Here is a 111,356-nt window from a genome sequence, read left to right as displayed (position 1 = left end):
GTGGTTTGATTTTTTTTTTTTTTTTGAGATTATAATAAGATATTAATCAAACTTTATGCAACCAAAAAACAACATTTTACAAGGTGCCCTCAATATATCCGGACAAAATTCAATTGGTAATAACACTGGTATCCTTGCACTCAGTTCACATCAGAGGGCCTCAATTCAGAGGTTGCAGTTTCGTGTAAAATATTCTTCCAACTTTTTATCAAAATAAACAGGAGGAACCCATAAGATCCACTGTCATCCAACTCGCTCGTGCACGAGAAAGAACAGTAGCTATCATTAAGCTCACGGGATACGCCAGGAGCACTGTCTACGACATCTACGCCAGACTCAAAAATGAGGAAAAGGAGGCAAGATCTCCACATAGTGCCAGATGTGATCGTAAAGTCACTCCTAGGTTTCTTGAAGGCCTGATGAGGACCGTCACCGCTGATCTATTCTTGAATCAGACAATACTGGCCAGGAGGAAGGGTGTGGCTCGCAGCACCGTCCAAAAGGTATTTGGGGGAGCGTGGTATGACCTCCTAAAAGTTGTCTTTGCATCGTCTGTTGACTGAGAGACAGAAGAAAGTCAGGTTGGTCCACTACAACGCTCTGCTCTCTAGGCTCAAGAAGTCCAATCCTGGTCACACCATCATTTTCTCAGATGAGAAAATATTCACTATTGAACGCAAAAGAAACTCTCAAAATGAGAGATAGCTCTCCACGTCCAAGAACAATGTCCCCTATGTCCATCATGGTCTTGGGCGTCATCACCAGCGCAGGGAAGTTCATGCCACCATTCTCCTTCAAGAAGGGATAAAATATCAATGTTATTGTGTATGTGGAGTGCTTGAGGTCCACTCTATTGAAACTGAAGATTTTGAAACCCTGCTCCCATGGGTGCAAGCAAACGTCCCTGAGCCCTACATGTGGCAACAAGACTCTACCCCCCTATCATACGTCCAAGATCAGCCAAGAGTTCATCAGGACCAACTTTTACGATCTCTGGCCCTCCCAAGACCTGGCCTTCCAACTCTACCGATTGTAATCCGTTGGATTACTTCTTCTACGGAAAGTTGGAGAGTGAGGTATACTCAAAGCACCACAACAGCGTGGACATCCTGAAGACAACCATGAAGAAGGATTGGACAAGGATCTCAGCTGCTGACGTGGAGAATGTCTGTAAGAGCTTCAGGGCCAGGATTGAGAAAGTGATTGCCACTGAGGGCAGTTACTTTGAATAAAGTAATACATTAATGTCATAGAAATAATTGTGTTTTATTGCTTACATCTCTATCTAGTCTACAATTTTCAAAAAACACTTTTGAATTTTTTCCGGATTTATTTCGGTAATGTGAATGTGTCTTGCGATACATCATCCAAAAATGGTCTGCCAGCATCCTTTGATTCCAAAATCCTTGATGGCGATTCAGTGAGATGTCCCATAAGTCTAAGACATGGCTGTAAACAGACTAATTATGTCATGGCAGTAGCTTCAACTGAAAAGAATGCAGTTAAATCAGAATTTAACATTCGGTAATAGCTAACGTGAACGTTGTGTTCGAGTAAATTATTCTACTTTAGTCTTGCCGTAAGAAGTCCTTATTTTTCTTTTGAAAGGCACAAGTTGCAACAAGATCATTCAAGAATACTTAGCTGAGGAGTTTAGCTTTTAAAGTTGTACCTTCATAAGTGTAATCTGTATCTGCAGATATTTCGGAAACAAAAGTTGCACCTTCAAGACTTTCTATATTATCAACCATAGAATCTAGCCGGTCATATGAAGGGATTGAAATGGGCAATGAGTCATCATCTTTTAATGGTGTAAGTGCTGATTCCATGTTTGGAAATTCAATCAGGTACTTGCTATTGGCAGAAAACCCCATTAGGTTAACACTACAGAAATAACAGTCATCATAATGATTTTTTGGATCTATCCATAACATGGGTACAGTAAATTGTATGTAGATTTATTTTTGTTAAGCCAATCCCGTAATCCATTTGAACAACCTGAACATATATTATGTGGCGCCCCTGGTTTACCGTGGTTGCATAAATGGCAACCAAAGAATAGCTTAAATATTTTCTTTATATTAGATGTTTTACTTTGTTACTACGTTTTAGCTGTGAACTGGCTACATACATAACTGAACTTTTCTACATAATTTTTACAATGTTAAGACAAGTTGACTGACTTAAGCACGATGATACAAACTTTGAGACTCGTAGACCCATTTTTTATTTTTAAAAAAACAACATAATTTCGATACAAAAAGGATTTAACCAATTTACCACAATTAAATAAGCAAACTTATAAAAAAGAAAATTAGTTTCATCCTAAAAACTGTAGGTACGTGCTGGAAGAAATATTATGATAGATTTGGAATAAGCGTCAATAATGCTGTAAAGTACATTCAAAATTATTTATGATGAAAATTCTATGTTGACATGAGTTATTATCTGAAGTTGAATTATCGCTAAATAAATAAAAAAACACAAAAGAATTGGATTCTTTTTTGTAAGGTACTTTCAAGGTCATAGGAATAGAAGAATTCCCGCTCCCTAAGGGCTCTTGAGGACCCTATATAATGAATGTTTATCCTCGTAACGCATGTAATTTTTTCTTCCTTTTGCAGAACTTACCATGTAAAATCACGGAGGTCGTGTAGTAAAATAATTGAGTAATTCATAATATCTTAAGCAACCCTACTGGACGTAAAGGTATTCTCGTGGCCCAATAAATTTAGACGAAAATGTATCACGTGGTCATCGTTTTGCCACATGTTTTAGCTTCGGTCTTAGGTCTTTAATAGACGATAAAAAAAAGAACACAGAAATGAACGCTATTTAAAGATTTGTGTATTAAGATTTTTTTCCTGAAGGTGCTCAAAAATGAAAGGAAGGTATGATCAGCGCTCATTTTCTACTCAATATCCAAGCCGGAGAATTTTATATGATTTTGGAGTAATGAACAATTGACGGATGGTGCTATTTTTCAAATCTCTACAGTGATCGACTCTCTTTTTTTAAATAAACAAAGATGTAGGTTACTTTCCTTTCAACTGTTTCATTAATTTTCGTAAGTTGACTCTAGCATGATATAAAGCAGCTGACTCTGCGTATTATACACTAAAAAAAGTACATAGGATTTGAATTTTTATATTAATTAATATAAGACTTTGTTTAGAATTTGCGTCATTTCATACTCAGTCATTCGTAAGATTATCAACTTAATGTATATAATAATTAATAACCATTCTCTAAATAATAATTAACAATTGGCTACAAGACAAATCCAGAAGGCAAGCTTTCATATGTTTTGTTTTTTTCAAGTGTTACCTTTCCCTTTCGTCGAAGTTGAAAGTAGATAAAAAAACTATTCGTAGTATTGCCCAGGGAATACTTACGTCTTCTAATCTTTAACTGAAAAATATTTTTAAAAAGTTGTAGCTAAATATTGTCGACTTAAACAATATAATTAATTAGTTAATAACCATATAAATATATAAAATATGTTAAAAATGATAAAAAAAATGAGCTACAGGGAAAATTCCAAGGAAACAATCCTTTTCAAAATTAAGATAATGTAGTATCAATATTTGAATTAGTAGGCTTGTTGATCTATTTACAATATAAAATTGACATAATTCTACGAAATCTTGATAAACTTTATCTTATGGCTTAAAGAATGAAACAAGACTTAACATCTACATATAATTATTTTTCATACCAATCATATACACTGATATTTGAATAAAATCAAAGTTATACCTATGTACTACCAATGGCTAGATGTATACCATTTTTGTTGTTGATTGAGATTAGAAACAAGAAAGGGGGGTTATTTGAGGAAAATATCTGATTAGTTGCATTTTAATAGTTAATTTTTATGATGATTACCTCGGATAAAATTGCCATGGAGGGAAAATTGTCCGTATTTTCTTCAAACTTCATGATGAATAATAACAAACAATAAATTACCCTCTGATTGGTCCGGGAGTAGTGTGGGAATCCTAAGAACCTCCACCCATTCCTCCAATACATCCCAGGAACATCTCAAATACCAAAATAAATTGTTTCAAGCACTTGGGTTACTCGTGGTACTTAGGGTTATCACTGGATCCTTAAAGCCACGGCCAATTCATCCAATAAATCTATGGAACCCCTCTTCCTTGGCAGTATGTGATGCTTTGGCGGTGGTTAATTGATAATGTGTTATTATTCATCATAAAAGTTTGAACAAAATACGGGCGATTTTCTCCCGGGTAATTTTCCTAACTATCAATTTTTAGCCATTTTCTCCAGAGCAATCTTCCACAGGCAATTTTCCCTAGGGCAGTTTTTCCGTACACGATAATAAAACTAAGCAACAGAGAGATAAAATTTCTATAAACAGTAAGGTTTATATCCTTTTATTTGTTTGTCCAATTTTGACATCCCAAAGTAACTTCGTATTTTTCACATTATTTTAAAGCTTTAGAAGAAGGGTTACAATCATCTGATTTAAGCCATATATGACCTGTTCTGTTCAATAAGTTGTTGTCAACGAGAATCCAACTTCATAATGCACTTCTCATAGAAGCCCTTGACCCTATTAGCAGAAGAACTCGGACGACCAATTTTCACAGGTCTCTATTGAGGCAAAATTCGTGCGTTGGCTATACACAGACATGGATGGTAGTCACTTGGTACCAGGTCTGGACTGTATGGGGATTAATAAGAACGGAGGTTCTGGCGTATAATCAAAGATGTGTGCGGCCTGGCGTTGTCTTGATGATGTCTTGTTGTCTTCTATTCACCCATTCTGGCAGCTTCTGTTAGATCGCCAGGTGTCGAGTTGTTCACAGTAAAGGGCAGAATTGAGACGGTGGGGGGGGAAATCATTCGAACCATTGTTGAGGAACACGAAGCGAATCGCAAATTATCTTGGGCGCTATCGGCACGTTTTCCCTTTCAGGCAGTAAAAATGTAAAACCTTGCGAATTTCTTCCTTTGAGACCTCCATACTTTACTCACGATAACTCACGACTTAATTGGTCAAGTACAATACTCTCCGAAAAGAGTTCGGACGAACACACACACCTCTTCAATACCTTATCGTATCATCCGATGTGACCAATAATGAACAATATCCTTAGTTTAAAAAAAGGACGGGAAATAAGAAATCATTTTTTTCCAACATAATATTAATGAAAAAAGGCTTATCATTTTTATAAAGCTGACCATTATCAACAATGCTGATGTCACCTGAAAGCACTCTATTATAGAATACCAATTCTATAATTGTCAATAGACCCACTGATTTTGAGTCTTTATTCTGTTTCTTATGAGATAAGAGATTGCGAGATACCATAAATGAACGACGTTTAATAACGAGGTTATTAGATATTAAACCAAAAATAGTCGACTCTCATTTCAAAAATGACACCCTTAATAATGAGATTTGACAACATTCTCACAGAATAATATTCTTTGCAATATGTGATCACAAACCTCATAGATATAAAACATCTCACATAAATTGAATTAGGAACTAGGATATGTATTTTATTGGGATAGAAGCAGTTACTTGAAAAGGGTTTTTACTGACGCCACATATTACATCATAAGTCAATGTGACACCATCTTTATTATTGATATTTTTACACCATATAATGAATAAATTTCTAAGAAATTTGGATGCAAACTCATCAAATTTCTATGAAAACTAACAAGTTCTTAATATCTGTATTGAAAACTACTTGATGACAGAGATAAACTATGATATTTAAAATAAATCAAAGAAATAGTGTTTATTGAAAATCTGTATGAAATGATTTCTACAATTAATTTTGTTTATTTTCCGGAAAGAAATAGAAAATAAGGCCTGGCCAAAAAATAATTGTTAGTGTGCCAATTTTTCCAAAGTATGGAATAATACTTGTTTAGTAATCGTAAGAATTGTCTATAACTTATAAAAGAACTAACTTTAATTCAAACAATCAACTGATTTAGTGAAAAAGGCAGAAATATCAATAAAAAACACAGTGTATATTTTTGTGTCGGTGAGGTGGCACCGTGATTTATTTTTGATGTTTAACTCATTCATCATATAATATTTGGTTGTTCAATACACGACTAGTATATTATTATTCACTCTTAACCTCAACTATCAAAAGGGAAAGAAACATTTGAAAAACAAAACAAATGGTGGCTAGGCTTCTGTATTTTTTTTGTCGCGAACTGTTAACTATTATTTAGAGAATAGTTATTAACTACAATTATATATATTAAATCGATAATTTTATCAAAATAAGTATCAATGACAGAGGATGAAATGGCCCGAGTTCTAAAAAAAGCCCTTGATTTATATAAATTAATATGAAAGACTAAATCCTATGTTATAACTTTTTTGAGTTCATAATACCTAGAATCATCTACTTTAAATCATACGAGGGTCAACTTATGATTATTTTTTTTCTCTTGACCTATATTTGTGACATTCATTTAAACGTGGACTGTTAATAAATGCTAATTATGTAATTAAAGTAGAGAGGGTTTCGTGGTTTTTTGCTGCATATTTCGAATTTGCTGTCCTTTCTGCATAAGTAAACAATAATAAACATTTCTCAAATCTTTCATCATGAGTGAGCACGAAGCAAAAAGGCAGAGGATCTCAGACCTTCTTGATGCCAAAAATGATGTGGTAGAGATGATGGACATTGTGAAGTGCTCCAGGAGCCTCATTTTCAAGGATGCCAAGATGAAAGAGGATGGAAAATACCTCTCAAGGAAAGAAGGAAGTGGGGGACACAACTTGAAAAAGGATTCTGAGTTTCTGGGGGACCTGAAGAAGAAGATCAAGGAGAATCCTACAAAATCCATGAATCGCCTCTCTAACGAGTTTGACGTGGACGAGCGGACAATCAGGAGGGCTGTGAACGAGGACTTGGGATTGTCCTCTTACAGAAGGACTCATCGCCGCCTGTTGAAGGACACTCTGAAGGAAAGGAGACTGCAGAGGTGCAAGAAAGTTCGTGCGTGGAGCAAGGCAAATGGATCCAAGGTAAAAAAAAAATCTGACGAGAAGATCTTCTCCGGGGACCAGGTCTACAACCGTCTGAACAACCGTTGGCTTGGGGGATCACCAGAGGAGGTCAAGGGGATGTTTCGTAAAAAACATCCGGCCCAAGCAATGGTCCTGGGGGTTGTGGCGTCCGACAGCCAGAAGATACCTCCTTTTTTTTAAGGCTGGGGAGAAAATCGACCAGAAGACCTACTATAAGGTGCTGAGGTTCACCATACCGCCATGGCTCAAGGCCACCTACCCACAGCAACACTATGTTTAGACCCAAGATGGTGCACCCTCACACAAACTGCCCAAATGCCAGAAGTTCTGCACCGACAATATGGCTGATTTTTGGCCCAAGGACATGTGGCCATCATCTTCACCAAATTTGAACCCGTTGGACTTTGCGTGTTGGGTACTTTGGAGAGGGAGACTAACCAGACATCTCATCCGAACGTGGACTTCCTGAAGGCCGCCATTGTGAAGGAGTGGAACAACTTGTCCGAGAAGTGCATCATCAACTCCTACAAGGCTTTCCACCTCCGCATGGAGGCCGTGATTGCTGCTGAGGGTGGCCATATTGAGTGAACATGTTCATAAAGGTCGTGTCTCATAGTTTTGTTTACAAAAAAATCAAAATTATGTATCAAAAAATACAATTATTGACATTTTTCTAAAATCAGTCATTCAGTCCACGTTTTGCTTCCGAACCCTCTAAATAATAGTAAACTTAATGATATAATAACTTATGAAAATTAATGAAAACAGCTAAAAGGAAAAAAATGATACATAATTATTTATTTAAAAAAGCGAGCCGTGATATGTCCGACTTCAACCCTACTGACGTCAAATTAAAATGCTCTATTTATACTTAAATAGATGTATGACTTGTAGTTGTTCCATTTTATTGAACTCTAAAAAACTAATACGCATATATACTCATGAAACTCATGAGTGATGATGTCAGTAAGCCTGGCGGCTCATTTTGCATAAGATAAACTAGAATGAAGAAGGGAAAAACATTTTCTAAAAATATCCTTACAATCATACATATTACATAGTGTGCATATTAGTGTTTTTTTCGCGGTTTTGCGACGCATAAATAATACGTAATATATAATTATAATTCCCAAATAAATTTTAATATTTTTCTTTTTTAAAGATATTTGATAAAGAACCCTTTATTGCGATAGTATTTACAGTAGAGCTTAAAATATTTATTGATAGACATTTTAATTTAGATTCTCCAATAGAATCAAACAGTTTGTATACATTAATTAAATGCAATACATTCATAACTATATAACAATATATACTATCAAGCAATATTCTTGCTGATTCAGCATTTAACTTCCCTTCAAATCTTATTCCAAGTAATTCTCTGATGAATATTTTAACTACATTAAACTATATATTGCCCTCAGTAGTTGGTACCAACCAAGGTAAAGGGAGCGGGGATCAAATTGTCGCCAAATATTTTTCTATAAAAAACAACACAAAATATAAATTTTTTGACTTTTTTATTGAAAATCAAAACTATGACGAGGATATAGGTATAGAGTAGCCATTCATTCGATATAATCACCGTTGGCATCAATACGGCCTCTGAACTTGCCGCAGGCTCTTCTGACCATCTAATTGTCCATGTTGCTGAATACCTCCTTGATGGAGTCCATCAGGCTGGCCTTGGTGCTATGGGGATGTCTGTTGGTATGTCTCTCGACATAGCCCCAGACAAAATAGTCCAAAGGATTAAGGTCGGGAGAGTTAGGAGCCCACAAATCCTTGGTTACGACGTCATAACAGTTCTCGGTTAACCACTGCTTGGAGATTTTGGACACATGGCAGGGTACTGAGTCCTGTTGCCACACCCAGGGCCGTTCTCCGGCCTTCATGGACCTGGTAGGGTCATCCTCAACCATCTTCTTCACCTTGTCGACAAATTCGGTGTCCCTGACCTTCCTGTCGGCGCCCTCCTCCTTGGGTACCCTTTTTATGGGGGCATCAACATCCCAGGTGTCCTCTAGCTTCTTACAGATACGCTGAACAGTCCATAAATTCACTCCTAAGGTTGAAGCAATCGTTGAATTGGAGATTTCACCTCCATTATTAACCAATGCCATGACTACGGCGGACCTCAAAAGCTCCTCGTTCCACTTATAACTCTTTATCTCCTCGTATGATGACGGCATGATGCTAACTGAACTACGTATCGTCAGCTGACAAAAATAGCTTTTCTATTTGGTAACCGATTTTTTATTTGATTATGTCGTCTTCAAGTTAGCAAGGCTTAAAGTAGGCGACACTTTGATCCCCGCTCCCTGTATATATAATGATGTATACCTTGGTACCAACTATAAGCATCAGTGAACAAATTGTATGCTTCTTTACCATAATATTTTATAGCTCTCAATACATTATCTAAAATAGTAATTGGATAACAAAGTTGATTCATATTTTTGTTGACTGGGGAGTATGGATTAGTTCTAAATTATTATCAAATAAGAAAATATGTTCTATACAGTGAAGTTGTATCAAATATGACTTTCCGGTATGTAAAAAAAAAAGAAGAGAAAAGCAGCTGAGCTGTCATGACGTGTTCTTATATCAGCCACAAACAGCTGTAAGAGTTGATGGGAATGTTTGAGTGAAAATGAACAAAAACTACTTTTTTGACTGGGAAAGTGATTTCTTGGGATGGTCATGGAACTATTTTAAAGGATTCTCTTCAAAAAGGAAAAACCAATACAGGAGTATACTATTCATCATTACTTGACAAGCTGAAGCCAGATTTTTGTCAAATGAAGAAACCTTCGTGAACAATTATTTTGCAGAGAAAAACGGCGAGTACTTTTGGACGGGCTACAAAGATGGTAGAAGTGATAGGAGATGTGTATAGAGACTATGTTGAGAAAAAAAATTCTGAAAATGTTCTTGTAACGTTTCATTAGATCGGCTACAAACAGCTGTGACGGGTGGGGTGGGGTGGAGAGAAGGAAATGAACAAGGACATTGACAAGAATTACTCCAATGTTGATCCTCAATCCTACACTGAGTCCAACAAGGATATTTTAGATTACTCCCCATCTTTATGAGACACATAGAAAAGGAAGTTCACCTCTCAGGAATTAAAAAATTAATTAATTAAACAACTTAAATATTAACAACTTATAATCTAGCGAAGTCTACATAAATTTTGACAAGTCCCATATTGATGCAATTAGTTGAAAAACTAATGACCGGTATAACTAGCAACCTCGTAAGCATTTTCCGTATGTCAAAAAAATCAAAAGTCACTTGGTCACAATGACAATTTGAAGAATGTTTTGGAAGAGAGCAGCTTAGCTGTAAGATGTTTCATTAAATCAGCTGCAATAAATTGTGAGATTAAGGGAATAAACACATGTCCAACTCTATATCAAGCATTGAAATAGGAAGGAGTTACTATGTTTTTTATACTCCATTTTACTCCAAGTCTAACAAAGACATACACTTTTAACATTTTGGGCATGTTATAAAAAATCAACATGGTAACCCTGACAATTTGAAGAATGTTTTAGAGAAGAGCAGATTAGCTGCCAAAACGTTTCATTAGATCAGTTTGAATCAACTGTGACAAGGTGGAGAAGGAAATAATCAAGGGCATTGGAAAGAATTATTCTGATGTTGATTCTCTATTCTACTCATAGTCCAACAGGGACTTATAATTCCAACTCAATGCTTCTCTCCGTCTTTTATGAGCACACACGAATGTTCAATCAGGTTCTGAATATACTTTTACTAGTAGGAAAATAAGTTCACGAATCAGGTGTTAAATAATAATGACAACAGCTGAGGAAAAGAAAATTAATTCTTCAAAATTACTCATCCTAAAAAAATACACACGATTCACATCAGTTTTTATAATTCCTCAGCGTTATTCTCTGTGATTTATGAACACGTGATTACACTTGACGAGATACTTCTTAAATATCTCTCCTCAAGAATAATAACAGCTTTGGAAAATAAGTATCAATTTTCAGGTTACGAACAACAATAAAACTTCCCCCCCCCACTAAAAATGGTTAATATTTACAACCCTAGGTATAGCCTTGAGACATAGAAGAAATAATATGTAGGTATGTCAAAACCCTTGGAGTAATTGAGACAAAAACAAAAAGATTTTGGAACTGTTTTCGTCTTCTTTTCCTTTTATTTCCATAACAGTGTCTTAAGCATGGTTTTGGTGGGATTTTGATTGATAAACAATGCTGTTAAAAAAATGATTACGGGCCTAATGTTTGATGACATACGTTTCATAGTTTTTCAAAATACTTATCAATAATTGTCTATTGCATATTATTTATTCTGCACAAATATTTTATATATATTTTTCACGATAAGGAACTCTTTATTATGATTGCACTAGGTTAAACCAATATTATATGTGCACATACTAAAAATGTCCAACAATAACACAATACTAAGGCAAACTTGCCAATCCGCAAACATAAAAACAAAGACCTACTTTAATATTATATAATAGTAGTTCTAAATAATATAAGTAAGATAGGTTCGTATTAGTGTTGGGTTTAGGTTTGAGACCGTTAGGACTTTTAGTGGATCCAATTAGTTCGGTCTCGACCGCTCTCAAAGAAAAATTTGTACTAGATCGCTCCCAAAGACAAATTAGGACTGGATCGGTAGTCTCATCTAAAATTCTGTCTAGACCTATTCTATAGTTCAATTGATGATGACGACGTCAAGTGTATTTCCAAATTGTGAGCATCTGCACAATGAAGTCGTATGAAGTTAAATTAATGGATGAATCATATTTGTACAACTCATAAATCAGACATAAATTTCGACAGCTGATAACAACAACAAAATTTAACATTTGTGACGTAATGACGTTATTATAATAATTGACCTTATATTTTTTGTTGACACCTATCATTTTTCTAATCTTTTTAGAGTCACTTTACGTCCCTACTTTTGTTGTCAGCTTTCAATTTTTCTACTTATTTTCTTTTAACCAGCGTTCCAAACGTCGATTAATTGAATTCGGATTAGTTCTTTTTAAGCGATGGACAATTCCCCACAATTATTAAATAATTATAATTCCATTGTTGTGAAGAATTGGCTAATCACCAACTGATTTTGAGTCTTTTTTTTTTTTTTGTTTCTTTTCGGGAGATAGGTTGTAAGATATAATAAAGGTTTCTTCCTCTTATGAGTGTTCTATATATTGGTTGAATGAACTAGAATTAGCTGAACTGTTATGCTTTGAGTAATTGCCTAATCTTAACGGGTCATTTTTTCAAATATATCTCTCAATTTTTCTTCCAATAAGAGAAATATTGGTAGAAGTTGTAACTTGTTTTTGCAAATTGTACAAGTTGCCACAAAAAAATGGATTGAAGAATTAGGTTAAACGGGTCATTTCACGTCAATTATTAATCAACAGAAAATATGTATTTATATATAATACGAGTTTAAATATAGATCGATCATACCAATATGCGATAAAAGCAGCTCTAGATACTCTAAATAATGATCTTGTTGGAAGTGATCCCATTAAGATCAAGCTCTAAATTTTGGATATGTTTGAAAACATATACTGACACATATTCTACGAAAATTAAAATAAAATCAGTTTAGCTGCTTGGCAGGGGCGCCATTTTGAAGGCTGCACCAGAGGCCCAAACTTTTATTTTTGATTAAAATAAGATTATGATATAATATAAGTTAAAGTTTGTGTTCTTGTGCATCTTTTGATGTAACTTGTGTTAAAATCAAGCCACTATGAGCGGAATCATGGCCTTCTAAACAACATAGGTCCAACACATCAGGCCCAACTTTGAGCGGCCCTAGAACGGCCCAGGTGAGTCACAGAACCCTAATATTTCACACACTCTCTTATTTCAAATAGAAACGCCAGCTCACCAAAAATCATCAAATTCGGTGATGGTCATACCGTGAGGGTGTGTACACTTGACGTGGAATTACCCAAATACTTAATAACGGTTAAGTATCATAACAGACTCAACTAAAAATCAAATGCTTAACATGCAGGAATAAAAGAAAGTTAGATACGCTCAAGCCTTTAGGAATGACCCGGAATTCATATTGAGACAACAGATATTTTTAAACTGAAAAAGAACATTTTAGAATCTATTAATTTTTTTTTTCTCTTTTTGGTATGATTGTTTTCGAATGAAATTGAATCAATTTACAGTGTTTGGAACAAATAAGTCAATCATCATTTTTTCAACCGTGCCAGGTAAATGTGACGTAAAGATATATCCCTGAATAAAGTATGAAAAATTTATAACGTAATGCAATCACATATTCTCGTTTACAAGTTCATTAATGATATAATTATTAATTACGAATAATAGTTGTAAGTTTTAGAAAAGTATCCTAATATGTTCAATAGTTGGCTAAATTGTAATATTGGGCCGTGGTTGGGGACTAAAATAGTGTTTCTAAGAAGACAAGGAAGCTTCCGAAGCCAATAGTCTTCTTTTTTTTTAGCAAGTTTAGGTAATAAATGTAGCCTTATAGTCGTCAAACAAGGGAGTGGTAAAGATGACAAACTTTTAATGGACTCTCTAATTATTTTGGCCTCACTAATACAATAATGTAACTGCTTCTTTCCACATAATCAGTTTTCTGTACGTTGATTGGTTGAATTCGAATTTGTTCTTGGGAAAAATTATTAGATAATAATTATGTAGTTGGGAAAATGAATTGGTTTACAACCAACTGATTTTGGGGTTTTCCCCTTGTTTTGTTTTCTTGAAAGAAAGGCTGTGAGGTACAATAAAGGTAACAAAGTAATTGAAATATGAAAAAAATAAATCCTATTACAGAGATAAACTTTTATTAGTATATATAACCAGATATAACCGTTACACTACTGAGGAATTAAAAAAAACAATTATTACCTGTTACCTGAAGAAATGCACACAGTAATATAATATATCTTTCTGCCATGTAACAATTTTGATTTCAACGTCTGTATTGTAAATAAAGCATTAAATACCGGGCCGTGCAAAATTATTTACCGATGATGTAAATATACTTTTTAAGAGGTTTAGTGGCAACCAATCTGATTGTTTCGTATTTTTACTGTTAAAATAAACAAAAATCCTTCCTGTGAGAGCGTAACAACTTCCACACGTGAGACCATGTCCAATCAGGAAACAAAGAGGATCAAATTGCACCCCTCCTCCGAGCGGGAGTGCCTCATAACAACATTAAGGAACAGGTTGGAGCTTCGTTGAAGACAATTTACAACATTTCCAAGCGCTTGGAGGCTGGGGGTGATCTCAAGCATTCCCCTGGGTTGGCAGGAAGCCCACTGTCTCAACAAGGCAAGTAAAGGCAGTGTTCAAGAGGACTCCCAACAGGTCTATTACCGACATGGCCAGAAAGATGGGAACGTCGACATCAACTGTTTCAAGGGCATTGAAAAGGGCTGGAGGAAAGACCATGAGGCGTACTGAACGCCCTCTGCTAACTGAACGTCACAGCGTGCAAAGAAAATCTTGAATGATATCAAGAGCTCATCTGGACGCATCATTTTTTCAGATGATAAAACTTTTACGGTCGATTCTGTTTTCAACAGGCAAAATGACCGTGTTGTGAGCTTTGGAGATGTTTGGAGATCCAACGGGAAGGCCATGAAGCCGGTATGGTTCCCCACTGGCTCAGATAAACAGCGGAGGATTATGTGAAGATTCTGGCGTCCAAGGTCCTTCCGTGGATCAAATCCATAGTCGGCAACTCTCCTTGGGTTTTTCGACAAGATGGAGCACCCGCCCACGCTTCGAAGAAAGCTCAGGAGTAGCTCAAGGACAACATGAACTTTTGGCCAAGGACTACTGGCCCCCTCAGACCCCAGATCTGAACCCACTAGACTTCCCTATCTAGGCGCACGTGGAGACCAAGGCCTGCAAAAAACGACACAAGAACATAGATGCCTTAAAGGCTACTGTCAACAAGGCCTGGGCTTCTATGGACGCCGATTACATCCAGCAAGTCTGTGGCAGCTTCAGACGTCGCCTGACCAGTATCATTGAGTCAAATGGTGGCTACATTGATTAAATTTTATCACAAACTATTTTATTATTCTAAAAATGTATGAATAAATTGTTTCTCAAGTCATTCAAATGTCATTATTGTCCGCGATATGTTCTGAACAAAAATTGGTAAATAATTCTGTACGGCCCGGTAATTGAGAGGAGCGGAGGGAATCTAGTTGTATGTCACTCATAGAGGAATTGAAATGTTTCTTTAACTACTCTTGGATTCGAGTACTACACCAACTCAAAAAAACTCAATTGACTAAAGCCTACAATCTTATGAAAATTACTCAAACTCCCCCAAAATTTTATTTGAAGAACTCATCGAATTTCGAACTCAAAATATCAGTATTGAACGATTCAAAAGCCCCTTGAAGTGCTAGAAAGGTGAAGGATAAAGGGTTGATCCAAACTCAAGGAAATTTTAATCGAAAAGTATCACGTCATTCATTATCTTTCAGACAGCCTTTTATACGAAAAGAAACATGATTTAAAGGCTCACAATTAGTTGGTAGCTAGCCAATTCCATCCGACTATGGAATTACTAATTAATTATTGGTTAGAAGTGTTCACAGCTTAATTTAGGAGTATAACTCAACTAATCAATATTCAAACCACTGATTAGTGGAAAAGAAGCAGAAAAATCGGCAGCTAACAATAAAATACACTGTATATTTTTGTGCTAGTGAGGTAACTCCACGGAGGAAATGGAATTAGTAATGATGCAGCTGATATGTTTATAACGGGCCTGCGTGTTGTTTACTTATATTAAAAACAAAGCAACGTAGAGTGGCGCGGTCTTGCGGTAAAATAATACAACTCCTGGAATGATAATACTATTTTATATAAAATATAGTTGTATGTGACTCGCATAGAGAACGTTGTGCAAATTATTCTCAGTATGCGCCATTTATTTTAAACAACAAGTTACAGACTTATGGATAATATATCATTTTTTAGTTTTCTCATGTCCTTTTATGCCTGTTAGGACGACCTAAATTAATTTAATTTATGCTTTGGGGTGATTATTTATATACAACTTTTTGAAATAATTTCCCACAGTATTTTATTAATAATAATTGACTGCCCTAGTGAGATAATTCATATTATACTTATATCTAGAATCCAAAACTATACAATACAATTGTAATTGGAGACAGGGTCACATGAGTAGTTTTTTAATTAAACTCTTCTTGTTTTGTTTTTTTATATATTATACGACAAATTACGTATTTATAACAAGTTATAAGAACAATTGCAAAGGTCAGAAAAGACATTATGTATTTGAATTATTTTTTTAAATTAATAAAACTACACTATTTGGCAATTTAGTCAATGACATAAATATGTATCGAGCATTAGTTTATATTATATCCTTTTTCCTATTTTACCTGGTGTCATGTATAAACTCTCTGCCACAGCCCAAGGCTGATATTGGAGACTTGGAAGGATCTACAATGACACGGCAAAAGCGTCAAATATCACCACAAGGGCATTTTAAGGGGTATGAAATACCTCTGCCCCATAAGGGATATGACCCTCCGGCGTTTCTACCACAAACAACAGTGCCTCCCCCTCCAGGTCTACCCCCACTTCCACCTCAACCACTTCAGACCTCGACCGCTTCTTTACCATGTCGGAGAGTGACTATTACGACGACAACGACGACCACCACAACAACTCTTCCTCCATGCAGAAGACGTTTCGTTACTACGACTACACTTCCTCCTTGTCCAAGAACTTCAAATCCAATACCTTCAAGAGATTATAGGCAATCTTTCAGAGGTTCGAACAGATTACATTCGATGCAAAGTGATGAATCAAGGGATGTATATCAATCAACAAAAATAGGATTTCGACATTACTCATCGTTTCAAAAAAGATCTAACACTAAAAAATCATAAGTTTCTAACATTTACGTTTATAATTATAGAAATGAATAAATGCAAGAGTGAAGTCATGTCGTTAACATTATTCTATCTCGCAACCTTTCAATAAATAATAAAAAAGAAACACAAAAATGGCCAAAATGAGTATGGTAGTTGGTCCCTTTTCCCAATAACAATTATTATTATTTAGTGTAGGGTCGGTCTAAAAATCTGAAAAGAGTGCAGTCCTCTCCTGATTAATTTAATCAGTCGTAGCACAGGTCCTTATCGGCCTTTTATGCTAAATACAACAGCTTAAATGACGTAGACAAAATATCTGTAGTTTAAAGTAGGAGGTGTGGGGATAGTCGTCCTAAAGTATGAAACGCATCGAAGGCTAACGTCATTATTAGTGAAAAAAATACCTTGGTCAAAATTTACTTTTTTTGTCCGCTAGAGGTATTATTATTTCAAGCATTTTGGAGAATCATTTTCTGTTCTCTCGTGAATGACTCAAGTACTGTACTGTTTCTACTTTTATTTACTTCTTTATTCATATACTTTTTGCTTGAATAATTATGGAAAGGGAATTATGATTCAAAATGATTTTCACATACAGAATGGTCAGCAATGATTTCCAATTAGGAGGATATTTAAGATTTGACATCCATTTTTTTCTTCTTGCAAATTCTTTTGGATTTTTGGGAATGGGAAATTTTAAAAAGCGACAGTTTCCTTAAAGCTTTTAGAAATTTGACTCAGTCCTATTTTTGAATCCTTGCACACAACAATGACCCATTATTTTGGAGTAATTTGTTTCAAATTTGCTTTATAATAATATGTAAATATAAATTATTTTAGACAAGAACAAATTATATACGTATCATGAGTATAGTTGATAATATTGTAGAGAAAAACGCGTGCAAGGAGAAGGGGAAAAAAAGACATATGGTATCATTGTTTAAAATACTGATGTGATTATCATCTGCCTGCTTTATTATGATTTTTGTGGGTATAACGAATGTATTTATTAGCAAAATGTTTAATGAAGATATACTACGTATAATTGACTTCGATGTTTTTTATCCGTTACAGTAGATTTGAAAACGTCACACTCCATGAAATTGTAATTCATTATGAACCTTATTCTCAGAATAATAGCTAATGAAACGACAAAGTAGAGTATTTGAAATATATTTGAAGCTCAAAGTTTAAAAAAGAAGGCTTTAATTAAATATAATATACATACTAAAAAATAAACCATTAAACAATTAAAATCATATAACTATTAATAATAATAAATTATAAATACAGAATATTGAAATAATAGATTGATCCAGATAATTTTTTCTTGTTCTAACATCGGAATTCAGTTAAATATGTCATAACTTTAGGTTGCAATACACAAGCAAGACGTGGAGTTTAATCAAAAAGATAATCATCCCTCTTCTTCATGTGGAAGTTGCTATATACAATTGTGCACAGGATAGATATATCTCTACTGATGAGATCTAACTAATTATTAATAATAAAGTAAATGTCAAAATCATAAAATTAGACAATAAATATATTAATAAAAAAATGTTAGAAATAAATTCATCGTAAAGATTTAGAGCAAAAGCTAATTATGTAGTAATGTCCAGCGATATTACTCCCTATTAAGAGCATCAAAAAAGATTTTCCCCCGTTATTTGGGTATGCTTATATAACAACATAATATTATCATGAAGGATATACACAATTGTTAATTATAATGCAACATCCAATGTAACTACCCTCGTTGTTGTGAACATTTAAACAGTTGTTTTTGCCTTTTATGAGTTTTCTGAACACCATTTCTTGGAGCCCATCAACCATAGCTAAGCCTTAAATGATAAAAAAGTAATATTTATTGACTATGTAATATTGGAAAACCTAATTATCATACCCAACTCTTATAGCGAAGTAAGTAGTCTCAGACAAACTAGTTGCAAACCATCCAAAGCTACTACCCCCGTTGTTGTGACCATTTAAGCAGTTGTTTTTGCCCTTTACTGAGTTGTGTATCATAATTCTTGACATGTTTAGCTAAAATAGAATCATATTTTATGGTTAGATTAAAAAAAAAATTGAATACTTACTGTGAGATAGTACAAAATTCAGAGTTCCATTTCGATATTCGTAAATACTTTTTACTGATAACTTGATCGTCATTTGGTGTGGATGACTCAAAACATTTTATATGTATTTCTATAAATGGCATCAGTAACAACATCCTCCATTAATTTAATGATGGTTCCTCGGGAAGGGATATGTTTACCCTTGTATTTCTCCATGAATTTTTTGAACGTAGATGATTAGCAATGGATAAGGTTATATTACATACAAAAAGCATCTTTGTGAGATCAGAGTTAAAGTCTGACTTGATGTATTCATCGTTAAATTGATTTTATAGATGAATATCCATACTCTAGTTATGAGATGAGGATAATGAGTGGCGTGTAATTCTAGACAGGGGACTAAAGGCACATTTATATCGACAAATCCGACAAACCATCTGTTTCTCATCCGGTAAGTATTTTCCAAATTCCTAGGCCTCCATTTTCAGAAATCCAGACAGAAGGCGACGTCATTTTGTGGATTTTATTCAGTTCTCTATCCACTATCACCATCTCATATTATATTAATATTGAATAATAAAGGCGGGAATGATAACGTTCATGATTGATAGAAGAAGATGTATATTATTTAATCAATGATGCCCTAAGTATTTCTTCACTTCTCCTCGTACGCTTTTCTATTCTTACCAAAATTATCACCCTTAATCATGAGAAAGTGAATGAATGGGTTTGAACTTCACTCAATGTCTCAACGATAGAGGGCTTAGAAATCATGCGATCTGTCGATGTCTAATTCTATTCAGGAATCCATTTGATCTATCCTCCTAATTTTGCTTACCTAGTTGGAGGAACATGCAGCAGCTTCTAATTTTAAGACAATCCGAATTGAGAACTACTAAACTCAACCTTCCTTGCCTTGAGTGTCCACTCTTTGCCGAGAGTCCTTTAGTAGGTATAATACTCAATTATTATTATTATACTTCTAGGTAAAGCATTAAAAAAGCTTTAGTTTTAGATATATTTCATTCTTTTTTGTTTTTATTTTCTTCAATCTTAGCTAGGAGTGAAGAAAATTAATTAGCTTATTCCACTGTGAGTCCAACAAGGAGTTACAATTATAACTCCGCAATACGAATGTTTAATCAAGTTTTGAATATAATTGAATCTATTTAGGAAAATATGTTCACTACTCAATAATTTAATAATAATTACAAATGCTAAGGAACAGAAAATTGATTTTTCAGATTACTAATTCCAAAAAACATGATATTGCTAAAAAATTCGCAGGATTTACATCACTACTGATGGTACTCCTACAAGACCAAGGTCAAAAATGAAATCAGAAAGTCTTCTTTGTTCCTCGCTGCGCCCAACTATGTTAGAGCTATCTTTTTGAGTAACTGAAAGTTAGCCTCATATGTTTCACTACGACGTGGAAGATCCTCAATGGGATTGAATGTCTTTATTAGAGTGAATACCTTGTCAAATTTTACAAACAAGAATGTAGATTGTTGAGACAGACCCGGGGAGAGATACACAGGACTCCATTTTTTTTTTTTTTTAATAAAGGAGCATTAGATGATGGCCTAACCCAAGAGACGAATTTCCTTTACTTTATTATGGAAAATATGGTTTCCTAATGTCCTGAAACACGGATGGATGAAATGGATGACTGAATAGAATTAGACATCGACAGGTAACATGCCTTCTCAACCCACTATCGTAGAGACATTGAATGAAGTCTAATTCTGTTGTAAACCCCCTTTGTTATATGCCCCAGTCTTATCTTAGGACTGATAAATGTTGAAAAAGTTCGGACCGATTAGAAAAAAAGATTTAAAAGGGGGAGAAAAAAAATTTGACCGATTCACTACAATTATTATTCAATAATTGTCGTTGGGAATTTTTCAAAACTTAACTAATTAAAAAGAACTAATTCTAATTCAACCAATTAAGGAGAAAAGAAACAGAAAAATCGACAGTTGATAACAAAATTCAATATGTAAATTTTTATGCTACTAAATTAGCGCCATGAGCGAGTGACAAATTGATAATAATGTCAAAAATATACAATATGACCCTTGAGAGTGATCATCCAGCTATTTATAGAATTTTCTTATAGAATTCCACATTCAAAATTTGGAAAATAAACTCAACAACAAAAATGAAAATATATTATGCGTAATAATTAATAATTTTACCTCTGATATTCCCCACAAAAATCCCAACTAAAGTTTATTATTACACAGTGAACAGACAAAAAAAATGTTTGTTTGTTAAAAATAACATTATTAAAGCCGAGGGTTTTCTTAGTTATTAAATTATTTAACCATCACTACATTTCTAGTGGGGAATTCATACAAAACGAGTTTATTTCATATATATAAAGCTTGTAAGGTCCTCGCTTTTCATGTTAGTTACGAAGTATATTCTTCATAGAATGTTGTTGTTAACATTTCTAATTTATTTCGGACTGTTTTGTCTTTCCTCCGGTCGACCCTCTGGTACTACAGTCAGTACATTGGAATTAAATGTTCCAATTCAGAAAATTATTTTTAGCGAAATGGAAATCGTGTCTGATATTCAGTTTAGATATGCAAAAACCAAAATCTCTGCGTATTTTAAGAATCCATCCTCCACAAAAAGCCAAGAAGCTTCATTTACAATCCAGCTCCCAGATGAGGCCTTTATTTCAAACCTTTCCATGATTCTCTCTAATGGAGAAGAATTTGTATCAAATGTCAAGGAAAAGGAAGTAGCGAAAAAGGAGTATGACAGTGCAGTGTCTTCAGGTACATCGGCGGGTTTAGTCTCTGCAAGTTTAAAAAATTCCAATAAAGATTTTACTGTTGAATCTAATGTGGAACCTAAAGGAAAGGTTCGTTTCATTATAACTTACGAAGAGCTATTACCTCGTACACGATCATACTACGAACATGGAGTTAATTTAGACACAAGGGGTTACATTATCCCTGAATATACTATTACTGTGAATATTAATGAATCTCTTCCAATATCCTATCTTAATGTTCCTGAGATTCTGAACCAAAACAATCTTGTAGACTATGCTAAAGGCTCCAAGTTTCTCAGTAAAAATGAAGAAGCTGTTGTTAAGAGGAACGTAGATGATGATCCTTCTAAAGCAAATATTTTCTTGAGATTGAGTCCTGAATATCAACAAAATAATTCCCTTAAATCATCTAGATTTGTGGTTCGCTATGATGTTGACCGCAAAGAAGAAAATGAAATTCAAGTCATCGATGGATATTTTGTACATTTCATAGTTCCCAAAGGTAATGGCAATGTTCTACCCAAGTATGTAGTTTTCGTGCTAGATGTTTCTGGATCCATGCAAGGTACAAAAATTGACCAAATGAAGGATGCAATGATAACTATCATTGATGAACTTGGACCTGAAGATCGGTTTAATATATTGACCTTTAGTGATGACGTTTGGAATTGGGTACCGTCAAAGGATGAAGGAGAACCGATTAAAGACTTTGAATCCGGAGTCACTTCTTATCCAGCTACTGATCTTTTTAAAGAAGAAGCTTTGAAGTTCATTTTTACACTGATTCCTATAAGTGGAACCAACATCAACGGTGGGATGCTAAAAGGTCTTGAAATGATTCAAAACGTGTCCTTGCAAGAAGAGATAAAATATGGAACTGCTAAAATGTTATTATTCTTAACTGATGGTCAAGCTACCTCTGGTGAAACGGACTCATCTAGAATCGTCTCAAATGTTGTTACTAAGAATTCTGATATCCATGCTTTAATCTATGGTTTAGCTTTTGGAGAAGGAGCCGACTTTGATCTTATTAAAACCACCTCCACTTCAAATGGAGGATTTGCTCGAAGAATTCATGCAGGAGCAGATGCTGCTCTTCAATTAGAAAACTTTTTTACAGAATTATCATCACCTCTACTATCCGATGTAAAAGTTAAATATGTTGGAGATACAGCACAAAATTTTACTGAGCCTACATTAAGAACTTTTTTCAAAAATGAAGAATTTATAGTCGTTGGTAAATTAAGAGATCCTGAGCCGGAATCTCTTTCATTTACTCTCAATGCTAAAAATAGTGTTGGCGATTTAAATAAAACATTTACTCTCTGTTTACGAGCTGAAGAATGGCAAATTATGCATCATGATCTTCCTCTTCCTGGACATTGTATTAATCCAATTCACTCTAAACCTCCTCAATCGCCTTCACAAAACTTTATTGAAAGACTGTGGGCATTCAAGACAATTAAAAGCTTGCTACTCAATTATAACAATCAATTAAAGAGTGAAGTTCCAAACAAAACGGAAATAGAATTAAGTAAGAAACAGGCCTTGGACCTAAGTATCAAGTATAATTTTGTTACACCATTTACATCAATGGTTGTGATAAAGGACACGTTTGACCTTTCACTCGACGAACTACCTGTTCTTAATAATAGAGGATATGGTATTCTTCCCTCGAACCGTTTGTTCTTTTCTAACCCCATTGCAAGAAGAGGGTCTACTCGACGTAATGGCCCGAGTGGACCATTGTCTACAACTACCACTACTCGATATTCTTACACTACGTCAAATTTGATTGCATATGACCTGGAAGATGCAGATTTTTATGATGATTTTGATACCACGTCCATGTCTTCTCCTCCTCAACAAAACAAAACAGTGACCCCTTGCCATGGCAATATTACTTTGTTCACCAAAACTTATCTTCGTGGAGAAAATATAACGCTTATATCGGACGAAGAAGCCGACTTAGGTGGTTTCAAATTAGTCTCATTGAATGTTGAAGGCTCCTGTTGTTGGAGAGTTTTTAACCAAGTGGATTTTAAGGGAAACTCAGAATTTTTTCAATTTAGTCATAGTCGTTCAGGAGATGGAGCATTTAATTCTGCTTTAGAGATGAAGGATGTCTTCCGTAAAGCCTCTTCTATTAAAAAAGCTGTTTGCTCATGACGAAATATTTATTCCTTGTCTTTCATGTACAAGTTTTATAGGATTTTTTTATATTTATTGAACATTATGTAGTATATTTATATAAATTATATTTTACATGTATTTTATTTATAATATGGTCATATACTGAAAAAGATATTTTAATATAATGACACGCTGGGTATATTATTCATTTATTATTTTACTTTAATACATCTAGCTCAATAGAACATTTTTACCAATTGAAAGAATATTGACATAATTGTATTCGATTTAAAGCTCCAAATTAATTAATTATGAAATATTATGATAACGAAATCTGCTCCTTCTTATATTTATGTTAATTACCTGGTATAAAAATTAAACAATACAATAACAAATGCAACTTAAATTACAATAATATAGACTCCACCCTAATGGTCATTCTTGTACATTTATCCTGGTATGGATTGATTTATCAGTTATCACGACTCATGATAATGTCGGTGTAGCCGAGAGTATTTGCATAATTAGTCAAATGGATTTGGAGTTGCATAATTCAAACGTTTGGATTGAGAACCAATATAACAAAATGTTATTCCAAACTATAAATTAAGAATAATTTATTCTTAGATGTGTGTAGTTTTAATCAAAAAAAATATATGTTTATTTATTATTTTAGGGACTGAGAAATTTAAATTTAATTTCTAGAGTATGATTCGAATAGATTATTGAGGTTGGATTTATAATATTTAGAGATCCCAGCTCCGAATATGCTGTTATTTTAAAATTTGCGACTCCAATTCATATATAAATATACATATTTTCTGTTTTACCAACTGACTCAGTGAGTAAATACATGTGACTCTCGGCTGAATCATCATTCATAATTATTACTTCATGGGAATTAGAAGTACTTAGTCATAATATTTTTATCCATTTAAGCACAGGAAAGGAGATATTGAAAATCGATACAGTTTGCCTCATGTTTCCAGTTGGCTCTATTTGGGCACCAGATCTAAGAATCTTGTTTATCCCAATAAATTAATTACATTTGTTTCTGGAATTTGCACCATGAGAATTGGACATTTTTTTAACCGAGTTTATGCAACTATTAGCCTCATTTATGATATTTTTGCTAGCTATATTAAAATACTCAAATCCAACTTGAGCAATATAATTACAAAATGATGTTGTTTTTTACACTTCAACCAAATAGGAAGATAGGAATCTTGGATTTGTCGACGTTAATAAAATTTGTCAAGTTTTGGTCGCTTAGAAAAAAAAAAGCTGACTCACATATAACGTAGTTAAATATAATAAATATGAAGCCCTTCTTCTATTAACACTATCTTGAAAATTTTCGATAAGATCTCGATCTTCCCCAGAAAATTCAATACCATGAGTTATTTATTTCTCAGAAATCATGGTCGTGCATTTGTCAACTTTAATTTTGAAAAACTTAATGATAGATCATGAATATATATATAACGGATATATATAACAATAGATTGGTTTGTGACTCTTCTATAGCAAAATCAGAATTAGAGAAACTGAAAATAAATTTATGTATTTGGAACAATTGTAATAGTGCTTACAAATTATATGATGTTTTTATTTTCACATTTATAATTATTATTTAATTTTCATTTAATATTCAATTACTACTTTCATCTTTTTCTTTTATACCTACTAAGGTATAGTATGAAAACAAGATACAAGTCCCCCTTTGTATAGTACAAGAGAGAGTCCCTCATTTTCGCCCCACAAAAAACAATTTTTGGGGATTTAAAATGCTGCTCCAAAATGGAAGATTGGAATAAAATACCACGTGATGTTGATATAAAACTACAACAACGACAAACTATTACTTTTAAATAATTGGATCATATGACTCATATGATCCAATATGATACTTAGTAATTAAAAATGATGTCAATCACTACAACAGGTTGCGTGATTGGAGTTTGTGCTCATCCACAGAGTTTTAGAACTGATTTCCCTAGTATTCTAATTATTATCAAACAAAAGACAACGTGGTTTATCTTCAGATTTCATTTTAATTCGTGACTGGAAATTAATAATTATATATTTAAAATTTTTTAATTATTTCTTGTTGTCTATTGAATATTAGTTCTTTGAATTGAGAATTGGACTGACTACATTGTTGATTATTCCTATTTCTCCTCATCGATTTCTGGCTAGTGTTTGTTTTATGATGAGGAATCTCTTCCTTCTTGGCGAGTCCGAGAGCTCATTGGACTGCTGCGCCTGCCCTTCACTCCGTATTTTACTTTTACCGCCCTCCTCCAACTCTGACTCAGCCTCTGAGTATGTCTCTATGTGCATGGAGCACGGCCTGGGATGGAAGAAGCTCAAGAGACTCAAGAGTGAGTTAGTGGATGGGGATGGGAGCCCCAAGACGTCCACGCCTCTCAACCCTCACTTTGAGATCAGTGACTCAATGATTGGGGCCTTTGTTATTCAAGATAATGATTTGGTCCTTGTATCCCGTGGAGGTTCAATAGGATTGCTCCCCAAAGGTTTTTCCGAGACAGATGCTCTGCAAGTGGTGACTTCTGTTCCTGGTGGGATTTCATCCTCTGCTATTTCACCTGACGAGTCCATCTTAGCTCTTGTATCTCAAGACCACGGATCTCTCTTTATTTTTGAGACCTATTGTTGGAGCAAGCCTTTAATGAAGGTGGATCTTGGAAGGGGAAGTTCTCCATCCCGTGACTCTACTACCCCTCAGAGTTCATCTCTAGCTAATGACAAAAGTCATATTTCTTGGCGGAGCGACGGTCAATTTGTAGCAATATCATTTTGCCTTGATCAGTTACAAACTATCCACGTATATAATCGAGAAGGTGTTTTTTTCTCTAGATTGGAACATTTCCCTGGTGTTATAAGTGGCGGGATAGCTTGGAGACCTACGGGATGTTCAACTATTGCAATCCCTCTCAGTTTGCCTGATAAACTCTGTGTCGCTCTTATTGAAAAAAATGGATTAAAACGTGCAGACGTTCAATTGAATATTAAGACTAATAACATATCAACCACTAAGATAATGGATATTCAATGGAATTCTGCAGGGTCGATCTTGTCTTTAAGTCTTCTTGTTGATTCCCATGAGCAAATAATTTGTCTTCTTATGCCTTCCAATCATAGTTGGTTGACTAAATTTGTGCGAAGATTCAATGTTAATATCCCATATCAAATGAATTGGGATAGCTTTGATCCACTTAACTTATCTCTATCTTCATCTTCAAGTTTTATAGATTTCAAATTTGTGATGAGATCTTCCTTCAGTAACTGTAGACTTAAAAATGATAATGGTAACCTTGCCATTATTGATGGATCGACACTTAATGTGACGCCATTTAGAAAGATGAAAGTCCCACCTCCATACTCTGCTTATGTGATAGAACTAGATGATGTCGTGAGAGATATTTGTTTCGGTGAAGATATGTCATTAACGATTATTACTGAAAATGAATCTTTGTACGTATTTGTAAATATTGTGAGTGAAAAGGACTGTGTAGATGTTAATAGATCTAATGGAATAAAGTCTGGCTGTGTGAGTAAAGATTTTATTAATGATGTAAATTACACATTGTTCTTGAAAGAAAATTGGAATATAGGAATAAATTATAATAATCTTACTTGGATCGGACACGGTAACTATTTGGTGTCTAATAGTTCATGCCTGTATGTTATCACTGATTATAAAAAAGTTACAAAAAAGTTGATACTAGAAGATGTAATTTTCAACATTATTTTCTTCCAAGGAGTTACTCTAGTACAACTAGTAAATGGACTCTTATTTTCTTACCAAGATTCAAGTGTGGTTCCATGGATTAAGTGTAATAAATTTCCAGAGTATTGTCCCATCATAGAACTAATGGATGATCAAATTCTCTTGGGACTCTCTGAAACTAATCGACTGTATGCGAATAGTCATGAAATAGCTTCAAATGTCAATTCCTTTATCCTAATTTCTGACTTTCTTCTCATTACGACTAATACTCATCGTTTGAAGATACTTAAAGTTGATAATTTATTTATTAAAGACTCGGAATATGTACGCAGTCTTGAGCGAGGCTCTCGTATAGTAATTGCATTTGAATCCACTTTAGTACTGCAGATGCCACGTGGGAATATAGAAGTTATATCTCCTAAGCCTCTCCTTATTCATTCTATTAAGAGGCTCTTGGATAGCAATGAATACAATAAAGTATATTCCCTTATACGTAAACATCGAATTAATTCAAACATTTTAGTGGATCATAATTATGACAACTTCATCAAAAACTTATCAAATATTATTGAACAATTTAGTGACAGTGGTCTATGTTCACTCATTTCAGAATTACTCGAGGAAGATGTAACACAGACCTTATATAAATATTCTTATTCTGTGAGAGACGACAAAATGATCGAAAATAAAGTAGATAGTGTTTGTGCTCAAATATTAAAGGCTACTCAACATAATACTGAAAAGTTTTATCTTCCTTTAATGAACTGCTATATTATGTTTTCTTCAAAACGTTTAGACTCTGCTCTGAAACTTATATGCAAATTAAGAGGTGAGGATCTTCTTTTCTACTAATTGTAATTTAAAAATTTTTTAATATAAGAACTTGTTTCCCTGACTTAAGCTGTGATACACATTTGAGAAACATTTATATCAATAATGCGACCATTTGACGTATTTGTAAATATTAAAAAGTATGTTTCTCAGTGCATCAATATGGCTTAAAGATGTGATTACAATACTAATTATTAGTTACTACATTTTACTGATTATTGTTATATAATGTATAACATTTAGTTTTTCGATGCAACTAATATTTTTAACTGTTGATTTTTTTATTTTGATCTGAAATATGCTTTGTATTTTAAATTCAATCTTGATTTATACGGGCTTATTTTATTTAGTTATTTATTTTATTTTCCTTAAATAGAAATACTGAACTATATATTTAAGGTTAGGATATTTGATATCTACTAAACTAACACAATTCTAGATTAGTATTTAATGAACATTTTTTATGCAAATTTATAATTTTGAAATACTCATTATATTTTTGTTGTTTTGTTTATTCATTTTTCTTTTTTTTTTTTACTTTTAGCAAATGGGAATTGTAAAATTGCAGAGGAATGCTTGACTCACTTGTGTTTGTATGTTGATTCTAACGAACTCTTCAATGTAGCGCTGGGTTCTTATAATCTAGAGTTTGCTCTTTATATTGCATCAAAAGTGACTTCCAAGGACCCCAAAGAATATGTCCAATTTCTTAATAATCTTAAAAATATTCAACCAATATCTTTACGTCATTATACTATTGATAAACATTTGAAGGATTTTAAAGGTGCCTTATCTCATGCCTCCCAAAAGGACTTTCCTATTTCTGAGGAATATGTATCTGATTTGGTGAATATGGTGGCATCTCAGAGACTCTACTCGTACGCAATGAAAATTCTTTCAACAAAGAATGAGCTTTTTATTCCTATAAGTGAAGAATACGGAAATTACTTATTTGCTAAGAGATATTATGAAGATGCAGCACTTTTGTTCGAATTAAGTGGCAATAAAGAAAAGAGTTTAAATTCATGGAAGCGCTGTGGCAAATGGAGAAATGTTTTGTGCCATGACTTGGAAAATTCGGAACAAACTTGCCTCAGTTTTATAGAAGAACTTTCTACAGAAAAGAAACACATTGAAGTAGCTGAAATTTATTTATCATATTTAAAACATCCGGAAGAAGCAATATCTGCATATTTACAAGGGGGGCATTGGCAAGAGGCCTACGAGTTGATAGTCCGACTAAAGCGGAATGACTTGCTAGGTAATATTTTTTTATGATATATTTTTTTAAATAATAATACTAGCAATTTTCCTTAATATAGAAATAAATTTCCTACCGACGTTAGTAGCCAAGTCCTCTGAATATTTAGAGTTTATTCATGAAATTATGAATACCTTTACATCAAAATTCAATCGATTTGAAACCATTATTCAGGTTCGTTCATCAGAAAAAAATGTAACTACAGAGTCTAATGATTTAGATGAAGACGCATTTTCTGAGGGAAGTAGAGTTCAGAGTACAATTTGTTCAACATCGCAATCCTTGACTACAGTCAAAACGCTCGAATCTCTTAAGTCTAAATCCACCAAAGCACGTAGAAAAATAAAAAAGAAGCTATTTTCAAGTAAGAAGGGTTCTGAATTTGAAGATATTGGCTTGGTTATAGAATTGCATTCTCTCATATCAAATGTGTATTCTTATAGAAGTAAGTATCATGGAGGAGTTCATTACATTTATGCTAATTATTAATACTTAATAGGTGAAATACATGAGTTGCTTAGTGCACTAGTAAGAATGCACCAACTTCCGTTGGCTTGTAAAATTCAAAAGGAGTTTAAGAATCTTATAGAGCTTGTTGGGAGTTCAGTTGATAAGATATGGCTTAAAAAACCACTTGAGTTTAGTTCGTTCGAGACATCTAAAAAGAATGGATCCACTACAAGTTTTTTTAAATCCTATATTCCCCCATATCACATATTAGATAATAACTTACGCTTCCCACCCGAAAACTCAAATATATTGTGGGAAATACAACTGTTAAACAACACTTAAAACTTTATTACATATGTTAAAATAAAAATATCATTGTTACAAATTATATTTTCTTTTATTACCCATTACACCCATAATGACTGATTTCTTGGGTTCAAATCTTCTATGTACTCGGATAATGTTTCGAGCCTTGACATTAGTTTATCCATATTTTCGTTTGCTACTCTAATTCCATTTTCTGATAAGGGCGAGAAACATTCTCCTTTCGAAGCCAACTCGAAATGAAGTCTTGCAAGAGATTCTTGTTGGTTGCGAATATGTTCCATTTGGTCTAGAGAATAGCCCCTCAAGCGAGATTTACATGAATTAAAGTCGTGCAATAACCGCAACAGACTTTTTTCCATATGTTTTACCTCAACTGGATCAGTGTGAAATGAATGGGTGTGGCAAAATGTATTCTCGGTTGAAGTGTCCGGTTTTGCCATCTGATAGTTAGAATAAAACGTCGTAAATGGTAGGAAAGAACGAGGTCTGAATTCGGATTATTGATTCACTTGCTGTCAACTGATTACAGCTACACATTGACATACAGTACACCAGAGCCCTACAGGAAGAGTTACGACAACACATCAGCCCCTTGGCCTCACCTCGCTTTCTCTTCTTGTTGAATTTGGGCCTAAAACTTTCAAAGCTTAGTAATTAGCAAGTGAGCTCAAATCAGAAATTTATTAAATATTTAAGCTTATCCAAAGGTGCCGGAAATCGGAAAGACTTTAAGTTTCTACTAATTAAAACCTACAAAGTTACGCAAAATCAAAAATAACTGAATCCGGGGCTGTATAAAAGTTCTTGTGTGTGATGTATATTTAACATTGAATATAGAACTCATAGAGAAAGAAATAAGAAGTTCGTTGATACCCATATAACATAATATATGTCGTGGATAGTCCAAGGACTACTAAAAGTACTACAAACTATTAATCTATATATAATACTATTATATAAGGGGGATTTAAAACTTATTTTTGATTCACGAAACCTTTACACGCGTGTTGGTATGAATTTCAAATATTATTATTTACTTAAGTGAGTTCACTCTGGCCTTAGATCCAGTTCTTTTGGTAAACCAGTGCAATTGGTGAGTTGGTGACATTGCAGTTGTTCGTGTGCACGAATTAGAATGTACTCAAACTATCGACCTAATGTTTAATGAACGTACAGTGCAGCAAGGAATACTGAAACAATAGATACTTGGCAGAAATAACTTCCAAGCTGTCATTCATAACATAAATAATGGAGCAAATGTATCATCTCTTCAAACAACCTAAAGGTAGAAGATATTCTCTCGGACTCCTTTCCCTTGCTTTGACATGTCAGTACAGGCCACTACGAGCAAATGTATACATCCAATGCTCTGTCACTTCCGTCTCTCAGATATATTAGGAGGGTAGAAACAGGATTACTTTCATCCACGACAAGTTACTTAAAAGCACGAATGAGAGGCTTGAAGAGCAGAAAAAAATTTAACACTAATGATTGACAAATTTATTCGGGCCAAAGAGTATTTTAAAATAGGTGCAGATTTGAAGCCAGGATCTCTAAATATTATAAATCAATCCTCAAGAAACTATTGGAATCATACTCTATGAATTATAAATTCTCAGTCCCTAAAATAATAAATAAAGATAAACAATTTCATTTAAACTACACACATCTAAAAATAAATTATTCTTAATTTATAGTTTGGAATAACATTTTGTGATATTGGCTCCAAATCCAACCATTTAAATTTTGCAACTCTATTTCATTTGACTCATTGTGCAAATACACTCGACTTTATTAATTAATCCCATTAGTATTCAAAGATAAATCGAAAGCTAAAATTTCATATTAATTAATTATTTGAATGAAACTTTCTACAAAGCGATCTTATACAAACCCAAACTGAAGATGTTAATTTATTTTTCAGGACAAATTCATCAGTTCATATAATTATCTTGATAATATTTATAATCAATATATTATACTATAAATGTACTTCAATTTTGAACTGAATACATTCTGTCATTTCAAGCAATAGTTTTCTGTTAAGGAACAAATTTTTGGGATTTCAAATATTATCCCAAAATGGTAGTTGCTTAAAATACCACGTGATGTTGATATCAAATTACAACCAGGATAAATATATAGCTATACAATTATAAGGCTATATATCCTTATAATTGTCTATATACAAAGTTGATATGAATTTTCTAAGGCACTGAGTTCACCGAGCCGATTTAATCATCAATTTTTTTTTCACTACAACAGGTTGCGTGATTGAAGCTTATGCTCCTCCAGACAGAGCTCATTGCTTAAATCTTCTGTGTTTGGCCTTCGATTTTCTTAAGGCAGATTACCACATCTATCGAGATTTTTTAAATACGTGTATAAGTTTGGAACGGACCAATAGATAATGTCTTTTAAGAACTTTCCATATTATAATCTTCAAACCTCGACAATTCTTTATTTCAAAATCAAGAGGTTTTCTGATTTACTGAACTTTGTTTGGAAGAAAGAAAATACTACATAAAAATAATTTTTGAAGTACTTTAATTAGTCATATGCTTTCAAAATTTATTCATTTTAAATTATAGAACCTCTTGAATTTGATTTAAAGAATTGTTGAGGTTTGAAGATTATAATATGAAAAGTCTTGAAGAAATGTAAAGTCTATTTGTCCGTTCCAAACTTATAAACGTATATTTACAAAATCTCGTTAGATGTCGTAACCCGCCTTAAGTTAGTATCTTAGTTACCTTGATGTTCTAATAATATATAGATGAAATGGCTCTTTCAGCTTAAACTCTTTACTTCATGAAAGGCGCTAAAATTTTAAATTGAGAAGAATCTTAAGACTTTGGGAGATGCATAAATTTGAAACTGTGGCAAGTGATTCAGACTCTTCAGTGGATCTCATCCCTGATACACCAGAGCCTATTCGAAGTTCTGAGAAGAAAAGTACACGAATCTCATCGTCTTCGTCAGAAGAGGAGAATGATGAGGATGAGAGTCGTTCCGTGGTAAGTCATTCCGAACCAATCCAATCTTTTTCAACACTCTTGAGATTATCCTCCTGTTTTTTAGATGAGTTCTGAAGCGGAAGTGGAAGAGAAGGAATATATATCCAACAGCGATCAAGCAGAAGAGGAATCTTCGAGCTCTGAGGTGTCAGACGAAGAAAAGTTCTACACGGCTCGAAAGAAAGGCAAAACATCCCCCAAAGTGGATTCAATCCACTACAGAAAATCCAGAATTGATTCCTCCTCATCGGAAGAAGAAGAATTGTCTGTGAGCCAAGAGGAAAGTTCCGATTCTTTGTCTCAAGAAGAATTTAAACATCGAAAATCATCTTCCTTCAACAAAAAAAATCGGAAAAAAGCTCATGTTCTAGAATCAGACTCTGAAAATGATTCAAATTCCAGCAATATTCATAATAAAAACAATTCTGGAGACCAAACTTTTAATACAAAGGTTATCAAAGCCACAAGCACTCCATGCCAAGACTCAAGGAATTCTAATCATGATAAAGAAAATGTAGATGAGTCGTATCTGAACAAATCTTCGACGAGCGATTCATCGAAAAATAATAAGAGTTCTGAATCATGCTCAAAAAGTTCTCCAAAATTTTTAGAAACGGAAGATGCTTTATCGAAAATGATGGAGAAGAAATTACGAGTTTCCCCCTCTAAAGTATCACCTCATTCTCAAAGCCCTAATAAAAATAATTTGACGACGGTAAATACATCGGGAAATAGTAAATTGAGTAAAATGTATCTAGAAGATTCGAAAATTCAACCCAAGATTGATTTGAACCTAAAAAGTTATTCAAAGAAAGATATAAGAAATTCCTCAGAATCAAAAAAGTATAATAAGGACCGTGCTAAATCTTTTTCAACGGACGATAAAAGCGACGATGATATTCAAATTGTATCGGAGTGTATCATTAAAAAGTCTAACTTATCTGACGTCCAAATCATTTCTGAGCCTATTTTAAATACAAAATATTCCATGAAAGAAATAAGTGAACTAGAGGATAAAATTAGAAAACAAGATCTATCCATAGAAAATAATAAACGTCTTCTGAAGAGAAGTATGAATTTGCCAGATAATGGATCCAAATTAAAGGCATTCATTCAGAAATTAGAAAATAGCAGAGTAGACACAGAAAGAGAATTGATGAATGCTAAGCAAAACGTCTCACAATCCCAATCAAGTACAACCATCAATGACCATCAGAAAGTTGAATTACTCCGTAATAAGTTATCAATTTTGAGACAACAATTTGCAACAACTAAAACAGATGATGTGGAACTTGGAAATATAATTAAACAAAAAATTTCTGACACTCAAAAAGAACTTTTAAGATGTACAGAAATGGTTTCTAATCAGCAAAGATCTGTTACTGCAATGGGTGATCAAAATAAAAATGAAGAGAAGTCGGCTTGGCAAAAAATCCGTGAAAATGGTTTGGATTTAATGAATAACGTAACTCATAGTCAGTGGGCTCAAGGTCCTGCGGATAATCAACTCTACGGTGGCCGAATGAATCAGGCTAGAAAATTGGAAGCGATAAGTGTGACTAGAGAAGCGATAAAAAAGCTTCATGACTCGTTAGAAAAAATGCCTGTTGATACAGATATAGAAGAAGATCCATTACTTTTAAAAAAGTCTATTAGTTTATTTCCTCATCAACGTCACGCTTTAGCATGGCTTCTTTGGCGAGAAACACAACATCCTCCTGGGGGTATTTTGGCCGATGACATGGGTTTGGGTAAGACTCTAACCATGATATCTCTTGTACTAAAGAGCAATGAACTTATTAAATTACAAAAGAAAAGCGAAGAAGATGAAGAATGGCTTGGAACCAAAGAGGGGCTTATTAGATCCAAAGGTACCCTTGTTGTCTGCCCTGCTAGTCTTATATCCCAATGGGAAAATGAAGTTAAAAAAAAAATCAAATCAGATAGTTTGAATATTCTAGTGTATCATGGTGCATCCCGAGGTCAATCGGCACGGAGTTTATCCCGATATGACTTGGTTATAACTACTTATCATACAATTATGAATGACATGAAAGGTGCTTTGGGTGAATCATCTAAGGGGAAACTTGAAGAGATGGGAGCTGTGTCTGAAAATACAGTTGGCTCAAAACATATTCAAGTCCTTAAGGTTGCCTGGGAGCGTATTATCTTGGATGAAGCCCATCAAATTCGAAATCCCAAATCAAAAACTGCTCAAGCTGTTTGTAGACTTCGAGGGGCTCGTCGTTGGTGTGTAACAGGAACTCCTATTCAAAATAAGGAATTAGATTTGTACTCACTTATACGATTCCTCCGATGTTCCCCATTTGATGAATACCGTGTATGGAAAACTTGGGTTGAGAACAAAACTTCACAAGGGCAGACCAGGATGAATACATTGATTAAGTCATTATTACTTCGAAGAACAAAAGACCAAAAGTCAAGTACAACAGGGAATGCTATTGTCGATCTACCCAAAAAAACTATAATCGAACATTCCATTAAACTTAAGGAGAATGAACAAAAGGTTTATGACAAAGTTTTTTCATTATCACAGAGTGCTATGATAAATTATATGAAGAAATATCATGAAGAAAAAGGAGATTCAATTGATGTGAATGACAAGTATAGCCAAGGGCGTCCATCAAGTAATAATAATCCAGTGGACTATACTTACAAACCACCTGGTTCCTCCTTAGTTTCCAATCCTAAAGATGTTAAAGCTCATCATCTTCTAGTATTGTTACTTCGCCTTAGACAAATTTGCTGCCATCCTGTCTTGATTCAGTCCATGTTAGACAGTGAAGTCAAATCTAATGAAGGGATCGAAGATGAGGACGGAGAGGAACTTGACTTAATTTCTCGTATGGAAGAAATGAGCATTTTTAAGAAAAGAGATACTTCAAACCATGAGGAGGAAGAGGAAGAGAAACTTTTAGTGGTTTCAAATCCAGTTTTTGATAAGGATACCCCTAGTTCTAAAATTTTAAAGTTAGTAGAGGCTCTTAATGAAATTGCATCGAAGGAAAATTCAAGGGAGAAGGCGGTGATTGTGAGTCAATGGACATCTATGCTTAATATAGTTGAAAGTTACGTTAATTCACTCGGAATGAAAAGCGTGGCCATCAATGGTAAAGTTAATGTAAAGCACAGAGGGGATATCGTTGAAGAGTTTAATAGTGATTCTAAAAACAGTCCTCGAATTATGCTCCTCTCCTTAGGCGCAGGAGGGGTAGGATTAAACTTGGTTGGAGGGAATCATTTATTCTTGCTAGATATGCACTGGAATCCTCAATTAGAACAACAGGCTTGCGATCGAATATATAGGGTGGGGCAAACAAGACCAGTCTGGATACATAAATTTCTTTGTGAAAATACGGTTGAGTCCAAAATTCATCTTTTACAACAAAAAAAGTTGTCTATTGCTGATGGTGTACTAACTGGTGCTAAACGCAGTGGAGCCAATAAATTGTCATTTGATGACCTCAAAATGCTTTTTAACGTCAAATGAACAAGAAAGTTTATTCTTTTTTTATATGGATTATAAATTTGATGATTTCTTTAAATTTTACCATTATATTATATAGAATTATAACCTTGTTCATCTAATTCAATGTACAATTATTCACTTAAGCGCTTCTATGTGTTAAGACTTCAGACATTATTAGATTTAAAATAATTTTTTAACAAATTTTCTTTCATTTTTTTCTAATAGGTATACATTAATATGGTTGTTTTACCGTTATATTTTACAAATCACTAAAATTTTCGGGAATTATTCATAAAGGCAGGGCTACACAAATTACCTAAATAGCATTAACACACCTGTTGCGAAGAATGATAGATAGGTTGCGATGTATAGATTATCACACATTTATTGAATGTGTAATTAAGAGAGACTTCTAAATACGAATGATTTACTGTTAGCCAAAAATTGAAAAGTAATTCGGACACGACTCCAGACAACATAATTCTATACATAGCTATGAATAAAGCAAATCTTTGTTTGTTGGTTCACTCCCTGCGGCTCATTTTGACCTTGGATTTTGGACACATATCAAACTTGATCCAGGAATAGATCTCAAGAAAGCTGCAGAATCGTTTTACTGCCAGAATGCCATCTTAAAAAGAGTTCATGAAAAAAAAGATGTACCATTGACATTTACGTCATGGTATTTGTATTAAAAGTTGCATGAAGAGTACTTATAAAAAAACACATTTATGTGAATTCCATGACATAATTAATGTATTAAATATTAAGGATACAATATAAGAAGGGAATGGGAGATCCGTCGCATCAAGAAACTTAAATACAATACGTGATTCTTGAAGTTATTTAGTTTATCATGTTCATTTAACATTGTACATAATTGACGTAAATGAACACTTACTCAATCTGACATATGTTCATTACAATCTTTTTTTTAATTTATATTAAATTAGTTTTGACGGATTTTTTCACTCCATAAGTCACTCTCGATACTCAACAACAGTCAATAAATAATGTCGTTGACACAAGTCAAAATGTTAAGTATTTCTGGAGAAAAGTCAAAATTTACCGATCATAAATATTTATCTTTGAAAATATGTTGTTTTGTATTGCTTATGAAATTATGATTTTCTCAGTTACGTCACTTTTGCACTAACCCTACGTTTTGTAACTGCCCATAAATAAAGAAAAAAAATAACGCTTATTTTCTCATAAAAGTTACAAGATGTTTTGTACTATCCTTTTGTTAAGCCTGATAATTAGCTTGAACTTTAATAAAGGTTTTTCAAGTTTTGAACCTATGATTACGTGAGATTTTGAGATCTTATGTCAATTTACTACATAAAAAAAGTTGGGAAAAATAGTTTACAAAAATTAAAGATTTATCTTCCAAGGATATCTCCACACAGGAAGGAGCGAACAGATATTTGAGTTTTCTTAGAGCGTCCAGCTACAGGAGAGGTAAAATCGTCAACCGACACAGCAGAGAGTCACAGATACATCATGAAACAAAAAGATTCTACCTTATCTTGAGATATAAATTCAACAATCTATTCTTGCAATCTTTAAAATTATTCTTTATCTCTCAAATTTTTTGATGTTATCTCATAAGAAACAGAAAACTTACTTAAATGATCGAAAATTCGAGCAATTTTATCGCTCTTTTAAAATGATGAGCGCGCTTCTACTCTCGCTCAAGAAACTTGAGCGGCGTTCAATTGAGCCCGCTCACTAATGCTTTGCTAACATATGTACTTCAAAGATTCAGGATCCGTTCCATAGCAATAGATTTAAAAAATTAATCCAGTAATGAAATAAGAGAATGTTACCTCTTTTATCAATTTAATTATCAAATTTTAGCATGGTATTATAAATTTATGATTTAATTTTTTTCCTTTTCTTCCCTTCTGATTGTTTTTTTTTAATTATCATCAAATCTTTGACTAAAACATGTATCCTTCATTTAGGTATGTTATATTTTTCCAAATAATTATTGTACTTTTTTCTTTTAATATAACTTTTTGAGGGAGGTGGAAGCAGGGTTAATAGAAATACAAGGTTAGACCATCATGTAATTGGGCTTGTTAGAATTTTCAATTTGATGTATTATACCGACTGCTGGGCAAGACAGGCAGATTTTGACAAAACACGCAACCATACATATTTCATGACGTCACTATTGCTTTAATTTTCAATTTAATGTATCGTACCGAATGCTGGGCAAGAAAAACAGATTTTGAAAAAACACGCAACCACTCATCTACTATGACGTCAATATTAAAAGCGTGGTGGAATTCAAACATCACGTGTTATGGTATAACCTTTGGTGGAAGGAGGTGGTTCTTTGACGTTTCTTTAGAAAAAGTAATCAGTTAAATAATTAATCTATAATTTTATATGATTAAATATTTCTTTCATTAATATCTTCAGATGGTACGTTAACAAGAATTGCTTCGGATAAAGAATTTTCAAAACCTTGAGTTGTTGTTGATTTATTTTCTGTAAATCCCGTTGAATATATTTTTTTTCAAAATTTGGCACAGTTCTAATGAATAAGATTTATGTATATATATATACATATGTTAGTAATGCTTTAATGACTTTAAGCCCGCGGGTTAGGTCGGGTTGTGTATTTTCAACACGTCATTACCTTTATTGCATCTTATATGTAACCATTCCTGCGAAAAGAAACAGAAAAAGGGGCCATAATTAGTTGGTAGTAAGGCAATTCTTCCCAAATATATAATTATTATTTAATAGCTGTTGGGAATAGAGTTTTTTTTCGTGACGTCGCTATTTTGATGTTGTCTATTTTGGAGGCCTAAGCAACCAAGTTTTGTAACAATGAAAATTCTTCTTTCATTAATATTAAGGAAAATATTGAACTATTGGATGACAAAATAGGACCAACACATAAGGAATAAAACCTTACCGTTTATAAAAAATTTATGGGTCAATTGAGCCATAAATTTTTTATTCATATATCCATGACCTGGAGCGGTGCTAGCTTTCCTCATTGGGGGGGTCTTCGCCCCAAAAATTATAATTGCTTATATAAATTGGTTTAATATATATTTTATAAAAAAAATGTATTTTCTCAAATTGCCCAACTTTTCTTGACCCTAATCTATAAAAAAAATTGTCTTATCAGTTAAATTTGACTGCATGGATTAACTTTTTTTTTATAGATAAATATGAAATAAATGAAAGTGGGATTCTAAAAGCTGTTCTTACTAAGATTGGAAGAAGATATGGATTGAAATCTAACATTATTTTATGATTTACTTTATTATTAATAATTATTAAAATCTCATCGGTAGAAATATATCTATCCTATGCACAATTGTATATGCAACTTGCACATAAGGAAAAAAGGTGATGGTCTTTTTGATTAAATTCCACGTCTGGCTTGTATTTTGCAACCTCAAGTTATGACATATTGAACTGAATTCCGATGTTAGAACAAGAAGATAATATTTGGATCAATCTATTATTTCAATATTCTGTATTTATAATTTATTGTTATTATTAGTTATATGATTCTAATTGTTTAATTTTGTATATTTAACTTAAATGTATGATGGTTTATTTTTTAGTATGTAGATTGTATTTAATTTAAGCCTTCTATTTTAAATTTGGAACTTCAAATATATTTCGAAATACTCTTATTTTGTCGTTTTATTAGTTATTTTTCTGAGAATATGGTTCACAATAAATTACTATTTCATGGAGTGTGACGTTTCCAAATCTACTGTAACGGATAAAAATCGTCTAAGTCAATTATACGTAGTATATCTTTATTAAACATTTTGCTAATAAATACTTTCGTTACACCCTCAAAAATCATAATAAAGCAGGCTACTGATGTGATAATCACATCAGTATTTTAAACAATAATACCATATGTCTTTCTCCCCCCTGTCTCCTCGCACGCGTTTTTCTCTACAATATTATCAACTATAGTTATGATGTTGAAGATGAAAGGTTCTATGTTAAAAAAACGTTACGTTACACTAAAAAAAAATAGTAACTAATTTCATTATGATATAAAACATGTTAAACTGTGATTTGAAAGGTTTGTGAGTAATTTTGTAAATAACCTTCTAAACTTCAATTAACTACATTGAAATAAAGTGTATTCGATAAGTATTTAGTACAAGAAATAATCACAGTTTTTATGATAAATAATTTCCATCATAGATACAAAGATATCTTTTTTGATTAGCACAGTTTAAAAATATTGTTCTGGCGTCTGTATTTTGTGTAATTGCTTCATATAGATTTCAGGAAACGATACAAATTAGATAAATAGAATCTGAAGGATATACTAGGCCTCCTCGATTTATCATATTGATGAAATAATCTTTGACGGTTTGAGACTCATAATCCATAAATCCTTCTTCAAAATTAATATTGAGAAATTCTTTAAGTGAACAAAATTTGGATTGATAACAGTTGTATAACACAGATTTCTGGAGGTTTGAGCTACATATCCACTTAATAAATTTGAATTGAGGTTCATCACAATCACATTCCATTAAACTATCAGCATCTAACATTGCCAGAAGCATTACTGATTTTTTCTTATTACGGGTTGGATCTTCTTTAACCAACACTTTCTTCATATCACTTATTTTCATTTTGGAGAATTTGATAAGTGACTTCACTCGAATATTTTATTCCCCTTCCAAGCAGCTCATCACAGGCAAAAAGTAGTTTGCACCAGACAACTGTCTATATCTTCTAAATCTTGCTTCAATGAAGTCACGTTGAATTACACCTAAAATGACAAAGTAAAAACCATAGGTTTGAAAAAGTTCCTGAGTAAGCTCTATACAGGCGAAAGTTCAGTGTTTCATAGTAGATGTTGACAACGTTGCTGTTCTGAAGAGTTGCTGTTGAAGATGGCTCTGCTAAAGTTCAATGATTTTATCGAGATATTCATCATTCACGATTACTGTCGCAACACTAAACATGAAAGTGTGGCTCCCCTATAGTGGGGAAGTATTCATCGAGAGACTTTGCAAGCTCTTCTAAGTACATGGCAATAGCTTTCTTCAGCTCTCCAGGTACAGAAATGTCTCAAATTCAATCTCCGATCTTACTAACACAGTCGTCCAGTAGAGGAACATTTGCGAAGTTATCATTCTCTGCTCGTCGTTTCTACAAAGGTACCTTTTTTAAATGCCTCTAGGTTTTCTTCTGCTTCGATGATGCTTACTCCACTGCAATGCATCTGTCGATTGAGATGATTGAGAGAATCGAAATTATCTACGATGTACGCCAAAGTGATAGTGAACTCAGAATTTTTGAAGTAATCTGCGAAACAATGTCCGTAGTCTCGTAAAAACGGGGCTTATTTCACACCCATGGCAAAAACACGATTCAGCACCTTTCCCCTGGATAACTACCGAACATTATATTGGTACATAAGTACCTCTAATTCAGAGCCCATTTCCTTATTTAGCCCTTAGAAGATGCGGTGCTTCATAGCACTATTTCGCATGTAGTTCACATATTCAGAAATAAATTTTAATACTTGTGCCAGTTTCAGAGGCAAGAGTTTTTTGCCAACGCATGCATGTGCAGAACACACTGCATAACTATGATGTGTGTTGCATCAGATTTCACCAGTACTAAAAAAAACAGAGTTTTGTCCCAGCATGGATGGAGCTCCGTCCGAACAAACTGCAAACCCATTTTCCATTCAAGATTGTTGTCTCTGAAGAAGTCCTGAACGAGTTTCATCACATCGACTGCCTTGATTGTTGTTGTAAGAGGCTTATAAACTAAAAACTCTCCCTTTTTCACGTCTTCTTTCATATAGCGCATGGATACAACAAGCTGGCTTAGATTGGAAATGTCAGTGGTCTCATCGAGTTCGAGGGTAAATTTTGCAGGTTTTAAAATCAAATCTGTAACTACTTGAGCCAAGATGTCATTGATCATATCGTCTATTCGGCTGCTGATAGTGCCATTAGAAAGAATTGGTTTGCCGATGGGTAAAAAGCCGACAACAGTCAAAGTAACATTTTCATCAAATCTAGCTTTATTCACCTTGAATTCAGCAAGTGTTGTGTTCTTGTGTTTCCATCTCCATGCAGCTTTAGGAAGAGTTCCTTCAGTTTTGATGGTGCTATACTAGAATTGCTCAACTTGGCAGTCAAATCATGTATTGAGGACGATGTATTGAGGCCCATCACGTTTCTTTATAAACGTGAATCCATGCTGTACAGATTTGTCAGACTACTTTCTTTTTTTTCCGACATAGTTAAGAAGTGATTGAAAGATTAAAAGAAAATAACAAATGACAAAAAATCATAACAGCCACAATTTGATTAATGAGCGTACCAAGTTACCTACCTCACAGATATCAAACCTTAGTAATGTGACTTGATCACCTGCAGCCAATGATGGACAAGCGGAGCGGAAAATAACACGAATGGGCTGCATTTATTTTGTGTAACATATTTTTAGTAAACTACTAAATATTTGTCATCTAACACGGAGAAGAAACTTTTTTTAATCTCACAGCGGGTGAACCTCCGTCATTTTTTCATGTTGGTAACCCCCCTTAACCCCCACATTGATCGATGCAACGCTGTTGCGACACACTCGCACTAAAAGTAGGTCTCCCCGATTCACAGTTGCGTCAGTGGATGCTGGGGCCGAACTCCTGAGAGTGTCTCACCGAACCCCTATGGTTCAATCGAACCCAGGTTAAGAACCACTGGTCTAGGAGTTAAATCATCATTACACCCAAATTTTGCTGATATAAAAGATATCCACTATAAAGAGTCAAGAAAGAGCTCAGAAACTACAATCGAAGCAAGAGTTGATACAGTGCGTGATCAAGGTCACAAATGGGCAAGCATTCTTGGAAAGATTTCACAAATCCTCATCAACGTTGTGGTATCTTGACAAGGTTGATAAGACACTATTTAAACAATTTAATTAGAGGAATCCAGGACGACCGAGAGAAACGAAGAGAAGGCCTGGAGAAATAATACAAGCTAATATAAGGAACACGTATATATTATCATTAATACATATTATTGACGACTCTGAAAAATACATAAGTCACGGCTATTTATACCAGAGATTAAACAGTACTTTACATACGTCATATTAAATAATCATAACGACAATAACATAAGAAGAAGAAGAGGAGAAAAGAAGATAAATTGTACATAAACTGCAAAATTTGGTTTCTCAACAGAATGACAACATCTGACATGAAGGCAGAAAAATATCATCTGGAAACAAGCTCAAATCTAGAAAAGTTGCCAAACTTCAATATGATAATATTCAAGTTATGAACATTAATTTTTCTGGTGTGTTCATCTATTTTTGAAATAATTAAAATAAATTATATTGGTGATATATTTCGGCTTATTTAATCTTGAATTCTTGTTAATTGTCCTATTATGAATAAATATTTATAGATTTTAACTCATACAATCTGTATTGAAAACCCGTATTAATACATTTGTATTAAAAATATATTAATAAGTTCACATAATCGTGAAGTTCTTCTAAGCCAGCCCTTGGAGCGCGCATTTTCTTGTCTGTTGTCCATGTACTCGAGCAAAGAATACTAGAACTACAGGAAAGGAAACAAAAATATCGTGCTCACACAAGAAGGCTGGCTCTCTTTTCCTGTAACTACAAGAAGGAGAAATGACGAGTATGATTTATGAACATTGATAAATTTATCAAATTCGTAAAAATATTTCACAAACTTAAATTAATCAATTTCCTAACTTATCCTAAATTATATTTATCCTTTAACTTAATAATTTCATTTTATAGCCAGACAAATTAAAACTTAATTTTTATTACTTTCGACATTCATTTAGCATATATTTTTTTCTACATAAGCATAAAAATAGTTTTTATTTCGTATGTAATAATAAAAATATAACATTGAAGTACAATCATCTCTTAGTTCGAATGCAGTTTGACAATATTTTTGTTGTTGTATTCATGATGCCAAATATTTTACCTTAAGTAGGCCACGCAGAATTCTTCACCACAACGTCGAAAAGTTTATCGATATTTTAGGAATATAGGTAGAAAAACAGTGACCAGATTTGCAATTTGTTGATGGTTTTTCATAGGATATTAGATAAAATACAGGGTAAATACTCAATTACTATAATAATACCCTCAACTAAAAGTAAAGTAATTCTAGAATATGACTACACATAGTGCAAACAAAGTTGTAGACATAATAGGAATTTCTGGTCATTGCTAAAAGACTTGAACGTATCTTACTTCTACATAAGTTTCTAAGAAGTTCATTTCTAGTTGAATGTATTATGATAACTAACGGTAGTTGAGTAATTACTTTTATTATTTTCCTGATTTAAGGTCATATCATAGATATATATTTTTTGAGATGTGCAGACATAGCAAGTTTTTGCATAATGATTGTGATATATATCCAACAATATAAATACTATTCCTTGTTGGTGCTGAAGATTCTCTGGAGAAAGTTATATAGCAGGGAGATTTCCCCATAATGCTTTCAATTTGTATATCATATTGATCTACTTTCAGGGATAAGACTTTAGAAATTATTCTTTCTTCGGCTTTGTATGGATCGACTTGAATAATAGAATTGTGTCAAATAAGGAAACTATTTACGTTTCAATAGTATCCTTTGGATATTTGTTAAATAAACAATTTTTCACTAAAGTACAACTAAGTATATTCAGTAGTTTATTTTTGTTGATATAGGCATCACAGATTGATAAGACGAGAAGAAATTACTTTTTTGCACTAGCTAGAATCATTTTTTATATGATTTATGTACCATGCTAACTATTTCTTCAACAGGCCATTCCTGCTCTTGTAAATCATATGATTCATAGTATTGGGGAGCATTGCTTACCTTCGAGTGAGTTTCCTTTATCACAGGAATGATCTAAAGATTCAGTAATAAAATCAGTCACTGCATAATCTAGAATTCACTGTTGGTGTCTAGTAAATCGTATCTCGTGGGGAATTTATGAAAGCTCACATCCGGATCTTTAGTAATGTCGTCATAGCCCTCCTTTCGTCCAGGGGTAGAACACTTGTACATCATTATTAATTAAGTAATAAGAAATAACAAAACAAATGAAATAACTTTGGTGAACAACGTTTTTCTTTATTATAATTTATAAAACAAAGGAAGAATGTGTCAGCCTCCTCTTGTAGAAAAAAAGTGAATTTGAATTTAAGACAGACTTCCAGTTGTTTTTAGTATTCCTTGGCTTGAGACGTCCATGGTTGATTGATCTTTAAAGGATTTCAAAGTCCTCCCTACCAGGGTATATAGGTTTTGTTGAATCAAAAATAAGTTTTAAATAAAGTTAACAGCATCATAAACAGAATTCAGCTGATTTTGTTAGAAGAATCCTCACGATATAAACAAGATGATCGATTGAATAACAAAAAATATATCAATGATTTAAATGAATTATCATACACACATGTGCTAAGTTATCTAAGCAAATCCTATGTATGTAATTAGTAATTCAAATTGTGTACCTAAACTCTATGTATATAACTTGAGTTTTGATTTTCGAACTTATTTTCCGCAAAAGCAGCAATGGTGAGTCCATTAATAATTAGTTATGACTTGATAGGATAGACAATATAGGTCCGTGCAGACTGGATAGATTAATTTTAATTTATTTCTACTTGGTATATACTATATAGTAAACTTGTAGCTATAAATGTTTAGTAATTAATTGACATTTTCAATATTTTTTTTTGATAAGACATGTTTTGAGATTCGACGCCGGCTTCCTTACCAAAATTGGAAAAAAAAAAACCATTTTCGAATTCTTATAAGCAGTACATGCTATCTAAAGCAAAAAAAATTGCAAAATGCAAATTTGAAGTCAGAAATACAAAATATCCTATCGTTTTTTATATTATTGTTAAGATATGTCTAATCTAACGGAAATAAAAATCTCTTCAGCATTTTCAAGTTCTACCAATGAATCAATTATTAAAATACATGTAGTTTCGAGTACCTGGAGTTGTTTTATGAAAAATTTGACCTTGATTTTGTCAATATCAAGTAGCTGCTGTTCATGTGATGGTGCAATATCACGCGTTCCGAAACATGGATATTTTGCTCAAAAATTGAGTTTATGTTGCTTCGTAAATAATAATTCATAAATATTTAGTAGTTTGACTGAAATTGGTTTATCATTTTCATACAGAAGTATAATTCCGTATTTTTGTTTATACCTCTTGTATTACAAAATTTCGCTTAAAATTTTAAATGCGTAAATCTTAAAAAAAAAAAATCGGAAATATTATACATAATAAGAGAAAATTAAACCCATCAGCCTAAAGGATAGTATTTCAGGTAAAAACGATTAAGTCGTCAAGAATATAGCTCCTAACGTTTTTATATAGCATCTATTTTAATGATGGACGGTATTTTTTCAGACGTCATTAAAATTAGGGGTGTAGGGGTAATATTCTTATTTTTTTAAATGTTCTTGTACAAGAAATAGTATAAATTAGGTATCAACTTACAGCTTATTAAATTTTCAACAAAATGATAGGTAAGTCAAGTCGGTATGCCTTTCATATCAGTAGATATGACTACTTAAAGCCATGAATTTATCGAAAAGTGTGAACTTTCGATTTCCGTTGGTCACTGTGACATATTTCTTAAACGGCCATTGCACAAAATTTTTGGAAGAAACAATTGAACAGTTTTATTGTAAGTCCTGGCCACTATCTATCATTTTAACATAAATAATGGTATGTTTAATATAAATTGTAGATTCTATATATCTACAAAATTGGGATTTCAAAATTTTTGGTCACGCAAAAACAGTCATTTCTGGGCAAAATTGGTCACAAATTTAAATTTATTGGCTAAACGATACAAAATATAGAATTTAAGCTTAAAAAATCATAATCTACTAACATTTTTACCCTATTAAACTATTGTACAAAACTTATTTTCTACACTAAATATTTTTTTTACACTTTTGGCAGTGAAACCGGGGTCAAATCTTCAACCATGTCAAAAAAGGATAAGCACTAATATCCTCTGTTAGTATTATGACATTAATATTGTCATATACTTTTATCTATTAAAAGTCATTATGTATCAATTAAATAATATGTAGAACAATAATAAGGTTATATTGAGTAATGAATATGAAATAACAAGACGAATCTATCAAACTATGATACTACTGATTTGATGCATCACTTATCTTAAATACAATTTAATTATTTAACAGGAAGAAATTTCATGAAACATTTTATGCCTTGTAATATCAGATATACAATTTTTAAATTAACATTGAAATCTTTGAATGATACATAGTAAATTATAATGGAAACCATTCATGATATTCTTTTTCGTTTAAGTCCTCAATTTTGTGCTGTCAATAGTTTGCAATACATATTAATAAAAAAAAATCTATGATTTTTTTTTCCCTTTGATGATTCCAATATATTTTTATATTTCTTTCTATTTAGTAAAATTCCCACTCTTTTATTATATGCTTTATCAAATCACCGGACTGCCTCTTAGAATATTAAAAAATAATTGAATGTAAACCGTATTATTAATTAAAATTAATTATTGTTGATAGGTAGTTAATTGTCTATCCTCATGGGATACTGAATATAGTGCGGACACGGTTGAGTGGTGTACTCAACCGAAATATAATGATGTATTTGCGGTTGGTACTTACCAGGTAGATAACGATCCAAATAGCTCAAAGTTTGATGGTCAATCACAAAGAAAGGGTCGTCTTTATTTAGGAGAATTTAAAGATGAAATAGACATTAAACAAACCATTGAGACACCTGCCATTTTAGATTTAAAATGGTCTCCTAATAATCAAGGGGCTCTTGCTGCAGTGAACGCATCTGGTCAATTAACAATTTACAGTCTCAAAGAAAATATATCCTTAGAGGATGCAAAGTCCTTTAATATTGATGGCAATGATCTTCTGATATTATCACTTGCATGGAAACACGATAGAATAGCCTTAAGTGACTCTGGAGGCTATATAACCGTCGTGTCATCTGATCAGTTAGAACCGATTGCTCACTGGAAATCACACGATTTTGAAGCATGGATAACTACTTTCCATTCCTTTGATTCAAATCTCATTTTCTCAGGAGGTGATGATCTTAAGCTGAAGGGATATGATCTCAGAACAGGAACTCACACCTTTGTTTGTAAGGAACATTCTGCAGGAGTCACGAGCCTACTTTCGCATCCGAATGATGAGTATAAACTATTTTCAGGAAGGTAAATAAATGTTTTTATTACTTAAATATGCATGACCTCATTTTTCAACCACGTATTAGCTATGATGAGAAACTACGAGAATGGGATATCCGAAAGATGAAAAGTTCTATTAATGAAGTACATATGGGCGGAGGAGTCTGGAGAATTAAGCATAATTTAAACTCTGGTTTATTAGGAACAGCATGTATGCACAACGGTTTTCAATTTCTTTTAGACGGGAAAATCAGTGATTCATTTATGGAGCACGAAAGTTTAGCCTATGGAATTGATTGGCATGAATCCAAAAGCCGGATTGGAGCCTCTTGTTCTTTTTATGACCACCAATTAAAAATATGGGAAGTTTTAGAATAAAATTTTATTTTAATCAAAACAAACTAAAAATTCAATTTTACTAAAAAAGAAGATAAAGTAAATATCCTTTAATGAAATATATTTATAAATAAATTATCAATAATTAAACTTGAACATGTGAGTAAGGGAGGGGCAGAAGTTTTAAGTACATAATATATTTTTGGAAAGGTAAGGAGTTTTTCGAAGGTAAAAAAAAAGAAGAGAATTTATAATAAGAAAAACCTATAGCATCAAATAAAACTTCATAAAGATTGTAACTACGTATATATATTACTTAAATATATGTAATATATAAACAAAAAAGTAGTGCATTCAAAATTAGGAGCTTGAATGTACTCGACTTGAATCAATTTTTTCTTCTTCAAAAAAAAAAAAAAAATAAATGATTGTTTTTTGAAAAGGTTTATGTATATATATTATATCAAGATATATTCCTAAGCATACTCAAAGAGTGATTAATGTTATCTAACGTATCATCACATGCACTAACGACATTATCTTTTAAACACAAAAATAATAAACTTGAAAATACAGAATCATCTGTAACCTAGTTTATTTTAAAGCTTTAAAAAACTTTTTCTGAACAGTAAAAACATATAAGGGAAACAATTACTGTCCTCAATGAAATTAGAAAAACAACAACCATGGTAATAAAATAGCTTTTAAGTAGCTCAATCATGGTACATATGTGAAATCTGTGGTACTGCCAAATTAGAAAAGTGCTAAATTATAAATAAAAGAATAAGTCATAATAAACTCTTTAAAAATAGCTTAAAACTCATGTTTCAAAAGATAATATAATTAAGTCTTTGATACCTAGATTAATATATGAAGAATAGAATACAGAATTTTACAAAGGAGGGGGGTGGGGTGATCATTATTATACACTCTGACTAGTGATAACTGAATATATGTCTAGGCGATGGCAAGTTGTTCCTTAGTAATTTAAGAAGACATTCTGAATGTATATCAGGGTTGTTATCCTCGATAACATTTACTTCCTTTGCCTCAATCCACTGCCGTCTCCTCCAGCATTTCCAGCACCCCCACTATTCCCAACATCATCGTCATCTACATCCTCTTTTTTGGCAGCTCTCTTATCGCAAATAAGAATTACGAGACACAGAACAATGACCTCAGCAACGATTCCTAAAAACGGCCATAGTGCTGCATACTTATCTTTAACTCGTACCAAGGTTCCAACCCTGACTTTTTCATCCTTACTATCTACTATACAATAATAATAAGCTCGATCCTCATATACCGCATCCTCGATTTTAAGAACGGCATTGGGCACACCATCTTTGGATAATATCTTTAAATGAGGCTCTTCAGAAGAAGACGCATTGACAAGGGATTCGATAGGAACAGCGATGTCCTCCAAATTTTTCTTATAAACCCAAGAAAGACTGAAGTCTGTGGGATATGGCTTTCCAACCTTACAATGCAGTTTGAGATCTTCTCCCTCTGTCACTGTATAAGAGGTATCAAGTTTCTGGACGCTAAGAGCAATAATGGAGTGGAACGTTCCAACGACTTCATCATAATATTTGCAAACAAAAGTTCCCATTAGATTCTCAGTGCTCTCGGAATTGAAGTAGAGCCACTTCTTCCGTAGTGATACATCTTCACTCTCGTTCTTGAAGGCTTCAATTACCGTTTCTCCCTTGTACCACAATAGGCCTAAAATCCATTAAACAAACTGTATTACAAATCATTCCTTATTCCCTCAACAGTTCCTCACCTTTCAGGGCTTTATTCCTCTTTTTCAATTCCTCAGTCTCCTCCTCTTTCTCATCCGCTTCTTCCAAGTCCTTCTCCTCCTCCTCCTCCTCTTCTCCATCCCCTTCCTCCTCCTCTCTTTCAACGACAGGGCAGTTCAAATAGAGTTTCGAACCAAAGTAGACTTTTCCAAGTTCATCAGACTTATTTTCGATCACGGGATTCCCGGTTGGGATATCCGTCATACTCTCATTTTTAGGAGTAGCCAACGTAGTCAAAGGAGCTATCAGCAGAAGGAAAAGAGCCAATTTAGGAGTCATGTTGATAAGAATCCAAGATTTCTCTGCCCCTATTATAATTATTTTTAATTATAAATAAAAACTAAGTGATCTCTGCCCACCCAGAAAAACTAAAGAATTAAATCTATCTCTCGTCAGTCGTCTCTCCTCCTTTTTCCCCCTTCTCCTTCTCTCTCCCTCTTTCTACTTCTCCGTCTATGTGTCTCAACATACATTGTAGTATGTCTATAGACAGAATGATAATATGGAGATTCTCTCTCTCTATCTCTCTCTCTCTTTCTCCAGCTCCTTTTCTGCTAATGAATTGAATACAGACTGTTTCAATCATTTTTTTAAGTTTATATTACTACTATTTGGCAATGTCCTCAGCACTGATTGAGTAAAACATTGAAATCAACCCTTTAGAAAGTAGACCTAAATAGGATCAAATCTAAGCAAATTAAAATTATACAAATATTATGTATTGACTCTATGTTTAATCATTTATATGATAAGATAGTTCAAATTTATCTATTTATTATAATTGCATCAACATTATGATTTTGTAAATATTTAAAAATGGATGATGAATCACAAGGGGGGAAACAAGTTTAATTTCCATTAATTTTATTCTTCCTCATTTGTTTTTATTTTAATGGGGATTTTGTAATATAAACAAACTATGTATTGAATCATAGTTTACGACAACATAATATCCATCTTTGTATATAATATGTTGTTCAACATAATTTTTTTTTTAAATGTAATGTTCTACTCTTGAATGAAAGCCTCTGAGTCATTTATCCACAAGAAATACTTTATATATTGCTATAAAAAAATTGAGTGTTGTATTTAAAGTAAATTTTAAAGTCACATCATTTCCAGAAAACTTATCATATCTTAAATAATATGTACATGTATTATAGTAATTCTATAGTAAGTTACTAAAATTGATGCATTTATTTTTTTGACATGTTCAAAAAGATGAGAGAATCACACCGTATTGTTTAATCTGAAGGTCAATTTAAAAAGAAGGGGGAGTTGAAGAGGTTTTGATGACAGTTTAAAAAGAGGGTTGAAGAGTTGAATTGTCAGTTGAGCTACGACTTTCTTCAATAATTCCTTGGAGGAAGAAAGGTATTTAATTATTTCTGAATATATATATTTGTGTGGAGGGACTTAATAACATACTACATGGTCATCATGGAAAGGAATAATCGTGAGAATAGTGAAGGAAGAGAGTCGCTTAGAGAGTGTGAAGACTACATTGAGCGCCACGGTATTCAAGGGACCTTAAAAGAATGTATTGTTCAGCTTTGTATTTCCAAACCCTCGAATCCTCTCTCATTTCTTCGGGAGTACTTCCAAAAGCTAGAAAAGGTATGATTGAGTCTCTAGCATTCAGAACTTTCGCCATTCATCATATTCCACATATATTTATTAAGAAATTCGCCTTCTTTTTGTCCCTTCAAATGTCAAAAAAAATAAGAGCATACAAAAAAAAAAACAAATCCTTGTTATTGAATAAACGTTTCGAAGTTGGACTTGCCCAGGATTTAATAGTACCAATAATATTTATTGGTCATGTTATCCAAAAAAAAACCAACCTATATTTATATAGGTTTTTGGAGCCAAAAGTGCTTTATTTTACAAAGTATTTAAACGACTCAAGTTTTTCTTCATTTCCTTTGTTCAAACCAAATAACTTTCTGTTTCCTACGAAAAATTAGATACGTATCACTACACTTCTTATTCCATTGTTATAATTGTAGTATAATGCTATTAAATCAGAAAATAATAACATAATTGTATTACCTTTTAGTAGTTGGAGGGTTACTTATTATTGAAAACAGCTCTGCTGTTTCATTTCTTCAATATTTAATTAATTAAATTCTCATCACATGAGATATATTTTTAATAGATTATATAAATTAATATATTATATAATTAATATATAAATATATTTTTTTGATTATTTCTTTCTAGGTAAGAAATTCGAAATATGGATTTAAATCATTCAAAATAAATAATGGTATGTTATTAAAACATATAATAAAAAAAAACTCTTTTTGAAGAACTGGACATCAAATTTTTATCTTGGTTTGGTATTTAGATCATGCGTCAGCATCCATATTTGGAAAATGTGTGGCAAACATATATTTAATATACATAGTATATTTATAAAAACATAGTCTATTTATTTGAATAGAATAAATTATGTAGGGACTAAGGGTCCAGGGAAATTGATGATGAGCTGGAATCTGGTAAATAATGTTTAGTTTGAAATTTAAGTATTTATTTTTATACACTAAAAAGAAAGAATACATTATAAGCTAGTGTTACCGATAAATTCTCAATTGTCATTGTATCTAATAGTGTCCGGGTTGGTTTTTAAGAGCCCATGGATTCTGTTTTTCAGAATTCTGTGACCCGACTCAACTCTAAACAAAAAAAAAGAAAAAAGAAAGCTTAATTAGGAAGTGATGAACGATCTATTATCGATGTATATACCGTATCTTTTGCAAGGTATAGATCGTAAAAACTTTAAACCGAGTAATCCTTCTTTTAATATGTATTTAAAGTTGAATTAAATTTAATTATATATAATTAAATGAAGCTTATTTTGTGAAATCATTAAATGAGGGATGTTCAGGCAAAATAAATATTTCTTCGGGTCTTAAACCCCAAGAAATACCCTAATATATATATATATATACTAATTTAAAAATTGTCAGTTTCTCAACGATGTTTTTTTTTCGCTTCTATACACTTCAAAATTGTTTATAAGAATATTTTTTTTATTTCTTAATCCAAAGAAATATAATAAAACCTTTAAATAGAGAAAATACGTTTACGTCCTAGTATTCACAAACCAATTGTCTTAAACAGGGCTACGGAGTCAGGTCATAAATTTCCCGACTTCAACTTCAGTATTTTGAATGTCACCGACTCCCACTTCAGGACACATTATTTTTTTTAATAATATTTTTTATAGCCTATATAAATACTATTGAGTCATTCGAGTCTAGAGATTATACATATAGATATAATTTATAGCTATATGTAGTAGTTAGTTATTTCCTAACTTTCTGTACATAATTTATCCACTCGTAACCGAGGAACGACAGTACATGCATCTCACTACAATGTTACACTTTTCTCTCATGATATTGACTATTCACAATACTAAGTAATGGCTTATCGATATGTTCTACCCAAAATGATAATTTAAACTTTAGAGATCTTCGGGAATTGTGATTATATAAACCATAGAGCAGGTTTGAAGTTTTTAAAGTGAACTTAAAAATGAGTGAACTTTAAGTTTAATAAATTAATAGTTCTTATAACTTATAACCATTTAGAAAAAAAACTTTAACGAACACTCAATGTAGGCCTTAGATTATAATTATGATTGCACTTTAATCAACTGTTCATATTTTTAAAATTTTATTGAGGGAGAAACCCTGGAACCCCTATTAATCAGAATTTATCGCTGACCATCCCCCCTGGTTTAATTTTACAACTCAACCATTTGTAAGGTTAGAATATGAGACATACAATAATGTTTTTCCTTTGGAGATTTCCCTTGTTAACAAATGTTTTTCTTTGACTTAGTTATTATTTTTCCGAATTTTAAATCATGCAGCTACACTCTACAGTCTATTCATTAAAAACCGATTTTTATCTAACTCATGTTTAATTTTTAATTAAATGCCTATCTACTTGTTTGATTGAAACACTTGTTGTTGCCAAAATGATATATGATTAAAGTATTAATTTAATTAAAGAAAACAAAAGTTGCCTTTCTGAATAAATTGTCATAAAGTGAAGTGTATGGTTTATTTGCTTTGACCCTCAGTTTTGGACCATGGTATGGATTTTTATTTATTTAACTAGATGTATTGTCCCTCCGTGACCTCCTTTCAAATCCTAACGCGAGTACTTTTCTGAGATGTTTCGCCACTCCGACATTATAATGGAACTTTATTTGCCCTAAAAAGTTGTTAAACATGATACTATAAGCATCAGTGAACAAATTGAATAATTTTTACCATTATATTTTATGACTTCATAATCTAAAATATGTAGTTGTAGGGGAAAAAATATTAAGCTTTGTACACTGTAGAAGATACATTATTTCTAAATTAATATATATTATTTTCAAAAAAGACATGATCTATAGAGAATAAGACATGTGAAATATCATATCTCCCTTTTATCTTTCTTTTTTATATAGATCGTTAAAGTAGATAAATTATACGAAAACGTATAAAATGTTCTTTGAAACCTCGATAAAAAAGTGAATATTTAAGTTGGCAAAGTTTTGTAAGATAATTAATTCTCCATCTTCTCTTTGACTAGAAATAATCGCCGTGAGGATAATTTTCCACAATGTTATTAATATATTTAAAAGCCTTAATATAAATCATTTTATATCCTGATATCTTCATATTTGAGATCTGATGAGATTACTATTTAGTATCTATTAGAATAACACTTGTAAATAAATTCTTAACCTGATACAGTGATAATGATATCTATTTTTTAGCCCAGTGGTCGAAATGGGAAATGCTTTCCTATAACTATGAAAGATGATAGGTCATTGACCTCTGATACTGTTCTAAACGGGGTCTGGAACTTTTGCCTTCAACTATTTTGCCACAAGACATTTTATTCAAACCCCTTTCGCCTTAAAGCCTCAAGGATATTTCGGCTTAATATATTAAGAAATGAAGTCTATACGTCGTTATTGTTTACTTTTGGCTGAAATGGATGTTTAAAAAAAAAATTAATTAATCAAAATATGCAATTTTTATTACTATAACAGATTAAATGGTTGTTTTCTGTTGTAATTATGCTCTTGCCTTATATTTGTGCTTGTTCGTTAATCCATGAGTATTTGTCAATATGAATAACACAGGGGAACACTCATTTTGTACAAAATAATTCATGCCAACTGATCAACCATTCAACTGATCTCAGTTTTTCCTCTCAGTCATCTGAATTCTGAAATATCTGGGATTATAGTATGGGTACTATTTACAAAAGTAGGATTTTAATGAAACTTATTGAAAAGTGTTTTTATTGATTCTGTACCTTGTTCTGAACTCGATATATTTCTTTCGTTTTTTTAAATTATACATTGCATATTTTTCTATATTATTAACTATAATATTCTTTATCACTATTTATTATAGATATGTCATAAGGGTCTAAAGAAGAGTGTCGTTTTCCATCATTTTCAGCATAAAAAAGGGAAATATATCGAGTTCAGGACAAGATACAGAATCAATCAAAACACTTTTTAATCATACAATGTCCTAATGCAGAATAGTTTCAGGGATAAGTACATACATAGCGCTGCTCTAAACAACTCTTATATAATCAAAGAATCGACATTCTACGTCAAAAACTATATTATAACTGATGATTGTACCATATATTTGCACCTTCTATAGAATAAGGACCACTCTGCCTTGACGTCCTCGATTCACGAATAACATTTCTTATATTAAAACATAGTTTGAACTAATGTTACTAAGATAATATATATTGCTATTAATGGCAAACTCATTGATTAGAAATGCTGAAGTTGACACTCCATATCTCAAAGATTGCCTTCCCCTGATGTAAAAGAATGAATTGAGCATTTCTCCTTGTATTCTTGATATTCGTTCAAGATTGTTTTTGTGTAAACTCACGATATAGATTATGTATTCTTGAATTTTGAAGCTGTTGCTAACTATATATATATATATATTGTTGGATTAGTTAACTTTTTCATAAATTTATGAAATGTACGGTTATTGGAAGAAATAGTTGAAAATCTAATTCAAATAAAAATCTAATTCCTTCAAGTAAAGTAGATTTTTTTTCAAGTTCGAGTCATAATCGGATCCAACACAATTGCTGACTAATAGGGGTTTAGGATAATAATACGACACGGCATAGAACAATTAAAAATTCGGTTTCGGACCGTCTCTCAAAACTAATAATATATTTTAGTAGATATACTATTATTGGTCCTTAGATTGATATACTTTTGTTTGATATTATTTAGCTATTTTTTATTATAATTAATTTATTGGCTACTCCTAATAAGTCAGAATGGAGTTGAAAGTAGGCATTTATTTATAGCCATATATATGAACATATTTTAGTTTGTATGTATGTATGTATAAATTACAAGTGGTGTGGGGGAATAGTTTGTTTTCACCTGGTGAGACGACTTACTCTTCAGCATGAGAATTACCTTGTTTACGATCAAAGTATCCTTGATGTTAATTTATATTCTATATGATTAAATGACATTGTCATCAGAAGGTATTTATTATTTTTGGGGTTTGGTCTGAAATTCTTAGACCGGTTTGAGATCGTTGTGATTTTTAATGTACGGAATACATTTAGTCCTTTAAAAAAAAGTTCGTTCTAGATCTGTTTCATTTAAAATCCAGTCTAAACCGATTCTATAGATGAATTCTCGATGAAATCAGTTGTGTTTCAAAATGGGGGAACATCAATCTACGATAACATCATATGAAGTGTAATGTTGGGCATAAATCCTATTTGTACAACTCATAAATCAGATAAGGCAAGAAAATTGGTCAATTGATTAAGACCGAACCAATGGGTCCCCGATTTGAAAACAATTAAATTTCGGTTATAAATCGGTATAGAAAAAATCACTAAAAAACCAAACGAAAAAAAAAAAAAAAAAAAATCGGTCTGAGACGGACTCTCATCACTAATTTTTATCATAAGGTATACGTTATAAATAATAGTATTTGGTATTCTGTTCTTTCACAAATGCTGCTGCTGCTTCAAATGTGTGTGTTTTTGAATCCCTCTTCTTCTCTCTCTCAGCTTTTTACTTGTGTATCCCAACAACTATCTATTTAATGCTTTAGTCATTATTGTTGACTTAGAAAATGTGTTTCACTGTTTAATGTTCATAAAAGCAATAATAATTTTAAAAAAAAGAAGAAGAAGGGTAACTATGGGCTCGGTATTTTCATCCATATCTTCCTCCTGGGCTAGTTTTTCCTTTGAGGTTCCTTTTAAAGAAGAAGAACCCATCCTCATTTTAGCCACAAATGAAGCTGATCCTCCTCCTGCTACTGCGACTACTAACACTCAAGAAGTTAACGTGGCTCACTCTAATACGGATGTTGTAAGTTCTGTTATCTTTATTCAATTGAAATGTAATTGTTGTAGTGTACAAGTTGGTTTTTGTTACTTTTGCCGTTGTCCCCTGTAAATTTTTTCAGAGCTTTGAAAAATTCCATACAATTATTGAATACTAATTCCATAATTTCAAAAAATTAGCTAGCTCCTACCAACAGATTTTGGGGCTTTTTCTTTACCTGTGTTTTTTTAAAACAAAGATTGCAAGATACAATAAATTTAACGATGTGGTATATATAAGCAAATTGTACAAGTTCTTAAGAATATTCTATTATCTGGTACTCTTTCATATTTTTTCTGTTCTTTTCATTAAAAAAACTCGGTTCAGCCACTCATACAGTGATTTATTTTAGTTCATTTGTTTATTTTTTTTTTAACTAAACGACTACACAATTTGCTTATTAATTCATTGAGGTTGCGTAGTTAGTTATAAGAAGAGTTGAGCAGATTGTAATGAAAAAACTACCTTTAAAAATTAGAAAAGGATAAAAGGTTGTTCCATGTGCTCTTTCCTTTTTATTATTATGTAATTGTTCGTTTTGGTGTTGGTTCTACCTCTGAAGTAAGAATTCTCGCCTATTTTTGGTGTACATTATTAAAAATGCATAATAGAATAAATACTTATAAATTTAAATATAATTATAATGTTTTTTCTAGTCTAATGCACGGTAAATACATTTTGTGCATGATTTATTAAGGACAAATTGTAATTATTGCAACTCAAAAATGAGATGAAGTATTTTTAATCAATATTTTTCATTTAAGATAATTTATTAATACTATGATTGGATGTTTATTAGATGGTTGATTTATATGAGGAGCAATCTTTGACTTTTCTAATGAGAATTGTTCCTTAATTGTCAAGAAAGTAATCAATTCATATTACATATTAAATGCAAATCCTCATTGTTCTTAAATATATGATGATTAAGTAATTTAACTAATCAAAATGAAAGGATAGCATCATTAAATGAAATTTGGTTATTTTCTATGACTGATGTTATAATGAAATCAATTATTTTGAAACAAAGAAATTGAAAATTGTACATACACATTAAAACATGTACATAGTTGCACCTTATTCAGGGTTAGGCGTTAAAAGCTCAAAAAAAAAATATATATATATATAGAGTTGACAGCTAATATTTTATTTTCTGATGGATTAGAATATTATCATATATTTTCATTCAATATACCCCCAATGATTTTGTATAATGTTCCAAAGACGCCTATAAAACAAATGGATTGATATCCATCGACGATGGTGGCTAGAATTCTCTCTTCATAAGGAAAAGAATATTCCTCCATCCAATCTTGGGTATGCCGTAGAGTGCCATCTTGTGTAAAGGCCCATTTGTGATTTCTAAAGGTTTTTTAGCACATGGGTACAGTTGTTCAATCATGACATTATTCATGTACATTTGTGACTGGATTTTAACTATGTTGCTTCATGATTTTTCGACATTGAACAAGCGGATATCAGGTTCGACATTGCTTGAATCCAAAGAAATGGTATGTTTTCGAAGATTAAAAAAAAGTCGGTTCTCTCGATACTTAACTTCAATTTTTGGTCCAGAACTCAAGTGTGCGAGGTAAAATCGTGGACTTAACTTTAAATCAATCTGGATTACTTTGGGGTGAATATTTTAAAATGCTAGGTTGCGTTATTAAAAGTGCAGAATATTCCGGTTACTAAGCAATAAAGGAGAAACTTTCAATCAAAAACTAAAGTTGTCCGTAGTTGGAGGTGAAAAGGCAAAGGTCTCTGATTTGCTCCACGCCCAAGTGAGTGTCGAGGAGATTATGAAGGTCCTATGGTGCTCCCAAAGTCTTGTTTACAAGATTAAAAGCACGGTGGTTTCAGGGCAGAGCCTTGAGAGGTCCTCTGGCAGCGGTAGACGCTGGAAAATTAGGATCATGGAGGACATAAACACTGCGATCACCAGAGGTCCGACCAAGTCTATAAGGCACTATGTCAAGGCTCTCAATGTCAGTGATTGGACTAAATTACGACGACATTGTAATTGCTTTCAATAGTAAGAGATGCCAGGAATGGTTGACTTGATTAAATCCTAAGTTGTCGGTTTGACCACCCTCCTCCCCAGACTAACTGTTCCTCCTTGACTATGCCATGTAAGGCGTAGTTGAGAAGAAAGCCTCTGGAAAGCTATATCAGTAAAGAAGTCTGTGATAAAGCCTCAATCTTGTACTCCTTTTCATTCCTACAAACCTTTAGAATAATTGTTTGTTATCAAAAAGTCCACGATTTTACCTCGCACACACTACACAACATATACATAAAATAATATGTATCTATACATACATATGTAAGATCATAATTCATAAGTGTACAATGTATGTACACTTATGACGTATGCCAATAATCAAAGATATTCGATATGCACATAGTATTGTCAATTATCAATTCCTCATTTAAGGAAACTTGTCCAATATGACCATATAATCCATAACAAATGGAAGGAGTATATATATTAATTAAATGCATTTCTCCAAGCGTGGAGTCGTAGGGAAGACATGGGTAAGTTGCGACAGCCCCATTGTATTGAAATATATATAAAAAAAAGAGCTATAGCCATATATAAATAATTTCAACACTCAATTACAGAGGATTAATTTGAGATACTGCAGCGCTCTGTACAAAGGGGTTAGTTGCAAATAGTACTACAATTTTCCTCACATTGTTTTTATATAATTACACTTCAGATCAAGTATGCTTTTTAGTCTGAGCAGGGCCCCAAAAAGTTTTTTGGAAGTAAATTTCAGTAATCTCACTAATACTGATCAGTTATCAAACATATAGTATACATCTGAGAACATCTTAATCCGCCATAAAACATCATTTACAATAATTAACACAATCAAAGATCAAAATATTTATTCCTCAAAAAATATTATTTAGTATATATTTTTTTTAAATGTATACATAGTTCAAATTGATATTGCAACCGTCTCTGGCAACGAGGACAGTTGTACCATTTGACAGTTTTTTTCCTTATGTAGTTTGTGGGAAAATACTTTTAAATCTATTCAAACAATAGTTGAAATATAGGCAGAGTTGTAAATCATAAGCATCTGTAAAGAAAAATGCAAAAAATAACATGGTAACCCTGACAGTTCGAATAATGTTTGAGAGGAAAGCAGTTTCGCTACCACGACTTTGCATAAAATTAGCTGTGAGATGAAGGAAATAAACAGCCCTACGTAGTGTCAGATCTAATTTTAAAAAAAGAAGTAATAAAGTTGAGTGACGTCAACAATGACCAAGATTGATGGGTTTAAGGACAGTTTTGCTGGACTGAACTGACTGGAAGACCGGTGCAACACTAGTTACACTTCATACTTAAATATTCTCTCCTTAAGAATCAAAGAATAATAATAACGACATTCAAAAATAAAACACACCCTTCAGCTAGCTAATAACAAAAAGTATATCTCGCAAAAAAATGCTTAGGATGTACGACCCTACATATATGCATACATAAATATAGGAAGTCTAAATCAAAACAGCTTAGAAAAATAAAAACAAAAAGGCTTGCAACTCTCCTGGTCTCCCCTACTTGATGATAAGGCTTTTAACTCGCCTATTGGCAATTTGCAATGAACAAACGTGTACATACATACTTACTTAATACTTCCTCAAACGATGAAATAAGGAACCCCTTTGTAGTTGATACTTGAATATATCATATATATTTTATACTGTACATAACAAAGGACCTGTTATTGTTACGTATATCCTCGTATTTCTGAAATAACAACGAAATGCTAGAACATATTCATAATAAATACATACCTACATACTTATAATATCTTTTAAGCGATAATAACACGCAAGCAAATTATAAAAAAATTAAAACAGCTTTGTCATCCATTCTTTTTTAATTGCGTTCAAATATTCATCATGGTATGTGTGAATGTGCTGATATTTTGAAGCAAGATCTCTATGACGTATAATTGTTACTATAGGTAGGTACCTACTACGGCTTCTCATTTCCCGGGAAAATGTCATTGAGCATGGATTCTGTTCCTAAATAACAAATACTGTGAAATTTTAGTTATTTTTATATACCTACAGAAGAAAAAATACATTTTAAGCAAGTCTTACCTATATATTCTCACTTTAACATTACCACTATAGTGCATAAGTTAGTTTTCTTAGTGCCTACTCGTCCTGTTTATTGGAATTCCGTAACCAAGTCCAACCCGAAAAAAACAGGAAAAAAAACAGCGTGATAAATGAGCTCAATTTTTGATGGAGCTGCGGGCTGTATAATTGTAAATTGCACAAACCGACCCACGGGCTAAGAGTCTACACGCCCATCACTACAATATATGTAATTCTTTTTTTTTGTTAATTTAATATCTATTTAACATTTAATTTTATCAATTGTCAAAGTTGATAATTCTGTAGAGAAAAACGCGTGCAAGGAGAAGGGGGGAGAAAGACTTATTGTATCATTGTTTAAAATACTGATGTGATTAGCATCTGCCTGCTTTATTATGATTTTTGAGGGTATAATGAAAGTATTTATTAGCAAAATCTTTAATGAAGATATACTACGTATAATTGACTTAGACGTTTTTTATCCATTACAGTAGATTTGAAAACGTCACACTCCATGAAATTGTAATTCATTATGAACCATATTCTCAGAATAATAACTAATGAAACGACAAAGTAGAGTATTTCGAAATATATTTGAAGTTCCAAGTTTAAAAAGAAGGCTTAAATTAAATATAATCTACATACTAGAAAATAAACCATCATACATTTATGTTAAATATACAAAATTAAACAATTAGAATCATATAACTAATAATAACAATAAATTATAAATAATAGATTGATTCAAATAATATTTTCTTATTCTGACATGAATTCAGTTAAATATGTCATAACTTTAAGTTGCTAAACAAAAGCCAGACGTGGAGTTTAATAAAAAAAGATCATCACCCTTTTTTCCTAATGTGGAAGTTGCTATATATAATTGTGCACATGATAGATATATCTCAACGGATGAGATCTGAATAATTATTGATAATAAAGTAAATGTCAAAATCATAAAATTAGACAATCAATATACTAATAAAAAAAATATTAGAATTAAACCCATCCTAAAGATTTAGTGCAAAAGCTAATTATGTAGTAATGTCCGGCAATATTACTCCTTATTAAGGGCATCAAAAAAGATTTCCTCCCGTTATTTATGCTTGTATAACAGCATACTATTATCATGAAGGGTACACACAATTGCTTATTATAATGCTACACCCAATGCAACTACCCCCGTTGTTGTGACCATTTAAACAGTTGTTTTTGCCTTTTATGAGTTTTCTGAACACCATTTCTTGGAGCCCATCAACCATAGCTAAGCCTTAAGTGATAAAAAAAAGTAACATTTATTGACTAAGTAATATTGGAAAACCTAATGATCATACCCAAGTCTATTAGTGAAGAAACTAATGTCAGACAAACTAGTTGCGAACCATCCAAAGCTACTACTCCCGTTGTTGTGACCATTTAAGCACTTGTTTTTGCCATTTAATGAGTTGTGTATAATAATTCTTGATAATTTTAGCTAAAATAGAATCATATTTTATGATTAGATTTAAAAAAAAATGAATATTACTCTTAGATGGTAAAAAAATTCAGAGTTCAATTTCGTAATTTGGTGTGGATGACTCTAAACAGGCTGAAAACTATCTTAACTTCACAATTTACAATGGAGGTATTTCCATAAATGACATCATTACCAACATCCTCTATTAATTAATGATGGTTCCTCGGGAAGGGAAGAATTTACCCGTGTATTTCTCCACAAATTTTTTGAACTTAGGATGATTAGCAATGGATAAAGTTATAATACATGCAATAAGCATCTTTGTGAGATCAAAGTCAAAGTCTGACTTGATGTATTCATCGGTAACTTGAGTTTATATATGAATATCCATACTCTTGTTATGAGATGAGGATAATGAGTGACGTATAATTCTAGACAGGGGACTAAAAGCACATTTATATCGATAAATCCAACAAGCCATCTGCTTCTCATCCGGTAAGTATTTTAAAATTCCTTGGCCTCCATTTCCAGAAATCCAGACAGAAGCCAACGTTATTTTAGGCATTTTATTCAGTTCTCTATCGACTATCGGCATCAAATATTATATAATTATTGAATAATAAAGGCGGGAATGATAACGTTCTTGTTAGAAGAAGATGTATATTATTTAATCAATGATGGCATAAGCATTTCTTCTCCTCTCCTCGTACGCTTTTGTATTCTTACCAAAATTATCCCCCTTATCAATTGTACAGTGTAGAGCCGTTGTTTAGCAACGAACTTTGACCTCATGCAACAACTTTACATGCATAGGTAGGTCGTTGTTTTGACGGCTAGCCAAAGTATTTGGCGTCAGTTTTAAAAAATGGCATTGATCAATGATGTATTTATTCTACAATCTTGGAAAATGCAGAGTGTCCTTGTTGCGATCCGCAGCGGACAAGACGATCTTAAGAATGCAACTTCTTAAATCTGCACCGATCCTTTGTTTGGAGATTCAGGAAGGAACTTGAGGTCACAGCAAGACTATGTTCTATGCCACACTGCAAAGAATACGTTGATCTGATTGTCAGATTTATTTATTTGTTACTTTATTGGACCCAATATTTTTTTATTCAGCTCTCATTTGGCATTGGTTTTTATTAAAATCAGATAATTAATTGAGGATAAAAAAATAATCTTGTTGGTTGATAAATTGTGACCACACCCTGTTTATAGTTAAATGAAGTTAATGTTGAGACAGGGTGAAAGAGCTAATTTTTTTTCTCGATTCGGTCTGGAATGATTTTTTCTCGTAGATAAATATAAATATTGTTGGATCTTTTTATAGCAGCTGTTGCAGGAGGAATTTAATTGTGTATGTCACTGCGTTACCTTACTGAAGCAAAAACTGTTTGTTATTGTTAGCTGTCGATGCTATTGCCTTTTCCTTCTTTATGATAGTTTTGAACTTTGATTGTTGAACTCCAATTAGCTCTTGTTAAGGTGCTGTGAACAATTCCCAACACTTATTGGATAATTATTCTATAGTTAAGAATTGTCTAAATACTAATTGATTTTGGAGGGCTTTTTTTTTCTGTTCGGAAGAAAGGCTGCAAGATACAATAAAGTTACCCACGTGCTCTACAAATATTTCGATCCAAACAGTGAACCCACATTTTATTTTCCAAGAAAAGTCATTTTCTTTATAGAACCGATTTTTCTTTAGATCGAATTTATTCAATAAGAGTCTCAGATTGTTCTAGGATTTTCAGACCGAAGTCTTACAATAATATGTACATACCATGTATTAAGCCAACAAAGACTATACCTAGAAAATCCAAGGAATACTCTATTCATTTCTTTCTTTCCTTTTTTTTGACCTACTCAATGCTGTTTTCTTTTTCCTTTCTAATGAGTAGATTATAATTTATGGAAAGAAAGAGGAAATTGAATTAAAACAATGGTATTATGATTGTTCTAAGAGAAATTATAAAAACTTAATTTTACTAATCATTTTTCTAATGGCAGAGAATAAATAGATCAACCTCAAAAAAAATAAAAAATCTTTCAATTATATTTAAAACACTCATTATAGGATTGTTTCAACTCAACTATCTCTTTTATTCCATAACAATCCGTCTATAAAGCAATAGAGCATGTTTCATGTATACAAAGAGATTCCTTCGATAATTATACGTAATTCATCTTTGAGTGCAACTTGACTTTATAGTCAAGCTGTTGATACATATCGAACTAAACTTAAATATATTTAATAATTATTTTTATTGGCAAGAGTTCTAGAAATTGAACATGTTTTGTAACAACTAATACACATCTTATTAGTACTGTCTTAAATCGACACAAATTGTGAGTCGAATTCGAATAAATAAGAAAAAGAAACCATTCGAAATGTATGGAAAACTATGGAACTGATTTTTTTTTCTTCTTATAAGTATATAAAAAAAATACTCCGGCATAAGGAGTATGATTTTTCTCATTCGAATACTTCATCTTCAAATACATCATTTTGATTTGAAGTCTAATAACTATGCTCTAGCATTGGGCTTTGGTCAGAAAATCTTAAACTTGTCTGAGACCGTTATGATTTGTAGTGTTATGAATTCAGTTAAAAGGGGTGAATTCATGGAGATTGCATAGTTAGTTATAGAGTCATACTCATGTGGGTACCCTCAACCATGTGCTCAGCTGGTGTTGTGTCGATCCGAGTCGACACAGCACCAGTAGGAGTTGAAGCATTGCCATAAATACCTTAGCCTATATTTGAAAATTAAAAAAATCGACTGCAAAAATAATACACAATAACAGATAGGTACATAATTAGTCAAAAGATGTAAAAACAGAAAGAGATTATTATCCTTATTGTTTGAGCCGGGCATGCTTTCATTTTTTTCTTATTATTATTATTATTTAATATGTAAGTCGTTATTATTATTATTATTGCTGTTGTTGTTATTGTTGATTCCAATACAATGTTCATTATTAGAATGCCCTGTTTTTGGGCTAATATTTTTCTTCTCTTGCGGAAAGAGTAAAGAATTGTTCTTTTTATTACTATCCTTTATCTAGGGCTAAATTTTGATAGCTTATCTATATTAATAAAGAAAAAGTGTGTATTTATGTATCTTTGAATGGAAAAAAAGTCATTATATACTGTATATAATGCTCTCTGATGTACATCATATACATATTTTGTATCGGCAATATAACAACTTAGTCATATTAATGAAATCTTGCATGGGTTTTGTAGTATGTAAAATCGAGCGTCTGTTATTGTTATTATTTCATTATTGAGGAGAGAAGATCCTATGTATTGAGTAACTACGTGTGAGTGTACTCATGGAAAATGGCGAGTTAGAGGGATAAGTTATAGATTAGTACCCCTAATCAGGTTTTTTCTTTTACTTTAGCATTTTAAACTCTAAGCAAAGTAAATACCACAAAAAAAATGATGGCACAGAGTAATTTGAATTTTGTTTTCACATAAACTCGACTTCCTCTTTGTGTTTAAAATTTGAGGTCCTGTCGGGTTTTGATTGTATAGAGGGTGCCCTAGTCATTATTATTGTATATAAAACATTCTCTATACCATCATATTAGGGTGAATACTACAAGAGGCCTAGAAATGGCCCATTGTGACGCAAAAATACCTTTTTTCCATACTAAAATGCCTTTTAACGTGGGCAAAGTATGTTTTTTTATTGTAGGCAGTAGAAATTTTTTAACTAACTGGTGGGAACAATTTGAACTCCAAAACGGAACAGTCTAATGCACATATTTTAACATTTAAAATATAAAGGTGAATAGATATTTATATATGTATATACTAGGATAGTGCCTATTGAGAGTTAATACTTAAATAAAACATATAAGTTATACTCGTAATCGAAGTAAGACTCTCTGTAAATAATAATATACAATAATATTAAGTGAAAAGAAATTTGAGAGAAGGCGAGAGGATAGGAAGAAGGCTTCATATTTCACACATCTTTTCTTTTTTAGTAATTTGATTAAGTGTACAAAAAAAAATAAAAAATCAATTGAAGTGAAGTTAATTTGTTTGTCATACACACTTAGAAAGTACTCACATATTCCAGTTTCTTTCCACTTCCAAGTGCATAATAATATTACACATTATTATATTATATGTATTGTATATCCATGATTAGTTAATCCTTTACCAAATCATCCAAAGGGAGAAGATTAGTGTATTAACCATACGTATATATTACTTCAGAAAGAATGAGTTTGGTAAGAGACTTTGGATTGTAATATTAGTGAGCTGCTTAAATATATATGTATACTAGCCGTAGAGCTAAGCAATGCTCGGAGTTATTAGGCTTCGAAGAACAGACACACTTTGTTTTAATACTATATAAGATAATACCCGAAGAAATGCTCCGGGTTACTCTCCGTTTTCACTATCAGTATCACACTCCCGGGTAGCTACTCATCAATACTTCGTTGTTATCTCTTGAAGAATAATAATAACGGCGTTATTTTTTTTAAATGTGACATAATGAGACAGGGACTACTTTAGTCTTTAGAGACGTATGTACTTTCGGCTAGAATTTGTTCATTTTTACATACCTTTTTTATGCAACTCTTTAGGGACTGTTTAACGTCCGGCACGACTTTTATACAGATGCAGGGGACTACTATCACGAGAAAACTCAACATGATTTTAATGATAATTATGGTTGGTTCCCCCTGCATTTTACCCCCTATGACAATAAAAAGCAAACATTCAATCTTTTAACAACCATATAAACGTAATTTTTAATTCAACTGTATGAAGTAGGCATTAGTGAACTACTCTTGACGTCATCATTTGCATTTGCAATTTATTTAAACTGTATTATCATTTTATCTGGGATCTGGAATGCCTCCAATCAGATTCATGTTACGAGCGATATTTTTTAATTCAAAAATCATTTTTTTCTACCCCTTTTAATCTATTTGAGGATGGAAAGATTTAGGTAAGGCTCACATATTATCTCATTTTTTTATAAATAAGCAGTGAAGATTTGATTGGTCCTTTAAATCTCGGCTGTTGTTGACTTAATTAAGTAGAAATGTAGACTACTTTTCCTGAATGAATAAGTCATCCCCTAAGACTAGGAGTTAAGCTCCTTTATATATTTTGACTGAGCCTCTCTAACAAAAGGGGTCTTTGAGACCAAATGACGAATAATTTATCCTTTAAATGGAAATATTTATTAATCATTTTTACTCCTCCTAATTAGTAATTCTTTTCTGATTCGAACATATAAGTAGCATTGCCCAAATATATCTCGTAAAAAGTCGTACTAGCTCTAAATAATGATAAAAAAGTTACTATTTTAAATACTTTTTTCAATACAAATATAAATATTTTTCTTATGTGAGCACAGATGTTTCACATAATTCCGTCAAATTTGATGATCAACTCACTGAATACTCAAATTATATCTCACATAATGAAATGCCTATTTTATTTATTTTTTAATGGAATATCCTTTTAGATTGAGTGAAGCAAGAGTTGATGTTATTATAAATATACGTTCCTACGCTCGTTGGTACAAACTTTTGTTTTATTAATAAAGATTATGTCCAGGCCCGGTTTTAGAGTGAGTGTGGCCTTTGGCCAAGATAAATGTGCGGTGACTATTGTTGTGTAGGTCCTTATTTATTTAGTCCAGTCCACTCGAATATAAGGGCCAGTCTTGAATAGTTCACCAAAATGACAATGGTTTATTAAGCTAAAAAAGATATATATTAAGACCAATTCACAATGTACAAATCTACCAAAAATATTAATATTTTCAATAATTTGCAATAAAATACAAACTTATATTATTTTTACTTAGTTACATAATTTGTTCTCTTATATAACGGAATAAGTAAAAACACCCTTAACGACGTCACGGACTAGACTGGACTGCGGTCCTAAATAAAGACCGATACAACCCCAGTGGTGACCTTTACTTCTTAAATATTTTTCATTATTTAAGAAAATAAAAGTTGGGGGCCCTTTCTTTTTTTCCTTACTAAAATAGCAATTTTTTTAAAATTATTAATCTAATGTTGTTTTTTTTGTAAATAATGTTCTATTATAATGACCTTTTTTATAAAAGAAAAAGCCTTCCTATGACCTTATTAAATTAATTTATGTTCTTTAAAAAATGTACCCTTCGTGTATGTATTCTTTCCATTGCGGGGCCCCAGTCAACATCAGAGCTTGGGGAAAGATGCTTCCTTATAAACGGACCTGATAATGTCGTGCACAAGTCTTAACTTGTATAAGTATATTGTACAAGTTACAATATCTACATCTCTTGATACATTTCAATTACCAACTAATAACACTATATTTTATAATTACTAGAGCAGCATATGCTCAACTTAGCTCAGTTGGATCCCTTAATGTTAAATATGACCTTATTATAATACTAGTTTTAAATTGATCTCATAATAAAAGTCCATATTTATTGGTATGTCCCAGCTGGAAGAGATAGAAAAAAGAGAGATGAGAAGAAAAGAGATAAAAACAAAGAGAAAGGAAAAAGATTTGGTCCGAGGACTCCCTTGAGTGTATGTCTTTTGGAATCACTCACTCACTACGAGTAGGCAACGATTCATCTGTTGTCCATGGAGCTTTAAATAATTTATTATACAGGCCAAAACATGTGACTTAATGTTATAACAAATTGTAAAACATATTTTTTCCTTTTCTCTCTCTTTGTTTCTATCTCTATTCAAAAATGAGTTTTATCCTTGAAATATTGTTGTGGCCTTATCTCAAATTGATAACGATATAGAGCGTTTTTGGGGAGCTTTTTTTAATAAATTAAAGTTAAAGAAGATACTTTTCAAATTTTTAAATCTTTTCGTCTTGAAGCTATGAGTCTCTGAATAAAAAAGCACCTATTTGCAATTTAAACAAAGATAACTCGAACTATAAGTATGATGCAGACATTTTAAAAACTTAAAAATATATTAACATAATGTATCCCTATCTTCAACTCCGAGGGCTTAAAACACTTTGAACCTTGAAAAAAGACAAAAATAATAAGAAATGTATGGCCTTTTTCTGAAGGCCACAAGACTCTGAGAAAAAAAGAGACCATATTTGGAATCAGGGGATCAAACTAAAGCATATATTGCTTTTGTGTGGGTATTAATAATTAATTTTCACTACAAATGTTAGAAATGTTTGAATGTAGGAATTAAAGAGTTGGGCCTGCTATGGGACAGATTTTGCATCCAATTTGGAATAGGACTGCAATTTTTTTGAGATGGATACATCCCTAATGATCCCTTTTATTCATTTCATTCGATAAAGAAAAAAGAAAGCTAATCAGAGCTGACTTAATTTGATTATTTCGCTACTTCTACTATTTTTTTATTTTGATTTGATTCAATTATATTCATGTTATATATTAATTCGAATTTAGGTGTATTTTTAGGTATAGTAAGTATGTAGATATTCATGTTAATGAAAATATAATTATTCTATAAGAATGAACATTTTTGAACGTTGATTGATGTTTAATATGAGGGGGGGGGAGAAGCTGTTCGGGGGATACTATATACGTTTTCCTGGGAGTTTACAACTAATGGAAAATATTTATTTCTCCGGGAAATCCCGAATTCAATTGTCTCATAATATATACTTCATGTAATGGGGAATTACTTATATCAGGTGTTTACAAACGATCGAGTTGGCGCGTTTTGTGTCAAAATAATTAACTTTCCAGAATAGTAATATATTATTCTTAATGGATTTTTTTTCTCCATTAATGCGGATCTCCTTGGCCATTAAAGTAGTGTTTACATGACGGTCATACTCGACGATTTCCTATATTTTATCTACTTGTTCGGCAATTGGCCTTCCAGAGCCTCGTGCATCTTTGACATCAAAATTATCAGAACAGAATTAAGGAAACCAAAATAAGTAGGGATACTTTTTATTTCCCTTAACCATCTTCCAATCTATTCCAAATAAATTGGGAGGGGTCATTGCCCTAGCTCTTTTTCATTAATATTTAAAACCCACAAAATTTCAATAACATATCATTTTAAGCTTATTCATCTCCAATTAACTTGAATTAATTAGCAAAATCTCTCAATCTTACACTTTGAGTAAAATTGGTACCAATCTAAGATGAGATCCAAAAATGTCTTAGCATTGCCCAAGATATAACAATGGCAGAGTCTCCATAACACTTTTCAAGCCATTGCTTAGCTTGAATGCCCCCCCATCAAATGTAGTGTAATATTAAAAATACAAAATTGTTTTTAATCCATTTTTTTAAAATGAATTAAAAGTAGGGTCACCACCACACTTAGCACAATAATTCACAGACTAAAGAAGAGATTGTCAAGAAATTTTAACTCCTGTCTTTTGAAGGTTAGTACCAACTGAAAATGTGGTTAATAAAATATACCGGGCCGTGCAGAATTATTTACCGATTTTTGTTCAGAACATATCGCGGACAATAATGACATTTCGAATGACTTGAGAAACAATTTATTCATACATTTTTAGAATAATAAAATAGTAATCGGCGTCAAAAAGGCCCGGGTCTTGTTGATGGCAGCCTTTAAGGCATTTATGTTCTTGTGTCGTTTTTGCTAGTCCTTGAAACAGTTAATCTCGACGTTCCCATCTTTCTGGCCATGTCAGCAATGGACCTGTTGGGAGTCCTCTTGAACACTGCCTTTACTTGCCTTGTTGAGACAGTGGGCTTCCTGCCAGGCCCAGGGGAATGCTTGAGATCACCCCAGCCTCCAAGCGCTTGGAAACGTTGTAAATTGTCTTCAACGAGGCCCCAACCTGTTCTTTAATGTTGTTATGAGGCACTCCCGCTCGGAGGAGGCTGCAATTTCGATCCTCTTTGTTTCCTGATTGGACATGGTCTCACGTGTGGAAGTTGTTACGCTCTCACAGGAAGGATTTTTGTTTATTTTAACAGTAAAAATATGAAAAAATCAGATTGGTTGCCACAAAACCTCTTAAAAAGTATATTTACGTCATCGGTAAATAATTTTGCACGGCCCGGTATAGCGCCGTCTATGTGTGAAGCCTGGAACTTTTCATTTCATGTGTTATACATAGATAAGGTGTTAATCCACCCGTGAACCGAGTCTATTTTCTTCTTCAACCTAGGAGCAGTTCAAGCATGTAATAATACATACTTTTGAAGATATTATTATTAACCGTAAGAGTCATTTAATTATGTATTAAAATTTCAAGGAGCATTTCTAGGGACGGAAAAGGTATGAAATGTCATATTAAGGACTGATATAAACTCATTATTTACTAACGGGATCCCATAATTTCAAAAAAAGTTTCCTGGGATACCGCTTGAACTCATTTTCCCTGCCAATGAGGAATCCTACTACATACTTTAACAATATTTATTATAAGTAGAAAACGGGAAAATAATTTTAAACTATGTTATGCTAACCTGCCTGTCTTATTTGTTTGTTTCTAATAACATTCCTCTTGTTATTATTTATATACTTTTTTTTTCTCTTGAGACATCAGAAGTTTGATGAAAAATAAACAAATACATAGTAATAATAAGACTTTCATAATAAAACTATAATAACTACAGGCGTACTTCGAATTGCGCGTGTGTTTTTGAGCACGTAGAAGTGAGGCCCCCGTTTTGTATTTTACGTAATTAAAGTTGAGTAATTTGTAATGAAAAAATTACCTTTAAAAATTAGAAAATGAAAAACGGTTATTGCATCTGTTTTTCTTTGTTTTTGTTAATTAATTATTTAATAAGTCGTGTGTGTGTTAACTTCTTCCTCTAAAATAAGCATTCTCCCCTATTTTTAGTATAAATTGGGTTAAAAATGTATGGTGAAATAAATATTTATGAATTTAAATTTAATTATAGCATTTTCCTCCATTAGTGCTGCTATTTTAAATACAGAAGGCTCTATTCTTTATAGCAGTAATTCATTTTCTTCCCCAAAAATATATAACAGGCTGCTGACAGTAATAAGAGTCTTAATTCAGGTGTACATTACATCTTGCCTTCTCCTCATACACTTTTTCCATTACAAAATACACAACTCTATACATAATACAGTCAAAACTGGTTACAGCCATCGATTTTTATGCGTGTCACCGCACAAAGCTTTCATATACAGTTTTCAAATTGTTACAAAATAGACACCTGCTATAAAATATCATCTGCATTAAGTAGTCCTTTTTTCTGTATTTTCCATTGCCTGACCACTGCTTAATACAGGTTTGGCTGTATAATAATAATTACTTAGGATGACTGAGTCTTGTAGCTTGTTTTGTTGAGACTCGGTACAAGATTGTTTTTTTTTCCATTTCAGTAATGAGGATGCTTCACAGCCATTCAGTTCCTACCCAGAATTGGTATCTGTTAATATTTCTCTTCATGAATGAGAATGAGTTTTAAATTGAATTACAGTAAATAAACTATGGAAATCGGACTCCCGACTGCGCCATGTGGTAGGGCGAGATTTAAAGAAGGTTTGATATATTTTTAATAATAGAAATAGAAACAAATAAAAGGAGTACTCACATACATTATATACAAGAATATCTAATGTATACATATGAATACTACACAGTTATTTTGTCTTTAGCAATCTTGACCAAAATTTATTTTTCTAAAAAAAAAAAAAAAATGATAATAATCATGCATAACAAATTTGCGTCTTTTTTCGAAAAAAATCATACATTTTTTGGTTTTATTCCTTATCTTATTGGTATGTTTTTCGCATATAAGCTGCCACTACTTTTTATGATTTCCCAGAAGACGTCATTTTATCATTTTCCCTTCGTACAACTTACTTTGTTGATTCAGTTAAAAGAGTGAATACATTGAGGTTGTATAGTTAGTTATATTCAAATATAATCGACGCCCCAAGCAGAATAAAAAGTTATCGCATGGTCCATTGTAATAGGACAATCATAGATCATACAATCTTTGTTTCTACATCCATGGCAGCAAATTTATCTTCAACAGGCGAACACAGGTTGTTGTTTTTTTGTAACATAAGCTGCATCTTTTCATCTTCTTCCCTTGCACAAATGTTACTCGTAATACAAAGCTTTAACTGTTCTTTTTTTGTAAAATAATGGATTTTGAGAGTCCTGAAGGTTATTTCATAACAACTCTCTCTCTCTCTTTTCTTAACTCTACCTAAACGAGAAATACAAGATGCTTCTTTTGTACGTGTGTACGTAATATTCCTTCAAGATGAAATAAGAGATTTGCTCACCTTGAGAATATTTATTTACGTACAATGTACCTATTAAAAGTATGTAGTATATATATATATATATATATTTCTGATGCTAACTTATTTCACCCTCTCAAAAAAAATAATAACAATAGTGCTGTATCGAATTAAGTTAAGCGGGTCGAGTTGATAAATAAGAAAAAAATTAGTTTACTGTACCCTGATAGCCTACTATACTTGTATTTAATTGAAAGTAAATTAAAACCTTTCTCCACTAACCTCCCTCCCCCTTTCGTGGCCCATAAAGTGTTTGATCAAGATTTATTGGGCTGAACTGATGATAATCAATCTTATTTAGAATGACTTTACTTGTGATTTGGAGGGGAGGTCGTCAGTCTACTCTGAAGCTCAATACTAACTATTAAATAGGGTAGGAACAGTAGAAATTATAGAATATTATCCGTTAAATATATAGGGAATGTTTTAAAATCCCATAACCTTTGCAACTACTCATGTCGTCCACTTCCAATTTATTAATTTATATTCAATGAAGTACAGTGTTTCTTAATCTGCGTTCCATCGAACCCCGGATTAATAGAGGTCAAGGCACACATCCCAACTCATATGATTCGTGATGATACACTCCGTTGGATCATTAAGGAGTGTTCCATGAGTGTTTATATGAAGCTAAGTGGGGTTAGTACATCCAACAAGGTTAAGAACAGATCAGTCTCACATTTAGCAAATATACGTATTAAATATCCAAGTATGTTCTTATGAACTTTTTTTGGGTCATTGGAGTCATAAAAAGGCTATTTTTGACTGAAATAAAACCGCCTTTGTTCTCTGTAAATTTATCTCCTTCTTTCGGTCTCGTTTCTTCTATTCTCCTTGTCTCTTTTCTTCTACCTTCATTTTTTGTTTTTATCCCCTCTATTCAATGCGGCACCCTCTGCTTGTAATATATACCCGGTGTATAAAAAGTAATAAGACCTTCTAAAAATACAGTTTTGAATAGGTGTTGTAGATTAAATCTTAAAGTTCCAATTATTTTTTGAATAGCTTAGATTCTAAGACTTGGATTGATGCACATGTTAATAACAGATATTCTGTATATGTTGCGATGGAGGCAAGAAAAAACATTATAGGCAATTTATTCCGCGCCGAGAGGACTACCTCTGACATCATGAAGGCCTAAAACGTCAGCAAGGCTACAGTATCTCGAGTCAGAAATCGTTTGGCTGATGGGAACAACCTTAAGGCAAACCCAAGAGTGGAAGACCAACACATGGTTAGCTGGAACTCATCATGGTGGCCTTTAAGGTCAACCCAACAATGAAGATGTAAGAGTACGCCCTAAGAAGAAGAAGTTGCATCGTTCTACTGTTGTCAAGGCCATCCGAAAGGCTGGCGGAAGGTCCCTTAGAAGAATTGAGAGGCCACCCTTGTTCCAACGTAAAAAAAAACTCTGTCTTCAGCGATTTCAACATCTCTTGAATGATCTGAACACAACAGCAACTGGGTAATTTTTTCCTCTGATGAAAATACCTTCACCGTTGACCCCGTCTGCAAAATGATCGGATGGTATGCTTTGGCGAGGCTGGCAATAGCATCAGGACAGTCATCAAGACCAAATATCTAGCCTCTGTGATTATGCAGGAGGTTGTGGTATCAACTGGAGAAAAAAACAACTCAAATTTGGTTTCCTGTTGGATACCGGTTACCAGCAGCCGACTACTTGATGGTGCTGAAGGAAAATGTGATTCCATAGTTCATCAAGATCATGAAGAAGTATATCAATGCCATTTATATATTTCATTATACATACATTTCTTTATATTGTACAAGAGTGAAGGTGTAGCAACATGAACTTCTGGTCCCAGAACCTTTGGCCCCCTCAGAGCCCAGATCTGAATCCATTTGATTAATCCATTTGTTGGCAAATTGAGAAGAAGGCCTACAAACTCAACCACCCGAATATTGTTGACCTGAAGACCTCCGTTAACCAGCAGTGGTGGGTCATAAAAAGGGACTAAGCTGCCAATGTGTGCAATTGAGGCTGATGGCGGCCAGATTCATAAATAATGTGCATTCTTATAGTAAAAAATAGAAATTTCTACGTAAATCATCATGATCAATTATGAGTATTTTAATGACTACTTAGAGGCAGGTCTCAGTACTTTTTCTACGCCCAGTAAAAATATATAGTCCGTTAACACAAAAACAATCTAGAATGATTTTTTGTTCAATTTGTGTCGTGATTAAATACATTTAAATTCTCAAGGATAATTTTGAATAATCCTATGGAGACGTCACCAAGTTGCACTCAAAGTAGCAAAAGCTTTTAGTCACAATGAAATCATGATAGATTTTATTTGAAAGGTGCCATATCGGGACAAATTAACCTTCTCATAAATCAAATATGTAATGAGCATACGTAAACTTAAAAAAAAAAAACTATATTCCCTGCAAAGAGGGTTGACAGGGGGCAAAACATAAATAAATTAAGAAGGGTGAATGATTCTTTTTTATTTATTTTTGTTGTGCCCCAAATACAATTTTGAATGCAAATTTACAAATCTATATGAATAAAGCAAAGTCTGTCTATATGGATGTATGTATTTATCCGGAAAGTAATTCATATTTAGAGATTTTTGTAAGAGGGCGAGGAAAAGACGGAAGCGAGAGATATGGTACTACTGAATTAAGACTTTTGTTCATATCAACTGCCCTTTTTATGATTTTGGATGGATATTATGAATTACTGCTATAAAGAAGAGAAACTTCTAAATTTAAAATAGCATTAGTGGAGGAAAATATTATAATTACATTCCAATTCATAATCATATAATCAATTTTCAATCAACAATCAAACTCTTCTTTTAGAGAGAAATGTTAACACACCCAGGACTTATCAAATAATGAATATATTAGGCCTTTTTTTCTTTTTGAAAGAAAGGTTGTGATATATGACAACGGTAATGACGTGCTCTAGATTTAAACGAAAATTTGGTCTGGGATCGAGTCTTAAGACTAATATACTTGCATATGTATGTGGTGTAAAAAATATACTCAACATTTCTCATATTTTTTTTTCCTGATTTTTGTTCAAGATTATTTTTATGTTAGTGCACCATATATATGTATATATCTGGTTTTTTTTTAACTTTTCCGTTTCATTAGATAAGATGTGAAAGGTTAAATGAACGCTTGAACTTACGAATTTGTGTTCATTTCTTTCTTTATTTAACTTTCACTATTGGAATTAACATGAGTCAAATAGGCATTAAAAAAATGATAAAGATGGCGGAAATCATATTTCCTATAAAGAAATAAATAAGAGAAATAATCTAAAACTTTTTTTTATTCTTATCTCGTCTCTCAATGTTATAACTCAAAAAATACTATATACACAAAAGGAAGCAATTATAAATTTTCTCACAATTGTGTGTGGATTAATATTGTACTCTTCCACGAATTATTGTCCATTTCTATCAACAAATTATTCTTATTGGCCACTGGATGTGTCGTAAATTGTACTTAAAGTAGCCAAAATTGACGGCTGTAATTAAATTACGGCCAAAGGATTGATTTGATGGTTGAAAGGGGTCATATATAAGGGGTCAATATAAGTGTCTTAAATCAATTAAAGAGATTCTACTAAACTATAGGTAAAATTCTCGAGTATCTTAATTTATCCCAGAACATGAAATGATACGCCTGAAACTGACTCAAATATGTCTATTAAAGCTGTATGAAGTAATACAAAAAAATTAAAATTTTCTCCTTTTTCTTCATTTCTGTTCAAGAGTATTTTTATATTCATATGTATAGATGTATATACCCACAACTGCTTATAAAGGAAGGAAAGAATATTAAAAGAACTGGGGGACGTGGGGAGGGATTGAAGAAAAAGAAGAAGACAAGACGACGACGCACGGTTCTACATACAAAAAATAAAAATTCAGTCAGTATACGATGAGATTTGCTCTTAGGAGCAGCTAGTGCATGGTGTAGCAGTGGTTTAGAGTGTTTTGTAGTAGTGCCTATTACTGTACGATCATAATACCTATATAATATATTATCTACTTATCCAAGTAATTTACCTATTGAAATATATATATTTGAATAAAGGGGGAGAGAGAATTCTTGCTTTTGTCGTTTTTTATACAATAATAAATAACTAAAAAGTGAAGTGCTCTTTGATTCGAAAAAAATACTACCTAAATCTATATAAACAAAAAGAATAATGTCCACTATGGTTGATTCGAATAATGTAGAAGGTGGTTCCTCTTCCGTCAATGACAAGATGGATCGTCTTACACTGAGTAATAGGGTAAGGAAAACTCATAGAATTAGGGGACACGCAATAACATAAATATTAAGGTTATGGTGACTATTTCTCGTGTGCAAGTTGCAACAACTCAAAAATGAGATAAAGAGTACTTGTTTTAAGGAGTATGCAATAATAATTAAATATTATTATAATATCATTGTTGATGTGTTATTAAAAAAAAACTCTTAATAGTTTATAAACATCCTGTGGCACATTATTAAGTACTACATTTCCAGAGTTAATAATTATTAGTATTTATCTACCCTATTATCGTATATCCACCATACATACAGCCAGTAGCGCCGAAACCATTGGTGGAGTTTTTATAGACAGCCAATATTTTATAAACAAATTTTAGTAAATTATAAGCCATGGCCGTAATCAGCCTTAGCCTTAGCCTCACAATAATTATTTCAGTAGTACTATTAATCTACCCTATTAGTGGGTAGACACTTTATTTAGACCCTGTCACTACAGACCTACTAACAAAATCCTGATTACGGCACTTATATATACAAATATGATGAGCTAACTTAAAAGCAATATGAAAAAAAATAAGAAAAACCCAATTTTTTTTTTTTTTTGCATTATTATGCAGCCCAATAAAATTGTATCCATACTATATCTAAGTGAAGTTATTCCCAAACGGGTGTTCTTGTGCTCCCCAGTACTTCGTCAAGGGCTATCCGCGAGAAATGACATAAATAATAAATACGATATTTGGTTGAACATAACTTGTATGCTGTTAGTTCTAAAAAAACGCTTTAGGGGTTCGCAGGTTGGGAATCACGCTTAAAAATATACATACCAATATTTACTAGACTTATTTTGATCAATTATATGATATGTATTCAAATTTGTTGGATGAAGTGAAGATAACCAAGAAGAATTGAATCATAGTTATGTGCTGTGATTCCCAAACTTTTCATTAGACGTGATTGTTTTGTTTTTTTTGGTTGGAGAGGAGATAATTTTGCCCTAATATTTGACTATAGAAAATTTTTGACCTTACATTTTTGGTCACGATTTTTAGAAAGCATTTCTTGGGAATTTTGTATGAATTTGTTCTTTAGAAATTGACCTTGATAACGAGGCAGATCCTTCATTTAATTTATGAGAAGGTTAACTTGATATGACCTCTTTCAAATACATAAAATCTCCATCAATTTCTCATTTCTAGCTATCACTTTTGTGGATATGAAATTTGTATCTTTAATTGTAATTTTCTAATCAATACCACCTCTAAAGTATTAATCAGAATAATTTGTTAAATATAATTAATTGACGAGTGGAATAGTTATTCGTAGAAGAATACATACCTACATGATAATATATATATATATCCTCAAAATTGATTAATTCATATTCTATCTTTCTATTGTTTTGACGGACCACATACATATATTAGTAAAAAAACCATTGTATTCTTTAATCTTCATTTATTCTCATATGTTATTTGTGGTAAGTCTAAATCATTTATGTTGAAGGTAGATAGAAAATATGGGTCTTTTGAATGGGTACTATGGTAGAGATGACATATATACACATTTTCTGCTAGGGACAATCTAAAAACTGTCTTTGTCAAAATTATAGTTCTCTCATGATATTTTTGGAGTAGTTCAGGCTATTTTAATTTTTTTATAATATGTGAAATGGGAAGTGAATCTGTGATTTGTGGTTTCCCATTTGGATTAACGATTTTTGTTCAACAACTATCACTTGAACTAGCCTTGTTAAATTTTGCTATGTTATCTTCTATATGAATAAAGCAAAGTTTGTTTGTCAATATGTCTGTGGAGGACTTATTTTAAAGTGTGCGTTTAACGTCATAGAACTGCGTAGCTACTGGAACATCTAAAAGATAGAACAATGTAGCAAAGTGCAGAGTGTCCTGTTACAAAAATCTTTGTTCATACGTTGAATGCTTAGTTGATAGTTAAATGGGGTTATTACATATCTTAACGCAAAGCGGAATTAACTACTAAAAATATTCTTTAAAAAGAAGTAATTTTATAGAACTTTATATTAAATAACTTTTTAATTTTCTTTCAAATACTTATAGTTTTTAAATAAATGTTTAAATTTAAACTTGGGCATAATTATTTTTGTAAGTTATATAAGTGAAAATTTTCAACTTAATATGAATTCAAATAACAAAGGTGTTGAAAAACTTTGTGTTATAGTTTAACAAATAACTTTTAGGAATGTCGTTTACACAACCTAGTGTTTGATAAAACTGCAAATGATTGAACACAAGGTGTATATATATATTTTTTTAAACTTATAAACCAAATACAATGAGTATAATAGATGTAATAAAAAGGTATCCATTATTAATGACTAGTATTAATTAGTTTATTATCAATGTAAATTAATAGCCTATTCATCATTGTCTGTTCGTGAGGGGATCTGCAAGTGATTTATGAAGTAGTAGGTGCAGGGATTTGATCCGTACAAAAAGCTAAATAAGTGTTCTTTTTATTAAAAAATGTTACTCACTTGTTTTTTATTTTACAAACTATATTCTAGAGGGAGCAACAGTCTCTCACGAGGGATCATGAAAGCATATAAAAGAATCTAACTCGAATATATTTTTTTTCCCCAATAAGATATACTCTAAAGCAGCATTACACAAAAACATATGCAGTATTTTGTAGTAGGCTGTGGATTTTTCTCCTTCTTTTCTTCATATCCGTGTTCTGAACAACGTTGATAATTGTTCAGTTGATCTAATCAAACTTCATGGGAGCTACGTTAGTTTTTGGGTTTGTAACTTTCCCTTCACACTACAGCCCCGTATTAGCCCCTGTCTATGCGTGCTAAAGACTCATTGTTTGTCCTAGGAGTGGCACTAAGTAGTATACCTAGAGTTAACATTTTTGTAAGGGAAAAAAAATCGGGAGGAGAAGGTGGGAGTGAGACATATGTACGACTGGTAATTGTTTAAATCAGCTGTCTGTTATAGGACTTCATAACTGGTATAAAGAGAGAACCTTCTACATTTAAAATGGTATTAGTCCAGGGCAAATATTATAATTATATTACACCCCCTAAGATAGGCGAGAATACTTACGTTAAAGGGAGAAGTATACATTACGACGATCTTTTAAATAATGAAGAAAAAGCAGGCCCAACAACCTTTTTTCTTTACGATACGTCAACTATAAGTATACCCTGTCACTTATTTCTGTTAATTTTCCCGCTTAATCCGTGTTCTGAACGGCTTTGATGGGTTTAATTCGAAATAGCTCTTTTTTAAGATGCTGCGAACAATTCGAAGAATTGGCTAGCTACGAAGGAATTTGGAGCCTTCGTCCTTGTTTCTTTTCGGAGGAGAGGTTGTTGCGTGATACAATCAAGGTAACTCTGGTAGATGAAAAATGTAAAAGTATAAAAAAATGTTTTGTTGTTTTTCTTTTTTTAATGTGAAAGTTGTGTTTAACGACGACGACCCCCCCCTTCTTGCATACTTGAGCAGTGCCAAATACTACTTATACTATGTACAACATTGATTTATACACATATTATTAAGGTACATATTTGTAGTGCATAGGATAAATTTATGGGTACCTCTGCTAGTATTAATGGAAAATATCTAACATATTAAATAAAGAAAAATTTCACCTCTTTCTAAAATGATAAAATGATTCATAAACAGGTTCCATGTAGTTCCATACTGTAAAATTCAATGAGCACATACTAGATGGATGATAACCCCTTTGCTTTTGATTCACAATCAAAGAGTATTTGAGCTTTTGTGGGTGGGCCTTCTACAATAAATTGAATATGGAGAGAGAGGGAATGATTCAGGAAATGATTCGTTGTTTTGTTTTTTTCTTTTCTCATTATATACAAGGGAATGAGTTGAACTTTTTTACATTATTACATATTTTAATATGAAGAGGCTTAATTGCTATTAGTACTTTTGTTTGTGTTTCTGGCTTCATTATGATTATTTCATACTACGTGGCGTTATTTGATTTTTGCATCACGCAACCATTGCTTCTCCAATAAGAAACCCTGGGAAGAGGCTCAACATCAATTGGTAGTTAGCAGAGGTGAAAATAAAAGCTCATACACTATCAATCAGAGGCAGGGTCTTTGACTTGGCATTAGTGTTGCGTCAGTTCTTATTTAGGACTGAAGACTCCAGATCAGTTCCGGTGCGGTACAGTTCAGTCCTTCATATCAGGCCTTAAAATAATAAAGTTAAGTCAACTTTATTTCTTCTTTCTTAGTCAGTTCTAGGTCTGACATTCTGAAGGGCCGAGAGTCTTAAGGATCAGACCTGAGACTGGAATGGACCGAATAAATAAGGACTAAAACAACATAACTTGACTCGACTTGGACTCAAAAGTAATATTCAAGGTCATGGGCCTCACTTGTAACTCGACTTGGACTGGCAGTATGTATAATGAATTTTTCCTACGTCTCCTATTATTTCAAGTCGTACCCCAAGTCTTCCAGCCTTTTCTCACAAGTCCAAGTCCTTGACTATTCTCATTGAGTCCAATGCGAGTCCTCAGATTTCTTTTGAGCTCATTTCAAGTCCATAATTATTATAATATAGGATCCATAGCAGTGTTAAGGTGTTTTTTTATTTATATTGTTCATATAATGTTAAGGCTATTCTTTAACTCACTGTAAATTAGCCTTCGAGTTCATGTCGAGTCGTCAGTCTTTGATTGTGAGATCGAGTTAATTAGATAGTCTTCAAAATATGGACTCCAGTCCAAGTCGAATAGGAAATCCCCACCTCTCGTAGTTGTAAATGTTTCATATCGCTTTCTTTAAAGTATCTTGCAACCATTTAATAATTATTGGGAATGGTTTACAGCACTTTAACATGTCCCTAATCAACGTTTATAGAACACTGATAAGGTGGGAAAAGAAGTAGAAATTGAAAAATCGATAGCTGACAACAAAAAACAGTGTATATTTTTATGTTTAAGTGAAGAACGCCGTGACTACATGGTGTTTTTGTGTTTGGAATTTTTTTAAATGTACATTACAACAATTCACAAGGATAAATTTGTTCCTTATCCGTTTTCACATTTAACTGTGAAATAGATATAAATTTAATATTCCCTTGGTTGTTATTTTTTAAGTTAAGTTGTTACATTTTGCTGAGCCAACAGATACACGCATATACATACATACATAAAAATAAAAAAGGATGGTGATGATGTAATCATCACCATCACTTTTGTGATGACTTTTGTCATTTTGTAATCACTTTTTTCAGATAATCCGTCTGGATTGGTCTCGCATAAAATTTTGAGTAAACTGATTCCATAAATGAATTGTTGATGACGTCATGTGTGGTTCAAAATTGTAACCATCGGCACAATCACTTTTCTAAGTCCTATGAATTTTAATGTGTTTGATAAATCATTATATTTGTACAACTCTTAAATCAGGAGTGGGGAGAAAATCCATTCATAGATTGAGACCGAAAAAAATTGTTTTACGCTTCGAAAACTATTAAATTTTGGTATACGATCTAAGGTCCCTGTCTGGACCTAAATATTGGTACAAATAAGTCTAGAAAAAAATCACTTAAGACCGAACAGAAAGGGGAAAAAAATGTAATATCGGACCGAGTCTGGACACTAACCAAAATATCACATATATTGTGTACAAATTGTAACTCAAAAATGAAGAATTTACAGTATATTGAATATCATTCCATGAATGGTTGATGTATTTATGAATTTATGATGTAACTTTATTCATAAAATTACTAATTAATTTTAATTATTTTGCGGTACTTCATTATAAATTTCCAATCCCCACAATTATATCATTTCGTGTAAAGACATAACCAGTCATGCTAAACAATCAAAATGAAATCACAGAACATCAATTATTAAAATGACTGATGATGTAATTAAATAAGGTATTTTAAGACTTAGAATTAAAAAATTGTATAAGAAAATTGTACAAGTTGCAATTTTTTCGTCTTAAAATGCTTTATTTAATTGCAACAATTGTCATTCTATGTAACAACCACTAATTGATGCTTTCATTTCATTAAAGGGAAATAGAATCAAGGAATGAAGGTAGAAGAAAAGAGAAAGAAGATAACCCGAGGGAGACAAAGAGAAGGAGGGATATATAGAAAGAAAGGTTTTATTTCGATCAAAAAAAGCCTCTTAATGACCTCAGGGGCCCACAAAAATATTATAAGAACATGATTGGTTATTTTATACGTCTACTTGCTAAATTACATACTGATATGATAGACTGTTTTGGATTCCATGTGTGATAACACTAAAAATAGACTTAAAAATATAAATATGATATGGTATTTTTTTTATATGGGTGTGTTGGAGGCTTCAAAAACTTTTAGGAAGGCATCAAGCCCCCCCAAAAAAAAAAAAAAAGAGTCTAACGACGCCACTGATATAGACTATCCATGGAGTATCAATTATTACATTATATCCCCCCAAGTACCATAAATCCTTCATTTAAAATTACTCAACTCATTGTTGATTGCAACTTGTACATATACAGTAATACATTGAGATAAAAGTATTTAATTGTACAAGTTTTTTGATATACGAGGGATATTCCGATCAAAAATTTACATTGACGTACAATGTTATTTTTGTTTAGATACGAGCTTGTCGGCGAGAACAGCCAATTTTCTTATGGGATACATAGCTTTGACTTACGAGCTCGATTATAGAGCCAATTAAGGTCGTATATCAAAGTATTACTGCATATATATAGTGTTTAAAAAAAACTTCTTTTTTTGATAATAAAAAAAAAGTGGGATTCATTTCTGCGAATTTCGTTCATTAAGTGCTCCCACTTAAAGCAATCATCCAACCTGTTCCACTTCAAGCTATATATATGTATAAATACCTATCATTTGTAATGTCGTATTCTCAAAAATGATTGCATAATTAATTATTTAATGGAGAGAGATAGACTGAAAGAGATTTGTTTGAAAACAATTAAATTAATAGTAATTTTTACTCACATACATTAAAAAAAAAACACATTTTGTTATACCCTTTGTTAATGGTTAAAACCATCATTAATAGTTATTGTTGTTTTGAAAGAGAGTTCAACCGCAAAACTGGATGTTGAATGAATAAAAACCATTCATGAATACCTTGAGATACGAGTTTTTTGAGAGTTGTTATCTGGATGCATTAACCGCTTCTTTCAGAGTTGGTTAAGGGCACCACGTTCTGGTTATATTTATTGTAAATATATACACAAAAATGCACAATAAATTGATCTTTTTTAATTAAAAAATGGAAGCAAATATTATTTTATATAAAAAAACGTCAAAAAAGGAAGTATGGACATACATTATCTAAGAAAGGGCAAAGTAGACTTGGCCTTTTATTTAAAAAAATGTCATTTGAAAATAAGAAAAGGGCATATTAATCTTGTCCCCAGACACCGCTCACACTAAAACTGACCCTGGCTTCATTGCTTTTCATTAATAATTTTAATAAGAAAACCTTCATAATAATCAATAGTATTGTACTATGATAACATTTGTACATGAGCGGTACCAGAAGTACCCGGCCTGAAGAAGAAGAAAAAAGATATCTGTCACTTTATTAGAAAGTACACAATCTATAAAGCATATTTTTCAAGTTTCAAGTTGTTTAACATTTGGCTGGCAGCCATCAATAGTGAAGGTTGTAAGTGCATTTCTGAAAATGGAGAAAGTTGGTGATCGGTATTTGATACAATACTTTTATTTGAAAGACCTCAGTCCAACCAATATAAAATTTGAACTGGATACTAATGTAAGTTTACAAGTAATGTAAATGTAAGAATACTTCGTTTACAAAAGTCAAATTTTGTCTGACTGAGTTTGAACGAGGCTATACGATCTGCGTACTAGTGGATCGTCGACTGAAAGTGTACAACCTAAGTGTTTCAAAAAGTGCAGAAAATCGCTTATTATCTGAAATTTTGTCTGTTTTCTTTGTTGGATCGGGTATTTGTGGGACCGCCTTGATCAAATTCAATTTCTAGTCTCTCTCAAAGATAATTCAAAATTGAATTATTTGTATTCGTACACATGTTGGGGATATATGAAGTGGGTCTACATAAAAACAATCTTGAACAAAAATCAAGAAAGTAATCCCTATTTTTTTTTTTTTTTTTACTTCATATTGTATACATACAGCACAATATTTTATAATTTATTTGAGTCAATAATAGGGTTTGTATTCAAACTTCTGTCATAACTTAAGATATCCAATAATTTTAACTACGGTTTAGAACCTTTATTTGATTTAATATACTTAACTTGACCCATAATGGTGTTTCTAATAAATAAATAATTTGTTGATACAAAATATAGGATAATTTGTCGAAAAAAGAAAATATAATCCAGTCTCAATTTTGAGAAAAATCATTTTACCTTGTTTTTGTGCTAACACCCACGTATATATGGGATTCCAAATGAGAATTAATCAATTTTATAGTATATTTCATTCATTTGAAAATGATACACGCTATACTGCATATAACTTTTCTATAAATATAAAGAACATTTTTTTCAAGGTTATATTTTATTGCTCCACTGTGTGGGATTATTAGTTACTTGACCCATGTGTCACAGGGTACGATTATAATATAATATAACTAATATACTCAAAAAATATGTATGATGTTGTCGGCTGTCGATGTGTCACCTTATTTTTCCTAATCAGTATACTGTACAACATTGATTTGTTGAATAAGAATTAGCTCTTGTTAAGCTCTGAACACTTTTCAATAATTATTATTGAATAGATATTCCATAGTTGGGAAGAACTGATTTTGGGCCTTTTTTCTGTTCCTATTCTTATCAAAGGTTGTGTGATACAATATAAGAAACGACGTGGCGTCATTTTATTTTAGTTACATTTCATGGCTTTACCTCACTAGTACAAAAATATAGAGGGTATTTTGTTCTCACCTGTAGACATTTCTGCATAGATTCCCCGTATCCAAGGTATATAGACCATCATTTAATCGGGCTTGCTATAATTCTCAATTTAATGTATTGTACCGACTACTGGGTAAGACAGACAGATTTTGACAGAACGCGCAATCAATCATAGTCAATGCGGTAACTATTGCTAGAGTTTCAATTTGACGTATCGTACCGACTCTGGGAAGACAGACAGATTTTGACAGCACACGCAACCAATCATACACTATGTTGTCAATATTAGAAAGCGTCCTGGAAGTCAAACATCAGTAGTACACGCATTATGGTAAACTTCCTATTTCTATTAATCTTGCCGCGTATCAGTATTTTGAACGTTTATTGGTCAAATTTGAATTATCTCCTTTTAAGCCCTGATCAATTCCCTAAAAATATTGAATAATATTTTCATGGTTGGGAAGAATGGACTTACTACCAACATGTTTTTTGGGTTATTTTCGTTTGAAACGTTGCGTGATACAATACATATATATATATATATCTGATCTAATTTGATATATTTAATTTCGGGGCACATTGTTACCTTTATTGTATCACGCAAACTTCTATACGAAAATAAACATGAAACAAAAGCCCAAAATCAGTTGACCTGTGAAATTATTATTAAATAATTTTTCACAGCCTAATAATGGCTAATTTTAGTTCAACCAATCAACATTCAGAACATGGGGAAAGATGCAGAAACATTCACAGCTAAAAACAAAATATACTATAAAGGGGTGGGCTGAATTATCTGTACAATAATACCAAGGCTACTCATCAGCAGTCAAGGTAATAAATGACAGTTTTAGTAATATAAGTAACTGAGTCTTGAATCCACATAAACCTTGTATCTGTAGTGTATATGGTTTCCAGGCCTGGCATTACAATATTCTTAAGAAGGTCCAAGTACACTAAAGAGGTCAACTTAAAACCGTTGTCAAAAATGTTAGGCGGCATGACATTCCTGTTACTGATGATAACGCCAAACACTATTATCTTGGACGACAACTTGGTCTTAATCACAGGAGGAACATTACCTCTGTCCTCTACCGGCCAGCGGCCATTCTTTGGGTTGTAGAAAGCGTCCCTGGTGAAGTTTGACTAATTACTGAATATCATTATGATTTGATATACAAATTTGTCGGAGTTTCTTCCTCCTTTGCAAGAAACTGATGTACTTCATCTTCTTGGTAATTATGACCTCTTGAGTCTAGCCAGGAAGTGACTAGTCTGCTTTTTGGCTTTGTTTGAGGAATGAGAAAGCTCCATTTCTTTTAGAATCAAAATGAAAAAGAAATATTTTCGTGAAAAGCTCAAATATTCTCACTACATTTCTTTCTTCTCAATGTCTGTTTAATGCTGGAATTATTGATGTACATTGTGCATACATACATACATACAAAAAAGAAGGCATTCATATATATACGAGTATATATATATATCACAAATGGTTAATGAGGGCCCCTTGATTGACGTCATTAACTTTTCTTCTTCTTCTCTTCCTCTCTTATTTTACTTCCAAAATTTGCCGTCAATATACACAAATACTTATATAATGTACATTTACAATGTACATAATATTAATATTTGGATGTTTCATTTCCCGGGAAATGTTTATTATTGAATAATAAGTACAGATAAATTTAAGAATTTTCTTGTATATTTGAAGAAAAAATAATGAGCATTTAATCTATTCATTCCTAAAGAGACTCTAGGGAAAGAAAAGGCAAGAAAGTTGTAATAATTCATTCTTGCGGCAAAATAATACCTCTCCCAGAAGGAATATAATATTTAATAGACTCACAGAGGGCACTGTGAATTTTGTAAGAACATGCGTCATTTTTATAAACAAGCTACAGACTTGATAATATTTTTTTTTTTTAGTTTGTTCATGTTCTTTTATTAGACATATGATTTGTGGAAGAGCGCGAGGAGAAGGCGGGAGTGAGAACCACTTTGAATATCAGCTCCCCGTTATATGATTTTGAAGGGAAAAAATGAATTTTTGCTATAAATATGATAATTATATTTCAATTCATCTATATTTATTTTATTATACATTTTTAAATCAATTGACACCAAATTAGACAAGAATTCCTCTTTTAAAGGTTGATACTAGTGATGTGCTACGACCAAAACTCGACCATTGGTTTCGGTTTACAAGTTCATTAATTATATTTATATATCCAGATATTTTATATATATATGACGACACAGAATTGAGCGTGTGTATCAATAAAATTTTCATGAAAATAGTGTCTCTCTGACCTATCTTGTCTCCAAGTATCTTGGGAATTACGCAGTTAATTAAACAAACACACACACACAAATCCTCCTCAAACCAATAGATCTTCCACAAAATTGTCTGTATTAATATAGATTAATGAATATTTCTAAATGCATGAGGGTGGGGTCGCTATTAAACATAAGTTCAAATGTCCAAATCTGATTTTCACTCTGCTAACTACAAATTCGTTGGGCGTATCCCTTCAAATTTATGCTTAAACCTTCATCTTGCAGCATTTCAGTATTAGGCGGCTATTAACTTTGTAACTATCATTATTTTTTCCTTTTAAATAGTAGTTACATCTTGAAATATACTTATTGATTAAAATTTTAATATGTGTTCATATTCGATAAATAATAATAATAAATTGTCCATTAAGAATTTTAATGATGGGGAAAGTAATGGGGAAGTTGATGATATATGTATGTGACTCTAACAGCCCTCTTTATCTTTTCGAATCACTAGTTGAACCGTAAGGTTGGGAAATTGGTAACCTTGCATATCTTATAAGGGTTATACCAGGTTTTAATAAAAATTCTGGGAATATTTTCTCTCCATCAGCCCATACTCTATCCTGTTAGAACAAGGGAAAATTATTTACTAGATCTAAGAAGGACAAAAATATTGGGATTTACAGTCTATGCAACAACAATATAAAAGTTTCTGGTGTCAACAGCACAACCTCGATCAAACGCCACATGGAAAACATCCATGAAGTCGCTTTAAATTATTTTTATCAATAATTATACTTCATGATTATATCCAAAAAAAAAAAATAAGTTGTCTGGGCTTCGAAAAGAAATGCTTGATAAAAAGGCAGCTTTAAAAGAAATTTTCATTATCACTACTCTGTGTCTTTTTTTTTTAAATGTCGTAATCCGGTAAAAATCCGTCAAAAAATAATAAGTAAACAGTATGTGATGAAAAAGCTAATTTTTGGTGGAGTATATAGAGTCAAGTCCGGATGAAGTCAACTTTTTCTTCCCATTTTTGAAATCAACTTCCTAGGAATTTCATAAGAATGAAGAATTTCACTGAGGATTTTTTCCTTTTATAGGTACAAATCGTAAGCAGCCGTCAACGTTGTTGTTCTGTTTGTTAATTTTTAAATTTATTTCACATTGCTCTTCAAATACAGATACATATCATGACTGACTGTACCCCGAAAAACCCTTCGTTGAAAGATAAACTAAAAATACACTTTTCATTTGTAAAATACCTGTTTTTTCGGATGTGACTGTATAATTGAATAAAACCTATACTATGAAATAATTGAACCGGGATTTCCCGAGAAAAAGGTATGCCGGGAAAGAAATCATAATATGTGTGCTATGTAGAAATTTGAAGATCTATGAAGACAAAAAGAGGTCATAAGATGTGTTCACATACAAAGCTTTTCTACCCCCCTCAAAAAACATTGCTTTCTTATTTATTTTAAGTATCCAGGAGCAAACAAAGGCTATGTTGAAATAATCAAATATATATATATATATATCTCATGCAATCAAATTTAATTTATATATATATTTTTTAAGCAATAATACAATGTAAATTTAACCAATATGCCTATAATCTTATATAGTTATTCAATAAATAAATTATCCGTATCTTGTCATTCATTGACTTTTTATTTTTACAGGATGCTGCAAAGGACTCCAAAGTAGCTGTTTCCTCTCCTGATGATGAGCTGGAGTCACCCATGGCATCTCAAATTCAGCAACAGTCTTCAAGAAGACGTGGTGCCATTTCTGCTGAGCCCATTACGGAAGAAGACGTAGCTGGATATGTTAAGAAAGTCGTTCCAAAAGACTACAAGACCAATGTGTCTCTTGGGAAAGCTATTGCCAAAAATGTTCTCTTCTCTCACTTGGATGAGAATGAGAGATCAGATATTTTTGATGCCATGTTTCCTATCAATGCTCTCCCTGGAGAAGTCGTCATTAAGCAAGGGGACGAAGGAGATAACTTCTATATCATTGATGCTGGAGAAGTGGAGGTAGGTAGAGGAATTGCATCCTATGATTGCCGGTTTTAGTGGGGGGCAGAGGGGACATTTGCTCCGGGCCCCGTGTAGTGTAGATTTAAAAAAATAATACCCATTATAACTGGCCATTTAAAAGAAACAATTCATAAGGGTCCTTCCTGCATTTTTGTTTTTTCAAAACAGAATATTCAAAATGTACATATTTTCTAAAATAAAGGTAAAAATTGGCTAAAAGAAATGCCATTTATAAAAATCATTATAAAAGGGTCTGCACTATATTTTATAAATAAATAAGATTCTAAATAAAGTTTTTTTTAAGTCTCCCGCATTTGAACTTCTAAAAAAGTTCAAAAATCCAAAGGGCCTTGATTTAATTTTCTAAAAAAGTAAGATTAAAAATTTATTTTCTATTAGAAAAAAAATCTATAAATTAAATTTTCAAAAAGAAAAGGGCTCAAACATTTAACTTTAACCCAGACCCTGCTTACGCTAAAACCGGTCATGGATAGGGCTACCATATTTTGATTTCTAAAAAAGAGGCCACAGGGTCGATTTTCGAAAGGAAATTAATATGATGGATTCATATTCTTTTTAATTATAGTAATTTCTATTTTTGTTCTTCATTATTAAGTTTCTATTTTAAGTTGATTTTCGACTATTTCTCCAATAAAATCTGATATTTAATAGATTTATAAAAAGTCTTCTTTATAAAAATGTCCGCGAAAAAAAAAGACAGTTTTTGGTCACCTTAACCTATGGTCTGGTTACTCCTTATTAGTATTGGATTCGAGCATTACTAGAGCCTGGCGAAAAATTGATTGTACTAAAGTCGACAATTTTATGAAAATTACTATAACTCGCCCTAAATATGTTTTTGGAAAATTCGACTTGTTTTAAACTCGAATTATAATTATAACACAATTTCTTGTAGCACTTAGAATGTGAATAAAAAACTAACTTTCTTATTAATGTATTAAAAAGTAGAACTACCATTATTATGTGGAAATTCTCAAAAACTCAAACTCGTACATTTTGACTCGAATTTAACATTACTCTACTTATGTACAAATTTTTCTTTGCTCAAGTTATATCACATGACTTAATTGTATTCCAGATTTATGTTCACAATGAAAAGGTTTTAACCATTGGAGAAGGAGGAAGCTTTGGGGAATTGGCTTTGATTTATGGAACTCCACGTGCAGCCACAGTTAAAGCTCACTCCAATGTTAAACTATGGGGAATCGACAGAGACTCATACAGACGTATTCTTATGGGCTCAACCATTCGTAAGAGAAAGATGTATGAGGAATTTTTATCTAAGGTTTCCATTCTGGGTAAGTCCGTCATTTAATCCGATCATTTTAATTGTTATTGTTGTTAATTATAGAAAATTTGGATAAGTGGGAACGCTTAACGGTAGCAGATGCTTTGGAGCCCTTCTCAGTTGAGGAAAATGCCGTGGTTGTGTCACAAGGGGATCCTGGAAATGACTTTTTTATCATATTAGAGGGACAGGCTGTTGTATGTGATATATTTCGAAGTTTTGAGGGATAAGTTATTAATCATTTTCACTTTCATTGGACTAGGTTACCCAAGTTCCAAGCGCAGGAGCAGAACCTGTTGAAGTAGGTCGTTTGGGTCCATCGGACTACTTTGGAGAAATTGCTCTCCTATTGGACCGTCCACGTGCAGCCACTGTGTCAGCTAAGGGACCACTCAAGTTAGTAAAACTTGATCGTGGAAGGTAAAAATAGATACATTAATTATATAGACAGAGTGGTTCAGAATTAGAGTCCCATTAATATTAATGTCATTAAAAGATGAGTATTCTGAGTAGGTATTTCATTACTTTTAGTCAAAAATATTGCAACAGCGGGATGGGCCCAATCCACTCTGTAAATGATGTTCAAAAATTGTGAAAATACAATTTTGAACACTTCTGGAACAAAACATTTTTTGGCATCCCTCTTAACCTGATCTTGCCCCCTCCCCCTAACTTTGTAATGGACTCCCTGATGGTAAAAATCATTGACTTGCGTACTAGCTGCAAGTTTGTTACTATCTTTCAACCTGTTTAGAACAAAAATAGCATATGGAATAAGATATTGGTCAACTATAGGAGAATGCTAATCCTGTCAAAAAGTATTAATACATATACTAAAACAAACCATAATCTCTGAGTAATTTAACTTATTTTCTTCTTTTTTTTTTGATGAGACTCTAATTCTGGCCAACTTGTATGTACATTATTAGTGATGTATTCGTGTTTATTTTATATCTGGCCCATTATAATTTAGCTCCTGAGTAGTTAACTTTCTTTTTTACTACATTCAATCATATTCAAACCCTGATTGAACGTTCGTGTGTGCTCATAAAAGACGGAGAGTAACCTTGAGGATTTGTTGCATAGTTATTTGCTGGATTCGAGTAGAATTGAGGATCGACATCGGAGTAATTCTTGCCAATGTCCTTGCTTATTTCCTTTTCCCCCTCCTCCCTTGTCACGGCTAATTGTAGCTGATCTCCAAAACATTCTTGAAATTGTCAGGGTTACCATCTTGATTTTGGGTTTATTTTTTGTTTTTTTTAATATGCCTATTATACACACGATTTTCATTACTAAATATTATCGATATATTCCATCCCTTTATCATCTAGGTTTGAGCGTGTTTTGGGACCTTGCTCTGAAATTCTCAAGCGGAATATCCAACAATACAATAGTTTTGTGTCATTGTCTGTCTGAAAATTTTTAACTTACATCTTCGTAAAATCATATCCACGGCATTTTCATTATTTAATATAATACATATTATGTATATCTATCCATGTTTTTTTTGTACATCAATTTTTATCAATATATATTACTATCGTTATTATATCAATAATTAATTTTATAAAGAGAAGAACAAAACAAAGTCAATAATAAGTATAATTAAATACAATTTCAACTTCAAATTGGATTAAATATATAAGTCAAGGGTGAAGTTTAAAGAAAAAAGCTCATATACACAAACAAGAAAAACCTGCTGGTTGGGTCATAGCCATTATTGTATGATTGATTAAAAAAAAAAATCAAAATTTGCTTCTACTTTTAACCTTTCTAATCAGATCATATGATGTCTCAACTATTATGTATAATAATTAATTATCTAAATTAGATTATTCTCCCTTCCTATATATTGTAAATATTATTGTCATCAATGGATTGCCCACTTTTTCTTTGAATTTTGTATTATTATTTTACTGTTAGAAAGAATTTCGTTTATTTATTAATTAATTATCTTTAGTTCGTGTAACAAAAGTAAACAGATAATGCTATTATAATATTTGAACTAACTTTCATAATAATCCACAATTTTTTTTATATAATATTATCATCATTGAATATAGTTTATTTAACTAACATGAATTACAAATTATATATATATATATATTTAAATAATTGCAATGAAATATATGTGAATACTGTATATCATATAATTTAAAAATCAAAGCTCTTCCTTCCCTAGGGAACTCTTGCTCAACAACTCAAGTTCAAAAGACTCTTTGATATGATCAGATATCTTTTCAGCCATCATAATTATGGCTGCATTCGGATTTCCTCGCACAATGAGAGGCATGGAAGAAGCGTCTATAACCCGGAGGTTAGGCAATCCATGCACACGTAGCTGGGAGTCTAGTACTGAGCCCATTGGGCAAGTTCCTGCTGGATGGTACATCGTGAGACTAAAGTGCCTTACAAAACATTCCCAGTAATTGTTTTCTTTGGCACATTGAGGGATCTTAGATCCATTCTGTGGTAATTTTAGTCCATGGTGAGAAGCCTTTTTTTGATCAAAGAGCACGTTTAGGACCCAATCAATGATTTTTATCAAATCTTGTATGTCTTGAGGATGTGATAAGTAATTCGGATTGATGATGGGGGATACCAAAGGATCTGAGGAGGAAAGACGTATGGTTCCACGGCTTTTGGGTCGGAGTAATGCTGGTAGGACGGATATTGAGCTGAGACCATATAGTTTTGAAAAATAATCGTCCCAGAGCTGTCGAGGATAAAAAAAATAATTTCATAATATTATTTCTTTTTTCTTTATCTCATCTGTGCAGTTGTATATCTTCAAAAAATGTAGAAAAAAATACCGTTGAATCTATGTTGAATGTTTTTCTGGAATGAAGTCCATAGTCTGCATATAATGGTACACCAATGAAATGCAATTGAACATTTTCGTCCACAAGAAACCCGTTGAAATCAACTGCTACTGTTGTGCTAAGGGGACCTTTATAAAAAAATGTGCATGCTCTCAATTAATAAATATCCAAGACATACTGTGACAATATTATTCTATACAGATTTTGTACTTCTTAATAATTAAAAAAGACATAATAGCATTTATGAAACGTAACAAACATAAGAAAATGAAAGAATTTATTATTGGTACAAATGAAGCGTGCAAATTAATATTAGCATACATTGAGTCTACGACTTCTATGAATAGGACCACATCATGAAATAAGGTGCAGTTTTAATCTATCTATTCTTTATTATATTCAATTTACGCCTACCTCTGATTTTAATGCAGCTAGCCTCATAAAAGGCTCAACTAGATCACTAGTCATTGATATTGGCATAAACAATATTTGAGCGGATGGGAAATTATTTATGGCCTCTCTAAAAATAATTGCATCTGATGATATTGTCAGAGGCCCTTATAAAAATTTATTATAAATTTGAGTTTAAATATATTCTTTAATAACTATTTGATATAAACGAATTTGTAGGCTTTAGTTCGAGTTACCTTTTCCATGAACAAAGTAGTCCCACATGGTTGAGAAAGACATAGTTTCAATGACATCAAAACTTGCAGATTGATTCACCAAAAGTGGGCCCAACATTGTAGTAATGTGATCCTGTAGATTATCTCCAACTGGAAGGTCCTTCACTAAAGGAATCTAATTTGAAATGAAGCAATAACTTCCCTGAAATAATGATATTTTTTAAATGTTCATGACAGACTCACATTCAGATCTTTCAAGTGTTGTGCATGTCCAACTCCAGAATGCATAAGTATAGTAGGAGATCCAATGGCACCAGCACTTAGTATTATTTCTTTACTTGCACTAACGTTATATGTTTTACCAAATCGAAGCAATTCAACTCCTATTAAAAAGTTGCAAAATTCATATAGTATTGATATATTTGAAGTTCAATTTTCATAAAAATTTTACCTGTCACTATTTTTTTATTATCATCAAACAACAATTTAGTGACGTGTGAGTAAGTGAGTATCTTTAAATTTGGCCTTTTATTCATTATTGGCTCAATGTAAGATCGATAAGGATCCCCTCTCCAACCATTTCTCATTGTAAGCTGAAAATAAATCATAAATGGAACTTAAAATAAAATACATCTTTCAACTCCAACTTGAGGAATATCAAATCCCGTTTGATTTTCAGCATTGTAATCCCTGATGGGCAATCCAGCTAGCTGAGCCAGTTCTTTGTAAACCTTAGCCATAGGAGTGATATAAATAGAGTCAGAGACAGGAACATTTCCCTCAGTCCCATGATGTTTTGTATCGTGAGCATAGCGTCCTAATTGAAGCTCAGATTTTTTGAAATAGGGAAGAACCTGAATTATGTAATATGTATTATTGAAAATATATTATAATACGACTAAAGTATCCTTTACTCAAAATTACCTTTTCATAGCCCCACCCTTCAAATCCCATTTCTTCCCATTCATCAAAGTCCCTCTTATTCCCTCGAACATAGAGCATATAATTCATTCCTGCAGTTCCCCCTAACATCTTTCCTCTTGGCCATTTACACCTCTGTTAAAATGAAAAAGATTACTCTAATACTAATTGAGAATAAATGAAATTCCTCTACATTGCCAATCATTCCTTTGCATGCCTCATCTTGCTTCTCTGTTTCGAAAGACCAATCATAGGGCGAGAGTTGCAAATATGGAGTGAATGCTGGAATACCAGTCAAAAAATGTGGATGACCTCCTGCTTCTATCAAGAGTATATTAATTTGAGGGTTTTCTGTTAATCTGGATGCCAAAACGGATCCAGCTGAACCTCCTCCAACTATAAAATATAAGTTTATAAAATAGAAGTAAATAATATATAATATATTCCTTAACAAACCTATAATATAATCATATTTATACAAGGTGAGATCAGAGGAAACAAATGAATAGAAGTATTCATGTAGTCGATTCCATTCCGCCACGTAATGAATAAGGAGAGGAGTGGAGCTCAAAATAGAGAGTGCAAAAATTCGGTGTAACCAAGCCAACATATTCAAATGATGTTCTTTAACTAAAGAGGAACTGAGAAAATAAAGATAGATTTAACTATAAGATTCTCCGGAAACATTTGTGTCTCTACGTTGAGGGAGAGAAAAGGGGGATTATGTGGGGAATTCTCTTGTTACAGTTCTATGTTTGTTACATTATAACATGTATGTAATCAAGTCGAACATAGTTCGTAGTAATGGGACTTCATGCATTGTGGTCTAGTACATTCATATACTTTAATAATTTTAGTTATAAATCAGATTAACAAAATAATACAAAAGTGGATTTCTTCTAAGGATTCCTTAATGTAAATAACATATATTTTTTATAATCTTGAACTTACTATTAACTTAAAAAGCTCTCTATAAATCGCCTAATTGCGTTTAAAAATCGTGGAAACATCCGGCCTTCATGATAGTATAAATTATATAATAAAACGTCAAAAACAGTTCAATTCACCCGGCTGATCGCTGACGTTTAAGTAATAGATAACACAACCTCGACTTTCTTTACCTTATTTCATAATTTGTTATTAAATGTCGACGAAGCCCGTGATATGGTGGCTTTTCTTGGTTTAAAACTCCTCAACTATGTTCTTAGGTACTTTTATCTCTCTTTCAATGTTAAGTAATAGCTTCTTTTTTATAGATAAGTTAAATTATTTGGGAGAATACTCAATGACTCTTTATTATCTTGTCCATCGAGCTACTGAGTTCCATCTCCTAATCAAAGGACGCAATATTTCCAGGATACTCAAAAAACTCTGCCTTTTCTTTATTTTGGACTTTAGTCTTGGCTATTTTTTGTACTCATGGCTCCTTCCTCGTTTTTGGATCTCTGATCGTGCCTTTTGGGGTATATTTAATCTCAAAGAAGTGATAAGAAAATTAATGAATGCACCTGCTGGCCTGAAGCTTAATCGAGTGTTTTCTAAAGCTTTAGGCAGATTTTTTTTGTATCATATTCATCTCTGGGAGGTTTTTATATTCCGATTCTCTCCTATTATATCTGTTGTCTTCGAAAATGGACTTCATTTAATTATATTTTGTGGGCTCGGATTTCAAGTAATGAAATCAATTTATTACCTCATAATTTAATAAACCAATATTTTTCTATACATAGATTTGCATGGTCCTGGATATATTTAATATTGTGACGTTCCATGTGAGATGTTTTCACATCTACGCTCGACGACTTCTTATTTCTCAAAGTTGTGCAATTAAGTCTCTTTGGCGACTATTCCTTGGTAAAAAATATAATCCATTAAGAAATCGAGTGGATTCTTGTGCTCATAACATCGATCAACTCTTTGTAGGAACTTTAGCCTTCACAATAGCCTTGTTTTTGTATCCTACTACACTAACATACTTTGTAGTATTTAAAACACTAGAAAGAGCAGTTCTGGCTGTAAACGTAACATTGGAGATCGCCATCCAAGTTCTTCAAATCACATATTGGCTACAATTAGAAGTGACGTGACTATGTATATTAAATATAACTTTTATTATTAATAATTTATTGATCCAATACAAAGACTATGATTTTCAAGAACTTAATCAATATAATAAATACATTCAGTCCTTATAAAATGGCTCGGATGTATGTATGTAGTTAGCTTTTAAACATTTAATGCTTACGCATACACTTAAACGACGATTAACATGGGCTACAACAAACGTTGAGGGTATTTGAAACGACATAATAAATTATTTTTATGATATATTAAAATGATAGAATTTGAAGCAATGTCACTAACGGTTGAAGCGCTCTACAATTTTGATACTCTATACTAGATAGTTCTAGTCTTCCAATGTCACATGTCTAAACAAGTGTGACATTGATTCCTTGTTGTGGATGCGACGAATAGCTTCCGCCAGTAGAATGGATATGTCTACCGTTTTAATCTTGTGGCATTGAAGCTTTTTAGAGTCATGAGGAACGGTATTTGTAACAACAACCTGGATAAGTAGAATATTATTTACAATAATAACTTGCTGAATATGGATCATATAATTACTTCATCAATAGGAGATTCTTCGATGAGACGTGGAGCATCTGCGGAGAGAACACCATGAGTTGCAAGGGCATAAATTTTGTATGCACCTCGTTCCTTCAAAACAATTGCAGCATCAACAAAGCTCTGTACATCATCAATCATGTCGTCGACCATGATGGCAATCTTGCCTCCGACGTCTCCAACTACGTTAATAGGAGGTTTTTCTTTAGCAGTCAAGGGAGGCAAAGTGGCACCCACAGACAAAACACGTCCACGAAATGTAGGTGGAGGCGAAGCTCTTCCATCTAAATCCTCACTTTCTTTGACCTCACCATGAATCACTGCTATTGCAAGGCGTAATCTATCAGCATATGAAGTTGCTCTTCGAGCTGCCAGAGGATTCTTAGCGACAATTACTGCATTTCTATAATCTGGAATCTAAATAAGGATGGATGGATACTATAAGTGATTGTAATATTACGATTAAAATTTGACAAAATGATTAAATGACAAAAAAAAAACAAAAAAAAACGATCAGCATGCAAAAATGATGGTCAAAATATGGAGGTTTGAAGAATATAGGATGAACGAAAAAGACAATTAAGGAGCAGGGGGTGGAAAAACTAGAAATAAGTATTTTAAATATGAAGAAAAAATTAAAAAAAAAAAAAAAAATCAAGAAAAATAAAGATAAATCACACAGATAGTTGTTCTAAGTCCTTACACTTTCTTGAATGTACTTTAATAAAAATGGAGAGGCCCGTAAATTATCCACAGGGCATTCAAAGAACCCTTGGATTTCTTTTTGATGTAAATCCATTGTTATAATATGGTTAAAGCCGGCCTTGGCCATTAACTTCGCCATTAATTTGCATACGATCGCACCCCTTTTTACCATTTTGCCTATTAATATGATGAATTGAAAAAAAAAAAAAAAAATATTAAAAATGATCTTACACTCTCCGTTATGTATTTAATTAAAAAAGGAGATGCTCGAAGATTGTCAACTACACAGTCAAAGAATCCCTGAGATTCCTTAGAATGAAGATCCACAGTAATAATGTGATCAAATCCAGCTTTAGTGAGCATCTCAGCAAATAATTTGAGAGAAATATTTCCACGACGTCTCATTTTCGCTTTAATAATTGTAGGAAATGGTTAAGAATTATTATAAAATGAAATAAACTATCTTTTTTTTCTTTTTTTTTTGTAAAATATAAACGGAATAATAATAATAGTGGGAGTTTGATTTGATTCATTCTCAACACTAGTAAATTAAAAAACTTCAAACTAAAAAGATAATTAAATATGATTAGATTTGACTTTTTCCACAATAATATAATTGATACAAATTTTATATAAATAAAATCATTCAAGTGTGATTAAACTATCACTTCTAAAAATACTCTGTTAATTGATTGTTATAAATAAATCACAGTATATTAATGTTACTGATGTTATTAATCCGGTTTTTAGGGAGAAACTAAAGTGAATGTCCTCATTCAAAACTGATAAACAGTAAATCCCATAGTATTTTGTAATGCAAGAATAAAAGCTACAAATGAACCCAACTACTTGGAGTGGTTTAGTTAAGTAACAATTGTAAGGAAATGTAAAAAAATTATATAAGGATCTTATTCTCATTAAACTAGTAAGAATACAAAAATTCACTCATAATTATGTAGATTAAAGCAAAGAAAAATCATAGAGAAAGAAAAGCAATTTTACATCTTTGACCATATGGAAGATATGGAATGACTCCAACAACATTACGTGCGGAAGAAGTATTTGAGGCATATGCCATAATCAACATTTCCATCACTGTATTGTTACAGTCTTGGCTATATTTGTATGGAAAAAGAAAAAATAGATTTGATGAAAAAGATACGAATAACAGAGAACTTTAAGAGTCTTTGTAAAAAAAAAAAAAAATCTTGCTACAGGAAAAAATCGCGTCTAAAATGGAGTCCTTACTCTGCTGACTGTAAGGCATGTAGGGAATGACACCGATGACTTTGTTGCAGGATGAGGTTTTACAGGCGTAGCACATGATGAGGAGCTCCATGATCGTGTTATTTACGTCTCTGAGGATTGTGGGTATAAGAATAGCAAGAATTTTTTTTTTTCCATGATGTACAACAAAATGATAGAAATACCTGGAGCCGGTTTGTATTATGTAAACATCCTTTCCACGAACAGATTCCTGGATTTCAACCATTGTTTCCCGATTCGTATTGTGATATACAGAGCTGTTACCAAGACGAACTCCTAAATTTTTTGCAATATCATCTGCGAGGTCTGGATGAGAGTTGCCTGCGAGAATTACCATGCCTCTTTGCTCCATGATGATGATGAAGTCCCCGATATTGGAGAAGGACGATAAACGATTCACATGAAATGCGAAACGTCAAATAAGAATAAAAAAGAAATTTCTTTCTTCTTTTCAGCTATTCAATATTTCTTGCATTGATCAGCCCTCGTGTGACGTCTTTGTTTTAACGTCTTGTATCTAGTATATGATTCGATTCCATTCATTTTATGCCTAGTATCAAGCAATACCCAACTAATTTTCTCAATATTGACAAAAGTTCGAATAAACATAAAATTTATACTACATATATCAGTTTATTTCTATAATATTCTCTCATAACTAATACAAATGACTTATAGAGCTGAAACAGCACAAGGCTCTGTTTCTACAATAAGGTCTGCAAACAACTTATAAGCTTTAGAATTTCTGAAACAGAGCGTTCCTCCACCCCTTTTCCTTTGACTTGTCATACGATTTATGTCTCCTACGCAGACATAACCTCCTCCAATGGCCCATTTAGAATGATCCTCCATCCGATGAAATGGAATTCCCATTAATTTTAGTAATTTCACATTGTAAATAGGATAAGGTACATCAGAACATGTTGTGTTCAATCTTCCACCTGAGCCATGAGCCCATGTTTCAACAAGCAATGAAGTACGAAGGGATGGGGCAACAAGGTTAGCATAGAGATCCCGCTTAAACCGTGGTCCTTTAGCAAAACTAATAAAAGGTAGGGTATGGAAAAGAGAGGAAAGAACTACTGTACGACTAAATGGAGGTCTGACGTTCTGTTTCCTTCTGCCTTGAAGAAGATCCAAAAGGTGGGGATACCTTGAAGTCCAAGGAGGGAGAGAATGGGGTGGAAAATATATGCTGATATCGTCATACATAAGTTGCAGGCTCAGTTCATTGATAGAAAGTGTCGTATTGAATGAGATGCAGAGAAAGGATTGCCCATATCTCAGAGCTGTATGAGGATATCTGTATTTGTCTGGTGAATTCGGAAATTTGGGTGCAGAGTGGATTAACCAAAAACCTGAAATAGCATCCATGAACAGCACACCCTTTGTGTGACCCTTTTCAGAGTGATGATTGAGCTGAGGGACCTCATCTAATATAATTATAATAGAAAAAATAATTAATCATCTTTTGGAAATTTATATAACTTTTTCGCATTTTCCAAAATATGCTATTGAGAAGTATTAAGGTGACTATACTTTGACTTTCAAAAAAACACGATTGGGGATTAATAAATTAAAGAATATTGCTAAATTTAAGAAATTTTGATACTTTTTTTTTTTGAATATATATTTTGGAGCTTGGCTTTTTAAAAAGAAAGATAATAAAACATTTGTACAACTTTAAATCCATTTTTCAACATTCTCTATTTGTTCTTAACAAAGAGGGACATTTCATAAATTTATAAAAAATAAACCAAAGTACAGGAAAGAGTACGGTTCATAGATTTCTCTATGGTACGGTTAGTCACCCTAATTAGTGTTGTGTCAGTCCTTATTTATTCGGTCCAGTGCAGTCTTCGGACTATAACTGATCAAGAAAAGAAGAAATAAAGTTAAGTGACGTCATGAAGGACTGAACTTAATCAGTTTGAACTATAGTCTTAAAGAAGGACTGACACAAAACTTGATTCACGAGGTCAAGTTCAAGGGTCAGGGTCTCAAAGCGAGGTAATATCAAAATATAATTGGTTTCATTTTTTAAAACACATTCTTGCTTTTCAGAAATACTTTTTTGTAGGAATTATTATTATATTAATTAACTATCTGACCATTATAAAAAATCCGAAGAGTATCAGAAGTATTTTGAAACGCGGGATCTAGAGTGATCCCTACTGCAGAATCCTCTGGAACAAGAATAGATAGGTTAGGGTTTCTTTCCCATGAATCAAGATCTGAGTGAATCCAAGCAAAAGACGATCCATTACGAAGATTATTTTCGGGAGATGGAAGGGACGGGATTTTGTAGAGAATGAACCAATCTAGGGGAGTACCCTCAGGACTACGACAAGAGATAGGCCCCGTGGCACTCGCACACAGAAGCTTAAGGAGTATACAAAATATGTTAAGTCTATTGAGGTTCATATTTAACTATTAGTCATAAAGGGAAGTCCCAACAGGGAAAATTATTTGATAATAATAGAATTGAAGAAAGAGCTACTTTATAAGTTTCAAATTTGGCGGTCTTTGTGTTGAGATAGGAGAAAAGAGTAGGGGAAAAAAAGTATAGCAGTTGGGAGGAAGGAGAACTAGCTAGATAGAGAAATAAAGAGATGAAGAAAGAAAAAGAAGAAAAGAATTTAGAAATCGTAGAATATTGTGAAAGAAGAAAGAAAGAGGCACGTACGTAGGTCGAGTTAGACGACGAAGAGTGGTGATTGGGCGTATGTGAGAGTGAAAAGAGAAAGAGGTGCAGGGAAGAAAAAGAGGGTGAGGAGGTGTAAACTAGAAGGAGAAGGAGATCCCTAAGGAGAGAAGTGTTGCGGTGCCCATTTGGAGTGAAGAAAGGAGAAAGAAGTGAAGAGACGAACAAAGCAATCTATTGCCTGTGATTGGTATTGGGTCCGTTTTTCCTCCTTTTTCATTGGCTTCTTTTTCTACTTGCATTTGTTTTGATGTTACAAACGGGTCATCCAATCCTTCAAGGAAGTCCCCTGGTCCTCCAGGCCCTCGACACAGAAGGCGGTGCGAATGGAGGTGGACAGCAGATAGTGATAAGCCCCTCGAACGGCGTGGGAAATGGAGGCGCAGCGCAACCTCAAGTCATCACAACGGCAGATGGACAAACTTTGATATATCAACCGGTTCAGGTCCAGGATGGCTCCGTTCCTGTCTCTGCATCGCAAGGGACCCCCATCATCCAGTTGTCAAATGGAGGCGGGTCCAACGTTTCGGGCGCCCCTCAAGGCAGTGTTATCATGATGATGCCGGGTTCCTCGGCTGGGTCTGCCGTTGCGGCTCCCCCTCCCGCCGCTGCCACAGCCACAGAACTCCTCGAGGAAGAGCCTCTCTACGTCAATGCCAAACAGTATCATCGCATCCTCAAACGGCGCCAGGCGCGGGCCAAGCTGGAAGCCGAGGGCAAGATCCCCAAAGAACGCAAGAAATACCTTCACGAATCCAGACATCAGCATGCCCTCAAACGCGTGCGCGGGGAAGGAGGGAAGTTCAACTCCAATGCCAATGAACCAGAGTCCAAAAAACATATCATTGTCTCTGGGGGCAAAGGACACCACGAGTATACAACAACAGAGATTGATCAAAAGCCGGACCTGGAGTCTCTAGCCAATCCCAACAATAACTTTGGACAATCCACACTCTCCGGGATCTCTCATCATAACGTACTTTCCATATAGAAAAAAAGACGCATTTCTTTTTTATTTTATTTATATGCATATATAAAAATAGTTCCTTTCTCTTCATTCTGAGAGTTGTGTCCTTTGCTGAAGGAGTAGCATGCCAATCGTGGATTCACGTGGTGTAAATAATATATATATATAAACAACAATTGATATTTAGACATTTTTATGATATTTCAGTCAGGTGTTTTTTTTTTGTAAGTAATATACGCATATATTTTTTTGAATAAATCGATTGAGTGTAAAAACTTGATACTAATTTTTGGTTTGTTATCAGTTACTATCCACTTTTTGTAAAACAATTTTCTAAGTATGATCATACCTTTTTGCTGACTCAAATCCTTTCGAAAAATTACCTGTTCAAAATTTTCTTTGAACAAGTATATACATAGAAGTTATAAAATTACAATTATGTTTTGTCAAATAAAACAAACTGCCTTATTACAATAGATTTTATTCCTGTCTTCATTTATCTCTCTTAAATTGATTGAATACAACGTTATTACGATTCGTCAATTTTAAAATCATCTAAACTAATGTAACAAATTGTATTATTATTAAATAAGCATTTAAATCAATTTTAATTACGTCAAAAGTCGACAGCTTAATAAAGTTTATTTTTATTACATACTGTCACGAAAAAAAAAAAAAAATACTATAAATAAATATACTAAATCATAAGACGAGATGTATTCCTGTAATTGGAGTAATTACCATCTTCTAAAACGAACCATGACTTCTTGATTACTATTTGGAATAATATGAGTCCATGTTTGTAACATTCAAATATTCAATTCTTCTAAATAAATATAATTACGTATGAAATTGTTTTTATAAATCACGTAGCCTTAAATTGCTGTTCGGTAAGTCAGTTATTCTAGAACATGTATTCGAGATATAGCACAGTGTTAATTCTGTCTTGTTCGTTACGTTTAGTCTCGTCTTTATTTCGTTAATAAAATTATATATTTTTCTTATTCAGACGAACCATTAAAATCATTTCGTTATCATAACGCAAAACACTTATGTTGACGAAAACGTTTCATCTAGTCATAGCTAACAAAATTAACTCTGCATTAACGTTGAATTACGCCTAAATTTATAAAAAGTTATCAGTGGAAGTTTGAGTAAATAATTTATTGTACAAAATTTCACTACAAAATAATGCCTACAGAGAATTTTTTTTTTTTTTTTTGATATTTCATGCGAGACATGTGGGAGAACACTAGGCCACGATGCAAAAGCCTAAGGACCTTATGAGTTATAATTTTGAATACCATTCTGCGAAAAGTAGAAATAAAATAAGGGTTATAACTTGAAAAAATGATATTTTCACGAAAATGAACGGTTGTAAGATCGAACGTATCCTCTAAATCTGAGGGTTTCAAAGTATTGGGGATCGAACCCCCTCTTAGATAATAAATGAATGGCTGTGTACCATATACACTTAAACAATTTCAACATCTTTTTTTACCCTTCCCAGTCTAAAAATTGACGTTCTATAATAAATTTGATGATACTAATGACAAGTTGTCAATTTTATGATGATGTTTTGAATATAATTGAGTAGTAATAATAACTGAAGTCTAATATTAGTCAGACAAAAGTAAAGAAATGGTACCTTCTCAATAGGGTTTCTTGTTTATGGAAAAAACATCATGTATTATTAATCATATCTACTAAATCTTTATTAAATTGCATACAAAATAAGCGGGTAAGATAGAACAATATATTAATGCGGTGCTGAAAAGTAGTTTTTGATGGAACAGCTTGATTAATTTAAATGTAAATATAATTTTTTTCTATAATTTACGTTTTCTACAAATTAGTTTCACAAGAAGTTACAAGTATGAAATATTGCTATTTTAAGTATATTTCCTAATCAAATAGCCCCAAAAACGCTAATTTCTCAACAGACTATCTTAGAATATAATGAAATTAAGTACATATGTATATTTTTACCTGGTAACTCCAGATACAACTTTCCTGTAATCCATTGATAAGCTTTCGAGATTTGAGTACTTTATTTTTTTCAATTTTCGGAAAACCATGGGATAAAAACCAAATTTTAAGTAGTCATATCATATCTTCTGAATCTGTCATTCAATTTCAACAAAGAGAGTATTTTTGAAAAGTATAAATATATTTTAAAACATTTATACTGCTGATGACATTCAGTGCTAAAAAATGAATAAAATTTGACAACGACCAAACTTGAAACGCAAAGTCTAATTCAAGGTAAAATGTCATGGGACCAAAGTGAGATCCCTAGATGTGATGTCCTATATTTTTGCTATGTTACCAAAAACTATGGTGTACATCAAACTTCAAATTTTCTGAACTTGTGGTTCAATTCCAACAAAAATTTTGACATGGTATCTCAAGCACGTGCTGCTTTTTGAATTTTTTAAATCGGACAATAAATGTCAAGTTATTGAGATTCAAGGCTTAGGGCATTAACGCTTCTTTATGTGGGTCACACTCTAAAAGAGGTCTACAATCGCTCTAATGACAGTTATGTCAGCTTTAGGGAAATCAATGAGGACCTTCGAACGGCGATCACCACCAAAAATCCAGTATCAGCTATGGCGTTAGACCTGTTGTGTCTAACAGCATTGTAGTACCCCTGATCTGTTTCCTGGTGGGTTACAGGATCACGGCAGCCATGTACATCCACGTTTTTAAGGCCAACCTGCCCCCCTGGGTCCAGGCAAATTTCCTAGATGGCAACGTTGTCTTTCAGCAAGATGAAGCCCCCGCTCACACTGCGAAAATTACTCAGACCCAAGGTTAATAGAAATAAAGGTTAGACCATCATGTAATTGGCTTGCTAGAATTTTCAATCTATGTATTGTACCGACGGCTGGGTAAGATACGCAGATTTTGATAAAACACGCAACCACTCATAGTCTATGACGTCACTATTGTTAGAATTTTCAATTTAATGTATCATACCGACTGCTGAGCAAGAAAAACAGATTTTGGCAAAATACGCAACCACTCATTTAGTATGACGTCAATATTAAATGCGTGGTAGAAGTCAAACATCAGTCGTACACCCGTTATGGCATAACCTTGTATTTCTATTAAACTTGCTCAGACCTTCTTAGCTAACAATATTTCTTTATGGGACAAGAAAATTTGGCCACCATACAGTCTAGATGTGAATCCTTATGACTTTTCTTTCTGACTGCATATCGATAGGAGAGCCTGTAGCATTCGTCATCCGGACGTTGAAGCCATGAAGGCCTCTGTCGACGAGTAGTGGGGTGCCATGGACCCTAAATTCATTTCCAGTACTTGCAACTTTGTTTTGCAAGATGTTTTTCGTCATCTGTAGGGCAATAGCGCCCGAATTGAATAAATCAATTTGACATTTAAAGAAAATTAAAGATTTTTGTTAAATGTATCATTAAAGAATGGCAGGGTTTTTTCGGTTCTATGTTTTTAAATTGTCAAACTATATTGCATATTTTTTATTATAATTAATTAGAAGTGAGTTTTGAATATTTTGTTAGCTACTAAATATTGTCATTATTTTCCAAATTTGAAAAAATCAACTTTAAATCCTAATAACTTTTATAATTTTTTTTAAGGAAATAATCTATATAACAAATATAATCAGCATCACTAGTCATCATCTGCTGTAGAAAAGGGTGGATTGTGTAGCAATTCTGCAGCGATTTGCAGACAGAAATTCTGTCCATGAAGTTTTTTTTTAAAATTTTATGGGACCCATACATCCAGCTTCTTTTTTTTTTTTGTCCAACGTTATTCAAGTTGTTCCGAACGGGTTTCGTGCTATGTTTAGCTCCTGGGGAATCAAAAAAGTGCTTACGTGACGGTCGGTCAATGATTTAATCAACATTTTTGACAATTGGCCTTCCAAAGCGTGGTGCATCTTTGACATAAAAATAACTGGAACGGAATTGGCGAAACCAAAATTGCACGTATAGCTGTTACAATATCAGGACCATTAACACTATTCACATTTTCAACTGCCTGGCATGGATTTTTGCCGTTATAGAAGAGAAACTTTTAAAATATTTGTAC

At 32.6% G+C, this 111,356-nt stretch overlaps 11 protein-coding genes and 1 long non-coding RNA gene across 24 annotated transcripts; 7 read left to right on the top strand and 5 right to left on the bottom strand.

Moving 5' to 3' along the window:
* Positions 1-20,972: 20,972 nt before the first annotated feature.
* On the top strand, positions 20,973-24,195 carry LOC121119540 (inter-alpha-trypsin inhibitor heavy chain H3-like). The gene has a single exon (XM_040714235.2). The coding sequence runs from the start codon at positions 21,483-21,485 to the stop codon at positions 24,030-24,032; it is 2,550 nt and encodes an 849-aa protein (XP_040570169.1). The 5' UTR covers positions 20,973-21,482; the 3' UTR covers positions 24,033-24,195.
* Positions 24,196-25,970: 1,775 nt separating this feature from the next.
* Elp1 (elongator complex protein 1) lies at positions 25,971-30,677 on the top strand. The gene is made up of 4 exons (XM_040713883.2): positions 25,971-28,579; positions 29,126-29,842; positions 29,904-30,287; positions 30,342-30,677. The coding sequence occupies exons 1-4, from the start codon at positions 26,206-26,208 to the stop codon at positions 30,632-30,634; spliced, it is 3,768 nt and encodes a 1,255-aa protein (XP_040569817.1). The 5' UTR covers positions 25,971-26,205; the 3' UTR covers positions 30,635-30,677.
* Positions 30,678-33,307: 2,630 nt separating this feature from the next.
* On the top strand, positions 33,308-37,245 carry lds (transcription termination factor lodestar). The gene is made up of 2 exons (XM_040714216.2): positions 33,308-33,636; positions 33,701-37,245. Exons 1-2 carry the CDS (start codon positions 33,481-33,483, stop codon positions 37,145-37,147), a joined length of 3,603 nt encoding a protein of 1,200 aa, XP_040570150.1. The 5' UTR covers positions 33,308-33,480; the 3' UTR covers positions 37,148-37,245.
* A 9,231-nt stretch (positions 37,246-46,476) lies between these two features.
* Positions 46,477-49,880, top strand: LOC121119494 (diphthine methyltransferase). Its single transcript, XM_040714166.2, has 3 exons — positions 46,477-46,727; positions 48,748-49,415; positions 49,475-49,880. Exons 1-3 carry the CDS (start codon positions 46,725-46,727, stop codon positions 49,764-49,766), a joined length of 963 nt encoding a protein of 320 aa, XP_040570100.1. The 5' UTR covers positions 46,477-46,724; the 3' UTR covers positions 49,767-49,880.
* Positions 49,756-52,025, bottom strand: Bsg (immunoglobulin domain-containing protein Bsg). The gene is made up of 2 exons (XM_040714165.2): positions 51,511-52,025; positions 49,756-51,449 (listed from the first exon to the last, which is right to left on the bottom strand). The coding sequence occupies exons 1-2, from the start codon at positions 51,806-51,808 to the stop codon at positions 50,761-50,763; spliced, it is 987 nt and encodes a 328-aa protein (XP_040570099.1). The 5' UTR covers positions 51,809-52,025; the 3' UTR covers positions 49,756-50,760.
* Positions 52,026-52,792: 767 nt separating this feature from the next.
* Pka-R1 (protein kinase, cAMP-dependent, regulatory subunit type 1) lies at positions 52,793-96,783 on the top strand. 5 transcript variants are annotated; one of them, XM_071889265.1, is made up of 6 exons: positions 52,793-52,903; positions 92,969-93,325; positions 94,428-94,647; positions 94,701-94,834; positions 94,900-95,057; positions 95,972-96,783. In XM_071889265.1, exons 2-6 carry the CDS (start codon positions 93,029-93,031, stop codon positions 96,054-96,056), a joined length of 894 nt encoding a protein of 297 aa, XP_071745366.1. In that variant the 5' UTR covers positions 52,793-52,903; positions 92,969-93,028; the 3' UTR covers positions 96,057-96,783. The 5 variants fall into 5 exon arrangements, with proteins under 5 accessions (XP_071745366.1, XP_040570455.1, XP_040570454.1 ...); XM_040714521.2 differs by having other exon boundaries at positions 52,832-53,146; XM_040714520.2 differs by lacking the exon at positions 52,793-52,903 and adding an exon at positions 57,230-58,937.
* On the bottom strand, positions 60,079-63,217 carry LOC121119757 (uncharacterized). 2 transcript variants are annotated; one of them, XR_005864837.2, is made up of 2 exons: positions 63,078-63,217; positions 60,079-63,013 (listed from the first exon to the last, which is right to left on the bottom strand). It is a non-coding gene; the product is annotated as an uncharacterized lncRNA (long non-coding RNA). The 2 variants fall into 2 exon arrangements; XR_005864838.2 differs by having other exon boundaries at positions 60,079-62,999.
* On the bottom strand, positions 96,370-100,090 carry LOC121119750 (glucose dehydrogenase [FAD, quinone]). 2 transcript variants are annotated; one of them, XM_040714517.2, is made up of 10 exons: positions 99,961-100,090; positions 99,466-99,650; positions 99,203-99,405; positions 99,013-99,144; positions 98,736-98,942; positions 98,540-98,681; positions 98,332-98,471; positions 98,110-98,263; positions 97,877-98,019; positions 96,370-97,356 (listed from the first exon to the last, which is right to left on the bottom strand). In XM_040714517.2, exons 2-10 carry the CDS (start codon positions 99,617-99,619, stop codon positions 96,802-96,804), a joined length of 1,830 nt encoding a protein of 609 aa, XP_040570451.1. In that variant the 5' UTR covers positions 99,620-99,650; positions 99,961-100,090; the 3' UTR covers positions 96,370-96,801. The 2 variants fall into 2 exon arrangements, with proteins under 2 accessions (XP_040570451.1, XP_040570452.1); XM_040714518.2 differs by lacking the exon at positions 97,877-98,019 and adding an exon at positions 97,454-97,590.
* On the top strand, positions 100,083-102,120 carry PIG-Q (phosphatidylinositol glycan anchor biosynthesis class Q). The gene is made up of 3 exons (XM_040714532.2): positions 100,083-100,217; positions 100,266-100,681; positions 100,740-102,120. The coding sequence occupies exons 1-3, from the start codon at positions 100,208-100,210 to the stop codon at positions 101,094-101,096; spliced, it is 783 nt and encodes a 260-aa protein (XP_040570466.1). The 5' UTR covers positions 100,083-100,207; the 3' UTR covers positions 101,097-102,120.
* Positions 101,102-104,105, bottom strand: LOC121119753 (phosphoribosyl pyrophosphate synthase-associated protein 1). Of its 6 annotated transcripts, none has more exons than XM_071889267.1 (6): positions 103,770-104,062; positions 103,588-103,697; positions 103,342-103,454; positions 102,571-102,749; positions 101,635-102,051; positions 101,102-101,575 (listed from the first exon to the last, which is right to left on the bottom strand). In XM_071889267.1, exons 3-6 carry the CDS (start codon positions 103,430-103,432, stop codon positions 101,417-101,419), a joined length of 846 nt encoding a protein of 281 aa, XP_071745368.1. In that variant the 5' UTR covers positions 103,433-103,454; positions 103,588-103,697; positions 103,770-104,062; the 3' UTR covers positions 101,102-101,416. The 6 variants fall into 6 exon arrangements, with proteins under 6 accessions (XP_071745368.1, XP_071745367.1, XP_040570463.1 ...); XM_071889266.1 differs by lacking the exon at positions 102,571-102,749 and adding an exon at positions 102,338-102,516 and having other exon boundaries at positions 103,770-104,044; XM_040714529.2 differs by lacking the exons at positions 102,571-102,749; positions 103,342-103,454 and adding an exon at positions 102,338-102,516 and having other exon boundaries at positions 103,770-104,105.
* Positions 104,106-104,218: 113 nt separating this feature from the next.
* On the bottom strand, positions 104,219-106,193 carry DNaseII (deoxyribonuclease II). 2 transcript variants are annotated; one of them, XM_040714524.2, is made up of 2 exons: positions 105,717-106,193; positions 104,219-105,038 (listed from the first exon to the last, which is right to left on the bottom strand). In XM_040714524.2, the coding sequence occupies exons 1-2, from the start codon at positions 106,027-106,029 to the stop codon at positions 104,278-104,280; spliced, it is 1,074 nt and encodes a 357-aa protein (XP_040570458.1). In that variant the 5' UTR covers positions 106,030-106,193; the 3' UTR covers positions 104,219-104,277. The 2 variants fall into 2 exon arrangements, with proteins under 2 accessions (XP_040570458.1, XP_040570459.1); XM_040714525.2 differs by having other exon boundaries at positions 105,873-106,193.
* A 72-nt stretch (positions 106,194-106,265) lies between these two features.
* Positions 106,266-107,752, top strand: Nf-YA (nuclear factor Y-box A). The gene has a single exon (XM_040714535.2). It carries the CDS (start codon positions 106,560-106,562, stop codon positions 107,298-107,300), a length of 741 nt encoding a protein of 246 aa, XP_040570469.1. The 5' UTR covers positions 106,266-106,559; the 3' UTR covers positions 107,301-107,752.
* The last annotated feature ends 3,604 nt before the right edge of the window (positions 107,753-111,356 follow it).

Source organism: Lepeophtheirus salmonis, chromosome 6 (assembly GCF_016086655.4).
Source record: "Lepeophtheirus salmonis chromosome 6, UVic_Lsal_1.4, whole genome shotgun sequence".
Lineage (NCBI taxonomy): Eukaryota > Metazoa > Arthropoda > Copepoda > Siphonostomatoida > Caligidae > Lepeophtheirus > Lepeophtheirus salmonis.
This window is presented reverse-complemented; position numbering and strand designations above follow the sequence as displayed.

Excerpts from the sequence above, each read along its gene's own strand:
- LOC121119494 (XM_040714166.2), top strand. Across the intron at positions 49,416-49,474 it reads TATAAACTATTTTCAGGAAG|CTATGATGAGAAACTACGAG; the intron begins GTAAATAAATGT and ends ACCACGTATTAG.
- Nf-YA (XM_040714535.2), top strand. The coding sequence starts at position 106,560 with ATGTTACAAACGGGTCATCCAATCCTTCAAGGAAGTCCCCTGGTCCTC.
- LOC121119753 (XM_040714527.2), bottom strand. The coding sequence starts at position 103,957 with ATGGAGCAAAGAGGCATGGTAATTCTCGCAGGCAACTCTCATCCAGAC. Across the intron at positions 102,052-102,337 it reads TAAAGTACATTCAAGAAAGT|ATTCCAGATTATAGAAATGC; the intron begins GTAAGGACTTAG and ends ATCCTTATTTAG. Across the intron at positions 101,576-101,634 it reads AAGAATCTCCTATTGATGAA|GTTGTTGTTACAAATACCGT; the intron begins GTAATTATATGA and ends CTACTTATCCAG.
- Pka-R1 (XM_040714520.2), top strand. The coding sequence starts at position 58,713 with ATGTTCATAAAAGCAATAATAATTTTAAAAAAAAGAAGAAGAAGGGTA. Across the intron at positions 58,938-92,968 it reads CTCACTCTAATACGGATGTT|GATGCTGCAAAGGACTCCAA; the intron begins GTAAGTTCTGTT and ends TTATTTTTACAG. Across the intron at positions 95,058-95,971 it reads GTAAAACTTGATCGTGGAAG|GTTTGAGCGTGTTTTGGGAC; the intron begins GTAAAAATAGAT and ends TTTATCATCTAG.
- PIG-Q (XM_040714532.2), top strand. Across the intron at positions 100,682-100,739 it reads TTTGTGGGCTCGGATTTCAA|ATTTGCATGGTCCTGGATAT; the intron begins GTAATGAAATCA and ends TTCTATACATAG.
- LOC121119750 (XM_040714517.2), bottom strand. The coding sequence starts at position 99,619 with ATGTTGGCTTGGTTACACCGAATTTTTGCACTCTCTATTTTGAGCTCC. Across the intron at positions 99,406-99,465 it reads TAAATATGATTATATTATAG|TTGGAGGAGGTTCAGCTGGA; the intron begins GTTTGTTAAGGA and ends TATATTTTATAG. Across the intron at positions 97,357-97,876 it reads TAGCTGCATTAAAATCAGAG|CTCTGGGACGATTATTTTTC; the intron begins GTAGGCGTAAAT and ends TATCCTCGACAG.
- lds (XM_040714216.2), top strand. The coding sequence starts at position 33,481 with ATGCATAAATTTGAAACTGTGGCAAGTGATTCAGACTCTTCAGTGGAT. Across the intron at positions 33,637-33,700 it reads AGGATGAGAGTCGTTCCGTG|ATGAGTTCTGAAGCGGAAGT; the intron begins GTAAGTCATTCC and ends CCTGTTTTTTAG.
- LOC121119540 (XM_040714235.2), top strand. The coding sequence starts at position 21,483 with ATGTTAGTTACGAAGTATATTCTTCATAGAATGTTGTTGTTAACATTT.
- Bsg (XM_040714165.2), bottom strand. The coding sequence starts at position 51,808 with ATGACTCCTAAATTGGCTCTTTTCCTTCTGCTGATAGCTCCTTTGACT. Across the intron at positions 51,450-51,510 it reads GAGGAATAAAGCCCTGAAAG|GCCTATTGTGGTACAAGGGA; the intron begins GTGAGGAACTGT and ends AATGGATTTTAG.
- Elp1 (XM_040713883.2), top strand. The coding sequence starts at position 26,206 with ATGATGAGGAATCTCTTCCTTCTTGGCGAGTCCGAGAGCTCATTGGAC. Across the intron at positions 28,580-29,125 it reads ACTTATATGCAAATTAAGAG|CAAATGGGAATTGTAAAATT; the intron begins GTGAGGATCTTC and ends TTTTACTTTTAG. Across the intron at positions 30,288-30,341 it reads AAATGTGTATTCTTATAGAA|GTGAAATACATGAGTTGCTT; the intron begins GTAAGTATCATG and ends AATACTTAATAG.
- DNaseII (XM_040714524.2), bottom strand. The coding sequence starts at position 106,029 with ATGAACCTCAATAGACTTAACATATTTTGTATACTCCTTAAGCTTCTG. Across the intron at positions 105,039-105,716 it reads TCTTCGGATTTTTTATAATG|ATGAGGTCCCTCAGCTCAAT; the intron begins GTCAGATAGTTA and ends TAATTATATTAG.